Source organism: Xiphophorus maculatus, chromosome 3 (genome assembly GCF_002775205.1).
Source record: "Xiphophorus maculatus strain JP 163 A chromosome 3, X_maculatus-5.0-male, whole genome shotgun sequence".
In the NCBI taxonomy this organism is placed as follows: Eukaryota; Metazoa; Chordata; class Actinopteri; order Cyprinodontiformes; family Poeciliidae; genus Xiphophorus; species Xiphophorus maculatus.
Genome location: NC_036445.1, coordinates 1,448,434 through 1,570,329, shown reverse-complemented (window position 1 = coordinate 1,570,329; position 121,896 = coordinate 1,448,434). Strand labels below are relative to the sequence as shown.

General features: G+C 37.8%; 11 protein-coding genes across 17 annotated transcripts; 4 read left to right on the top strand and 7 right to left on the bottom strand.

Moving 5' to 3' along the window:
* The first annotated feature begins 207 nt into the window (after positions 1-207).
* Positions 208-7,870, top strand: c1r (complement C1r). Its single transcript, XM_023330610.1, has 13 exons — positions 208-319; positions 661-874; positions 3,471-3,654; positions 3,743-3,883; positions 4,552-4,757; positions 4,868-5,015; positions 5,105-5,223; positions 5,306-5,384; positions 5,486-5,620; positions 6,179-6,253; positions 6,345-6,553; positions 6,635-6,852; positions 6,942-7,870. Exons 1-13 carry the CDS (start codon positions 273-275, stop codon positions 7,306-7,308), a joined length of 2,142 nt encoding a protein of 713 aa, XP_023186378.1. The 5' UTR covers positions 208-272; the 3' UTR covers positions 7,309-7,870.
* Positions 7,871-8,821: 951 nt separating this feature from the next.
* On the top strand, positions 8,822-15,487 carry tapbpl (TAP binding protein like). 2 transcript variants are annotated; one of them, XM_023330928.1, is made up of 8 exons: positions 8,822-8,988; positions 10,559-10,771; positions 10,880-11,149; positions 11,259-11,459; positions 12,318-12,485; positions 12,590-12,693; positions 13,843-14,068; positions 14,421-15,487. In XM_023330928.1, exons 1-8 carry the CDS (start codon positions 8,823-8,825, stop codon positions 14,486-14,488), a joined length of 1,416 nt encoding a protein of 471 aa, XP_023186696.1. In that variant the 5' UTR covers position 8,822; the 3' UTR covers positions 14,489-15,487. The 2 variants fall into 2 exon arrangements, with proteins under 2 accessions (XP_023186696.1, XP_014324199.1); XM_014468713.2 differs by having other exon boundaries at positions 8,822-9,120.
* Positions 15,488-15,919: 432 nt separating this feature from the next.
* On the bottom strand, positions 15,920-23,145 carry LOC102237089 (vesicle-associated membrane protein 1). Its single transcript, XM_005798759.3, has 5 exons — positions 22,173-23,145; positions 20,192-20,345; positions 19,838-19,996; positions 19,463-19,514; positions 15,920-17,772 (listed from the first exon to the last, which is right to left on the bottom strand). Coding segments are annotated over exons 1-5 (384 nt in total). The 5' UTR covers positions 22,175-23,145; the 3' UTR covers positions 15,920-17,755.
* Positions 23,146-24,717: 1,572 nt separating this feature from the next.
* Positions 24,718-27,485, bottom strand: mrpl51 (mitochondrial ribosomal protein L51). 2 transcript variants are annotated; one of them, XM_023330929.1, is made up of 4 exons: positions 27,308-27,485; positions 27,033-27,133; positions 25,752-25,859; positions 24,718-25,110 (listed from the first exon to the last, which is right to left on the bottom strand). In XM_023330929.1, exons 2-4 carry the CDS (start codon positions 27,121-27,123, stop codon positions 24,914-24,916), a joined length of 396 nt encoding a protein of 131 aa, XP_023186697.1. In that variant the 5' UTR covers positions 27,124-27,133; positions 27,308-27,485; the 3' UTR covers positions 24,718-24,913. The 2 variants fall into 2 exon arrangements, with proteins under 2 accessions (XP_023186697.1, XP_005798818.1); XM_005798761.3 differs by having other exon boundaries at positions 27,033-27,130; positions 27,308-27,474.
* Positions 27,486-37,577: 10,092 nt separating this feature from the next.
* LOC102236996 (lymphocyte activation gene 3 protein-like) lies at positions 37,578-40,881 on the top strand. The gene is made up of 8 exons (XM_005798848.2): positions 37,578-37,714; positions 37,815-37,935; positions 38,771-38,991; positions 39,163-39,408; positions 39,491-39,775; positions 39,861-40,097; positions 40,189-40,310; positions 40,500-40,881. The coding sequence occupies exons 1-8, from the start codon at positions 37,663-37,665 to the stop codon at positions 40,593-40,595; spliced, it is 1,380 nt and encodes a 459-aa protein (XP_005798905.1). The 5' UTR covers positions 37,578-37,662; the 3' UTR covers positions 40,596-40,881.
* A 47-nt stretch (positions 40,882-40,928) lies between these two features.
* On the bottom strand, positions 40,929-61,226 carry plekhg6 (pleckstrin homology and RhoGEF domain containing G6). The gene is made up of 15 exons (XM_023331552.1): positions 61,135-61,226; positions 58,538-58,742; positions 56,333-56,455; positions 55,955-56,077; positions 55,626-55,721; positions 55,475-55,525; positions 55,103-55,252; positions 53,300-53,410; positions 51,535-51,684; positions 51,313-51,447; positions 50,552-50,662; positions 50,319-50,451; positions 50,111-50,226; positions 46,342-47,786; positions 40,929-41,389 (listed from the first exon to the last, which is right to left on the bottom strand). Exons 1-15 carry the CDS (start codon positions 61,152-61,154, stop codon positions 41,206-41,208), a joined length of 3,153 nt encoding a protein of 1,050 aa, XP_023187320.1. The 5' UTR covers positions 61,155-61,226; the 3' UTR covers positions 40,929-41,205.
* Positions 61,227-61,715: 489 nt separating this feature from the next.
* On the bottom strand, positions 61,716-69,682 carry tnfrsf1a (TNF receptor superfamily member 1A). Its single transcript, XM_005798849.2, has 10 exons — positions 69,435-69,682; positions 67,293-67,382; positions 67,106-67,196; positions 66,878-67,000; positions 66,625-66,780; positions 66,451-66,529; positions 65,812-65,861; positions 64,095-64,267; positions 63,899-64,010; positions 61,716-63,795 (listed from the first exon to the last, which is right to left on the bottom strand). The coding sequence occupies exons 2-10, from the start codon at positions 67,344-67,346 to the stop codon at positions 63,497-63,499; spliced, it is 1,137 nt and encodes a 378-aa protein (XP_005798906.1). The 5' UTR covers positions 67,347-67,382; positions 69,435-69,682; the 3' UTR covers positions 61,716-63,496.
* An 8,768-nt stretch (positions 69,683-78,450) lies between these two features.
* cd27 (CD27 molecule) lies at positions 78,451-86,362 on the top strand. Of its 2 annotated transcripts, XM_023331345.1 has the most exons (7): positions 78,451-78,756; positions 79,019-79,160; positions 79,248-79,373; positions 81,670-81,819; positions 84,223-84,279; positions 84,377-84,481; positions 85,751-86,362. In XM_023331345.1, the coding sequence occupies exons 1-7, from the start codon at positions 78,754-78,756 to the stop codon at positions 85,873-85,875; spliced, it is 708 nt and encodes a 235-aa protein (XP_023187113.1). In that variant the 5' UTR covers positions 78,451-78,753; the 3' UTR covers positions 85,876-86,362. The 2 variants fall into 2 exon arrangements, with proteins under 2 accessions (XP_023187113.1, XP_023187114.1); XM_023331346.1 differs by lacking the exon at positions 78,451-78,756 and having other exon boundaries at positions 78,899-79,160.
* Positions 86,363-86,821: 459 nt separating this feature from the next.
* Positions 86,822-94,086, bottom strand: LOC106699611. Its single transcript, XM_014468668.2, has 11 exons — positions 93,699-94,086; positions 93,468-93,534; positions 93,284-93,332; positions 92,885-92,995; positions 92,649-92,783; positions 90,932-90,995; positions 90,763-90,803; positions 88,928-89,044; positions 88,684-88,706; positions 87,557-87,656; positions 86,822-87,437 (listed from the first exon to the last, which is right to left on the bottom strand). Exons 2-11 carry the CDS (start codon positions 93,531-93,533, stop codon positions 87,166-87,168), a joined length of 978 nt encoding a protein of 325 aa, XP_014324154.2. The 5' UTR covers position 93,534; positions 93,699-94,086; the 3' UTR covers positions 86,822-87,165.
* A 1,531-nt stretch (positions 94,087-95,617) lies between these two features.
* iffo1 (intermediate filament family orphan 1) lies at positions 95,618-111,545 on the bottom strand. Of its 4 annotated transcripts, none has more exons than XM_023331276.1 (9): positions 110,150-111,545; positions 105,002-105,062; positions 104,083-104,178; positions 103,253-103,393; positions 102,986-103,170; positions 102,759-102,885; positions 101,796-101,888; positions 101,321-101,451; positions 95,618-99,573 (listed from the first exon to the last, which is right to left on the bottom strand). In XM_023331276.1, exons 1-9 carry the CDS (start codon positions 111,124-111,126, stop codon positions 99,480-99,482), a joined length of 1,905 nt encoding a protein of 634 aa, XP_023187044.1. In that variant the 5' UTR covers positions 111,127-111,545; the 3' UTR covers positions 95,618-99,479. The 4 variants fall into 4 exon arrangements, with proteins under 4 accessions (XP_023187044.1, XP_014324200.1, XP_023187045.1 ...); XM_014468714.2 differs by having other exon boundaries at positions 101,796-101,885; XM_023331277.1 differs by having other exon boundaries at positions 101,796-101,882.
* Positions 111,546-113,195: 1,650 nt separating this feature from the next.
* gapdh (glyceraldehyde-3-phosphate dehydrogenase) lies at positions 113,196-118,658 on the bottom strand. Its single transcript, XM_005798762.3, has 12 exons — positions 118,559-118,658; positions 118,107-118,152; positions 116,774-116,873; positions 116,099-116,205; positions 115,887-115,977; positions 114,929-115,044; positions 114,751-114,832; positions 114,518-114,669; positions 114,334-114,412; positions 114,022-114,105; positions 113,644-113,741; positions 113,196-113,565 (listed from the first exon to the last, which is right to left on the bottom strand). The coding sequence occupies exons 2-12, from the start codon at positions 118,127-118,129 to the stop codon at positions 113,496-113,498; spliced, it is 1,002 nt and encodes a 333-aa protein (XP_005798819.1). The 5' UTR covers positions 118,130-118,152; positions 118,559-118,658; the 3' UTR covers positions 113,196-113,495.
* Between the last annotated feature and the right edge of the window lie 3,238 nt (positions 118,659-121,896).

Here is a 121,896-nt window from a genome sequence, read left to right as displayed (position 1 = left end):
AGTGAAAGAATAGCAAAACATAATCTAAAATAGCACAATTTATAAAATATGACAATGCCCTATCCAATTCTAATCACAATTTTTTACAAAATGCTATCTTCACTCTTTTGCTGTTAAAAAACAAACATACTTGATTTTTGCCAAGACAAACATGGCGTATTCCTGGCATTAACGCAGTGGGTTGCTTAATACTTGAAACAGGAGCCATTATGACATTAATGTTTCACTTGTATCTCAGACTTGTACTGGTACACAGCTAGAAAAATTCAGGCATGGATATATTCAATCTCCGGATTAGTTGGACAGCTTTCATCATATGGTGAGTATAAAGGATTTTTATGAAAAATCAATTATGATTGACTTAAACCGTTTTTGTCGAATTTTTTTTTCTTGATTCTAAGCGTCTCTAAATATGAATGCAAATACCTGATCGTTTTACTCTACTTCAAAGTATTTATGACTCATGTTTGAAAGCCTTTTCATAACAGGTAGATGGCTGACTCATTTCCATAGATATTCTCAGCTATAAAATGTATCGTCTGATTTTGTTGATTCTGTTACTGTGTTTGCTCTTTTTTGTTTGGATCGACTTTGGACCAGTGGCTCAAACCATCAAAGTCTGATTAAACAGATGGACCTCTTGTTTGTGCACGTCTCCAGGTTTCTGCATGTGTTGGTGTGTGAGTGTGTCCCACTGCCAGACTCAGACCCTCAGATGTACGGGGAGATCCATTCCCCCCAGTATCCTCTGCCCTATCCCCCCAACCAGCAGAAGCAGTGGGAGATCAGCGTGCCGGAGGGCTTCCAGATCAGCCTGACCTTCACACATCTGGACATTGAGGCCTCTGCAGGCTGCTACTACGATTCCATCACAGTCAGAGCAATATAATACTTTCAGATGTACCCACTGCATAATTGCTCACATTTAGTAAAATATTTAATATTATAAGGAACACATAGGTTTGGGCCTCACAGTCTTTTTTCTTGCAAGAGATTAGTTTTATAAACTAATGTATGCCAAAGTCAGAGTTATCAAACTATTTTCTGAGTTGGGATTCCAATGTGACTGTAGAAATATAATTTCTGATTTGCAGACTCTGTTATTTATCTTTAATAATTTTTTAATGTTTTTTTTTCTCTCACTGGTGGCTGGTGAAAATAATTCTTGGTGGGCCTGATGTATCAATAAATTTCCCTTCTTAGACCAGTATAAGGACTACGAAGGACTACGTTCAATTGATTCAGTGAAAAGCTGAATACCCTACCCTAAGCCTAATGGTAGAAAAATGACTACAAGTCCAGGATAATATAACATTTTTCTTCTAGCAAAAATAACATGTTAAATTAGCTGCAAGTAAAAAGTCTGTTTTATAACTTGCAAAATATACAGTATTTAATCATTAAATAAGTGTCAACAGCTAACTGAATCAGACTCAAAACTGTGAAAAATGCCAGACTTATGTATGTATGATCACATAAGTCTGGCATTAAAACTGTGAAGAGTCAACTAATAACATCAAGCAGCAGATGCCTTCCTACCATGGGCGTAGGTTTGGGTATGGACGGTCGTGACATGTCACGACCAATATTCAAGGGATATAAAATAGTCCCGACCAATTTTTGCCATATTAATAAAAAAAAAACATATGTGTTTTTTAACAAAAACAAAATAAATAAACGAAAATCTACATTGATTAGTTTAATATTTCAATATACTACGCAGTGGTAGCATTCATTTTAAAATTCGCTGTTATGAACTATGACGACCCGCTACTGGCTCACAGAACGTGGATCTACGTTCTTTGATTAGCTGCAACAGGCGGCGGCCAGCTGGCCACACGCGGAACGGAAGCTTGGTCCACGGTGCTGACAGTGAACGCGTCTCCTTCTGAGTTTGACATTTATTATGAGTCTCCGAGACCATGTCGCCACCAAAAAAGAAAAGGACGACAGACATTAGAAGTTATTTCGCTACCTCGGCTGTAAGTACAGTGAGTGGACCCATGAGTTAGATATCTATCACGCAACGCATTTGTTGTAAAGTCCGGTGTTTAGTAAGGTCAGCACTGAATGTGAGGTAGAATAGGTCTGTTAATTATGTAATACTTTTTCACATAGGATGCTCAGACAGCAGAGCAAGCAATTTTATGAATCTTTTTTCCTCTTAAATGCATAATATCTCAACAATTGGATCTTTTTCCTGAAGTGCAAGAAGTCATTTTTTGTTCTTATCTGCAATTGTGTTTGTTGTATAATCAGTAGATCCAGAGGATATTTGTTTTGATCTTACTTGTAATGTTTGCTGAATTTTGAAAAGGAAAAAGTAAAGTGTTCATGAACTGATCTGCTGAGCATGACTGTATCTGGTTGTATACACAAGATGTATGATCTGGTTATGGTTGGGGGGAGGGGGCTATAAGCCAATGTGGTGCCCCCCCCCCCTCCGCCCCCCCACTGGTCAAAACTGGTCGGGGGGGGTGGTCAGTAAGTTGTAAGGTCCCACCAAAACTTAGACCAAACCTACGCCCTTGCTTCCTACCTAGAATAACTAAGTAGGTACGATCATAAATACCTGTTAGCAAACAGGCTTTTAGCTTCTCAATGTACAACAACACATCAGAATGGCCATCTAACCAAGCAAACATGATGATATCAAACAAACTTTAGCAATATGACGGAAGCAGAAAGTCAAAAAAGGCAGAGCATCATAGTAATGAAAAAGAAATCATAGCTCTCTAGAGCAGCATTAGCATTATGCTAGCCAGCATCCTCAACTGATTATCAGCGAAGAATAAATGATGGCAGTTGATGAACAAAACAACAAAAGACCAGAGCAATATAGCTAAACCTAATAAAACACACAGAGGAGTAGAAGTGGTAGCTTACCGGCCATCTGGAGAAATCCTCCATATTGTCAGTCACGGTGTAGAATTCGCGACAATGGTGACATTATCAACTTTATCACCATGGCGACAGAGAACTTTATGGAATCTACAATGATACGGCAAGACTCTGAGACCCACAAAGACATTAAATCAGCGATGTTGATTGGCCAAATATTTTTTTATTTTCTGCACAGATTGGCTATTTAGCTTCACTGTTAGGATTCCATCAGCAGCGCCCTGAAGAGAACTGGGGAAAATTTATTGTTTAATGAGAATCGGTTGGTGAAAATGTTGTATAAATAGTTAAGACTATATATATACAGTATATATATATACAGTATATATATATATATATATATATATATATATATATATATATTAAACCACCACTGGTGTGAGCCACTTATTTCCAATCAGAATTCAGGCTACAACCATTTGGGTTTTTTTTTACTTCTGGAAACAAATATGAAAACAACTAAACATACAATTGCTTTTATGCACTTTTATAAGTCCCCACTTGATTTCTTTGAAATAAAGTTTTATGGGTAGTATTTCTTAATCATATTTAAGATATTATCTTTGCAGGTCCTATATGATGAAAAGGTGCTTGGAAAGTTTTGTGGCAATGAGAACTCTGCTGATGGACGTCACCCCGGCCACCAGCCCATTTTGTCTCCAAGCAGCAGACTCACCTTGATATTCCAGTCCGATGACTACAACCCGGACCGAAACCAGAATGTGGGATTTTCTGCTCAGTACCAAGCAATAGGTGTGCTTTGGTAATTTTCTCACATGATAAATAATATATCTTTAATTTTGAATATATAACTATTCTATGGATGATTTCATTTCACCAGACATTGATGAATGCTCAGCACCAGAACCTGAGGATGGATCTGGTCCACTCTGCTCTCAGATCTGCCTCAACACACTTGGGTCGTATCTCTGTGCTTGTCACCATGGCTACGAGCTACGCTCAGACGAACGCACCTGCATATGTAAGTTTGGTGAATGCAGAGAATGGAGTATTTGCTCATGAAGGGTAAATCAAAAACCAGTTTTTCCAATACTCCTTTGCCTCTTGTATTGAAATAAAAAGTTTGCAAAAGACAAGTGCATAATCAATTAATGTTGTATCACTTTCTTAAAGTAGTGGAAAAAATTTAACTTTTCCCCTTTTGACTTCAAGCTATGAGCCAATGATACAGAGTAACATTAGAAAGGATCATTTAAAATACCTTTCCACACAAGTTTTACATATAAAAAAATTGTGTGGAAAGGGTTCCACACAAATTTGTAACCCTAACCCTATCCAGTATTGCCCAGGTTATTAGGGTCATCAGGGTGCATTCAGCCACCCTATAGAGTCAATTTCTTTTTTCCCAAGGATTGTATTTAGTTCCATATGTTACTCTAAACTAATTGCTGAAGAAAAGCATCCCACTTCATAATGCTGCTCCCTGCATGTTTCGTTGTGAGGATGGTGTGTTGAATGTGTTAATTTTCCATCACACTGCAGTTTTCTCATGCGCCACAAAGTTCACATGTTTCCATGTGTTGTGTAGGTGTCTTGTGCCGATCTACGAAATCAAATGAATCTCATGTAACACTTTCCTTCCACATTGTGGTTATGCTCAAACCTTTTATTGACTTTTCCTGTGTCTAGTATCCTGTGTCGGAGGTGTATTTGATGAGCTAGAAGGACACTTGATGAGTCCAGGTTATCCGAACCCCTCGCCAGATGCTTTGTCCTGTCAGTATATAATTTCTGTGGAGTCCGGCTTCACTGTCTCGCTTAACTTCTCTGACAAATTTCACATTGAGAGTGTGGACACAGAGGAAGGCCCAAACTGTCTCTATCACTGGTTGGAGGTAACATGAATCAGCTTTAACCAGCTGTAGTAAGATTAATAGAGGTAAACAAAACTCCAAAATGTAAATATTTTCTCAGTTAACAAACTTTGAGCATTTCTTTCTATAAGGTGATCATCCCAGACAGAAATCCCATGAAGCTGTGTGGGGGAACAAGCCCAGGATTAATAAACACAAACTCAAACATTGTGAAACTGGGCTACAATATTGATAATCAGGGACAAAGCAATGGATGGAGCCTGGAGTACAGCACACACAGTGAGGGGGTGAAAGGAAATTAGAAAATTAAAAGCGCCTGAAGGTCGAACATGCAGCTGATCACACATTTTTGTTCCTCGTGTGTTTAGGAGTGACTTGTCCAGTTCCCGGTGAAGTCGCAAAAGGAAGGGTCACCCCTTCCTTAACTGAGTACTTCTACAGAGATTATATTTTTGTGCGCTGTGATGAAGGATACAAACTAATGATGGTAAGTTTAAGCACTTTTTTAAGATTAAATTTTAAACACCACAATGTTTCAATGTAATGTGTGTCACATTTTTCTTGGTCAGAATGGTGCGGAGATAATGGGTTTCTCTACCATGTGCCAAAGCAACGGAGAGTGGCATCTCCCTCTGCCTGAATGCCACAGTGCGTTAGCTTCATGTATCATTTCCAACAATGAACGTGTGAATAATCACGACAAATGTTTTGCTGACAAATGTTGAATCTTTTTTTTTTCTCTGCCACAGTAATTGATTGTGGAGAACCTGATCCCCTGCTGAATGGAGGAGTTAACTTCCTGTCTGGCTTCCAGAACCAATATCTTTCTGTTGTTCAGTATCATTGCAATGAACCATTTTATTCACCATACGGTGGCAATAATGGTAAGAGTTTACTATACAGTTGTAACTTACTGATTTAGATGCTTCAAATAAGCTGTCATAGCTGGTAAAATGGTAAATAGCCTGTGCTTGTATAGCCCTATATGAACCACAAGGCACTTCACACCACATTCAGTAATTCACACACCTAATGGTGGTAAGAGAACCTCCAAGATAGATTGCTGACACAGCAGACAGAAGCGAGAGTGCCATGCATCGGCACCACCAAGCCCTCTGAAAGACATTTTGGATGCATTTAGGTCAAAGTCAACCTATATGTATAAATAGTTATGTAAATTAAAGCCAGAATCTTCCAGGATTTTGAAAGACCGGAGCTATATTTGCAGGTTGGAAAATGCCACATGCATTTTGCCACAAAAGAAAAAAAAAAAAAAAAAACTAAAATATTTGCCCCAAAGTAGCTGGATTTTTGTTTTTTTTCTGTAATGGGTGAGGGTTGTTATAGAGGGTATAACAGAGTGGACTCCGTAAAATTAGTAACTTTCAGATGCAAACAGTAACCAATAATTTTCAGTATTTATAACATTCTATTCTTTTTAGTTTCTCTCACCTGTGAAGCGGATAGACAGTGGCGATCCAACCATGATGTTATTTTAAGACCAGCATGCCTACCAGGTATCACTTTTGGTCTCTTAAAACATAAGAGCACATCTTGATATCTCTTATGTTTCCCCTATAACTACATACAAACTTATATCCTATACAGTTTGTGGTCGACCAACGAAACAAATTGAAAATGACTTTCAGAGGATTATTGGAGGAAATGATGCTGCAGAGCATACCATCCCATGGCAAGCTTTAATAAATGTAGGTAGCAACAGAGGAGGAGGTATGATCATAGCAGATCGCTGGATTTTGACTGCAGCTCATGTGGTTGTGCCTAATGGACAAGTACAAACTCCTGAGGCTTTATCTGTAAGTAATACTGGGTAATCTTCTGTGTTTGTCCAGTGACATGTTTTAAAAAAAAAAAAAATTCTGTTATGTCTTTTGTAGGTTTACCTTGCAGTTACAGATGCTGACCAAGTTATAGAAAATCCTTCCCTGAATGTAACTGCAGTCCATGTTCACTCTGAATATAATAATCCAAAAAATTTAAATTTTGACCACGACATTGCATTGATAAAACTTAAAGACCCGATCACATTCCAAGCAGCAATAATGCCACTGTGTCTGCCATCAGATAATGACACATATGACACCGGAATGATGGGGTAAAGAAACTACAAAATAATTTCATTAATATCAAATCTCTTTTACATAACTGATCTTTTGTTCTATAAACCTGTCATTTTTTTCTCAGGATGGTATCTGGCTTTGGCATTACAGACAAAGGCAATCAGCGGCGTTTTCTAACAAATAAGCTGAAGTATGTACATGTTCCAGTGGTGGAACAGGAAAAATGCAGTAATTCTTTGAAGGGAATGCCTAGTAGCCAGACACCAAGACTGACAAACAACATGTTCTGTGCTGGAACTCCTGAAGGTGGGAAGGACTCTTGCAAAGGTGACAGTGGGAGTGGCTTCACTCTGCAATCTGAAAATAGACGATTCTGGGCTGCTGGGATTGTCAGCTGGGGGTTCAGATGTGGACAGAAAGGAAAATACGGATTTTATACCAAAGTGGCAAACTATGTAGACTGGATTAACAAGATCATGCGAGAAAATTGAAAGCATTCAAGCATTGAAACTTCATTGAAGCACAATGACAACTCAAGCTATATACACAGAGAAAAATGAATCTGTGGTGAAATAAATTTAAGACAACTGAATCTGTGAACTCAACCATAAAAATTCAAGTTAGTATCTTTACACAAATATATGTAGTATTGAGGTCAAAAATGTTTGTTCACAATACAGTTTTCGGAAAATAAATTGCTTAAGTACTATGAGCCTATCTTTTTAAATTCACCACGCAACAAAAAACAATCTTGTAATCTTTACTGTGTTGAAAACAGCAAATGCTACCCATAAGCCATCAGAGTTCCCAAGCAACAACGGACCAGCAGTGATTTGAAGTACACTGATAAAAATATTCTGCACTGACAAAAATATTCTCATATAAATAAAGTTAAAATGTCATATAAATGAAGTTAAATTAAATGAATGTGCAGGATATCCCCAGATGTTACTTCATGTCTGCTGAAGCAAATCTGTAAACCAAAGAGAAAGTTTTGAACATTTGTACAACTGATTTCTGTGTTGAAAAATAAAATATGCATTGATGACACAATGTTTTTTTTTATGTATGTAGGTTAACAAAAGTAATGCTGTTGGTGAAGTAGGCAGAAAAAGTAAATTTGATGAGAATAACATTTCAGCTAAACAACATTGTTTACCATGGCAAAGTCTATACCAAATACCTTATTTGCATATAACTTATAATGTCAAGATGTATTTGCTATTTAGTCTAACTACAGCTAAACAAAATTTATCACATTATTGTAGGTTTGCAATACTTAAATTGCACAATATAACTTGTTTTGTTTTTATATGGCTTTGTGTTTGTATAGCTCTTTATCAAGCTACAGATAGCAAATAACTAGCTGTCAGAAGAAGAGCTGACAAGATGAAATATAAGCAATAGTGCTGCAGCTTCTGCACAACAAATGTTAAAAAACTATATTGAAAAACAATAAACTGAAGAAGCTCACAAGCAACCAATGTTTACAGCTTTAAAACTTTTATGCTGTGTAAAGTTGAAAAACTCACATCCCAGTGAATCATTTGGACCTTTTAGTTTTGATTAAATGTTGCTGATTGATTTAAGAAACTGAACTTGGAGATTGACAATCAGGCCATACAATGCTGGAGCCAGTGGTTTGTACAGATAAATGATTAGATATTATCAGACTCGCCAATAGTCTTTCAATTCAGGGGGAGTTGTGAAAAAAGAAATTAAATAACTGAGAAACACTGCTCTAAGTTAAAGAATGTATGTAAATAAACTACATGTAAAATATACACACACACTCATAGAGGTCCCTCCTCTGGCTACACCTTGGGGGCGCCACTGAGTTCATGTAAAAATCGTTTGGTCTTTAAAAGGTTTAGTTCTTTTTACTGACGAACGACCCGTAAACACTGTTACCATAGTAACCCGTGACTCGAATTGCTTTAGCTTCTGATTGGTCGAGCCTCTGAGTCTACTTTCACTTTTAGTGATCTGTTTTCGCACTCTGCGCATGCTCAGGTTAGATCACCCCAAACGCACATCCACTCGTACCGAAAGACTTTATTTCTATCTTTTTATTGCCGGTAATAATATCTCGTTAATGAATATCACAGATGGAGCGAAGAGGGAGTCAGAAAACTCTCTCGTACTCAAAGAAGGGACCATCGTTATGACGCGTATGTAGCTTTTTGAAATCAAAAGTGAAAGTGCATTATTCTTTTATTTCATTTTTAATAAAACACGGACCTTCTGCTCCTTGAAGATGATTGGAGTAATATTTATCGGATGGTTTTTGACGTTCGTTAATGGTAAGACATATTCGTATTCAAACAAATGATCGTAAATAGCAAAGAGAAAACGTTTTCTTGAATCTGCTCACAGGTTTTATTCTCGTCATTAGCATTTTATTGGGCATCCCCTAACTTTAAAAAACGGTGTTATTTTTGTTTAAATGTGTTATTAGAAACTAATTTGTTTATTTTTCCAAAATTAAACAATATTCATTACGGAGGTGAACTCGCAGCAAAGAGATCGATCATAACAAAAAAGTATGTTAAAAGAATTAGAATACAAATATGCATACTAAACAGAACAAGGTTGTTGACACAGTGATTCGGGAGTAAGACAGGTGAAGATCTTCTTGGCACCTGTTAGTGGGTGGAATATATTTGACATCAAATGAAGATTTTATCCTCAAGGTTGATGTATTGAAAGCAGAAAAAAAAATTTCAAACAGAAGGATTTTGAGGAGGATCAGGTTGTCTGTAAGTTAGAGTCGAGCAAACTGCAGCTCTTGTTGGGTTGTTTCCAGTCTGCAAATGTTAAAAGAGTGGATAAATATATAAATATGGAGCACAAAAGTGGAATTTGGAGGCTGGTTAACAATATGTTATCAGGTAAACACTTTAGGCAGGTGGTCTGGGTGCTTGTTTGTCACTTTCCTGGGGAACATTTTGCACCAGGACCCATTATGGGAAGAATGTGGGTGACTGAGGCAGTGGGATGTTTTGGAGAATCTGCTGCTGTTGGGTCCTGTTATCCACTTTGACATGTACAATCTGACTTGCAGCTTACATAACCTGTAGGCTCTAACACTCACAGCCCTCCTTAGAGAGTCCAGTGGAGGCCATACTGGGATGGTTTTGGTGTGGCTTTGCAAAACATTTATTTTGTAATTTTTGGTATGTAACTTTTACAAAAATATGTTTTTTTTCCATATTTGTTAAAACTGTCACCATCTTGTGACAGTATAATATGAGACATGTGACCTGGGAGATCCCTGTGCTACTATTGCCGTTTGAATAAATGCACCATTCTCAGTTAAAAACAGCCAATCAGAGCCAGTAGGGAGGTCTTTACACTGTCAATCAATCTCATGTATTTGCTGCTAAATGTACTAATGGCGAAGAAACAAATGAGACAATTTTTCCGCCATGCTACCTGCCATGCTAACTAGCCTTAGCATTTGTTGCAGGCTATGTTGAGGTAAATCAGCTGCAGAAGCAAGGGGTGTACATGAGAGTGATTGACAGCGCTAAAATCCTCCTCCTGGCTCTGATTGGTTGTTTCTGACTGAATGGTGTATTTCTGCAGTTAAAACTGGGAGAGAAACTTGATATTTTCACAAATTATCTGTCACGACAGTGATAATTTTAACAAATATGTGAGGTTACACTACATAATACGCTACATGAAAACTGAAAAACTTATGAGCTTCAAAGTTGTGTTTTTATGTTTGTCTTCCAGCTGATGGGGGTGCAGACGTCGTTCTTTCCTGCTCTCTGGTGGAGGAGGGAGTCGGAATGGGTGGAATGGGGGGCGGCTCTCTCTTCTCCCGAACTCCAGCCACTCTCGTCCTTCGAGACGTCCCAGTGGGACCTGATGAATCCCTTGACACACTGACTCCATTTGTCCCGCCCTCGGTCCCTGATCCAGACCTCATCCTGTTTGAGAACAAAGGTGTCTGTTTATTATCTACACACCTCAACCTCAGTCACTGTAAAATCAGCTCAGTTACTGTAAAATCAACTCAGTTTGTGCTCAACATTTCTTGTTCCTTCCTTCCAGTGTCATCGCCTGAGATCCCCAACGCAGGCATGTTGCTCCATGCAGACTGCAACGAGCAGGAGGTGATGTGTGAAATAAGTCGCTACACTCCTCGAGGACTTCAGGAAAGCTCTGATCCAGCATATTTCATGGTTTCCCTCAGCGTGGAAGGACTTGACTTCAGCACATCGCTCATTCTTCAAACATTACCAGTTGAAAAAGATCAGACAACCTTGACACAAAGCAAACTCAGTTTACCTCTCAGCCAGTCAGGAACTCTGCTGACTAAAGGTAAAATACAAAGTTCAAGGCTGCATCTAATTAAAAAAACCCCAATAATAATAATAAAAAATCTTCTTCATAACATTTTCCCTGCTTTCTTTGCCTTTTTGTGTCACAGTAATATTCCTGGTGTTTTCCGACATAAATTCTGTATCTGCTCCTCTGAGAGGAGATGTTCTCCTCAACTGCGGCTTCAAGCAGGAGGAGACGCCGTTAGCACCAGACGTGGGCCTGGAATGGCGTCTGCAGCACAGAGGGAGAGGCAGGAAAGTTCTTGAAATGAAGACAAAACTGGACGACACAGAAGAGGCCACTGTAGGCGAGTATTAACAAGAATAAACAGGCCCCATAAGGGATTTGTTTATAAAAACTTTATCATAAATTGTATAAATAATAATAAGATAAGTTAAGGATTCTACATTTATGAGTTTTTTTAAAATGTACTTTATAAAAAGAATAATATCTCTGTTTTATATATATTTTTATTTTTATGCAAATGCTTTTTAAAGGTTTTATTAGATATTATATATAGGAGCACAGATGGTATAGCTGTAACACGCTGACAACTCATTGTATCGTATTAACATGAAGTTCTACCAACAGATTTTACAGTGAGTGTTGTAGAAATGAATTTATATCAAGAAGGCGTAGTTAATTGCATGTTGCCTTGCTGGTCTGTGCATTGAAATCAGTCCACTGCTTCTAGAAACATATTAGCATTCATAAATCTTAAACGTTTTCTGATATGCATGCAGATTTTGTTGTGGTGAAGCAGCATATTGCATCTACCTGAATATTTATTACTATCACCTCACACAACTCTTCGCAAAGACAAAAAATGTTAAAAGACTTCTAGGAACTCCTGTAGACTCACAGGATAATATTGAACTAATCTTAAAGCTTTTACTTTCAATAGAAATGCAAAATAGCGGCAATAAATGAATATTGTATAAAGGTATAACAAATAAATTCTGAGTCTTACTGCAAACTAAAAAAAAAAACATTCATAATGACACAGCAAAGGAAGGATCTGGGAGTTTTGAAGACAAAAACGTTATTCAGTGTTAAAATAAAAAAATTATTTCCACCTAAATCTCCAGATACATGTTTGTCCCTTTAACGCTGAGAGGATAACTTTGTAGAGTTGTCATATCTGTGTCTGATTTTCTGTGCTCAGTTCATGGTGAGAGGAATGGCTCCAGTGTGGACGCTGCTCTGCTCCTCAGTGAGGGAAACGTCTCTATGAGTCTGACTCAGCTGAAGGTCATCGATGAAGGAACCTACATCTGCACCGTCAATCTGGGTCATTTCCACGCCCAGCAGGTCATTCAGCTCCATATCATTCGTAGGTTTTTCCTCTATTCTGATCTTACTGTTATTTTAAGCATCTATTAAAGTCAATTTTTTGATTATTTTGTAACTTTTCCCTCTTGTTGATTTTCTCCCCAGAACCGCCGCAGGTTTCTCTGTCGGAGGAGAAGCTGGTTCTGAATAAAAATTCTCCACAAACACTGAGCTGTCATTGTGCTAAATACTATCCATTAGATGCACAGGTCAGTAGCTCTGTTTTTAGATGTAATTATTAAATTTGCTATATTAGCACCCTTTGAAATAACCTGCAAAAAACCTAAAGTTTCCTTTTATCAGAGAGATAATAATTAAATGCAAATTAGAATGAAGTGATAAAAGCTCAATTTTAATTTCCTTTTTGCTGTTCAAAGATTTATTATTGTGTTGTCTTATCAAGTAACTCAGATAGATGTAAAACATTATACACCAACGCTGCTATTTTCCCCCCAGCTCGAAACAATAGAAAAATCTCACAAATAAATCCCTAATTATTGGACAAAACTCCTGCACAGAGATGAAACTACAACTTAATTTAACCTTTCACTGACTATGCCAGCGTCAGTGTGACCAAACAAAGAAAAACAAACAATGCTCAACATTGAAATCTGCGGACAAATTATTTTAAGTGTGCAGTATTTTTACTTCAGGGAAAATAGAAGTTCTGAATATATTATTTGCATTTTTAAAAAAGGAACAAATATGAGATTTCTTTAATCCAGAGAATAAATGTAAACATTTTATAGGTTAGGTTTTTTTTTTCCAGTGAGAGTTGGTGCAATTATAATATTTTCATTTTAAAGCTTGGTGCTAATTAGTTGATAATAATTAGTTGTGTTTTGACAGACTACCTCGATTAGATACTTGGATGGAAGTATGGCGCCCCCTTGTGTTCCTCATCATGAATTTACCATAAAACAGAACGTTTGTGGATAAAAAACAAATCCTCATACTTTCAATGAAACTAATCAGTTTTTTTTTCACTTCAAAATGAATAAAAATAAATAAAAATCGCTTCCTTAAAAAGTTTGTCATATAAACTGACTTGGCAGATTGATGACGATGATGATGATGATTGAAGATGATGCTATTGAAGAATAAAAACACTTCATTATCTTAAAAAAAGATCTTCTTTAAAATACCTTGATTTTTCTTGACCAGAAGCAGCTTTATGTTTTATAAATCAAGAAAAAAAATCTTTAGTTTCAAGTGCACAACTAATAAAAATGCACAATCCTCTTCATCCAGCAGTTTGTTGCATTTTGTTCTTCAACGAACACCAAGTGAGCCAATAAAAAAGATCTGTCGCCTGATTACAGGTCATAATTTTCTGCTCTTTATTCCTTGCCTTTCAGATGGAATGGTTTTTCCTTCCTCCAACGGAAACGGAGCCAAAACTCTTTCCGAACCAGGGCTCTCTGAGCAGTCATCGGCAGCACGGGGACGGGACGTTTACCCTGTCCTCCCATGTAACCATTCTCCCGAGTTTTTCTCCAGGAACCAAGATCACCTGCAGGGTGACCCACCCAGCTCTGGACGATCCGCTCCACATCAGTATAGTAGTCGAACCTGCCCAACCAGGTATGTTTCTTTGTCAAATAGGAAAAACGTTTGAACAAAATGCTGTGTGATTTCATTAACTTGTTAATCTAAGGATGAAATTTTTTTTTTTAACGTCAAACAGAAGCATAAAACAACTGTCAGTTCTCTGACAGGCTGTTCGGATTGTTTTAGTGCAAGAAAAAAACTCACAAACCTTCTCTCCAAGATTAAAACTTTACTTTTTTGTCACTTGATCATATTTCCAAAGAATCAAACTATATATCTCAGTAAATTTCCACCTAATTCAATAACATTGATTAAAGCCTTTATGTTTTTGCACATTTGTCTCCTGTCTTTAAAACAATTCTTACTGTGTGTATTCTCTCTACAGATTCCTATTGGTGGGTTCTCGGGTTCCTCGTTGTCACTGTTCTCTTCTTCTATCAGGTCATGAAATAAGTGACTCTCTGGTCACCGTAACTTGAAGCTGAGCCTTGAATGATTTTTTTTTCTGTAAGGGTAAACATGTTCAGGTCTTATAGCTGTTGTCTGCTGAATTTGAAATATTTTATTTGTGGGAAACATTCATTTATAATGATTTTCATACAGTTGCTGTACGTTTTTATTGTTTTCTTTCTTGTCATGATGCACCAAGCAACCTTGGATCTTGAATTTCTTTTTGCTGTGATATACTGATAATCTCAGCAGGAAAAACACATTTTCTCATAGGTGAACCACTGAAGTTTCATTATTTCTGTCTGACCAGAAGACCAATCTGAATCTCAAATATAGATTTCCAATCGGGACGAATAATCTGACATTTCACATCTCTCCTGGGGTTAAACTTCAACTTCATATCTGTATAAATCCAACAAAAACAGCAGCCTGCAGTAAGTCTCTTTGAAATTAGATGGCTTTTAATAGCGTTTATAGGCACATGAATGTCTAACCTTTAAAATCTTTTATGTCTTTGAGGTTTCTTTTGGTTTTGTTTTTAAGCTCCATTGTGGCTTTGCTCTATAAATTATTTATGCTTTTGACCAAAATAGATTTAAAGTAATTTTATTCAACCAAGAAGTAAATATTTTTTGCATGAGGCTGTGAATCGGTAGCTTTATTTAAAGTCAGTCAGTCAGTAAACATTAAATTATGAACCACAAAGTGCTAACAATATCGAGATTGACGCCACTTCATTTAAGTTTCAAAGGAGGTCACTGTGGGAACAAAATACAATAATTAATTACAAGTAGGAGGAAGATGCGGTACAAACTGAGGAAATATTGGAGTTTTTTATTTACAACTTTTCTTTGCACTTCAGGAGGAATTAATGGAGGAATTACGGTTCTTCCACTATGATGGTGTGGTTTTAAATGCTGCAGCTGTTCATTGTTTTTCTGTCTTTTTGTTTGTCCTACATTGACTTTTTTCACTTTATTTTGTCTTTGAAAATAAAACTTTTATGACTCAACATTATTAAGCCTGTTTGTCCTTATCAAGAGCTTTTTTAGTTTGTTTTACAACTTGAGTTAAAGTTGGGGTAGAGTATGAAAGTAGATTAAAATGATTTACTAAGAGACAAAAAAAACTTAACTTGCTAATTTACTCATTTCAGAAAAATATTTGTAGTTATCAATAAGTTGATTGATTGATAACTACTAATTGAAATTACTATTTCAAGTACTACTAGGAACTACTTTTGAGAACTGCAAACATTAATACTGAACATAATTATCATCGTGTCCAGGCTTTATGGATTTAAATGTGCAGGAGGCCGGAGCTCACTGATCAGTTTTCAGCTTTTTCTCACTGACTTCACATGTGAAGGCTGATCAGTGAGTTTTAGCCTTTTCTGTTTAGAAGAATCATGAGGAGAGTCAGAAAACAGATTGATGCAGTTCAGTTCATGATTTATTTATTGGCATCAGCAAAAATGGTAAACATGCATTTGACTTTTTTTGTTTTTGCTAAATTCATTTGCATCTCATCCTATGTTCAATTCACAAAACATAATCTCTTCTCTATTCGTATGATGATCACCTGTTAATATTGTTGCACAATATCAGCAGATCATTAGAGCTTAGTGCTACAGTTATGCATTACTCCATTGTTCTCATGAATTTCTTTGTATTTACTCTTTTCACAACTTTCAAAATCAGTTCAGAGAAAGGAAAATGAGTTCCACGAATAACGAACAGTCTCCTAAAACCTAAAGGAATTGATATAAACACATTTTCAGGAGCATAAACTTGGATGTATATACAGTGGTTCTCCTATATTAGCTCTATGTGATTCCTAAAATGATTTACTACAGTAGCGGTTGGTTGCAGTCCTTGAGGATTATGTTTTTTTTTCTGTTCAAAGCAAGTGACACATTTTTGCAAACTCGTGAGCATTGTTGCATTGCGCATTGCATAAGCAGTACGTATCGGATCAGAAAGACATTATACACAGGTCCTTGAAACCACTAAGGAAAGAAAATATACAATCGGCAGTAAGATTAAGAAATGGCAGATACACAGGTCACACGAATATGGATACTGTTTGCCATGCAGGTTAGAAACGAATGCCTCTTACTGGCTGTTATCGTACTGCAGGTGACAGATGAGTCTGGTTTTATGTGAGTGAAGGGGGGGAAGCCTGGCGGCTCTGGGAGATCCTCATTCTGTCCTCTCTCATTCTCCTGCTCTCTGAGAACAACAAACACTCCAACTCCTCTGCTCTTAACAGAAGGTTGCTCAAAATGCGACGCTACACATTCATCTGTCTATGGCTGCGACTGTCCATTCAGAGTGGGGAGGCCTTCCTCCGGTCCTTTAGGCGTGCAGATTGTCTGTCAGTAGCTGCTTCATGTGCCTTTCTGTGTACATGACTCTATTACCATCAGCTAAGATAGAAAAATCACAAAACTGACTCATCACTTTCTGCCTGGAGGTTATGACTCAGGTTGCATGTATTTATGCAGGGAAATATGCTGCTAAACTCCTACTTCTTTTTCCTGAATCACCTCTTTTTGGCTTAACGTTTCACAGAGACTTTTTTCCCTTTTTTGCATTTCTCCTTTCTTATCATCCCTGCAGAAGTTTGAGACTTATGTGAGAGAAAGTTGAACAGGAAATGGAATAAATTACTGGTGAAATCCTATTGGGTAAAAGCTGCAGAGTGGCGGATCACAATTGCACACGTGGAAAAACAACAGAAATGATTTGAGTCCTAATCTAACATGTTAGTAACAAGCTTTATGATGAAAGGAGGGTATTAGTTTGGCATGTCGGTATCAATGTACAAATGTAGGTCTCTTTAAAACAAAAATTTCATGATCAAGCGTTGGCGTATCTGGAGTAGAAAGACCGCAAACTGTTGTTCAATCTTCACTTATATTTCTCTGAGCTCTGTTTGCTTTCTCCCTTCTTCTTTCTTTTTCTCCTCCCTGTTTCCGTCCGCCCGCTGCAACCTTCAATAATGCATGAGGTGCAGAGGCTGGAGAGAGTGAGTGAGACCTCATGGAGGAAGACTGAGAGAAAGCAGCAAGGAAGAAGGTGGAGAAAGGGGCACGAAGAGAGCAGAAACACATACGTAGGAACACGACTGTTTGGGTGCAGGATGGTTCAATGGAAGACTGTGTGAAGAGGAGAAAGGCTGATAGAAGGGAGGAGTGGCGCTTCATTTTTTCCTCTCCCCTGTAATGTTTTCCTTAGGTTTGAGTTCATCTGTGATGATGGAAGGCGCTCAGTAGAAGAAGTACACTGCGAATGAAGGATAAAGAGGTAGCCATTAGTTTAATGGATAATTGATCAGGGAAGCAAAATAAGGTGAAGAAGCTTTACTTAAAATAATTTATCTTTAAAGTTCATTCACATCAACTTCAGTACGGTAACTTATATAATCTGTTGTCACACACTGCAATAATTGGGATTTCATGTGAGAGACCACTGCAGAGTGATGTGAAGTGATGTGAATGTCCATCCATCCACTGTCTAAGCTCTACGATCAGAGGGGGACGGTGTGTATGTCCAGTATAACCTGATGAGAGGCAGGTTACATCCTGGACACGAGAAAATCTGAGTACTCCATGCAGAAAGAGCCTTTGGAGAGGACAGCTGCATCACCTCATGAACATGACACATGGCTTTTCAATTTTCTTCACACATAAAAATGTAAAATGTGTTTTGCGAGTCTGAATTAATACTTGTAGAACCATCTTTTGCTGAAGCTATAAATATTTGAGGTATATCTGATTTTTTTTTTATCTCAGTTTGATTGATGGAGAGCTTCTCTGAGCTTCATTTTTAAATCTTGCAGCAGCTCAGTTGGATTTAGCTCTGGACTTTGACTGGGCCCTTCTAATGCATGAATATGCCTCGATCAAAACATTTCCATAGTAACTCCGGTTGAATGTTTAGGATTTTTATTCTGGAAGAAAGTGGACCTTTGCCCCAGTCTTAAGTCTTTTGTAGCTTTTAGCATGTTGTGATCCAGGATTTCCAAGTGTTTGTTTCCATCCACCTTCTCATCAACTCCGACCAGCTTCTCTGTCCTTCCAGCATGATGCTGCCACTGCTGTGGTCGGTTTAGTTAAATGAGCTGTCTGTTTTCCGCCTGACGTGTTTTGCATGTGGATTAAAAGGTTCATGTTTGCTGTGACCCCAACATGGCTTTGAAAAATTGCAAACAGGACTTCACATGGCTTTCTTCTTTTCCATAAAGAGAAGATTTGTGGAGCGTGTTACTCATAGTTGCTCTGTCAACAGTTTTTCTCTCTTGCCTCTTCACTGCTTCCTCCAAGACTCGAGTCGTTAAAGGTGTGAAGTTTTTGCCTTTTTTCCATTTTCATTTGCGTGTATCATTCAGTCACATTTACTTATAAAGTACATTACAAGTAAACGAGGCAGTTTGTCATTCCTAATGATGTTTTTACATAATATAAACACAAAAATAAAAAGTCATGAAAACATCATTTAGTCACCAACTGGGAAACCAGTAGCAAAAATGACATTTTGTCAAGTACCATCATCAAAATAATCAATATATATAAAATATGTTGGTCAATGTTCCACTGATTATTGGTCAAAAGCAACTCAAGTCAGGTGGGGTTTTAGGAACTCAGTGTTTCAGTTTTATATTCACTTAACTAGTTAAATACTTTGGTTTCATGAGTTGTTTTGTTTTGTTCTCTAATGAAAATGTGCTTCCTGTCAGTATCCATAGATCTGACTGATTATCCCTGTAAATTGCCGATGCTACTCAATCAAGCACTACTTTGTGTTGGTCTGTCACAAAAATCCCAATAAAAATTCATTGAAATGTGTGACTAACATGAAATTATAAAAACGTTTAGTACTTTAGTAAGATACAGTATGTTATTTAAAATAAAAAGGGAAAATTTAACTTATCCCATAAACTTAAATTACTAAAACAAAGCAACATTGTACTTACAGAATATTATTCCAACCACAATGACTCCAATGATGCCCATCATGATCATCATCTGTTAAAAAGGAAAATAAGACAAAATCCTTTAGTAATTTGACTGAAAACCGATCAAAACACCACCTGAGCAACTCAATAAAACAAAAACAATACACTATTTGTATTTTTTATGGTTTACTTATGTAATCTATCCAGTTTTCAGTAAAACTCTTCAGTAGCAAACGTCTTTCTTCCATTTTTCCCTGAATATTGCCGTCCTCAACAGCAGCTCATTAACAGATTATAATGTCTTCCTCTAAACAGAACGCTGAATGCCTGCAGGCATTTGCTTGACTCAGACATTAGTAGTTTCTCTGTGATGAGACACCTAAATGCGCCCACCTTGCAATTCTTCCACCAGTACTTGTTTTTTAGCTTGGCTGCGCAGCTTTCGAACTGGGAGGCTCCGGCCTGGAGAGCATCTGCTCTGTCATCCAACTCTGAAAGCTTCTGGTCCCTTTCCAAAACCTTGTCCACGTTCACCCTCATGATATCCACCACCTAGAGCCGGCAATGAGACAGCATTTGGCAGAAACAGAAAGGATTAAACGGTTGATGGAGGAAGGAAAATTGGTTCCTCTGAACCAATAATAACAAAGAGTAGACATAGAGTGCTTTTTAAATTTCTTTTAACATTTCAGTTGAATTAAAAAAGAAAGTAATGCTGCACAGGTTTGGGATCTTAGTTTATCTCACCTCCTCAACTTGGGCCTGTGTCTGCTGAAGCCTGCGGTTGCTGCTGGTGTTGGGTGGGCCGGGAGGCGCTCCACCCGGGGCTCCATCTGGACCAGGGGCGCCAGGAGCGCCTGGAGGTCCAGCAGCTGGAGGGGCAGCAGCATCTGGGGCAGACCTGAAAACAAAAGAAAGACTGCATTAAAAATAAACACTTAAATCATTCAATTCTGATGTGGGTGCCACATAATGAATCTGAAGAGCTTGAAAAATCTATATTTACTTTAATCGCTCAGATTTTCAATCACAGCTTTCATTCATCTTCACCAGTCCTTCCATGTTTCTGCTTAGTTCATGTATTATCAACGTGATTATTACCTCTTCAGTTAGATTAATGATGTGTGGTTTATGCAAGAGAAAGTTTTGAGAAAACAACTAAAGTACATAGAATAAATCTGAGTCATAAAATAGGCCAGAATGCCGTCAGCAGCTCAGTTCATGGAACAGTGAACAACAACAGACATTGAGCTCTATAACGCATTCAGCCACAATCATCACCATATCAGAACCACAAAGCAGTAGATGGAGAAATGTTACATTTTAGGTGTTAAAACTCTGGATGCCTGTAATATTATTGGTCAGTTTAAGCGGTTTTAACTCTCCGTAAAATGAATTGGCTAAGCTCCCATGGATCAGGGAGAAGAACTTGAGCTTTTGGATTTTCTGCAATAAATGCAATATTTTGCACGAAATGTCACGTTTTCCTAAATGTATAGTAGATGTAATGTTTTTCATGTTTAAAGCCCTGAAAAATGGCAACTGCATAACAAAATAACTCAAAAAGTGGACCAAAAAAAAAAGAGAGAGAGGGATTTTAAAAAAGGAGCAGTCTTATAAAATACGTTGTAAAATAAATTATAAATTTATATCTGAAAAAAAAGCTTGAGGATTTGTTTAGTTGAGGAACAAAAGAGAAAATGTGATTTCTAGTAGTAAACTTTGATACACCGTCTTAATGAAAAGAGAGAGAAGAAAAAAGGGAAGGCAGAAAAATAAGAAGGCAAGAAAAAAACAGGAGCAAGATTAAAAACTGATCAAACAAACTCCACAAAGAGAGGGAGCTGCTGGGAATAAAAGTCACAGCTCAGCAGGGGCGGCTCCAGAAAGTTTGTATAGGGCAGGTCAGATGGGGGCCACTAATATTGTTGTGGGAGACATCAAAACCAAAAAGTCACATTTTGACAGAACTTCAGGAATTTTATTTTGCTGTTGTCATTTATTATTTACAAGTACAGGGAAGTGGGTGGGAGAGCAGAACCGAAAAATAGTGATATATATTTAAAGGTGGCAGAAGGACACAGAAATAAATAAATAGATACTTAAATTCAATGAAATGTGTTTTCTCCAATTTTATTTTAATATTAATAAATAATACTATGTCTGTAGAGCCAGTGGGGATGGTCAGCAATTTAACAAGGTTGGTCGTTGCCTTCCCGGGAATCCGCCCCCTTCAGGAGCGCCTCTGCTTCTCAGGGAATAATAAATAAATAAATAAATAAATAAATTACAATCTTTGAAAATTTCCAAATGGTCCCAAGAAGAAGATAAATGTCATTATTATTATTATTGCACATTGTTTCCAATAACTCCGCTTCTGAGTCAAGCAAACAAAAAATAATGCTAATTTAAATAGTTTAATAAGATGATTTTTGGGATGCAACATCATAAAACCAACTCGGTTTAAATCCCTGAAGGATTAGCTGTGGCAGTAACCCAACTCCATACATAATTTAAGAGATGTGACGACAATTTTCACATGCGTCAGCAAAAAACACAGCAAAGTGAAATAAAACAGCACAGATTTTGATTCTATCTTGGTCAAAAACACATGCAAATGATTAAGAGCTGAATAAAGATTTATCTGGATTAGCTTTTATGTTGTTTTTTTTTTTTTTTGCATTGTTGTAAAAAAAGGACGCAAAAGAGAATCCGCATTAATACTCACATCTATGCAGCTGTTTGAACTGACTCAGCGGTGGAAGTGAGGGAGAAGAAGGAGGATACCAAAGTAATAATAATAATAAAAATCTCTGAAAAGAAGTGAAGGCACTTATCCAGAGAAAAAAAATCTGAGGTTTTAATTAGTAAAGAGGTTCAAGTAGCTTCAGAAAAGGGCGGGGAGTCTTCTTGGCGCAGTGGGGATCTTCTAGCGATGCATTTATACTGCAAGCCGTCAGCAAAAGTACCGCAATACCGAGCCACGTATTCAGGTCGGGCAATAACTCACAGCGTGGCTGGGGGAGAAAGATGGGGAGCAACGCGAGTTGAAGAAGAGAGGAGCGCTTCTAAATTATAATCCAGCCAAGAGATGAATCCATGGATGTTCGGGTCCCAGCGGGGCTGCTGCGTCCGGCTCTTCCAAGTGACGCTGAGCGTTTGGAGCTGCTCCTGGATGCTGATCGAGGACGCAGCGCTGATTGGCTGGCAGGTTGGGTAGTTTCCTCTTCTGAGAGCTACAAACAAATGTCAAGATCGGGAGAAAGAAAAGTGCAGTGATGAGAAACCAGCTGTTTCTCGTTGACTCCCGTCTCCTCCTCCTCCTCCTCTTTTTTTTTCTCTCTGCGCGTCTTGGGGGGAAGTGCGGCACTTTGGTTCGTGCAAAGTGTTTCAGCTGCAATAATGCGTCTCCTCACTTGGACTCCCAACGACAGTGCGGCACCCCTCCCCTCCCCTTCGCTCCTCTCCCGTTCCCTCCTCTCAGGCTTTGCAGTGCTGCAGCTCTCCGTGTTGGATGGGGCGGCGGGACCAGACTGCGGTATAGTGGACAACCGGAGTGTCGAGTCGACTGTTTTCCTCTCCCTGGCCGGGGATTCTCCCAATTACCCACCGACTACTGTATCACATTTCCCTTCGCAACTACCTCTGTTTGACTCAAGTCCAGCCTGTTTAAATCCGCACCGTGTGCACTTCCGACAGACCCACTTATTCAACAAAAGTAACAATTAAATGAGCCGTGGACAACTGAGGTCCTAAAGCAAATGCAGGATTGAAAGAATGAAGGGTCAATGCAGTTTAGAAACATGAACTTTACATGAAAGGATAATTCAAACTTTTGTTGATGTTCCTTTAATAAAACAGCTTCTGTTCGTTAATTTTATGTTAAGAAATGAATTATTTTAACATTGATTTTAATTCATTCATTCATTTACCCAAATTTGCTCCATTGAAGTCAGATTTCTTATGCAAGGGAGAACTATCTCACATCAACTGCAAAGATCATATAACAGATCAATCAAGCTTCTTGTGTGCATGCATGCATGTACGGTAAATATGCCTTTTTTATTTTGCGCCAAATTTATATATTTGTATTTTAATGTCTGAACATCAAGTGCAAACAATCAGGGATATAAACATGAATCAGATTTTGGCTGAAAACTGAAATGGTTTTTGGAAGCTTATTGTGATTTCTTTGTTCCCAGATAGAAGTGAAGACACTATGAATGAATTTTAACTAGAATTTATTTAAATATATGCAGACTAAGCAATGATGAGAGTGTAGGGATGTCCTGCTTATGTCAGAGCAGACAGAATCTCACTGATGTGCGATGTACACGTAAAACCAAATATTTAGACAAATACATTTTTTTCCTGACAGTCTGAATTTAAATCAGACCAAACTTTTCTTGCTTTGACTTAGTTAGAATTACCAAAACTATTTCTATTAGCTAAATGCCAGGAAATGTAGCGAGAACATCTTTTAGAAACAGGTCATGTTTCCAGGCTGATCAAAAAAGGTCAACATCATCAAACATGGATCGACAAATGATAAATTATTATTTTCTCTGTCCTTTTCTCTAGAGACAACATGTAACCAAAGATTACACTGTGAAGCATGGCTGCTGATGCATCACGCTATGGGGATGTTTCTCAGATTATTGAGTCAATCTACCAATATGACAGATTAAAGATCAGTGAGAACATCCAGACACTTGAAGAGAACAAGTTTCCTCATAACAAATAGTTTCAACAAGTGAATGGCTCCAAATCACCTGTAAAGTTACAGGATCTTGACTTCAGGCCAACAGGAATTATGCAGTGGCCCCATTAGTTCAAGTATTTAATATTCTATACAATTACTGTGTCTGTTTAAGAAAAATGCTGACACCGTCAGTCTTTGAGCAGCCTAATTTTATCACTTTCTATAGAGTCAGAAAAAATGCAGCCATTTTTTTTCATGCTTTGATTTGGAGCAGAATGGTCAGTATTATCACTGAAGTCACAAATAGAAACAGAAACAGTTAGAGGAATATAAACCCGGTGTTATTTTTAATGTAGGTACACACAGTTTTACCTTTAATTGCAATTCATTTTCTTTAAAACTGACCTAATTATTTAAAACCTTAATAAGCGATTTAAGAGGGAATATATAGTTTCAGAATGACAGGCACATGTGTCTTTTTGTCTGATGGTGTATGTCCATCTGGACCACTGAGCCTTTGGTCTAATCCCACCGGCCTAAGCAGGAAAAAATAAATCAGGTTTAAAATGAATGCAAGTGTAAAAACCCATTTTAATGATCATGTTATGATGTACTTTCGGTGTACTTCCAGGCTTTTGAACAATCTTCATTAGGTCCAAAAACTAAACGTACACAATGGCTGCAAGTTATTTTCTAATTAGATCAGCATAACACAGTGATATGATGAATTCACTGACAGTCCTTGTTGAGTGAGGCTTGTTGCAGCGTTAGCGATGCTTTCCGGTGCGGTTGAAGCGTCTGTAGAGGAATCTGATCCTCTTCTCCAAGTTGTGTTTGTCCAGAGTCGTCATCCTGTCTCCCACCATCTTCTTTTTCCTACTCAAGCGCTGCAGCTCATTACCTCTGAAACCTTTCAGCCAGCAGGGGGCCGTAATGAGGTCTTTAGGATGGGCTTTGAAGTCCCCTAGCCAAAAAAAGTAAAACGAGATTACTGCACTAATTATATATAAGACAGAGGAATTACATTGAAAAACAAATTCTATCATATATAGATATATATATATATATCAAGATATATATATATATCTATAGATATACTGCTTACACCACCAGAAAATTGCTTATTTTACATCTGTCTGTTTTCATTTTCTCTAACAGTGATGTTTGGCTGACACTTTGTTTAAAGGGGTGTGCACTAGACTGATATAACACTGTCATGAACATGGAGAAGACTTCATGAATGTTTATGACTGTCGTCATAAAGTGTCTTTCGGTAAAAACATTGTTTACTTTTATTGAAAACTTGAATTAAAAGTCCATTTAAAGTGTCAACTTTGCAATATTTGGTAAATAATGACACTTTAAATGTAAGATTACATTAAAACTTGCATAAAAAGTCAATTTAAAGTATCAACTTTGTATTAAAAGTGTCTTTATTTACCGAATAACACCTCATGACAACAGTCAGACATTCATGAAGACTCCTTCATGTTCATGTCAGATGTTAGGTCATGTTTATTACAGTGTCATGTCAGTCTTATGCACATCCCTTCAAATAAAGTTTTACATACACACATATATATAGATATTATTCTAATCCCTTACCTAAGATGCCGATGTTGTCATAAACTCCAAACATGCTCCTCTTCTCGTTCCACCTGTCCACTTGTTTAGGCTGAGGGATGGGATGCATCCTGATCTGGCAGCAAGTCCCTGAAGAACAGATTACTGCATTCAGCACCGAGTTTCCCACAAGGATTACGTTTACAGCAGCAAAAGCTGATAGAATAACAGCTTTATATTGCATTTATACCCCTAATGTCTTCGAGGTTAATTAGACAAGCATAAATAATGAAAGTTTATAAAGTTTGTTAAATAAACATGTTTAATGTTTTTGAGGATGCAATATTATTTTAAGAAACCAAATAGCGTCAAAATGATTGGAGAAAATGTGAAGGATTGTGAGATTGGTAAACAGAATGTGATAGTTGTAACACCAGAAATGCTAATAAGCAAAACTCCCAACAGCTAACTGAATATATATTAATATTAAATGTTAATAATATTAATATGAAATGCAAACACACAGATTTATTATTTCTTGGCATCACTTCAGGCTCAGTTTTGCTAAATTTATGGTAGATTTTATATTTTATACGGTTTTATATATGAGAAACAAAACAGTCAAGAATTTTGAATGTTTTTGTATAAACAAATATGTCAAATTTATAAAAAGAACCAAAAGTTACAGTTTCCTATTTATGGGTTCTAATACCTGATCTGGCCTGATATATAAACATGACATTGGTAAACAATGAGTTTTTCGGTCATGCATTATCATCTGACAGCATAGTTACCCCTTATGTGTTGTTGCTCTATCAAGCTATGAAATTAATTGATTATCAATCAGAAGGAGCATTTATCTGAGAAATAATACCTCTGCACCGATTTTCTACTGTCCTAATTTGTGGTTTATGCAGAACTTTTGTCTGCTTTAATATTTAACTTAGATAAAAGTCACTCCATTGTTCCACCCCTTCATCTTGTTGCCATTTTTACTAAGCTCTGCTCTGGTGGAGCGCTTCAAAAAATGGCGACTACTGTCCTGGTGCATAAAGGGAGACTCTTAGAAGATACCAATTTCAATTAAATCTCTTAAAACAATCAGTATGCAGGACAGGATGACACAATTTGATGCAAGAAAGGATTCTAAAACACAAGATAGTGCGACTGAAAAAACTAATGATTGGTGATGATTATATCTTCAAATTCTAATCTTAAGATTTAGTTTATGACTGAATGCATTTAATACATTTGTAGGCAGCGGTACGGGCTCTAAAATCAAACTGGTAATGGATACGGTGGGTTTACTGGAGCCGTCCTGACCTGTAGAAATGGTCCTGACTGGGAGCAGCAGAGATCCCGCAGACTGAAAGAAGGTCGATCCAACTCTCAACAAACCTCCGAGAGCAAACATCTTCAGTCTTCTGACAAAGATAAATCACACGGTTAGATTAAAACTCGTACAGAGTGCAAACCTAGTGACGGTCTGTCCTCAGACTGAGCTTTCTTAGCCTCTTTGTTTGTATCTACGTTGACCCTTAGCTTTAGCATTAGCTTCGGCTAACACGTTGCGTAAAGGTCGACGTTGAGACTTGTACCTGTTTCCGTGCTCAGTAGCAAACCTGCATCAGATGATTCTCACTTTGCAACAGCAGGAAATACTTATTGTCGAAGATATAATGACAAAAATATATGTTATCGTCGCTTCGACATGCTCTCTAAGCCCGCTGCCATCTTTATTTTATGTCCCACAATGCAGCGCAGCTCTACCGTACTATTGTTTAAGCGGCGCAAGAGAAAAAAAATCCTTGCGCATTTAAAAAAAAATTGGTTTGCTGCCAGTAGAGGGAGCTATTTGAAATGAGTGACAGACTTGATAACCAAAACAAGGTCAGTAAGCTGCCTGCCTGGTTCAAACAAGGTGAATAAAAATGCAAGTTTAATCCAGATATATTTTGTGGGTTTTTTTTATGGCAAAATGTTAGTTTTAATGATTTTCTCAACATTAACATAATTAATTAAGTAAAGCATCAAAGAAAGAAATCTGACAAATTAAAACAAACTCCAATTTAGTAAATGATTAAATTCTATTTGTATGTTGTGCATTAAGGACAAGTTGTGACATAAGTACTCATGATAATCAATTTATCATTAGGGGTCTGCAGAAGCTTTCACATGAGCAGGTTAAAAAGAAAAAAAAGGAGCCAAATGGAACAAGTGTTTCAAACACAATGCCTCACTAAGATATTCTACATGGTCTACTCATCTGAACCACCCACATTAAAACACAATGTAAACATATGGTCTGAAGATCAAACCACATCAGCCCACTCTTTGTCAGACAGCGAAAGAAAGGATACTGAAATTTCCACCTGTGGGTTTGTGTTCTACGTTATTCAGATAAATAAAGGGTCTTGTGTTTTCATTTGGTTGACGCTTAGTGTTCCCCTCTTTCACTGCAAACTTTTCTTCTCTCAAGTTCATCATATTTTCCTATTTTTTCTATTTACATGTGAGCAAGACAGATTGCAATATTATTTAAATACTGTAATTGTAGAAAGTAATTGACAATTAATTTGCTTTACCAAAATAGTGGCCAAACTCTAAATATCAAACCTAAAATTTGGTTAAGAATTATGATGACTGTGACTTGCCAAATTACCCATTTGATCTGTTTTACTATCTCAGCTGTGAATATTTCTTCCAGTTGACCAGGAATTAATTACTACTTGCTTCCATGTAGCAACTTCTTACAGATCTGTCATTTTACCAAAAAGTCCATTGTCCACTGGACTTTTGTCCACTGTAAAGTTTACTAATGCCAGCTTATTTCTTGTGCCTCTTGTGATGTCACTACTGATCTAAATTCACAACAGAACTAGCTGTTTCAATTTACTTTTGAAATTTTGCAATTTGTTTTACAATTTTCCATTACTCTGTTGGGTTTTTCTTGTTCACATTTGTTAGTTGAATAAATATCAGACTAAGAATCCTGCTAATTCATTTTTTACATTTTAATTACATAGTTTGGTAGCAAGTAGTTGCATTTGCTCATTTGCTAGAGTAACTTCTTGGAAAAAAAACAACTTTTAGAAGTAGTTTTATTAAGCCGTACTTATTATTTTTACTTGAGTAATTTTATTATGGAGTATCGCTACTCTTAGTTGAGTAAAATGTCTGAAGACTCTGTGAGAAATTTCACTGAATGAAGAACTAGTTTGTTTCAAACACAAATTCACCACACAGACCTGCAGTTTTTGTAAAAAATGTTCATAAATTTTATATTGAAAGAAATATATTTGTAAAAAAAAATTATTTCCCTGATTTGCTTTGCAATTTTTCAAAATAAATTATTTTCATTTTGTGTCAAAATTTCCACATAACCTTATATTTTGGTACATTTGATGATGTGATATTTAAATTTTAAATGATTAATGTTCAGATCAGTTACTCAGAACTTGCATCGCCTTCAAATACTCCTTACTCTTACTTAAGTAATTTTTTACTTGAATAACAATATACTGAAGTAGTGCTACTCTTAATTGAATAAAATTTCTGGCTACTCTACCCACCTTTGTCGCACTAAAACATATCCAACTAAGCACAGCAACATAGGATTTCCAAGATAAATCACCAAATTAAGAACAGAAACAATCAGTTTTCTTGAAGAGACTCGTTAGAGATCATAATCAAAATGTCGGCTGCTTGAGAACTTCAGCTGCAGCTGCAGGTCTTGGGGGGGGGGGGGGGGGGGGTGTCTCTAGCAGTTTTTCACATCTTAAAACTGAAACTTTTGCTCATTTCCTTCTTTGTAAAACAGCAAAGCACATACCACTCTCTGAATGCATGTTTCTGTTTTATCATATATTTTAGACATTCTCTTTTGTGGTAAAATTTGTGACTTTCTTATTATTAGTATTTCTTTAGGCTAAACATATCAAAAGCTGACATTTAAAATAGATTTGCATCATATTTAGGGCTTCCTGCTTGTGTTTGCATAAAATCATATAATAGCAAAAACATCTTGGCTCAAATTACAACCATGATGTTTATAATTCAACATCAAGGATGCTGTTTCTTTTATGTGTAAATGGTTTACAGTTCTTTTAAAATTTTGACTACATTAGGTGAAGGCCTCTTTCCATTTACATGGAATATTAATAAATTAACACCTATTATTTAGGAGGTATACCAGAAAAAAATTGACTAATGTGATGAACTAAACTGGCTGCTGAATGTATTTGATTAGAGGCAGGTTAAACCAAACAGATCTGTAGGATTTATGGCTCTTTTGTTTACATTTTAAATTGTAATGTTTATTTTTGTAATCCAATGAGACTATTTTCAATATACTTCATTCTGTACAGGGTTGCATGTGGCTTGGACTCTCGAGTTGTTCTTTTTTCTACTCGTACAGAGTCATACAGACGTACAGAGCTCGGCTAACTCAGGCTGATAAAGAAATGGAATAATTAAAATTTCAAGGTGAAGGAACCTGGTCAGTGTGCAAAAGGCCACATGGGAAACCCCAGCCCAGAAAACAGGAAGTCTCTTAGAGTGTTGGTCACAGTTCTAGGAAGCCTCTGAAATTACAGTCTAATACAGTGCTATGAGTTCCTTTTATGATAAATGGTCTAATTTCAAAAGGGTTGAAGTAATAAATTCACTGAAAATTCAAATTATTCATCTTTTCATCGTCACCTTTAAAAAGAAGAATGAAAGAAAATAAAAAGAAAGAAAACAAAACAGAAAACAAGAATAAAGATCTTAGTCACACCTCTGTCTCTTGAGGGTTTTTGTTTGTTAGTATTAAAATTTAAGGCTGAATTTATCATGGAGGTTTGTACATTTCTTGAGAATTTCCTCACAGATACAACGTCTTGGAAACACCCACCCAACAAATGTCAAATTACAATCTTCTAATTGGTTCGTTTTCTATAGTTCTATAGTTTCTAACCAATGTCTATTAAGGCACATTTTATGCCTTTTCTGAGTTAAAGACCTCAGAAAATAAAATAAAAATCACTTGGTCAGATATGAAAGAAAACTGGAAATTGATGTTGACCAGAAAGATTCTGAATTTGGATATATCTAAGTCTATGTACATATAGATTTATATCTAACTCTCTATATTGAGACATATAAATTTCTATTCTTAGATATAAATTTTTGGCAGAGAGCTGTAGGACAATGATTAGTCATGCACTCAGCAGTTCTAATACTTATGGAAAAGTAGCAAAAATGTTATTTATAATCAAAAGAAGGTGCTCTGGTCAGATGAGACCAAAATTAATCCTTTTGTCTCATGGACAAAACGCCACATAGTGGAGGAAAACTAGCACTGCACATCTCCCTGGACCAAGCATACCCTTGTAAAACACGGTTATGGCAGCATCATGCAGGGGGCACATTAGCTGTCCAATGTGATTAAGCTTGAGCTATTTTTCAAAAAAGAGAGGGCAAAGATTTCAAGACTTGCAAGGCTGGTAGAGACATACCCCAAAGATTTGCTGCAACTGTAACAAACAGTGGTTCAACAAGGCAGTGGGGGCGGTGGTGTACCGAATACAAGTGCAGTTTTACAAGTTTATCGCTATAGCATGACAAAATGGGGAAATAATCAAATCCTTTTGCAAGGTACTATAGTAGGCAGCACTCTGCATGTATAAATCATCCTCTATTTCTGCAGGTCTCTGTAGGATTAATACCTATTAATCCTGTTACAAGTGATGCAGGTGTGCAAGATGTGTGAGTGTGAGTGTGTATTAGCAAACCAAACGTCCCAGTCTGAAAGTAGTTTTTTGCTGTTGCTTGTTTGTTGATAAAATTATTTTAAAAACAAAAATGCTACACTTTAAGCACTTACTTTTTCATCTTGCCACGTCTCTTTTGGGGAATGAATGCAGTGCAACAATCTTTCTCTGGGTGCAACGAGGGTCCAGAGTCTGAATACTCTCCTAACTTCACTGGCAGAATGCAGAAGAGCTTTACACGCAAATTTCTGTTCGGTGTTTATCAGATCTTCACATCAAAAAGTTAAATTGCAAGTGGAAATGTTTTCAGCAGATGCAAAGGTAGTTTTTTTGGTCAAGAATTATTTTCTCTGCCCTATAAAGCTGGATTTGCAGGAGTTTTGACCAGTAATACATTTTTTCAGATTTTTTATTTTTATTCCAACGTGTGAGTGGATTCATTCATGTTTGCAGTGAGCACCATGGTACCACGCTTTGCTTCCTGTGGGTTTTTAACAGTCTGTGATCATTAACAGAGATATTTTTGCAGCTAATGTGAACTTTGCTTGTGTTTGAATGATGTGAATTTGATTTGAATCCATTTATTTAGTTTATAATTTCCAAAAAATCTTGCATTTTCCAAATGGTATGAAAGTCCATCACTGCTGCCACATGTACTTGTCAAAGTCTTAAGCTTTGACAGACATATTTTCTTCTACTCATAGGGCTTCTTTTGCTCTAAAGAGAAAATACTGGATATATCTTATAGAGGAAGTTTGGAGTCCCAAATGAGATGCATGTTTGTCTCACAGTGTCAGGGATACACCTTTTTTTGGTTAAAGTCAGGCTTTTTCAGTGTGAGAGTGCACTGGTTTGCATTTTCTGAAACTGTTAACTAGCAAATGGCTCTACAGTCTTTGCATTACGCTCTGTGTGCTTTTGAGCAGGAAAATAAAAGATGGCCGGCATCCATGAGCAAATGTACGGAGCTAAAAACTGGGCAATGCAGGAAGAAAACCTTGTTAGGAGCTGAAAGAAACCTAAAACATCTTAGTGGTTTAGATCAAAGCATATCTACTTGTTGGAGTGGGGCAGTCAAAGTCCAGACCTAAATCCAAATGATAGTTTGTGGCAAAACCTGTAACATACTGTCTGCGTACTTTGAGCTATTTTGCAAAAAAGACTGGGTAAAAATTCAGTGGGCTAAACATAAATGCAGCTCGCACTTTTCTAACTTTATTTGTAAAATAATGTGCATTCTCATCCTTTAACTTCAAAATATGCACAGTTCTGTGCTGGTGTATTACAAGAAAAGCTATTATTTTGGATTGTCTTACCTGACAAAATGTGAAAATTTAAAGGGGTAAAATATTTTTACAAGCTGCTGTAGATAATGTTGTTTTCTACAAACATCAGGCTTGTTGGACCTATAACAAAGTTTTAATGCTAAGCTCCTCAACATTTTTTAAATAATGCTTCTGTAGATAAAAAGGTTAAAGTAATTTCTAAAGTTGAATTACAATTAGTTTTTCTGGACTTTTAAAGTAAATCCATGGATTAAAACACTGTAGTTTAGAGCTTAATCTCTTGTGTTCTTCTTAATAATATTTTATCTACCTATCTATCACACTATCGCTGTGTTAAGGTTTATTTGGGTTTCCTGCCTTCATTCACACTGTTTCTCTTCAAGGCTCTGTGTACACACACACACACACAGACAAGCTGACAGATGTAGGCACTTTCAGTCTTACTACTGCAGAGAGACAAATGGAATATTTTGTCATTTTCAAAAAAACAAGCGCAGCAAAGTTGATCTTTGTCAGTATTTCATTTTTGCTAACACATCTGCCAGTGTATGGAAATAAGCTTGAACAAAACATTATCGAACATTATACATTTCCATTCACATCTTGCGCTCTGTAGCCTGTGCAGAGAAGGCTGGCCTTTTTACTGTAAGTGTGCAGGATGTGCGCACGTTTACCTCAGCGCTGACTTTTTATCTTTTATTCTTTTTAATAAGTGCAACCCCTGTTTGCATGTAAAGTACATAAGAAAAAGAAAAAAAAGAATAAAAGAAAATCCCCTTTTGTGAGATTGATAAAACATTATGCAGGATTATATCTCAGTAAATAGCAAGAAGATAATTTGCTTATGTTGCAATAATCTTCACCGCCAAGCAAAGGAAAGCAAAGCAAAGCAAAGTGCTGACAAAAAAAAAAGGTTCATTCTCTCAGCAGAGCAGAAATAATATCAGCCTCCTCTGCCAGTAAACTCAGTGGAACATCACTTAGCATCATCTACATATGCAAAATGCTGTCACTTATTCACATCAGTTATTAAAGCCACAGCCAGGACTGCATTTCTCCTGGTTTTAACCATCTACTCTCCATATGGTTAAAACGGAGCTCACTGTAGCAGATAAGGCTGGTTTGGGGCAAAAAGAGTCAGAATATATTGAGAACGTGACACAGGAACAAACTACTCATCCTCTGATCTTCTAAAGAACTTCATTTGACTATTTTCCACACTCACAACTATTAACATAATCATCACCCTCTAAAAACTCGTAGTAAAACTTTTTCCATCTGAGGGGCATTTTCCCTCAGAAAACACTCACCCTCGCATTCAGATGCAGTGGAAGTGATAAAACATCAGCTGTGCAGTAGGAAAGACCACTTCACAGCGAGTGACGCACACAGGCCCCCAACGCGGCAGAGATTCTCACAGACTCAGACCTCAAACACAAAAAAGATCTTTTAATTTGAAACCTAAGGGCAAAGTTCATGGTTTATTTGATGAAAAGACGTTAAAAGTTTCATTTTTAACGTCTTATATGTGTCACATGGTTTTTTACCAAGGAAACAGTTCCAACTAGAGGAAGTAAACAGCTTTGAGGTTTCACCCACACACACTCAGGTGTTCTGGTTCATATATGTGACTTTGACTTCTCTCTATCCTCCTCTGTGCAGCTACAGCATTTATCTATCTGTCAATCTACCTTTCTTTTTCTAAAATCTCTGGATAAGATCTTCTTTCATCTCTGACTTTCCTCGATAAGAATATATGAAGTACACTTTTTTCTGTCTTAGCTGTTGTTATTTGTCAACTTTTATGTCTAAAATTTAATTGGTTCCACCTCTGGATTGAACATAGAAGTAAAAGCACATAGAAAAAGTTTTAAAACTATAAAAGATTTGTCCACTGATGAGGACAAACCCTGGCTTGATTATTCACCTGCAGAGTTAATGTCAGTCTGAAAGGAAAACAAAAAATATAACAGATTTAAGGAAGTGATGCTCTGCAATTCACCACAAGACCAGGACAAAGGTTCCCCTCAAATTTAACAAGATTTAAAAACAAATAAATTAGGATACAAGTCAAACAAGGGTGTAATATATATATATATATTTTACCCCTCCAGGGGTCTTTTGTGGGCTCTAGAGTCTCTTATATGACAGTAGGCTGACAGGTAACGGGGAAGGAGAGGGGGGAAGACATGCGACAAATGTCGTCGGGTCCGGGAGTCGAACCCGCAACGGCCGCATCGAGGACTCAAGGCCTCCAAATACGGGTCGAGCTAACCGCTACGCCACCACGGTACGCCCACAAGGGTGTAATATTACTTAAATCACAGGAATAACTAACACATCGGTGTTTATTTTCTAATAAAAAAAACACATTAAAAACAAAGAGAGAAAGAAAAAACACCCATGCTAGTGATGAGAGTAAGACAGCAACCCACATTCATTAAGAAAAATGTATCGTCCGGTAATTTCACTTGAAAATAAAAAAATAGTTTTAAATCAGAAAATATTTCAAAGTTGAACAACACCCTGAGGCTTGAATTTCCAACAATAAGTCCACAATTAAAACATATTTGCATTAAATAAATAATGAAACAAAAAGACATTGCAACTTTTGTTGATATGAAATAATAGGAAAACATCACAGTGTTTGAACTGCAGTTGAAGCTTATTAAATGCATAGCAATGTATTTAATGTTGTGTACATGTGCCTGACCTTTGACCCTCCTGGCTTTATGCTCTTACTCTCCACAGCTGGGATAAAACTCTAAAAACAAACACAGGGTTCTTCAACCTTTGTTCTGTTGTCATTATTGGCCACTCTTGCATTAATTTGGTGTGGAGTGCTTTAGATGCTGTATACTGCATTTTATATATTCTGATTTTCTTTTAATAAATGCTCAATAATGTAAACATCTAATGCACAAAACTGCAGTTTTCTTTGTATGGATGGAAGGATGGACAAATTGTGACACTATCTCCACTGCTATTGCAGTTCAGCTAACATGAGGCATAAAAAATATACAGGTACTGTACATTCTTCATCTGACTGCATACATTAGACTGTGTTGTTGTGCAAAAAACATTTGCTGGTACGTTTAGTTGGTGATGTTTACGGAAAACACAACTCAGATGGATTTATTGTGTCAGGTTGAGTTCAAAAGTGATTTTTTTTCCCAGCTGGTACAATAAACAACCACAGAGACCACCACAACCCCCAGCACTACTCACCTCTAGAAAGATGTGATTTGCTCTGATTGACTGAGATGTGGAAGAAGTTTTCTAGGTGTAATTAGGAGATAGGTGTCAATTTCATTACTTGAAGCTATAATTTTTTAAGCAATATCAACAATGAATCCCTCTATTGCCTCAAAAACCTCCTCCAGGTTTGATCTGAAAAACAGATTATTGAACCTGTTCAGATACTTAAACTATAGTGATAGTAGAAAATCAAGATGCTGTATGAACTTAGAAAAGTACCAAGTACGACTGAATGCTGAAAATAAACTAAACGGTCTTCAAGAAAGTATTTGCTTAAGGTTGTTCACACCTATGCAACCTGGTTATTGCACCTATTTTATCTCTCATTTTATTTCTCTGATTTCTGAGTTAAAACTGAGAGTTTTCTTGTTGACTTAAGTTGCATTTTCAAGGCAGCAGGTGAACCACCTTCAAACGTTTTACAGTGCAGAATAATAAAAGTTTGGTCTATCCTAAGAGCCCATCTTCCTTCTATTTATAGTAGAATCTGTTCTATTTTAATCTAAAGCTAGAAAAGTTAATAAACAAATAAATAAATGTTTTCTTTGAGACCACAGGAAAATATTTTTCGCCACTTGAATGAAAAATGGTTCCAATAATGCTAGTTGTGACAAACGCTGACCTACGAGAAACATTAAACTGCGTCATCTTTTAAAAATCATATGTGATCATCAGGCGTTCCAGATGTTTACGTCTCCATTCTCAAAACTCAATGTGTTTACAGTTAATCAGATTCCTTCTGGCTGCGGCTGAATGAAAAATGGTAAAACTATGATGTGAAACAATCCTTTGCCTCACAGTGTGGGCCCGCATTCTTCTGCAATTGTCTAAGATCTGACGAAAAGGAAAGTAAAGAAATGAGAATGGTGGAGATGATTCACTTTCATGAATATCCATCAGGGCCAGATTGTGGTACTTTAAGCCCTGCTCTCATGCTCAGGCGGCTGGTGAAGATCTGATTTGGTAACGTCGATGGTTTGGTAACCATTGGGCGTGAACGTAAATGACTGGAAGTGACGCCGTGGTGACGGCTGCGTTTGGCGTCGCAGTTTCAAAAAAACAACCAGGGCTTCCATGAATGAAACCAACAATATTTGTAAACAAAAAGCATTCACTGTGCTTTATAGAGAAAACTAAAACAAATTATACCAAAAGCTTAGCCTTATAAAAGTTTATCAACTTACCTACGTATCTTTATTTATCAACTACATATCTCTAAAATGTATTTAGAGTACTTAGGTAGTTTTTTCTTACAGGATTTGGGTCAAAACTATTCTTGTGACCTCCTTACTTGTTGAGCTTCCAAACTGAATATTTTGACATATTGCTGGAGAGGATTTCTCACTTAGAAGAATCAGAAACTAGAAAAAGATAGAGAGAATCCGTGGGAGGAAGTGGGACTCCCTGTTTACTTCTCTGTCTTACAGTTTCCAGGCTGACAAAGCCAGACCGCATCAAAGTCTCCCTAAAGTCACGTGATCTGCAGAGGAACTACCCATCTCTGCCTCCGCTCGCACCCCCAGGCTTATATATAAACCCCAACAAGCCGAACGAGAAAAAAGCACGCGAGAGAGACGGCTGAGGCGGCATTGAGGAGAAAAGACTGATCAGATTTGAAGGATTTATTTTAACTGGGTGTGAATTTAAAACATCAAAATGATGCTGGTGGAGACTCTCGTCTTTGGGATGATTTTTCTTCTCACAAAAGGTAATTTTAGGTGATTTTTTTAAAACAGATTTTTAGATATTTAAAGTTTTTTTTCCGAGTTTTCAGTTTGTAAAGTATTTATCTTCTGTTGTATTTCTAGGAGTGAGAAGTGAGGTGACAGAGGTGGTTGGTGAGGCGGGTTCTCAGGTCGTGTTGCCCTGCATATGTGAAGCTGCGCAGTGTGATCCTGCTGCCATCACCTGGAGCAAAGACAACAAAGGGTAAGAAACAAACTTCTGCACTCACCACTTCTCCCTGCTGTTTATTATTATTATTTCTGCTTAAATCAAACTAATCCTTAATACAAATCAGGGCTAAAAGTGCCACAAAACATCTCATAAGAAGATTTATTTAAAAAATCATAAATGTGATCATGTAAATAAAACTGGAATAGATAAAAAATATCTCTTTCAATATTAGCTTTTAAGTAAAAACGCATTCATATTTAAATAAATGTGAAAATAGTTGATTAAATTCATGTTGGATGTTTATTTTATTTAGTAATTGTATAGCTGTAGCAAGAACCTAAAGTGCTACAATAAAAAGCTCAAATATTTTGTAAAATTAATATTTATATGTCCGGCATTTTAAACAAAATTAAATACATAAACAAATAAAAAATATGTAAACAATTAATTAAATTAAATAGTTAATTCTAGAATCAAAAACTGAAATCTTTATATTTTGTATTATAATTACATAAAAAAACATTAAAATATATAAAAGTCAAAAATAATAGCTTCAGTGTTTATTTGTGTATTTCATATTTGCTGTGTTGCAGTGTGTCATGAAACAATAAAAAATGTAAGCCTTATTTATTAAATAAACTCTAAAATCTGAATAGTTAATCTGCACTCAGCTGCAGACCAATCAGAAGAAGTGTTTGACTCCTACTTCCATTTAGTAACGGACCATCCATTACTAAATGTATCTGTTGCATGAATTTCCAGAGTTATTTGAATAATCACAGACATATTTACATATACAACAACTTATGGATGTATAGACAGTTCATGTGGTTGACCTCTGACCTCGGATGTTTCTTTTGAAATGCAGCACAGTGTGGAGAAAGCAGAGCAGCGGTCTGCAGTACTGGGGCTCTAACTGGTTTAACAGGGAGAACTCCCGGGTGCAATGCCCGCACTTGAAGTTTGCCAAAGGCGACTACAGCCTGGAGATTAACGGTCTGAAGGAAGACGACGCAGGACTTTATACATGCAAGGTGGAAATCAAAGGCCACTCAACTGACAAACGGATCATGCTTCGAATCATCGAAGGTAAGTTGTTTTTCTGACACTTGTTACAGTTAGTGGCAAGAAAATCCAGTCTTAGGAGGATGCAGGTTATACTTGAGGTTGACTTCTAAAGTGCAGAAATTCTGCTAATATTGAGAACTGATTATTCACATGACCATCATTAAGCATTTTTATTTCCTTCTTCCTTCACAGCGTCCGTCTTTCCATCGACTCCCATGTGGGGGGACGATGTGTCCGTCCGATGTTCAGTGACTCCTTGGCCTGAAAATGCTGTAGTTTACTGGACGTTGAACAATCAGCCATATGCGCCAAAGACCCGAACCTTATCTGGAAGAGCTGTAGACGTACAGGCTTCGGATAAGCTGGCAGGAACCTGGACTTGTTCTGTCCACAGGTCCAGCAATGTATGGAGCGCCTCAGTGGAGCTGTCTGTGACAGGTGAGACTCTGACACCTGAAGTAGTTTAGGAGGAAATAGGGATTTAAATCACTTCTATAACATCTTCTTTTTTCTTCTACAGGAATAATCCAGCCTCCCAAACAAGACACCAAGTTGTATGCGGCGTTGGGGTCTTCGTTCACGATGCCCTGCGTCTTCTCCCCTAGCCTTTCCCCCAAAGCGGTACTGGTGGAGAAACTGGACAGCGGATTTCAGATTTTCAACAACCGTTCAGCTTCTTCATCCTCCTGGGATAAATCCATCGTAATCCAGGAGGTCGTGCCTGAAAATGAGGGCAGGTATAGGTGTGGAGGGACCATACAAGAACGACGACTGAGTCAGACGATGCAGCTTGTCGTTGCTAAAAGTGAGTTTCTTCAACAAATCCATCAGCTTTTCATTTTCTCACCATTATCTATTTATTTTTAACTTTTTTATTCTTCTTTCCTCAGTTGTCAAGTCAAAGAAGAAAGGCACAACGATGTTGAGCTGCCAACTGTCCGACCCAAGTGAAGTCACCGACTATCAGTGGGTCCATGTGAGCTACGACATCAACGGCACCGAGTCGGTTGGACCGGTCCAGTACGGACAGACGGTTCCTGTGAAGGAGGACCTTGGTGAATGGACATGTCGCTACCTGGGGACAAACGGCCTTTTGGGGAATGTGACCACCCAAGTTCACGTTATGGGTAAGACCCACAATAAAAATGAACTTCACGTGGAGGCTGCATTTATCTCTACTGGGAAATCTTACAGTTTGTTTTCTTTCTTCTTCTTTAGCTGGTCTGAGTGGAGAAATATCATCAGGAGTCTCCAGTAACACTGGCACCGTGGTCGGGCTCAGCTTTCTCCTCATCATTCTGCTGTTGGTTCTTGCTCAGATGTACAAGAATCACCGAAGGGTAAATAAATCTTTAGTTTATTTTTGAAATATTTTGAAAAGCTGGGCCTTTTTCTTCAGAAATCCTAAACTTTTATGCTAAATCTAAAATCTTGACCCAAATCTTATTTTTTTTGTATAATTTTAAAGAAATAAAATGCATTTATAAATGCTGCTCAGATCTCATTTATTTCCCCTCTCTTCTCCACAGAGGAGAAGGATCTTGCAGTATCCTGCACTGGAGACCATCGTTCACACCATCTCCAACGAGCGCGAAGAAAGAGAAAAGGATCGAGTGAAAAAGTGAAAAAACCCATCCGACTAGAGATTTTTGCAGGAAGACGTTCCCAGTACTACTTAACAGTGAAATGTCTTTTTCTTGCAAAAAAAAACTAACAAAAAAACTGAAAGGCTTTCTTTTGCACAGATTTTGTAAATAAGCTCATAGCAGACTTTGTAGCAGGAACTATGAAGGAATTCAAACTGTAATTATACTTTATTTCAGATGTAAATATTGTTGGTTTTGTGTGGATTTGTTGGCCCATTGTGAAAGTGTCTGAAGTGTTTGAAAAATAAAGTGCACTTAACAGAAATAAAGTTGTTTTTAATTGTTATGTACATAATTCTCTTTCTAAACGAGAAGACATTAACACATCTGATAAATAACACATACACTTAAAATCAAAATTTTAAAAATGGTAACATATACAGTATATTTTGATTCTGACTATGTTACAATATTTTACACATCAACTCTCACTCATCTATTTAGATACTGAGAAAACATAATTTGCGTCTGCTTGTGCGACAACACGAATCTTCATTCCTGCTTTTTTACTTTTGCTTTCCCTAAAAATGTTGTGCTCGGAGTCAGTTCTTGATCTGACTAAATGAACAGGACTGGTCAGATTACGGATCTACACCTGACTGTATTCTCCGTCGTCTTGACCCGGAAACATCTCTGGCCGGCCCATGCCAGCCAGAGACCGGCTGATTCCCTCCATCAGTCCTTCCCCTCTGGGGCTCAGGTGATCCATGATCTCTTCGTCATCTATGCGCCAGCCACTCCAGTCCACGTTTTCGCCATCCGTAATGATGTTGCTGAAACAAAGCAGACATGGCAACAGATTGTTATAATGCCATTTATAGAGCAGCTGGTTTCCGTTCACTCGTATTTTTAATGCGTACATTTGGACAAAAATGCCAGCTGTAGGAAGATTACAGTTTAATCGCATCCCTTAAACGTTTCACACAACAGCAAATGTCATTATTTTGAGATTATGTAAAAAAAACAAACACAACTGTAAAATGAAAGAATATAAATAAATCACTTTTAAATAAAATCCAGTGCAACCTTTGGCCTTCAGTAAGCAACTAATTCATAAAGAGAGTCCAGAAAACATAAAACCGGGAGCATCACAATGAACCTGCAGTCACTGTAGGTGGTTCTGGAAAATACTGACGCTGGAGAGTTTAACAGTAAAGCATGCCACACTTTTCAGATTTTTATTTTTAATACAAGTTTGATCATCATTTTCTTTCAACTCAACTTTGTGTTGAGTGAAATATATTCAAGTCTGTGGTTTGATAATTTAAGGGGTATGAATATTTCTGCATTTTCTTGATAACTGAATGTACAACAATGTTAAAACACAAGTCAAGTCCTGAATTTACTAATGAATAAAATACATTTAAGTATGATTTAGGTTCTCTAAGTGAGCTTTTAGGAAGACAAATTAGGCCTTTAGATAAGTCTTATTATAGCACCGTTTGGTGTTTTGTTGGGTAGATTTGATTTAACTCATCTGTCTACAGCTTATTATTACATTTTTAATCCAACTAAATGTTGTACTGCAGTAAAATAAGGTAAAAACACCAAATGCATTATTCTTGATTATACTTCTAAATACCCTGAATCTCTAAAAAGAAACTTTCTGAGTTCAACTCAAGTGAATATATGAATAAATATATTTTAAAACATTATTTTTGAAAATGCAAAAATAATAAAAAGTTAAATGTGATAACACTGTTTGGGCATATGTGTTAATAATAATAGATATATGACAGTGAATGACTAATGCACAGGTGTGAAAGTCTTTGAGTTTCCTGAAACGTTTAGACGCGTTTCAGTTCCAGCAAATCTGAATCAAATAATTGGGTCATCACCAGAACCCTGATACTGTAAAAAGAAAGTAGTGATCCAACTTTTAAAAAATGAGTTATCATGTTACAAACAATCAAATTAAGTTTATCCAAGTAAATATATTAAGTTTATTAAGTTGTCTTGTTAAACAAACGTCAATAAAGTAAGTCTGACAAACTTAATCTGATTACATTTAGCAATAAACTTTTTTTTCTAAGTTGGAGCTCCATTCTTGTTTTTCAGCAAAAAAACTGACTTTAAAAGAAAAAAAAATCAAAATTAAGACATTAAAAGTGACCTTTGCACTGGGATGAATTGCCACTAATACATCAGTCCAGTTGTTCAACGACTAAAAACTTTTGATTTTCTAGAAACTATTCATAATCAACAACTAACGATTACAATCAGGCAACACGTTTTATCAGGCAAACAAGAAAAATGCATAAAGTACAGAAAACATTGCCCAATTTATGAATAAAATACATTTATTACCTAAAGGTCTCTGGAAAAACCTAAACCTAGTCAGCCTGCTAATGAGGACTTCAGGATGCGAACCGAGTGGTGTGGTTAGAAACATGAGCAAGGCAGCAATTTTTAATTTTCCATTCTCACATGTCAGTCTGCAGATTACCGGCCCACTCCTCCTCAAAAACTCATCTCAGTACGAGACGGAGAGACAGATTGAGAAATAAATTTTACAAAATGTTCCAGTAGTGTTTTATATTAAAACTCAGCAGTCAAATAGATACAAGTTGACAGTGCATAAATAAAATGTTGGTAACAACAAGTCATTTCCAAAGTAACAGCAGGACTGAGAACACCAGACTAATGAGGTTAGAGTGAACTTTAAGCTGCAAATTATTAAGAGGTCAAATAGTCATTAAAGTATCTGCTAACAGCAACATTTTAGGGACTGTTGTGTCTTTGTGAGGAAACTACAACACAACATAAACATGCAAAATAGAACCCCAAATCATCCAAAAATACAAAATCACATTTTCCACGGTGCAACAAAATTGTAGTTGGGTGAAACGTTTTGATCCACGGGTTGCTAACTAGCACATTGTGAAATAAGTGGATAAGAAAGTTGTGAAAAAGAAGCTAACGTGGATTATGTTCTCAGATCATCACAGTTTCAATCACTCCAATTGTTAAAACAAATGAAGAGTCAGAATTTCTTCAAAATATAGCGACAACAATGTTAATGCAATCATGCAAAGTTTTAACATCTTATCACCTTGACTACACAGATCTACTGTAACTGTTTTCATATGTTGATTACATAAAACCAAGCGTCGTGGGAAGGAGAAGAAGCTTGTGGTAGTTTTTGTTTCACAGTCCCAGACCCTGAATGTTTAAGACATCTTCCTGTTTTAACACTTCTGGCTAAAAATGCCTTAATGTCGTAATCAGTTCTACAGAAATCTGATGCATTCACTGAAATTGAGTGATTTAAAGGAGGAAAACACCTGAAGCATGCAAAATAGTGGGCCATAATCTCTGGAGTTTACACCATTGTTCTCAAAACAATGTGAAATCACTGTCATGTGTTTAACATGTTTGTTCAAACAAGCAATGCATTGCTGTTTGAAAAGATACTTGTGGTGATTTGGTCAGATATGCTGCTGCCCAGGGCAGCATCAGAACGTGGGGATAAATGAGCACCGTTTAAAAAAAAAAAAAAAAAAAAAAAAAAAAAAAAAAAATATATATATATATATATATATATATATATATATATAGTGTACAGGGTCTGTACACTATATACTGGCAGGGAAAGCGTACATGGAACGACATAACCAAGTTGCAGGCATAGTGTACAGAAACATCTGTGCAGAATATGGACTGGAAACCCCGGGATCAAAGTGGGAAACACCCCCAAAGGTGGCGGAGAACGCCAGAGCTAAGATCCTGTGGGACTTCCAGATCCAGACAGACAAAATGGTAATGGCGAACCAACCAGACATTGTCGTAGTGGATAAACAACAGAGGAAAGCCGTTGTGATAGATGTAGCAATACCAAGCGACTGCAACATCAGGAAAAAGGAGCACGAGAAACTAGAGAAATACCAGGGCCTCAGGGAGGAACTGGAGAGGGCCTGGAAGGTGAAGACCACAGTGGTGCCTGTGGTCATCGGGGCCCTCGGGGCAGTCACCCCCAAACTGGACCAATGGCTACAACAGATCCCAGGAACAACATCAGACATCTCAGTCCAGAAATGTGCAGTCCTTGGCACAGCCAAGATACTGCGCAGAACCCTCAAGCTCCCAGGCCTCTGGTAGAGGACCCGAGCTCAGAGGATAAGAACCACCCGCGGTGGGTGAGAAGGGAATTTTTTTTTTTTTTATATATATATATATATATATATATATGTATAGTCTATTCTGGAATCCTAGGCACTTTTTTCTGGCTTTGTGTGGTCGTTGGGCAGTTGACACCCCAATGCGTTGAGTAGGCGTCCCCTGCTTGCTGTTGAACAGAAAGATGATCAGGCTGTTTTAACTCCAGCCATTTTAAATTTGTACTGCTGATTACACAGATGCATGCAGTAATTTACACCACAGGGTTTAAACTCACATCGAATGAGAGAAAGCTAACTGTGGCAGAGCTGTGCACGCATTAGTGCAGTGTGCATCAGATAATCAGCAGCTATGCAAATGTTTCAGGCCATGAAGCTCAAACATCACCACAGTGTCTGTAAACACTGAGGCCAATGGAAACGTTGATGCTCTAGATTGTATTTATTCTGTGGCTTTCAGTGTTGAACTGTCAGTACGTACTGACAGACAATGCAGATAAAGAATAAAGATTAATGAAGTATTGCCATGAAACTGATTATATTGCAACTTATAATCAATGCTGTGATTCTTGAAGCTCTTTTATGCATTCAGATAGCAGATAAAATTGAAAAATATCAGTATTTTTCTTACTTTTGATGCATAGAGTTTAACCATATTAAGCAGGAATTTCATATTCTGTCTATTTGGAAGTAAACTTTATCTTTTACCACTAAAATTGGCATTACTTTTTACTGAATAAAAGTCTTACTGACTTTATGAAAACACCCTAAAACAATCAATCAAATTTAAACATGTCTTATTTTTTCCATTCTTTTATAGCAGCTTGAAAAGCCCTATGATGTACAAAGCTTGGGGTTTTTATCTGATCATGTTTAAACTTCTCTACAGCTTCATCATAATCTGTCTGCCGATTTTGAGCTGCTTTAAGGTCTCTTGTCACTTTGAAACCAAATAAACTGCTTCTGGCCACGCCCCCCAACTCAACTCACACGTGAAAATGGCTGCAAACAGATGTACAATTATACAACCATAGATCTTTGAAAAGCAGAAGTAGAGCCTCCTGGACAACCAAAAAGAATGAATATAGGGATTTCTTGAGGGTAAGTTAACAACAAAACACTTCTAGCAGCCATTGCACAGCACATAGGGCGGTAAAACCAGCTGACCAAAAAGGCTGGAGCTCTGCATGCGTTGCCTGGTAATGGCGCATTGTCCGTTGTGACTTAATAATCTGGAGTTTTTTGAAATGGCTCATTTCCAGACACCAAAAAACAAGGTGACCTATTATATTTCCTTGAAAAAGCTAGGATAGGTGGGTGGGCTATGAAAACATGTTTATTACATTTAAAACACAAAATTATTCACCTGATCTGTTCTAACTGTTTTGAGCTCCTTTACCAGAAAACGGCTTGTAGTTTTTCCTTTAGTGTTTTCTGTAGAAGCACTTGAAGCCAAAATGGAAGTATGAAAACATGCAAAATGTGAGGTTCCCTTTAAAGTTTGTTAAAATTTCACAAATGTTTGGTTGAAGTACTTTTGGACCCCCTCTCTACATAATAACAATATGATTTTAAATATACGTCAAACAGGGGACGAGTATCCTACTAACCCGCTGCTCTTGTCGTCCTCGTCGCCGTCCACCAGCTGCTCCTTCCATCCTGTGCTCACCGTCAGGGTTCTGGGTCTGATCAGCGCCACCTCCTCCAGGTCCGTCTCATTACCTCCCTCACTGGGCGTTGGCGACGGGGTGTTGTTAAACGGGGAGGAAGGACGCAGGTACCTTAGGGTTGTTTGTTGCTGTTTGTCTCTACTTATTCCAGCTTTGTCTTTTCCCCTTTCTTTGGCTCTTTCCAAGACTCCCTCCACTCGTGAGGTGCGTTCTTTCAGGGTGTATCCTGATTTGGGAGTGTTCTCTTCTTTGTGTGACGGGTACGAACTGTCCGAGGGTCTGCGAGGCCTCTGCCCTCCTCTGTTGAGCACATTGGGACTGGAAGAACTCCTCGAGTCTTTAAATTTCAACTTTTTATTGTGGAATTTGGATCCTGACAGCTCAGATTCAGAAAAGGCTTCAGCATCGGAGTAGTACTTTGGGAACGGGTTTGGAGCTTGTTTGCTTTTGGGTGACTTCTGGCTGACCCCCAGCTGGACGTCTAAATCAAACTTAGTAGGAAGGGAGCTTCTCTTTACCTGCATACTGCACTCGGAGTTTGGACTGTCTGGAGCCGTCAGAGTTAGTGTCGGCTCATTGAGGAAGTTGGATGTCGGAGTCGGTGGGCCCTGACTGGTGCTGCCTGGCCTCCTTTTCCGTAACCCAGGGGACTTTAAGTTTTGGGGGAAGCCTGTACCATCAGTAGAAGTTCCTGGATCCCCAAACTGACTGGAGGAAGAGGGCCTGCTGGCGTCCTGCGACACAAACTGAATCTCTGAGTTGCTTCTTATTAATCGTTTCTCTACAGGTGGTTTTCCAAACTGCGGCCTGGACATAATTTTTGGTTCGTGAGGAACTTGAAAAGTGACCTCCTCATCTGTTGGGTAGTCGACAGCTGGGAGTTCATCTATTAGACGGATGATTTGTCTCTTTGGGTTGTATATTCCTAGACCTGCTTCATTTTGACTGAAATGATTGAGTTTAGAAACGTTCAGCTCACCGCGCGTCCTCAAAGTACTTTGTGTGTTCATCATCGGAGTCTCAACAATTTTCTCATTTTCCTCCAAATGTTTTCTCCTTATTCCCATCTCTATCCACTCTTGCTCTTTACGTGCCGGCTGTCGAATCGGGATGTTCCTGCGCATTACTTTGTAGGGGATTTTAGGAGGTAATCCAGAAGTTTTAGGGGACATCTGATCTGGATCTGCTTCCTCAGATCCATTGACAGTTTGATTTTTATTTATTGTATCAGTAAGCTCATCCATTAGCTTAGACTGCACGGGAGGTTGTTCTTCTACCTCCATGTCATCATTCTTGATGTCTTCAGCAGCTTTGGTCTCCTGCTGATGTGACCTGACGTTGTCCAGTCTGTTGTCCTCCTGCTTTCTCATCGCCAACAATGTTTCCTGATAAAGTAGCAGTGAACAAAGAAGCATTTAACAATGAGTTAGTGTAGTTTCAACTACTTTTAAACAAGTTTAGGACACTATTTGGACAGAAACGTGACTGAAATGATCAAAATTCAAATATTCATCCTTTTTTTCTGTTACTGGTTTAAACTTGGGAACACTTTCAGGTCTTTGTTATAACTAAAATATTCCACCATCTCCTGCAATTTAGGGTTCGTAGACAAAAGGAAAAATTATTAAAATATCAGGTTACAATCATTTTATCTATTGAACAGCTTGGTGTCTTAATGTAGCATTAAGAAACACAAAACTAACCTTGAATTTACTTTTGTTTTGATAAACACAAAAGCTTCACTTTTCTAAAGTAGACTGTTGAAAATGCTCATTAGAATGAACAAAAATAATCTTTTGATTGCATAGGATATGCTTTTGAGAAACTCCAAAATGCAGTAATAATAAGATTTTATGATAAACATTTTGTAAAATTTTTACAATCCTGACAGTTTTGATGTTTTTATCTGAAGGTGAAACATGTTTCTTTAGTTGAGATTATCTCAGTGAAGGTGAGATCTTGTTGGAAAGCATTCGCCACAGATGTTAGCAGCATAAGCAATGCTCTCTCAAGCACTTTTTCATACTAGCATAGCCCTTCAGTGCAGAGCTGTAGTGTAGCAAACAGAGTCACGTCAAACGTCAGACCAATCACACAATCTTAAATATTTTGAACAGAATTTGTGTCTGCCTGAATGCTCAAACCAGGAATGCATGGACATAAAGATGCCATTTTGCTACCGCAGCTCTGGGAGAGCAAACAAATTCTTCTTGTTTTTGTGAAGTATGTATTGAATGAATGAATGCTAAACCCCGAAGGGCTCCATACCTAAAGTCAGAGGTATTTTCCACAAACTAGTGACCCAGAAGAACAATAAAAGTACATGTAACAACTACTGTATGTAAATGAGGTAAAAAGAGATTTGGGGATTCTGTTCTGCAAAATGAACTTTTCAGAGTTTTCAGCATTAAGTCTGGAGGAGGGAGAATAGAGCATAGCCTAAAAACCACTGCAGGCCTACAGTGAAGCACGGTGGTGGCTCAATGATGCTCTGAGGCTTTGCTTCCTTTAAAACTGGAAAAATAAATTAACTTAAATCAATCAGGAGATTCAGAGAGAAAATGTTGTGCAGTCAGGAAAGAAACTGAAGCTTCAAACAGGACAACAATCCTGATCATTTCCTGAAGTCAACCAAGAATAAATCCTGAACCACTTCATAAAAAGGTCTTGCTTGGGTGTGTTTTATATTCCCCCTGATCTATGAAGGTGTTTTAACATTTTCAAAGAATGCTTGGATTTTCTGTCTTTGATGCTCTAGTTTCTTTACTCAAACACTGAGCTCATTTAAATCAACTTTAACCCCACCTATTCAAAGTTGCTTTGTACTGAGCCCCCTAGGGGACATGGGATTTTTTTTCCTTTTGCGTTACCTTGCAATAAGCAAATATCTTTTATTGTAATCGTCGAAATGGAGCTGCACATGAAAACGGCCCTTTATTAACAATTCAGACTACCAACTCAAAAAGACACAATCAAAACGGTCAGATATAACTTTAGACTTTAGTACCACATGTAATTAATTCAGAAATAGTCCAAATAGTTTGGATGTATTTTTTCTTTCTTTCCTTCTTATGGAAAGTTTGTTCACGTCTTATGTCCATGTTTAACCTGTTTTGCTTTTGCATTTTGCACATAGGTTTATGTTGCATTTCTATCCTGAAGAAAAAGATATAAAACTTCAGATATCTCACAAACAAACTAGACATACATGGAAAGACCTTACAAAACCTTATATTATAGCAAATAGCACAATAGCCACCGTAAGAAAGACTTACAGTATTAAATTATCCTGCATGAACTGATTAGTACATCATTGCGAGAGAAAGCAAAACCTATTGAGAGGAAACACAAAAGTTTTGCAAGGTAACGCAAAAAAAGACAATTTTTTCCTCATGTCCCTCCGTACTTTTGAACCGTAATAAATAGATGAATGATTTTAACAGTGTCACTTGACTAAATGTAATGTCTGTTACTGGTTTTTCTGTTACAATGTTTTACATTGTGAAAATAAACTGCAGAGTTGCTGAAATCTGCTAAATAAATTTGATTAATTGATTGATTACAATTAAGAATGTTTCTCCTGCACAAGCCAGACAATTTTCTTAGTGCTAATGTTTTGTTGTTCTTTAATATTTAAAAATCTAATAATTTCTGAAGCAGCAATGTTAAAGCCAGATGAGACCATAGCAGATGTGAAGGATTTGATTACCTTTGCTGACTTGATGGCGTTGACCCAAGCGGAGCATCTCTCTGGGTTGCTGGTCACAAGGATGGTGACATTCATCATGCACTGAAGCTCACCGATCTGCACCAGAACTAATGAGTCTGAGGGAAACGGGACACAAAAGACTCATGGTTCCGGGACGGACTTGAGCAGAACTTTCGGATATAATGGTCCTGTTGAGAGTGTTACCCACTGCCATCTTTTAGTGGAACGCAGTTCATTCTGTCGAGAGCCAGAGGAGGTCGAACCACTTTCAGTCGCTCTGCTTTTTTCTGCACTTTAGTCAGAAGGAGAACGTCTGAAAACAGAAGAGCCACCACTTCCGTCTGCAGCACATTATGGGTAAAAAGATAAACATTTCTGTCAAAAATTTACTGGAATTAATGATTTAAAACGACAGAACCTTCCAGGATAAACTGCACTCACCTTGTAGCCTCGTATCTTCAGGTTGTCCTCCAGCAGCAGCTTACGTACGACCTTGGAGCCCACTCCTCTGATGGGGCACGTCAGGTCAAAGTGGCAGACGTCTCGGACAATCTGTCAATCGCAACAGCATTTAGTTTTCATTTTATTTGTTTATTATGTCGTATTTTTACCATAAACCCTAAGAGTTGAAAAGGATTTGAACATCTCTGTTTTTTAAATCAAATTAAATTCAGTTCTCTATGTTTTTTTTAAGGTTGCCTGTGCAGTACAGGTTACACCAAGTTGTTTCCAGACGCACAAAACTAACAGAAAAATCTCACAGCATGTTTCTCCGTTCTTGTTAGAGCTGCAGTGTTGATGTTATTGTGCACCTACATTACAACATCAAGTGAGAATTCATGAGCTGTTATGTTTTTAAAGCTAATAAGTAATAAACATCTTAAAAATAAAATGCTGTTTGCTGAGGTTTGTTGCTATATCCTCCAGCAACCACAAGGGAGCCTAATTAAAATTGATAAAGACAGAAAGGGACAAAGCAGCTATAAAGTGGAAAAATAAAAAATGAACTACAACTTTGGATTTTGTTTTGAATAAAATTTTGTTTAGAATAAACAAAATTCTTATAAATGATCACAAAATACCATCAAACGAACAACAAAAGAACGACACAAAACGACAATGAGACTCAAAAGCAGAAATGCACTGACACAAAAATATTTATCAAATTATTTGCAGAAATCCTCAAAGTGAAGCCGTTTTACCTTGTCGATTTCTTCATTTATTCCCTCCACCTCATATCCTTCAATCCTCTGCGCAGAGATGTAAAGAGCGAGCTGCTCGTCTTTATACTGCATGAAGTCATTAATACTTTCTAAAAAGCTGTTCACAGAAGTTAGCTGGGGAAAAGCAGGAACAAAGACATGATGTGTGAGGTAAATCTGCAGCTGTAGGGAGAGACGTACGGGTGCTGGACCAAGCCTCACCATGGCTCTGAGGGCCCGCTGCACGTGAGGCTCCTGGGTTTCTTTGAGCACAGCTTTGAGCAGCAGGGGGTACTTTGTGATCCTCTGATGTGGTTTGGCCTGCATGTCTCCCAGCCGCATCCGCTCACCCTGAGGATGCTTCTCCACCCACTGGACAAGTCGAAAAACACAGAAATATCCTCTCAGTTAAATAGATAGTTTTAACTGTAGATAGTTTCTGTATTGTCTCTCAAATAACCAAAAACAATGAGATTCATTGTTGGATATTTGAAAAAGCTTACTCTCAGCATATGCAGACACATTTGAGTTGAAATTATTTGTCGTTAAGTGTCTAAAGACAACATTTGTGGTGAGTTTTCACTGTATAAATAAAGTGAAAATGAATTTAGTCAGTGCCTCAGGAGCCACAACACACAGGCGTTTCCAGGATATGAGCCACAACCGTCACATTCCTTGAATGAAGCCAAAGACAACATCAGAAGACTTTTAAAGTTTAAAAGAGGAAAAATAACTGGACGGTTTCTTAATCCTTTTTTCAGATGAAAATAACATTTACAATTAATTTGGAAATAAATGTCTGAGTCCGGATGAAGAAGATAGAGGCACAGAATCGCTTCAAGTTCAGTGTGAAGTTTATACAAAGAGTTATGATTTCTTGAGTCTCGTCATCTGCTGGTGTTGGTTCATTAAGCTTCAACAGGTCCAAAATCTTCACAGACGTTTTTCTAGGAAATGGCAAAGCAGTGTTTTTCTCCCTCTGAAGACAAGCTTCATGGAAACTATAACTTAACTTTCCAGCAGGACTTGGCACCTGCCCACACAACCAAAACTAGCAACACCTGCTTTAATGACTGTGCTTGATTGGCCAGCAAACTGGTTTGACCTGAAATCCTCACTACGGAGGATTGTCAAGAGGAAAATGAAAGACAGCAAATTCAAAAATGCAGAGGAGCTGAACGACGCTATCAAAACAAAATTGAATTTTTAGCATCTCAGCAGACTGGTTTCCTCCATGACACACTGCAGTAATGCAGTAATTCATGCAAGACACCATGCATACCACGTACTGACGACAGTACATAGAAAAATATGTATTTCATTTGTCTTTTGTAGCATCAAAAGGTAACACTTTATTTATAAGTGTCATTCATCAAATAATGAGACTTATAATGCAAAAGTGAAACTTTTAATGGACTTTTAACGCAAGTTTTGATGCAACTTTGCATTAAAAGTGTCATTATTTACTGAATGACACTTTATGACAACAGTCGTAAACATTCATGAAGACTCATTCATGTTCATGAAAGGTGTTAAGTCATGTTTATGACAAACTTAAAGTGTTAGCGTTAGCGGTTCCTGTTCTGCGTCACTTGGACCACCTATTAACACTTCTCAGTGACTATTTCCTGCTGAAGTGAAGGTTTGCCTGGGAACAAAAGGTGTGAAAAATGAAGCTGAGAAGAGTGACAGCATGTCGTTTTCTGGTCCTGAAGTCCCTTTTCCAGCTGAACGTTCAGGACTCATTGCTGGAGATCTAGAAATCTGAATCATTCGGAGAAGTTGTTGGCGTGAAAAGTGGTTTGGTTGACATAAAGCTCTCACGCCTGGCCTCCTACTAGGTTACAAAAACGTCAGTAACCACAGTGCCACAATTACCTGATTTGAAAATGGATCTCACCAAAGTAAAAGTTGCTAAGTGTGGGAGTTTTTCTCTCAGTGTTGATGTGACTGTTTGTCTTCTCTATAGATACTGCTGCTGCTTTACCTGCACAAAAGCAAGGAAGTGAGGGTTGCTCTCCATCTGCTTTCGTGTGAACTCCAGGTTGTTTTCCTCCTCCCAGCAGTAATGATGGTAGGCCAAGAAGCGCTCGTGGAACTGGTGCAAAAGCAGAAGACAACTCATATCTGGATTTAAATGCTGGCATTGCCTCTCTACTTCATTATAATTCTCATTACACAGCAAAACTGGGCCTAACAGGCACCAGGTTCCAGTAATGTCTTGCTCATGAAACATGAGAGTGTTTGTTTCATCCATTATTTTATAAGGAAGAGATTATAATTTTAACTTCAAATATGGGCTTATTGCCTGCATGTTTGCATTTCATACAAATCTAATTTGATATGCAGCTTGCACAAATGCATCATAAACCCTATTATTGCACCATCTATTCAGGTTGCTGATGAATTGGTGAAAACATGCCTACATGGTTGAATATTTGTGGATTTTTCTGTGTAACGTAACTTCAAATTATTGGTGGGAAACTTTCCTATTGGAAGATTATAGAGCATATCATCTTCCTAGAATAATGGCCTAAGCAATTTTTTGACAAAAGTGTTTTTTTGGTTTTTTTTTGGTTTTTTTTGCTTAAACTAAATCATCTTTTGGCAAAAAGCAACTTTAAAATTCACTTTAAAGTCATTTATGACAAAAAATTACTCATGCCATTATTTTAGGAAGGTAAGAATATCTAAAATGCCCCTATGAAATGCAGCTTGGGAAGCTAAAAATCTAGTTGCACTTCTTGCTTACAAGTTATACAAGTGAGCCTTTTATTTTCCCTGATGTTGACTGGCTGCACCCTCAACAGTGGAAATAAGGAAGACTGTGACTATTTTTCCACTAGTATCGAGATGGTTTACACTGTGTATATTAATGCATATTAATGTATATTTGGTGTTTGATCTAATAAGATGTGCAGATAAAAAAACATGTTTAGAGGGGATCTGAAGTCTGAGTGCTTCTCTACTGCAGGTAAGATACTGACCGCCATAAAGAACCTCATAAAAACAAACCTAACACAATTTAAACCACATGTGTCAAACTGAAGGCCCAGGGGCCAAATCTGGCTTGCTGTAGCTTTTATGTGGCCCTATAGACTCTAAATTACATCAATAAGTCCCTCCAATTTTTCACAAATCCTCTAAATTCACACAAAATCAACATATCTTCACATTTCTTCTGATTTCACTGCAATTTTTCTTTTTTCAAAATCGGTAAAAAAACATTGAGTTTAATTGATTCAGTCTTACTTGATGTCAAGTTATAGTCCGTGATCAATATGGTGAGAAAAAAAAAGTCACATTTAACATCATGCATTAGCAAAAGTATAAAAATTCCTTACAAATATTTCTAAATTAGCATCACAAAATATGTAATTTTTATTACCAAAAGCCACAAAAACAATCACAAAATCCTGGAGGGACTGATGTTTATTAATATTTTAGCAGTTAAATGAGTTTTATCAGTATATTCAGGCAGAACCGGCCCTTTAAGAACATTCACATATTTTATATGGCTCAAAATGAAACTTGAGTTTGACAGCATTGATTTAAACCAATCTTTTGAATAGATTACTTCTGCACTGCACATCACTGAATAAGTCAACTTTATCAGATGACTTCAAACTTATTTGGAATAGTCAAACCCATCTCTGCACCATGAGCAAATAGCCTACTCATGAACCACCAGAGGAAGAATGAAGGTGTGGGGACGAGTCATTTATTAACTGCTGGGCAGGAACATCATTTACTGTGTGTCACTGTAGACTTGCAGACAATGAGTCCATACCTGCAGGCAACCGGCCTCCAGCCTCATGGGGTCAAAAGGTTTTCCCGTTCTTCTAACTTCCTGTAACATGGGATAAACCACCTCCTGCCAGAACAGCTGGTGAGCTTGCAGGATGGAGGGCAGGTTGGAGAAAAGCTGGTTGGGTTTCACCTGGAGGAAGTAGAATCAAATTTTAACTCTCTGGCCTTTGCGACAGTTTCTGTCTTCTCAGTGGAAACATTGTGGGGACCAATGTTCCGGTTGTTGATGTTTTTGTGTTTTCTTTCAGATCAAGCTGTGTATTTTGCTGCTATTGCAGAACAGAACAGTGGAAACTAGGCGTGCATATTTTATACATGTGTGATATTCCAGTTGCATGCATTGCAGACTAACCTCCTGGAGAACGTCATACTGGTGCAGGTGGACCAGAGCGGCAATAACCAACTGTGAAAGCCAGACACACACTTGTTAAACATCCTGTAGAAAATCCCTCCTCAGCTCTGACACACATTGTGATAAAACCAGGAGGAGAGCGACATCCTACGTCTTTGATGATCTTCAGCTTGTTGATGTAGATCAGCTCAGTCTGTACAAACTCCCACAGCGCCGCCTGCTGGTGTCGCTGCTTCTTTGCCATTGTCTGAATCAGATAAAATAAGTGGCAGCTATTTATATTTGTGGAATGTGTGCCGCGTGCAGACGGAGCAGAGAAGGCAATGAGTATATACGGGAAACAAAATACTCCTCCTCCCTCTAAAAACAAACTTCAGCAGGACTAAATTTAGCAAACATTTTCTCCAGATAATATTCTGCAGAACTCCTGAGTTGTGTACGTGTTAAAAGAAAAAACAGTCATATAAATATGTTTCTTACTGTGTGAGACTTCACCAACTCTGTCCAGCTGCTCTCCAGTGCTGTTCCCTGAATCTCCTCCTTCCAGAACCAGCTCAGGTTAGCAGGAACAGCAAACGCCTCCAGATATTTGGTTAATAAATCCTACCATGTTGTTTATGAGGGGGAAAAAAATAACAGGAGAGCACAAAGGAGCAGAAAACATTAATGCTAAAATGCACCAGCAGTTCCCGTGAAAGTAAAGGATGTTATGAATTTTTGTGGTCACATAAAAAGAAAACTGGAGAAGCAGAACAAGTAGCGCTGCACTGTTTTAAGTGTTCATGTGGGTGGACACGTCTGTATCTGTCTCATGGTGTGTCAGAAATGCAGCTTGATGAATAAGAGACAAGACAATACCTCAGACGTTGACACTCCCTGGCTGCCAAACACCTGCTTCAGTGGCGTTCTGGATTTATTTCCTGATGTATTTACTTTACTCAGGGTTGCAAAGTCAGTCACGGCTTTCATCTTGGTTTTCCTCTAGAAAAAGAAAAATAATAGTTAATGAGTTATAAGCCGTGGAATTAAAAAAAACAAAGCAATCGTAGAAATATCTTGTGAGATTGAATGAACAAAAATAGAAAATGAGACACAGGCTGCCTTCAATTCGTCACGTTGCGACTACAAACTTCATTGTTCATTGTTACCAGAGAAATTAGCGGTAGGCAACATGACGTTTAGTGATATTATTGTGATAACAATGAAGATTTTTTTTAAAACTATTGTTTACATCTTTTTTTGGTAACTCCAGGACTGTGACTGCATAACACAGGATTCATAGCCCCATAAACGCAAATCTACTGCTTGAAAAGGATTCCCATGTAAAACAGGAATGCCACTTACTTAAAGAAGTGCGATTTATACCACTAAGCTGATCACAGTAACAGCATTTAGTCATATTTTTAAATTTACCAATATTTATTGATGCTCTCATGCAACAAACAGTAGAAAAAAATCACAAAAACAACATTTCTGATTATACTACCAGTTTTGTCTTATCTACCATCAACAACTGAAGTTTATCATGGAAACAAGACATTTTTCAAAATAAATGATAAACGATACGATAAATGTCTATCCCTACAGAGTGTAACTTATGTATTTGCAAAACACAAGTTGTACAAATAAAATTCAGAAACCTGTGGGATGTATTTCAATACGAGGCAGAACCACATTTGACTGCAGTTGCAGGTGTTTTGGGAAACGTTTGTCTCTACCAGCATTAAACCTCCAGACACTGGAATATCTGCCCATTCCTGTTTTCTAAATAGCTCAAACTCACCGTAGATTCACAATTGAATTTGAGTCCAGACTTTGACTAGACCATGCTAACACAAGATTGCACTTTTCGTCAAGCCTTTGACTGTGTTTTTGGAGTCATTGTTAAGCTGGAAGGTGACCAGTATGACGCTGCCACCACCATGTTTTACTACTGTTCAGGGTGATCTGATGTGTTACTTTTCTACCATACATTGTATTTAGTATGTACGATATTCTGCTCTTCCACTCTTTCATAATAGCCAGATTTGTTCTCCTACATGAACTGTGGATCTCTGCAGCTCCTCCAGAGCAACCATGGGCCTTTTGGCGGCTTCTTTGATTTATAGTCATGGCTTGTTTTGTCTGTTCAAGTGGATATTCATGTCTTGGAAGGACTGCAGATGTAACATTCTCTTTCTATTTACAGGAATCCATCAGATGTTCAAACTTGAGATGTTAAACTTTTTTAACTTCTCCTCAACTTTCTCTCTAATTCTGCTGTTTTTGCGCTAATGCTCTCTGAAAAACCTCTGAGGCCTTCAAGGAACAGCTGCATTTCTATGCAGGATAATTTAGACATAAATTGATCCTTCATTAATTCCTAATGTACTAAATTCTTTTATTCTTTTACTTTTAAGAGTGTTAGATTTTATTCAGAGATGTCAAAGTAAAAGGTGCTATATAAAAAATGCAACAATGTTTTCCTTTTACATACAAATATCCAGAATTTTATACTTTCAGTGTGACAAAATGTTTTTGAATTCTTGTGTAAGGCAATGTTTGTGCATCACAATTGGTCTAAAAGTATTAAATGCTTCTTATAGTTCTTAAAGACCTGCACTTTCAACTCTGCTATGGAAGTTTTCTTCAAGGAATTCATATTTTACACTTCAATGTTGCAGCAATATCTATAATGTAAAAATGTAATCCCATCAAAGTATTAAATGAAAATGTACCATACATCACAAACAAAATATAGTTTGAAAATTAAAGAGCTGCAAGATGCATCAAAGTTTAAATAACGTGATTTAAAGAATGAAAGAGCATTTCAAGATTTGAATTTCACTATTTTTTTTTTAGATTATTTTAAAAACAGACTAATGAAACTAAATAAATAAACACAGAAGTACTTTAAAAATAAAATAATTATACAAGTTGTTTTCATATAAATCATACTATATATTAAATACTGAGAAGAGGATCGAAAGTAGCAGACATGGAAGGGAAAATTGATCTCCATCAAAAGTTACAGAAAAATCACAGTTATGCAATAAAAAGCTGGTATTAATATTTTCTACTTGCCTTGTGGCCAAATGTGCTGAACTTGTTTTTATCTGCAGACCCCCTGCGCTGCGTTGTGTCCGTTGGCAGCCCATCCACAACATCCATCTCTCTGGTTTCTGCGTCTTTCTGCTTCTCTCCATTCAGGCTGTCTTGTCTCTGCACCATCTCCTTCATTACCGACTCAAACTCCCCGTTGTTTACATACGGCATTTTTGTGGACAGGCTGAAGAAAGGCGCGCAGCGTTACTTATTGACAGACTCTGGCGTTGAAAGGCTGCAGATATTTCATAAACTTGTTGAAAGAATGATAGTGGGTCGACGCGTGGTTTGTTACAGTTCTGGTATGTCTACTTCTACATTCTTAGCAAGTCTGAAGGCTTTAAATTTCAAAGCAAATGAAAACAGATGGTAGCATTAAAACTTCTAATAAAGGATAAATGATTTATTTTAATATTTTAAAGTGATCTTGATCTACTTTTCTTCAGACTTTCAAAGCTTTACCAGGTAATTTGCTTTATTTTGTGGACAAAGTGAACAAAATGGAGGACAAAAGAAGAAGTATATGTACTAAAAGTATCTACACACTTTTGATGGTGCTGGGGATTACTTGTTGATCAGTTCACAAACATGCCTGAAACTATAAGGTTTTAATCTACGCATCGCTTGACTAGATAGGTTTACTATTTCAATATTTAAAACAAAAATTATAGATTACGGTACTTTAAAAAAAAAATCTATTTACAGCAAATAAAATAAATGAGAAAAGAATTACTTTTAGCTGAGAAATGCATCTTTTTAGATTGATCATCTGTTTGATTCCAAATTTTACTACTTGGGAATCATCTTATTGGCAAAAGATATCATTTTAAACTGAGTTATCTTTATACTTTTAATAGATTCAACCAAAGAAGAAGCCACTGAAATCAAAAGATCCTGCTTAAAATGGGTCCTGTGCCAAGTCGTCTGTCACGTGTGAAAACACTTTTAGTTCCTCCTTTGGGTTTAGAAGCTTTTTATGCCTAATTAAAAACAAATAGTCAAAAATACATTTTACATAATGCTGAACATACTAATGCCTGTATCTTTGCTCTGATGTTTTGGCTTTACTATGTGACTGTTGTGTTTCCTCTTGAGGAACATAGTCAGATATTTGAGTCTGATTTTGTTGCTACTTTGTGCACCATCCACACAGAGACATTATATCACTAAACTGACCCAATCTAATTTGTGTACCCAGAGATAACTGTTTATAACTTTCTGTACCCTAATAAAGCCATATGTGATTGTCACGTCACTGGACGACATATTAAAAAACACCACTGTTCTGTTTCATTAACAATGGCACCGTCTAATGCCTAGGCTATCTGCAGTTCCCACGCCGGGACAAATTAACGCAGGTTCGTATCAGACTCGACTTGACAAGGCGTGAAATTATTCAGCTAGTTTAGTCTAAATGCATTCAGATGAAACTTCAAGGCTTGGCTTGGGCAAATTGGTAACGTGACTCAGCCAGACAACCTACAAGAAGTCTGGAACATATGCAGGAGTTTTTAATAAACCAATAAAATAGCTGTTTTGGCAAATGGTGATTCATTTCTCATGAATGCAGACAGATCCTACAGGATGTCTGTTTAAAACTTTATGTTTAATCAGCTACACTTTCCAAGGAAACCCCTGTGGGTGCAGCTGTGACTGTAAGTAGATGTCTGGTGAACATTAGCTTGTGAGCTTGAGTTCAAATAATGTACCACTCAATGAGAAACATTTTAAAGGATACATATTGTATCCTGTAAGTTTCTAGAAACCAGCAAAAATAAGAGGATTCACATTTTAAAAGTACCATTTTACTGTCCGATGGGAGAATTACATGTAAAATGAAGCAGAAAACGCTGGAACATGAAAACAGAAGTAGCGCACAGAGATAACAATCTGTCCTAGAAAGAGAGGAAATAACTCACACACTGTTTTGCATCTCCAACCAAGTAAGACTTTTTTTAAATCAGCAATTAACATCATATTCACATCAGGAGCTCCAGATCCAGTTCCATAGTGAGGCATTTTCTTTAGCTCGCTGTATTTTAGTAAACTATTTCTGCAAAATAAGTGCTTTTATAACAAGGAAACTCAATACAGCAAATCACAAATAAGACAATTAATACTTTTCAAACAAGGTGCTCATGTGGTATTTATGCTGATTTTTGTACAGCATGAGAAGTAAAGAGACTCTTACCAGAAGACATAATGGAGACACGTACACCGCACTAATCAGCTGCTGCTATGCTGTCAAACTTCGAGGGATTGACTCAAATGCCTTCATCATAATATGAACAGGTGAACAGGTGCAGCAACCTGGTGACTGTCAAACTCTCTGAAAACATCTGGACTATATCGCTACTGTAGATTTGAAACTTTAAGTCATTAATAAAGCTCCATTAATGCAGGTTTGTTGAGCTTTTTAAAGTTTCTGTAAACAATTCACCAAATCCAGAAGACAAGTTGATGTTTCTAGACTAAAACACCAACAGGACTGTGGGTTGATATGAAGAAAATAACCTCATAAGGACCCTTTTTAAAATCGTTTTCTCCTAATAAACAAAGAAATCTCAGCTTTTTACCTGGGCTTGGTTGGATCCATTTTGCTTCACGCAGTCATCTTCGGTTTCTGTTGGTTTTCTCCTCCTCTCATGCCTCTCTGGCCCGATCAGTCCCTCCCTTTCTTCCTTTCACCTGCGCATCGGCCGTCAGCAACTGGCCCGACGGGAACAACTGGATTTCTGCAGCCAACAAATCAGTGCTTGGGCCTGGTTAATGTGTCGCAGGCGCAGAGTGCTTAGGTGGGGGCTAATTTGTTTGACGATGATCAATTGTTGTTCCATGTCAATGAAAATTTCTTTTCACTCAAATCATTAAAAAAAACTGTAGAGGATGTTTACCATGTTTTAAAAAAGGGGAATTTAACTGCAAGAATGTAGAAACAGGAAGAGGAAAAATAAAAAATCACAGTCTGTCATGAGGGACAAAAATCTTTTTGTTATATCTATTATGGTTAAATATGTGACCGAGTGTTAAAGTTATCATGCTGGAATGCAAATTGGCAGAAAGCCTGCAGTTAAATACACATCCTCAAATATTTTCTTCCCCTTTTTCTCCCCCCGACACCACACGCACCCTCAGATGAGTCTCAAACACAACTCAGTCATGCAAAAAATTCACAACACCTTTATTCAAAACCCAAACGAATAATACAGTGTCAAGCAACATAAAAGTGCTTTTAGAGTTACACTTCTTCTGTTCCAAGCTCGTCTCCAAGGATGGCATGAGTATAAAAACTGAAACAGACTTGAGATAAGGCGTGTCACGGATAATGCTTGCATGATTGGGGCTTAGAAGAATGCTACTGAGGCGGTGAAAAGCCTGCAATACACAGCAGAGTTGTTCTACGCTTAGGAGGAACAAAACACTTCCCCGGCTTCATTGTTTCCAACAAAGCAGATCTGACTTTTTTTTTCTACTCCAGCACAACAGGGAACTGCTATGAAAATATGACAAGCTTTAATCTAACCAGACCACATTTTATCTGCATGTTTAAGTTCAGTTACAACAGTGAAAATGTGTAATAGTTATAAAAAAATGTAGCTTAGCAGACCTCAGTGAAATGACACAGCAATTACAATCTATTAAACTCTTAATAATAAAAATAATAAAGCTCTGTAAAAAATGCTTTATATATTTCAGAGATATAAAACTTCTCTACTGTGAAACTCCTGCATGAAACGACCAACAATATAATCACAATAAAACAAGTGCAGACTTAGTTGAGTCCATTTTTTGTAAAATTAGTTTAAAAATAAAATCTGTTTAACTTCTGAACAAGCACCAATCAAAAGGTTTGATTTTTAAACAAAAGCCTTTGTTAAACCAAATATTTTGTGGCAATTTCCTGTTTCTACTTCAGGCTAGTTGGCTGAATCGTCTAACTGCACAACATGTACAGAAACGATATTCTTTCAAAAAGTAGCTGGAAAGGTGCAAAACTAACATAAACTCAGAATTGGACCAATTTAAATCCTCAATTCATCAGAAACTGGTCACTTTAAATGAAATCTCAAACATCATTCTACTACCAAAGTGTTGATTACCAGTTTTCTCTGTCTACTCTCTCCTGCATTAACGCAATAAAACCTGGTAAACGTTTAGATTTTTAAGGTAACTCAAAAATTATTATGGAAATGTTTTCAGTTTAAAACTAAACTTAATGGCATTGTTTTGCTTCCGTTAAAAAACACAAGGAGTCTCTAAAGCTTAAAATGTTAAATGAAATTAATATTTCTTGATTTTGTTCTAAAGTGGCAACAGTAAGTCAGTAGATGAGAAGATAACCACAGTTTTCAAGCCCCAAAATATCTTAGCCAGGAAAACCACAAATCAGTTTTTTCTTCTGATTTAAAGTCAGATGTTTTACTTTTTTGTTTATTTGAACCTCCGTTGGTTCAACTTTTCTTCAAGTCGAATGCATAACATGCTCAGAAATAAATTATCTGGAACTTTCAGTCAGATTTCGAACTTTCAGGACATAAAATCTGAATTTTAACCACAGATATAAATGGAGGATCATGTTAGTTTTAACTGAGCAGAGTCAGATGTTTCTCAAGTACTTTAAATCTTCACAGATGACAAAGGGAATCTGTGTTGCACTTCTCATCTACATCTAAGTAAATATAAAAACATTCATATTAAAAACAGTTCTTGATAAAGCTGCATTTGTTTGGTCCATTTGCTTGAGTCCCGTTTGATTCTTTGCTGGCATAGTGAATGGTGTGGAGGATCCCAGGGAAAGCTCTCAGTCTTGCTGGTGAAATAAAACTTTGGTTTTAGCACCGTGTCCACTTTAATCCACATTCTGCAGGGTTTCTAAGTGAACAATACTTGGTTCTGTAAGCTTTTCTTTTTTTTTAATCCAGGTTGGCAGGGATTACATCACTGAATGGCATACTTTGTCTCCAGTTCCTCGGCTGCTCGGCTCAGGTGAAGCTGCCTCAGTTTGCTTAAGAGCTCCTCCAAAACCTGCCGGTGTACAGTTTCACTCTTTCCCCCTCCGACTGTCCGCGGCGCCCTCTGGGCCCAGACCCGCAGCATCTGGTAGTGAGCCTCCCGGCAGTACCTGTTATCCATCTCTGCTTGCTCGATCTCTGTGTCCGTTACACCGAGAGAGCGAACCAGCTGCTTCATCTGCTGCAAGGGAACCAGATCCAGTACTGAGTAGATGAAGTCGGTGACTGCAGAACGGGGGGGAAAAGATAAAGAGTCAGCACAGTTGGTTTTTTTTTTTCCTTTCTGTTTTTTTATGAGTTGAATCAACAGATGCAGTAATAGACTTACTCATCGGGACACAGTCAGGCAGCTTGGATAACTCCTGCTCACCAAAAGAGGTTTCGGTAGCGTCCTCCAGACTGGTTTCCACTGAAGGCTCATTAATACTCACCAGGAAATCCTAGCAGACAAGAAAACAAGTATTACTAATCATATACGCACATAAAACTGAACAAAGTAGCCACACACAGGGCAGTCAGGATACCTGGCTTTGCTCCGTTTGCTGGACAGATGATTTGGAGGACAGACTCAGCATCTTTTTATTGAATGACCGCTTTGTGGCTATGAAGGTGATTAAAATCCCCAAAACCAGCAAAACAACCAGAACTGCAAATCCGATGATCATATTCATAAACTGTGGATGATGATGGGCAGGACCTTGAGAAAGAGCCAGAGATTATTCGTCAAAAAACATGAAATATTTTACTTTGTTGTATCTGATTGCTGAATTCTTTCTTTAAATTGCATTTTTGGTGAATACAATTAGATCTTTTGTGGATTTTTAACATCATTACTACTCTTGTGAATGTACCAATAACCACAGAACTGTTCATATTTAAGTGATAGACCAATGCACTTGTGAAGAGAAAGGAAAATGACATTGCTTTACAAATATAAATCTTAAAGATGCAATGTATATTTATTTATTTTGTTTTAATTTCAGCAGCTTGGCACATCCAGAGACTGAAATATTTGTTCATTCTTCTTAGCAAAACATCTCAACCCCAGAGAGATTGGATGGACAGCCTCTGTAATCAAGTCGTGCTACAGATCTCTTACTTTGACTAGGTCATACTGACACACAAATACGCTCTGATTGTTTTCCTGTTTTTAGGGGAAGCTCCACTTTTGCAGGTTTTCTTTCAAGATAGCAGTATATTTAGCTTATGCATGTTTCTACCAACTCTGACCAACTTCGTGACTCCTATTAGTGAAAAACATCTTCACAGCATAATACTGCCACCACCATGCCACAGCCATTAGACTCTCTCAACAGTGGCTTTCATCTTGCCTCTCTTCTTGATTTGTTGAGCTCATGGTGAATAGATGTCCTGTCAACAGATTCTCTCACCTGAACTGTGAATCTCTGCAGCTCCTCCAGAGCTTTGGGCTACTTCTCTAATTTTTAGCCTTATTGCCTGGTCTGTCAGTTCAGGTGGACATCTGTGTCTTGCAGTATTGTTATTCTGTTTCCATTTTCAGATGGCGGATTGAAAAGTAATCCATCAGACATTGTTTTATAACCTAATTCTGCTTAAAACCTCTCCACAACTTTAACCCCAACACCTCTGCTGTGTTTATTGGTTTTTATGTTTGCTCTCTAACAAACCTCAGAGGCCTCCAGAGACCAGATGTTGTTACAGAGAGATTAAACTGCACACAGTTGGTTGCAGTTAGCTTTATTTAGGGATATCAGAGTAGAAGGGGCTGAATACACATAAATGTATGCCAGTTTTTCGAGCTCAATTTAAAAAAAGGAAAACATTCAGTGCCATTTTGTGTTTTGTGTTCTCACAGTAAAATCCCAAAGCAACGCAGTGAGGTTTGTGGCTATCATGAGACACAGCACGAAAAGGTCAAGGGATGTGAATGCTTTGTATTGTATAAGGTTACCAGCAGTGACTGTCTGTGTCACAGGTTTGCTGATGTTGACAGAAACTACAGAAAAGGAGAACTGCCCCACCACCAAACACTACTGTCACAACTACTGCCTCATCTGAGAATGCAGTTTTCTTTACAAAGGAGTGAAAACTAGGATCTAACATTTTCAAGAGTAGTTTTCTGGAAATTTTTCAAACTTTAAAAGTCATTGTCCCAGAAGCTAAAAAGGAGAAGAAAACGTTTCTCAGTGTGAAGTTTGGAAACCCTGCTGCTCTTAGAGGGACTGTGTGGTTGTTGTTGGTGGCTGTGTTAGCGCTTACCTTTTGTCTGAACAGGAGTTGTACAGTGTTGTACGCACTTCAGAGAACAACTGTGAAGAACAAAGAGGATGTTTGAGAACACGGAGGGGAAGTAGCACGTCTTCATAGGAAGTGATTAACATAAAGGCTGACTTGCTTTTACAGCGTCCGCTCTGTAACTCTGCATGTACTCTTTGAAAGATACCATCAGGCATAAATGAACGCCAAATAAAGCTCTACCAGTTTGGTAGGAAATGGACAGAAAACATCTGTAGAGCTCATGAGGTTAAATTCCCTGAATGTGATTTGAGTTCTGCTTAGACATATTATTCGATAATTAACATAAAAGCTCCAAAGAAACAGTGAATGTAAACACTTCATATTTTTGTTTTTTCAAATATCTGTTTTGTTTTTTTGTTAAATTTCCATTTAAATACCGAGCTCTTTTTAAGGGCTTGAAAAATGCCAGTGAGCAACTTTCAGTGTGTCATAACTTCTCCTGTATTGCCAACAAATGGAAATGTTGAACAAAGTCGGACGTGAGATGCAAGTTTCAATTCTACAAAACAACTTCCCCAAATGAATGTGTTAACAAAAAAATCCCATCAGAAGCAGAGAGATGGGAACGAAGAGCGCCAACGTAAAACATGGCTGACGTACCGGCTGCAGGGCTCACACTTGCCCTTCTCTCTGAAATAGTTCTCCTTGCAATCACACACAGTGTCTGTTTCACGTGTACCTGTGGAGCACAAGTATTTATTTAAAAAGGGTTAAGATAAAAGCCTCGACTGAGTGAAAGATTAATTTATAATTCAATAAGATGTTAAGACTCACATGGGTGTGTTAAGGTCTCATTAGGTCCACATTTTTTACATTCGACGCAGTCGTATGTTTCTGAATCAATGTTATGTTTATAGTAGCCTTTTTTGCATTGACACTTAGTGTTGCTATCTCTTTGACATGGTGATACCTGTTCTTCATTCTTTGATTCTGTAAAAAAGCAAACGTGATTAAAATGAGAGTCAATTTAACTACTGCTGAACACAATTCACACGCATCGTGTTAGAAAAAGCTAATGTTGCTTTACCTTTGCACCTTTTGCATCTTCTGCAGGTAGAACTGAAGTTTATCTGGTCTGAGAATTCACCATCACCACAAGGTGTGCAGCGACTTATTTGATTGCTAGTACATTTTTCTACCAGTTTAAAACCTGAAAAAACAAACAAAAAAACAAAACAAATCCAGTTAAAAACCCTAAAATGACACCATAAGATTTTTTTCTTCATTTGCCTGAATCATCGTAGGGTTATTGTACCAGCATGGCATTTATTGCAACATATTCCATCCGTTTCATAGTACCAGGATTCACATTGCTTCTCTGCCGTCAACACACCACTGCTCATTAGCTAAAACAAAGAACAAATAACAAGCATAAATTTGCAAACAGTAAATTCCACAAAAGAGTAACTTTCTATGTTTTATGAACCTGGAGCCGTTCTCACCATTAGGAGCAGGAAGGTGAAGATACGTCTTCCATGGTTTCCTATTCCCTCCATATTTCTATGGATTAAATTCAATCCATTGGAGACCACCTGAAAGAAAACAGTCTGTGAGTGACACTTTCGATCCAAACTGTGCTTTATGCTTTAAAAGAATTACAGAAAAGCCATTTGCTCTGTGAAATTTCACTGGAATATTTTACATTGCCAGGAATCAGTGCAAAAACATCTGTTTTGTTGCATAAACCACATCAAAAGTCTCTTTTTGTGCCTCGGATTGAACTCATGATCTGCTTCTTATTCATGTTGCTTTTTCATCTGTGCTTGAATGCTGAGTGAGTAAACGTCTGGTAACCATCAACCCCCCAGAATCGCCTTCTTCCTACAAACATTCACCCTCCCACTCACTGTTACAGGCTGTCTGGCCTCAGGCCAATTCATTCTTAAGAAAGCTTTTATCAGTGCAAACATATTACTGTACACTGAGAAATTCGCCTCATTTAAAACAGAAAAGCATTAAATGTTGACTTTATGGTGTTTTATATTTGGTTACATTTCTAAGACCTTGTTTTGAATGTTAAAATTACAACAAACTTTCAGGTGAGTCTGGCTAAAAATGATCCCGGTAGTTAAGGGGTAGTCTAAAAAGTTTTAAGATTTATTTTTTATTTTTAAAAATAAATATAACTCTATTGTCATCTTCACTTAGCACAAACCCAGCATAGTTGGTTCTCAGTAACAAAAACTAAGAGTCCATGATGGTCATGTGTACTGGGAGCAGAACCTTTAAAACATTTCCAGAGTTTCTACCTGATAAAGACAAAGTAAAAAAAAAAAAATCAACTAAAACTGTTGTAATATTTTTGTTTTTAGCACTACATTGTTTCTATATCAGAAATGCCTTAAATAAAAAATAATCAGTGTGTGCAACAGATTATTGCTGCTGCACTCCAGCATCCATTTTTCTTGTAAATAATCTTTGGGTTCTTTGTAAATAATTATCCAATGCAAAGGGGAAAAGCTTCATTAAAAAGCGTCTTCATAAACCTGTGTGACCTTTTGACTTTTTTCAGATTGTAGAAGCCCACAATAGTTTGGTCCAGGTGTTCCCATCCACTAGCATGAACTAATCTGGATTTATACACAATGAGGATGCTGCAGTATTACCTACGACAGGAAAGATAATCATTCTTTATGATCTTTTAACGCATCCTCGGTTCAAAAATAATGATTTCCTAACAATCCTTTCAGCACCTGAAGCATCTGATAAGACAAAATCCAGAATGTGAGGAAAGTAAATGTTATGCCTTAAAATGAGGAGCTGTGCCTATCAGAGCTCACATTATATCAACCCACTTTTTGGTCCCTGTAGATTTTGTTTTAATCGACAATTTGGTTATTTGTTGCACCATTTGATCTCAAGTGGATGTAGATATTAAGAACTGTAAAAAGTCCAAAAAGAGTCATTTCAGGGTTTTCAACTGTTGTGGATTAAACCCCTTATTTACTCATTATTATACCTTACGTGTCATTTTTATGTGGGATTAGTCAAAGAATCAGCTCAGTCTACTTTAAGTACTGATTATTATTTTCTCTAGAAACACAGGAAACACGCAAACCAAATCAAAGCTGATGACAAAACACTGGATCTGATAAGTCTGAGGTGTTTTTTTTTTTTTTTTTTTTAAATTGAGAATCAGGCGCAACAAAACTCAAAAGTTATAAAACAAATTCAATTTAAAGTTAACTCAATTGTTATTTTTAACCACGTAAGTGCTTATACTGTAAATTCTTCGTAGATTTTTACTTAAAATGTTTGTTTTAGGGCTACAGAGATAAAACGTTTTACAGTAGATGTCACTTCTGCGCCACGGTTTGGCAGCCGTCACTTCCCTGTCGCGCCGCGCAAACTTCAGACTGTGGTACAAACTTTATCATAAAAACAACAACAACTCCCAAACCTTTTAGACTGCCACATTAAAAGTACTCGCACAAACCCGAAGTCCGCTGGGAATATCTAAATATGCAAGAATTATAACTGTTTTCCCTATAGTTTCGGTTCAGGCACCACATTACGCCCACTGCACCTTCATGATATGAATCGCTGTTCCCACAAACGTGCAGAAATATTTTACTGTGACTTACCTGAGGAATTTTAGTCAGAGCGATGGATCCCTCGGTGCTTTTCCTCCACACATCAGGGATCAGGGTTTGTTTTTCACTAAAAGTGCAGTTTTCTGCTCTTTCACCCGGAGCGCCCGGCACCGTCGGAGCTGCTGCTTGGCTCGCTGCTGAGGATGGAGGCGTGTTTAACCGGGAAATGGCTGCGCGACGAACGCATTTCAAGGAATAGTGAGACAGTTTGGCAAGAAGGCCAAGAAAACAACCCCAAGTCTATCAGCAGAGTGGCTACATACTGGTTGCGCAACATGCACTGGGTGGCTGTCAGATAATCACATGACTGGAGTAGGAATATAAATGAGATAAAAATCATAAAATCTTCCAGGGTATTTATTCTCTCTAAATGTTGTACCCTCTTGTATTTTGACGGGGTCACAAATGTCAGTCAAAAATCCCAGGACAAAATAAACATACAGATATTTGTATGTGGCCAAAAAACTTTAAAAAGTGATATGTTTTACTAATATACATCAAATATTATACCGTTCAGTATTGATAATGTCTTACAATAAATTAAATCATCAAATTCAGTTCAGAAAATTTTAATTTATTGCTTGAGAATTGATTTTAAGTCTTTTTTGTATTTGTGAAAATCACTTTTAACTTCTTTGTTGCTGAAATGTGCTACACAAATAAACTTGACTTGATATGAAATCAATGCCAACTAAAAGGTATTTAACAGTTTAAAACTATTATTATGTTACGGGCTTGTTGTGACCTGTACATGACGTCAACATCAAGAGGCTGATACCAATCATGATGTTGTACAAGCAAGTCGGGGTATCTGCAGTTCTCAGAGGATTGTGAAACACAGCTAATTCAAAAGTTTAAAAGGTGATTCACAAATGTTACCTGTGGGTGGAGTCAGTGCTGAAGAACCACCACACAGACCGGTTCAAGACAATGCAGAGTCAGAGACGCTGCCAGATTCATCTTACACTCTGGACTAAGGAGAAAAAGGACATGACTGCTTAATAGTTGACCAAAAACCTCCTCTAAAATGATAGTGAATTTGACATTTTCTTTGGAAATCAAGGTCTGAGAGTCAGGAGAAAGATGAGAGGAACTGAATTTAGCAACTACGCCCTCTACTGGTGTTGGTTTAATGTGTTTTACCAAGTTCACAGTCAGACCTCAAATAATGCAAAGAAAACAAGTTCATATTCATTAAGAAATGGGCACAATACTAATGTTTTAATTCAGGAAGAGTTTTTATTCTGGTGGAATAACCAGGAGGTTTTCAGTGCAGTGGGCTCTTCGTTTTTTCCAGAGCTGTATTAAGCACAACACACAATATCATTTAGGCAAATCTGATGCTATATGTGAGGCTGCAGTTGGTAGCACTGTTGCCTTGAAGCAAGAAGGTCCTGGGTTCGATTCCCGGCCCGGGTATCGAACCAGAACCATGGAGTTTGCATGTTCTCCCTGTGCATGTGGTACTCCGGCTTCCTCCCACAGTCCAAAAACATGACTGTCAGGTTAATTGGTCTCTCTAAATTCTCCCTGTGTGGGTGCATGGTTGTGTGTCCTGACTGGCGACCTGTCCAGGGTGACCCCGCCTCTCGCCCAGACCCCACTAGGGACAAGGGTGTTAGAAAATGGATGGATGGATGATGATATATGCTACACCAAACAAGTTGAATGTCACTATTAAAAAACCTGGACTTCCTTACCACCTTGGAAGAGGGACGTTTCCATGCCATGCTGCATTGATGCAGTAACTAATGCAAAAGGAGCCACAACCAAGCAGTGACTGTAAAGTACATGCAATCATGTACTTCAATTTTGGGTTTCCATTCACTTTAAACTGCAATTATTAAATTAACAGAATTTAACACTTAAAATATATGATTCAGCATATAATTAATATGTATGATAAGTTTCACTTTATTGTGATATGATGATACAATGAGGTTCTAATTTTTTCTAAGTTTAACCTCTGCGACTCAGAATTTTAATTATGCTTTAAATGTACTGGACAAAATCTATTGCTCTCAACTTCTTGGTGAAATAAAAGAACCTCAAACTATCATGTAATGTACATTTAAATGTATGTACTAATTGATTTGTTTGATATTTATTTCTTTTATCTTTGCTTATATATTTTCTTTACTTTGCGCAGCGCGTAGTGCACTTCAACCTCACCTTTACCTCTTTATAAATGACAAAAGCAGAACTAAACTAAAATTGCATTTTGACTTTGGATTTTTGTGTGCCACTCCAGAATCAGTGGTCATCATGTGAAAACCTTTTGGCGGTGTCTCCGGCTACATTTAGCAAATAAATCTTTTATCAATGACTGGATGCAGATGAATCACAACATTTCCCACTTTAGAGACCATTGCCAGTAAACTTTGCGCTTCTGAGTTTCTCCACATCCATCAATCTCTGTAATGAGAGGTTTATAAGCAACACCCTGCAATATAACTCAGCTCTGTGTAATTGTCCATGCACTTTTCTTTCTGACAGTAAGATTAAACCATGCATTACCTTTTTCATTCCTCACAATTTTAGAACTTTTATTTTTGCTTACACAAACATGAGCTTCAGACAAGAACTTCCAGTTCTATATTTTGTGTCTTTCCATGCGTGTGGATATTAGTTAAGCTATTTCTCCTGCATAAAAAAACAGTTGAGGAGTTTATGTAACTTTTATAAAATCCACTTTCACAATTAGTTACTGCTAAGATGATACAAAGTCTAAATCCATCCCACATGCTGAGTATTTTTATTCCTTCCTCTCATGCATTTAAGTTCTCTAAAATTAAAAAGAAATACATTATGTGGGATTTACTGACCTCCTGTGGCCAATTTGGGTACAACTTGTTACTCAATAGACCTTATCTCACACGATTAACTTATGATGGCGGGATTTATTCAGTGGAAAACGTAAAAAAGAGGAAAAATAGTTTTAAAAAGTGTTAAAATAGCGGTTTATTTCTACATGTTGCTCGGAAGAAATCTCAAAAACAGTAACTCCAAGAGAACCAAAATAAAATTATTATTTTTTATTTTAAAATTAGTCCATGTGATTAAATAAATATCAAAATGTAGACTTTGACCACATCTTTTATTTGGTCAAAGATGTGGTCAAACCAGCCAATACAGAATCAATTGGTGAAGGTTCAAAGTGCAGTGATGTGTAGCTGAGCCGTACAAATTGTTTTTAGAAGATAATTTTTAATCAGAGTAGACTTTCCTGACAGGACACCTTGTATAAGGGAGGGAAAAATGAAAGATCATTCAACAAAGAAAAATAGAATGCTTCATCAGAAAAACCACATCCTTCCTTAGCAAACAAAGAAAGGCCTCTTCATCTCAGCTCTTCCTCTAACTGGTTTCAGGTTAAGCCTTTGTTAGCGTACAGGCGCTTTGCATGCATTCAGCGTAAAAATACAGTGCTTAGTTTCCCACACAGTCACACTTTAAGAAAGTTGTGGGGACTGGCGTAAAACTGTGGCTTATGATTGACTGTTTACTTTATTACAGAAATGTCAACATGTTCCTGGTACAGCTTAATGTTAAATTCTGTTCAAACGTACTAATCCTTACGGTCAAGCAGTTGGTAATACTGAAACCTCTAGATTAGTATGAGCTGGTTAGCTCTCAGTCACTTCAGAGCAGTTTGATGCTCAGTCATCGCTGATCCACTCATCTGCGTACTCTGATTGAATGTTACTGTTGGTTTAGAGCCGCAGATCCCCCGAGGCAGCCCCTTTAAAACTTTTTGGGCTGCAGTTATGGTTGAAAGAAGGTCACGTTTGGTGGCCTGGCTTCTGAGAAAAATGAGCTCATCCATGCCTTCCTCTTATCAGTTTGATGATGTTGAAAGTTGGCACCACTTGTGTCCAAAAAAGACTCTTGCAGAGTCAACTAAGACGTAGTTACAAGGTCTGGTTTTCGGAAAGGGTGTGTACAGAGTAGAGAATCTGGTGGCTACTACTGCTCACCTCTAGAAGTTCTCACACCTACTACAAGTTGCCCCGTCATTGAAGGAAGTTTGGTGGTAACCATGTGATCTTGCCACTCTGGATATGATTTTTCTTTAGGGCGGTAACTTACACTCATTTTCCGTTAGAGTTGGAGTCAGTGGATGGACTCGTTAAGAGAGAAGCTTGATTGAATCAAAAAAAGACCACCAGGACTAAAGAGGGGAGACTTAAAATACAATAACGACGATATAGGAGTCAAGAGAGTGAAATCAGAAAAGATTTGGACTTTTTAATTAGAAACTTCAAAATGGAGAAGCTTCATGAATGACAAATTGCATCTTAAACAAACTTCAATTAATGGAGCATAATTCAGACCAGACTATAGTCTGCTAATCATAAAACTTTGCGAATTACGTATCCGTTACAAATTTCCAACACACTGTTAACTACATCACATCCTGCCATATGGCAACCATAAACTTTAATATATTCAATTCATATTTTATGTGGCTGACAAACACAAAGTACATCACAGTTGTGGAGTGGAAGGAAAATAATATTGCTTTTCAAAGAGTCTTGCAAATAATAATCTGAAAAATATGTCTAAGTTTAAGACATACACATCTATTCTCCAGTATCGGTGTGAATAAGATGCATCTGAGCCCAAAATCACAGCTGTATTGATTATCAAAGGTCACAGAGTAATGAATACTGATAAACTAATAACCTTTACAGTTATTAGTAAAGATTATTAGTTGTTAGTTTACAACTAAAGGTTATAAACTAATACTGTACCATTATTCATTTACTCATTTAGTTTTTAATACAGTAGAAAAGGGAATCAGCTTAAGAAAACACCGTTTGCTCAATTTGAAGATGGACTTTCCAATTAAAAGTTAGAACAAAATAAAATTTCCACCCGAGTCAGAGACCCTGAACTATCCTCAGTTCAGTATCAGATATGACTGCTGCACATATAAAACATAGCTAAATTTACTGCAGTAAAATGAGTTTTTTTATCTGCATTTCTGGTTGTTTGAGCCAGTGTTAGACAGAAACAAAAACTAGGGTTGCTAATAGCAGCTGGACTAGTCACACAAGTAACAAAACTTGTGACAGAAACACATTTAACTCCAACATCATTCCCACGTCTGACTTTTGAAACAAATTGAACACAGCATCATTCTGTCCTGCAGTTTCTAAATATTCAGGTATGCTTTATATGCAAATTTCTATCAGCATGTGGAAAATTAGCTGTTTATTGTTGAAATGAGATAAAGGGGGTTCCAGTAACCAAACAAACACTCATGTAAATCTTATAGGTGGCATTTGAAAACCTCTGGAGGGTGCTAATACCTTTGTAGTGTACAGTAGTTGTGTTGAACAGCAGTCCTACAACATTTAAATTCTTCATTTTTCACTCTTATTACACATAGTATCCATCACAAACATTGAGAATCAGAAAGTGTGACCATAATTTATGAGACATTTACAGATTTATGGCAAATCCCCCCTAAGCAACAAGGAAAGAAAAGTTTAACTGTTCATTAATTTAATCAACCTTTTAAACCTTTTGCTTCTTTAATAGCACATTTTCAATAAATTCAGTCGTTTTAGAGCCTTCCCCTCTCTGTTCCGATAAAAACAGTCTAGGAATGACGTGTCAGTGATTTATCAGTGTAGAGTGACTAAATACTGCAGCAGCTTGAAGGGCAGCAGCATAAGAGCTGCATCTTCTGGCAGGACTGAGAACTGGGCTCTCTGCTGGAGCCGGAAGGATTCATCTCAGTGGTGTTTTCTTAACCTGATTCCCTTTTCTACTATTTTAAAAACTAAATGAAATACACCAGATATTCATTAAAAAATGTCAGTGTGTAATTGTGTGATCTTGACACACAGTCACACACGCACATAAAATAATACGCAGTCAACAAGCTGCAACAAGAATAGCGATTACACCGAGTTATAAACGGGTTGTACGTGACCTGTTTCTATTTTATCTTTACACCTCAAGAGCAGCTAATGTTTAAGCTTAGTTTTCTGACCCACATACAGAATCACAGACTGAGAGTTTAATTACAAGAAAAGCATTTGAAGGAGGTTTTTCTGGGTTCAGGGTTCTGCAGCGTCTGGAAGAGGAAGCAAAGCTCCACATTAAGACGTTACCAGGTGACTCTCAACTAGTGATCAGCCCCAAAATCTAGGTGTGGTGATTGACTCAAACATGAACCTTCAGAGTCATATAAAGACACTTACAACACCGGTCTTCTATCACCTGAAGAATATTTCCTTCTTCATGGGGATGATTTTCCCAGCAAGATCTGGAGAAAATCATCCATGACTTTATCTTTAGTCACATTTATTATTGCAACAGTGTCTTCACAGGTCTGTCTAAAAACTCAGACAGCTGATCCAGAACGCTGTTGCTCCCAATTTTAAAGTCCTTACACTTCACATTGTAGCTCTTTGAGCTTCAGTTTCCCTGTAGCTCAAAGAATAGATTATAAAATTCTATAGTTAGATAATAAAGTTGTCAAAGGTTTAGCACCACAATACTTTCATACTTTCAGAAAATTAAATATTTTCTGTCTGTACTGCATCCCAGAACTAGAACCAAACATGGAGAAGCAGCATTGAGCTTCTATGCACCACAAATCTGGAACAAACTTCCAGAAAACTGGAAAACAGCTGAAACACTGAGTACCCTTAAGTCTAGAATAAAAGCCCACCTGTTTACAGTTGCTTTTTAAACATAATCACTGGAACACTGACCAACATATTCGACAAGCATTGATGATCTTGATGATGGCTTTTGACAAAATCTAACTTTTGCTTCTGGTTTCTGGACAATGCTTTTATGTTTTTATGATGTAAAGCACTTTGAACGGCCTTGTTGCTGAAATGAGCTACATAAATAAAGTCTGATTTGATTGGATTTTACAGTTTGAAGGAAGGAGAGGAGGGTGGAAACAGGGTAAGCTGAGACTCGATAAAGTCCTGGTCAGCAGATGTTTCTGGTGTCTAGTTGGGGGACATGTAAAGGTCCAGAAGAGGATACGATAGGTGGAGAGTGAAAGCTAGTGAGAGAACGGAGTCCAGAAGTTTAGTGTCTTCATCGACCTGGGAGCATTCAAGGAACAAGGTAAGTATGAAATCAAGCTGCTGTAAATTACTCAGAAAACTGTAGAGCTAACCATCGCTGGCACAAGGGGCTGGATGGTAACAGTAAAAGTCAATCACCATGCACTGATGGTCAAACTGTAGCTCCTTATGAGAAGAAACTGCTAACAGAAAAGGAAGTTGACTCACATTCACTAGAAAAACTGAATCACACCTCAGGATTATAACAGAATGCAACGTTAAAACACATCTAACCTTGTATTTGTCTGCATGCATTTGACAAGTTGCTGGCTGACATGTCTGCTGTCTGCAGTATTCTCAATACCATCACATTATTTGGTAACTTAGTCTGACAAGATTCTGTTTCTGCATAAATTAGCAACTCTCAAAGGCAGTGCAAGTAAGTAAATAAATACACCAGACTAAAAAAACCCCATGACTAATAAGACTTGTTGTTGTTATCTAACTTAGTGGTAAAAACTACAATGTTTTATTCATGGATACCAAAGAAATCATAGCTAAAGTTCAGTATTTGAGCTGAGGAAAGTAACTTGAACACATTAACAGTTTTCTAATTGAGCTAAATCACATCAGATGTTTGTATGAATCTCACTAATCCACACATACAAAGATAAAGAAATTAATAACTCCACTAAGCTACGTGTCATTAAACTGATTAGTAAGTAATGAACATGTGAAGAAAAAAAGCTGCATAAAGCATTAAAAGCAAACAAATCAATTGCAATTTGTCAGTATTTCTAAAACAGTTAACATCTGGTAACAATTATCAGCTGGTTTGGTGGTAAAAACTTTGGTGGTAAAAAAGATCAAAAGTTTTCTTATTATCACAAAGCATCTCAATATAAGATCTCTAAAACTTTCTCAGCCTTATTGTTGCACAGCGCAGTATTGACACTAGTTGCAGAGATATTTCTAAACACAATTGTTCTTGTGGGCAAAGTTGGGGCTATGATAAAGGGAAAAGGGGAAGTGCATGATTATATTAATAGAGCTTACAGGTTTACTAACAGAGAACTTTCTTCACTTCAGAAGTGGAGTCTTGCGTCGTGAGTATGTATGAAGCCATTGCTGTTAAGTGCATTATTTAGTATTTTCATGAAAGAACTGTACTTGTTATGCTAAGTCTTTCTGTGTTTCCTGTTGAAAAACAGCACTTCAGATTGTAGACTGAAATCTTCCGAGGAGTTACGAGATTACAAATTGAGATGATTTTGCGCTCAGTGACACATTCAGAAGCTCAAAATGTGTCTAACTAGTAAGATAAGGTAATTTTATTTATATAGCACATTTTCAGGAACAAGACAGCTCAAAGTGTCTGGTCGCTGAAAGTAGCATCAGTGTGTTTTGCAACAGTGACGTTGTGACGGTTTTGAGAGATCGTCCAGCTCTTTTTACCATTATGCAATACTTCTTCTGCAAAACGTCAATGATGAGAAACATTTCTGGTTGGTCAATATTTAGGACTAAACCAGTTTATGCTAAGAATATTGAGAACAGGGCACAAGATTGTTTTCTATGTAATTAGAAATGTCAATGGTAATCTTGGCCTTTTATGCTTTTTTTTTGGTGTATTCTTTACTTGCTTGGTATTATTTCTTTGGGTTTACCATAAACTTTTATGATGCACTTTTTAATCATTAAGTAAACACTGACATGTTCAATATTAATGTTACTCACTCTATGAATTAAAAGTGACTAAGATACCTTAACTTAGTATCAACTGAAGTGTTCATGAAGTTGCAGAACTAATCATCAGTCACTTCTTTGAATGTTTATCTTTCTCAGTTCTTTGTAAGTATAATCAAATGGGTTGGGGTTAGATGAGTAGTACATAATCATTTACACTCATCATCAAGCAACATGACAACAAGGAAGCAGAGAAAAGAAAAAAAGGAAAGTAATGAAAAAGGGGAAAGTGTCAGACTGTTTTCAGCCAAAAGTTCGTATTTGGACGAAACGAGACAGAAGATGGAAAAACATGGAGGCTGTTCTCGGTTGGGGGTGCATGTTGTTGTGCACAGATGTCGAGGGTCCAGGGAGGAGCGGCAGCTAGAGGATGAGAGCAAAAGAAAACAGACTAAATAGACAGGTTTCGTGATGAGTCACTTGTGACATTTTAAGAGAAGAGTCCCCTGACACACTTCAGCTACTTTCTCAGTCTTACAGTCAGAGGGTCCCAGGTAGCATCTTCTTCTGTCAGCTTCTCCTTCATGGTGAGTACAGGCAACATATCTTCATCTTCTTCATGATGTATTAACTTTTTAATTGGATTGATAAACAAAAGGAAACATTCAGAGGTTTTACAAAATCAGTTTTAAATAGTAATTGTTTCTATGTGAAGGAAACCAACCAATAAAAGTCATCTTCTTTTTCTCACAACCTTTCTGCAGTAGCATCTGCTCTTACCTGACACAATCAACAATCTGCCTTCTCCACCTCTTCTTCTTCTTCTTCCCTGTATTTGCTGCTTCCCAGATGCTGCATCTCTGTTATCTCATGTTCTCCTTGCTGTGGAGTCTCTCCTTCTTCTCCTCTGGGGTCGCCATCGAGTGCAACGACAGGGAATATAAATGGCCGATTCGCAATCCCACGTTATGTTGTCCAATGTGTCGGCCAGGTAGTGTGACATTGCTTTTATATTTATGGATTTTAAAGTGCCTAGTGTCAATGTCATTAACCATAAACTGCTCTGTGTTTGCTCCAGGTTATCGTTACATTAGACGCTCAGAAACTAGTTGTGACATTGAATGTGAGCCCTGCGCTGAAAATCGGTACGCAAATATCTACAACCTGGAAGGGAACTGCAATGTCTGTGATGTTTGCAAGAAAGGTAGGAAGCATTACAGTAAACGTGGATGGGAAGACTTGCAGTATTTTAATCTGAGCTATTGATGTCCATGTCTCATGAAATTACTTTTTTTTGATAAATGATGTGTCACCAGTAAAAACGTAAAACTGGTTAGTAAGCTCTGACATCAGCAGGATCCGCTTTGACTACAACACTATCGCCAAACAATCAGAGTAGATATAGACTGGTTTTGTTTTGAACATATGCATGATCAAGCATTACTGTAAAGATACTCACAGCTTCACACACTCCACTGTCTCTTCTTCTTTATACAACCTTGTGGTCCAGGTTTCTCTGTGTGAACTCTGACTCTGCGATCAGAGCGTGATGTGTGAGAGTGAGTAATCTGCTGCTCTTACCGCAAAATTTTACCAGTTTCATTGCAAAAGACCTGTAGAAGTCAGACAGTTGAATGTTACTCAGTTCTGGCGGTGGATCATGATTTCAGAGAAGCTTACCAGCAGAAATAAACTGTTATATCTGAGGGGATTTCCCTGTTTATGCACCAAGGGGGGCAGACAGTCAGAAAGAGATGAAACGGAGGAGAGACATGGGGGGTCTGTGAAACCATCTGTAATGAAGGCTAGGGGAGAGAGTCATGTTTGCAGCCCTCCTAGAAGCAGACCGTTTTTATGTAAGTGAAAAGTAAAAAAACATAAATTACACCAAAATAGCAAATGGAAAAATATACTGATGCAAATGTCTCTCCGCTGCTACAGGTGAGCAAAAATAACCTATCTGCCTTATTTCTAAATGTCACAGTGGAAAACATAAAAGAGAATCAGCACCAAAGTGAAAACATTCTCTGTTCTCAGTCTGAAATAGCAATGTTTACATTTGGAGGCTTTCATTTTTTAATATTGCAAGTTTTTTTTCCCCTTTAGGAGAATCTGTGTGAAATGTGTTTTTCATGAAAACTTCTTAAAAGTTCATTTATCTGTTTTAGAATCTAGCAAGAGGAAGGTGGGTGTTGAAAATGTCAAAAAACTACACACACAGGGGCTCCATGTCAATTAAAGTGAATGGAAACGAATTTAGGTGGAAATGATTCAACCCACAGAAAGATTTAACTTGCTGACCTTGCAGCACGACTGTTTCTGTTGTGCTTTGGATCTTTAACGCAAACTGCAAACTGTTAACAGTTTGCAGTTTGCAAAGCAAAAGAAGAAGAAAAAAAAAGTCCAAAGATCAGCTTCTTGACGGTTTTATAAAACCTTTTAACCTTTCAATGACAGAAAAACCTCAATTCATTCATCGGAAACTTTCACATTTTACACAAAGTTAACACTTTGTCTAAAAGTAATAAGATAAATAATGTGGAAAGCATTTTAAAACACAACTGTTCATGTTTTCAATGTGGACTTAACTTTTACAATGCTTCTACTATCATACACATAAGACTTAAAGCCACATTACGCTAACACCATGATCACTCTAGTAAACCTTCATACACCTGCTAAGATGAAGTTGGATTCAAAACTACAACTTCTGGATTGCAAAACAACTATACTCTTCCTCCTGATCCACATTTACCCCTTTTATTAGGTTGTTATAGTGGTCTGACGTGAAAAGTTAAATGTATCAATTATGGAACCAATACTTCAGAAAACCAAACAATATATTGAAAGGTTTTGTTTTTTGACAAGCACCTAATAAGTTTTAAATCACAAATATTTAATAAACCAGGCTTTGAAACGTTAAAAGCTGCTCTGTACATGTCTGTCACATTGAAGGGAGGAACTTTCCTACCAACGTTTCCTTTTAATATTTTAAAGTGAAATCAGAAAATCTTCCAGGTGGAAGTTTTGCTCTTTAATATGAAACATTTGTGCAGTAAAGGAATTGATTTATGAATGAGGGTATCATCAGATCACCTTACTCCTACTTGTTCTCTTTGTTTTTTGATAAATTATAACTGAAAATGTCTCATAAACATTCATATTTTGTTATGACTCTAGCTCTGTGGAAGTAATTTAGACAGCTTTCTGTTTGCTAATTTTGAACACACAAGCTGTGGCTTCTTTGAAAGAAAGAAAATGTTTCATCAAATCGAAACGATGCTTTCACTAAGAAATACCAGCCATGAATTCTTCTAAAGAAGATGTGATAATAAATCTGTCTGATAACTTGAAACAAAAATCTGAGTCATTTTGGACCATCTTATACATAGAATACAAAGTCACTCTCTTGCAGTACATTCCCGTTAAGTCACTAAGTCTGAATAGTCTCTTTTAAGTGATGTATATTCAAACATGACTGTTTCTTTTGTCTTTGGCAGCTAACTTTGAGATTGTGTCAAACTGCACACGAACCCAAAACACTGTTTGCAAGTGCAGAGCTGGCTACAGATGCAAAGACGCGTCCTGCACATTTTGTGAGCCTGCCCCAACGACCACCAAGCCCACGCCGCCGCCGCCGTCCACTACAGGTGAAATAAAGCTTCTCTGCACATCCAACCAAGTTAGACACTAAAACTTTACTCTACAGACTTTAGGCTCCTTCTGTACTTTTGCACACAAAGCTGCAAATTTATCAAACAACTTCTTCTTATCACATAGGAAACTATTCTAGCCCCAATATAGAGATAGGTTTCCTCTGTGTTACTACAAACAGTTTCTGTTTCCACATCTGTGGCACCAAAATAAGCCTGGCATGGCAGGAAATGTAGTGTTTGTGCAATCGCACCTAATCTCTCTAACGCTTGCAGCACCAAAGCTTAAATGTTTAATGTTCATTGACTGAAAAAGGATTTATTTATTATTGTCTGGTTGCAGTTTTCTTCTAATATCTACAGCTCTGGAAAAAAGTAAGAGACCACTGCAAAAATGATTTTACTTTTTATAGGTTTATGTTTGAGTAAAATGAACATTGTTCTTTTTTTCTATGAACTTCTGACAACATGTCTCCAAAATTCCCAGCAAAGATTTTGTATTTATTAGCAGAAAATGAGAAATGGTCAAAATAACAAAAAAGATGCAGTGCTTTCAGATCTCAAATAATGCAAAGAAAACAAGTTGGTATTGATTTAGAAACAACAATATTAATGTTTGAACTCAGGAAGAGTTCAGAAATCAATATTTGTTGGAGTATCCAGGAGGTTTTTAGTGGGGTTCAGTGCAATAGGCTCTGATTTTTTCCAAATCTGTATCTGAAAATCAACATTTCGGGGCAGAACCCATCAAGTTGCATTTTTTAGCATAGATAAATGTAATTAACCATCAAAAAAAATCATAATTAATGATGAATTGATTCATGCCAGATGAACAATCTTCATGAAGAATTTACATAAGTAGAGATCTTTGGCTAATTGCTTGTTAACACTAAAATGATTACACTTTAGTTAAGATGAAGAGTCTTAAATTAAAACAAAATCAAACTAAAATCATTTGAGCAGCATAAAGAAACACCCAAACAAATACTAACACTATATTTTATATATAACACTATCTTAAACAATTACTATATGATCTATAATGAAAGTTTTGTAACTGGGGAACTGAACAACCAAAATACAAATTAAACTGATTAAAATCTAAGACTTATCAAAAAGTCAAAGGAAAAGGGATTGCAGCGAGACATTGGCTCAGTTTTTACAGTAATCTGAGAGAAATATTAAAAAGATAAACGATCCTAGATAGCAAACGATGCTGATTCAATGTTGAATTATGGTCAAAAAAGTTAATTTTTTGTCAAGGTCGACGAACAAATAATCACTCAATTAACCAAACTAACTAATGTTGAAAACATGTCAGTGAATCAATGTTGTTTTGTGGATGAATACTAGTGATTGAAATGGCAATGTCTAATCAATGGCTAATCAATGTCTAATCAATGTTGAATCAATGTATGCTGTTTGTGGCACCAGTTCCTCTCATGTCTGGGCAGGGGTGCCTACAGGGGGGAAAGTTATGACCCTGACCGACAGCGGGTCATAACTCCACAATTTATTTATTTTTTGTTTATCGAAATAAAAAAAATAAAATAAAAAATTGGGGCCTTGTCAATTATAGGAAGTTGAGCAAGAACTTTTCATCCAGTTTGATGAGAATAGAAAAACAACCAGTCCCAACCCAGTCTGCTCTAGTCTTCTTCTGGCTCAGACTTGTTGGGTCACAATCCGAAAGGAAACTGAAGTTACTGGCAGCAATGAGGTTCTGGGAAGAGGAGCAATCACAATGAACCGATCGGCCAATCAGAGGGAAAATGCATTATGTGATTGATGGTGACTGGGCCTGTTTGCACCATGAACATTTCAAACGTGATCATTTTTGAATAAAAATGATTGGTTCAACCACAGTATTTGAATCTACGAGAAATCATGGATTCTTTTGAAACTGTTGAAAATTAGCAAAGTTATATAATTTATATGAGAAACTTTGGCATATATGAGCAGCATTTCAGACAACAATTTGAGCATAAATCTCTTGGAGATTCAGGGACAACACTTAACCTTTATTGGAGTTTGTGCTGAAGATCTAAAAGATCTCATGTTTGTTGGCCAACAATTGTTTGTTTTACTTAGATACAAATGTAGATTTTGACAAATGTTGATTTAGTTTAGTTTTCTCTTAACACTGGTTTATCCAATGGAGACGCACAATAGTGTTAAAACTGTGTAAAACTTTGGCTTGTTGAATAAAATAATTCAAACACAAGAAGTTTTTATGCACCTTTACTGCATGCTTGTGCTTCAATCCAATTGTTTGCTTACTATTGAGGAAAGTCTCACACAAACTCTTTGTCCGATCTGAAATACGAAACTCTAGTATTTCCTCTAACCATCTGCACTGAACTGATAAGTTGTTTTTCCTTTTCTTTCTTCCTCCTCTAGTAGCTGGATCCACCTCCACAACCAAGACAACTGTACCACCAAATAACAAAATCAGAGGTACGATGAGCTGACAGTAAAATGAAATAGAAATTCTTAAGATTATTCTTATACATGTAAATTCTTTGAATATACATCTATTTTTATTTTTTTGCAGATACTCAGTGGTTCCTGGTGATAATCGCCCTTCTGTGTGCTGGAATTGCTCTGGTTGTTATGACAAAAATCAAGCCAATTCTGCACTGGATCAGATCCAATCACGGTGAGATGAGAATAACTATTAAAAACCAACCTAAGGGCACGATACAATTTATACTCAAAATCATTTCCAGTTTATGTTTTATCTGATCACTCTGGCATTCAAAGTCCTTTGAAATTTCTTTCCGAGAGGAAATTTATCAGTGTGGAAAATCTATGAAAATCAAATTAGGCTGATGCCACAATCAAAGTAAAGTGTCGCATCCTGAAAGCTGAGAATAGCAGACCTTTGATCAAAATACAATATATTATTCAAAAAGGGATGGCAACAAGGTGACACACATACTTCAATGATGTGATGAGCCTTTTTGTTCCATGAAAAATCCCCTTTGTTTCCTCACGTTTAAACATGATAGTATCAGCCTAACAGTAAAATATTTACTTTGTTTTGGTGACTTGCTAATAATTTGGGTTCTTATGTCATATTTTATTGTGATTCAATTTCATATTTTGAAAACTAAATTTACTGAAAAGGTTACTTTACTGAATTTACTGAAAATGCTGTTTTCTTTTTCAGAAAATGTATTTTTAAGATTTCATTAGTGTTTAAGCTCCGTGTGCTTCACCTGTAGCTTGGTTTATAGATGAGGGCAGCTGGGTCACCTGACCCAGACACACATCCATCCTCTGCAGCCTGTCTACTTGTCTCGCTCTGAACACACCAGGCTAAAGGACCAATAACAGTTTATATTAGAATTGATAAAACATTGTGCACAAACAATAGACAGGTTTTGGAAAGCCAGAAACACAACAACTGTAGGGCTGCACCGATTGCAGTTTTCTGATCGATCTTTAAAAAGCTTGACTTGCCAATTCTGATTTCGGCCATGTTTTTGTCTGAAATGTCACTAAAGATAGCAATAAAGTCTCTGAGTTGGTAACAGTGGGGTGACTATTGTTAAATGCAAACATGACCTGATGGGTCAGTCTGTCAGTCAAACCTCTCTTACTGCAGAACAGAACAGAACAGTGGTCGATTTTTAGACCTTTGCTGAAGTAGGTAAGATCGGCTTTACATGCAAGTATCGACTGTTCACCGATCTCCCAAAATGAAGGAAACCGGTCGGCCAATAAATCGGTGCATCCCTAGAAAATTGACTGATTGTTTAAAACTGACCATACAAATTAAAGCTGCACATAAATGTTGCTCACAAAAGGATCAAAATAGACCAATACACTGATTGTTTGGATGCAAAAATGTAAATAAGTTGTTTTTTTATGTTCTCCATATATTGTTGATCTATTTAAAAATATTTTCTATTTTGCTTCTCAGGTTATTTTTTGCCTGAAAAAACTGTGACAGCCCCTCTGCGCGCAGTGGATGACGATGTGTCCAAGCCGGTCCAGGAGGTGTGTGGAAAATGTGACCACTGCATCGATTTATGCATAAAGGATTAAATCCTGCACTTGGAAAACGAAATTACTTGTCAAAATCTTCACTTCCACAAGAAAGAAACAACATCTCCTGGATTTTGGAGACGGATGGAGACAAACATCGCTCCAGTCGTTATAATGAAGAGGACTACAGCGGACGGTTCAGCTACTAATGCTGTTCAAAAACTACAGGATATCTCAATACACAAAAAACTAACCCTACAAAAACTGGAAGATTTTTTCCACCTAAACACACAGAGTGGGACACTATAATAGTCCTGCATGGGCTGTTTGGTATTTTGCTAAATAGGTATGTACTATGGTACACTATACTACATGTACTACATAATAAGACAAGGATATTTAAGTACCAGTGATGAGATTCTCACTCAGAAATTTCTCTAACAGAATTTCTGATTCTCACTCAGAAATTTCTCTAACAGAATTTCTGATTCTCACTCAGAAATTTCTCTAGCCTATATATAGACCTTAGCCTATATATAGGCCTTAGCCTACGTATATATAGGCCTTAGCCTACGTATATATAGGCCTTAGCCTATATATAGGCCTTAGCCTATATATAGGCCTTAGCCTACGTATATATAGGCCTTAGCCTACGTATATATAGGCCTAAGCCTACGTATATATAGGCCTTAGCCTACGTATATATAGGCCTTAGACTACGTATATATAGGCCTTAGCCTACGTATATATAGGCCTTAGCCTACGTATATATAGGCCTTAGACTAAGTATATACAGGCCTTAGCCTACGTATATATAGGCCTTAGCCTATATACAGGCTAAGGCCTATATATACTTAAATATATATTTAAGTATATATAGTCTAAGGCCTATATATACTTAAATATATATTTAAGTATAAATATATATACTGTATAAATGTATATAAATAGACTTAGAGCTGCTGTTTAATATCAAATCATGTATATTAAGTACAAAATTTCTTTTTGAAAACCTCTGTATTTCTTTATTTTTCTTTATGCAAAATAAAACAAATATTTCCCTCAAAGTGTCTCAAGTCAAATCTAGTATTATATGTATAATATTTACAAAAGTTTTTAAATTATAAATTACAAAAATATCACAATTCCCGCTTTCATCAAAGTTAGGCGTGATGTTGGTTTCCTTAACCACCAGGGGAAAAAATACAACTGTGATCCTTTCACAGTTTGCCAGAGGAAGATGGATCTTTTTCTCCTCCTGCCTGTGTTTGTGTTTTCAAGGTTTACATTTCCTCTCTTTAAACGAGTCCAGCATGTCCTCCAGAACAAATCTCGGATCATTTTGACACATCACAGCGCCTCCTCCTTCGACACGTGGAAGTCCTTCCCCTGCTCCTGTGAGGGGAAGAAAACATCCTCCGTCTCACCGCCGCCCTCTTCTTTAGAGAGGTGGATACTCGGAGAAGGCGTGGGATGAAACACGGGACAGTCTCTCTCATCTTCTTCCTCGTGGCTCGCCCTCTCCGCTCTCTTTCCGTTCAGATCCGTCGGCCCCACCGGACCGGTGAAGTGGCTGAGCAAGCTGAAGATGACCGTGCCTGGATTGTGGACCTGGACTGGACCTAAAAAGAAAAAAAAAACACATAGGAGATCATTTGGTTCTCAAACATTTCATAATTTCTTTATGAATTCATGCGAGTCAAGAACTTAATCTGAAAAGACTTATTTCACTCAGCTGTACCAAGACTGGCGTCTGAAAGAGGGGACGTCTGCTGCTTCGCAGTGTCTCTGGGGAACTGATGAGTCGACTCCTTTGCCTTGCGACTGCCATTTTGCCCTTCCTAAAAAAGAACAGTGTCATCAATTTATATAGAACAGCAAGAAATATCATGCAAAAATCTGTTCAGTTTTGGTAAAAAAAAAAATCCCCTCCTTCACCGTTCTGGGGTTTTATGCATCAATACATGATGAAAATTAGATTGATCCATGTCCTAACATTATTTAAAATTAAGTATATAACACAATATTATATTAAAAAACATGATTATGCCACAGTAGGAAGTAAACAAAAGAAAAATTTAAAGCACTCTGGCCCTGGAGAATCAGCTTTGGCTGTCCATTAATTTTGGAGTGTGTACACGGCCATTTCCAAATAATTTGAAATTAATCATTCTACAATGAGAAAGTGTATTTTCAAAGCCGAAAACGCACAAAAGAGACATCCACATCGACTGAAGACAGTGAGAGAATAGGCTAAGGCAAGCAACATGTTGGCTTCCTTTTTTATTTTGTAAAAACACATTAGTGTGCAAAGTTCAATGATCCTGAAAAACCTCAAACTCAGACTCTACCAGCCTTATTTAGCACGTCAAATGTTCAACTTCATATGAACAATTGATGTAATAATAATAATAAAACAGGACAAGTGACTTGTTTGGAAGAATTGTTAGCAGTAAGTCAAAACATTTGGAGACTAAAAATGCCATGTTGGGTGAAAACAGTCAGCATTTCAGCTGAAATGGCCCCTCCACCTTAAACACACAGCAGCTGGGCGACTTGCAGTCATAAGATTTGACCACAAAGGATTTGATAGTAAACTGTGGGGCCACCTGCTTGACACAGTGCTGAGTCAAACTGCTGCTGCTAAAGACTGCTCTACACGGTACTAAGCCATAGGGTGTACTTATTATTTAGTTGTTTCATGTTAATTTTTATTTAAAAGTCATGTCAGTGTTGGATCTTGTCTGGTGTCTTGTGCAGCTCAGGTTATACTTTTAGGATCAGATGATGCTTTAAAACAGAAGACCTGAAGGATGGGGTTTTTACCATGACTGTATGTAAAGGTAGCAGAAACCTTGGCTTACATACCTCATTACACAGCTTTGCAATAACTGAAAAACAGAATGATGAGTAACATAAAATTAGTTTCAGAACTTCAGTGATGACTCTACATGTTCATCATTCATGTAGCAGAAACCTCACGACAGATCTTCAGTCACACTCATAGCCGCACTGTTCAGTTTAAACGTGTTTATTATTCTTCTGAGTTGATTCAATTACAAAGTTCAGCAGAGGCCGCAGAAACTGTCCTGAATGTAAATGAACAGCTTACTTTGTCGGAAACACGTTTCATCCCGGGGCTGATAGATGCAGAACATGATCACAAGTGCCATGCATCCTATGAAGACCACCGGGCCCAAAATGGCCGCCAGCTCAGCGCTTGTGTGTCCTGTGACAGAGAATTAAAAATAGTGAAAACTAAAATCAACGCAAAAATCCCAAAAAGCTATAAAACATAAAACTTTCAGAAAAAAACATGTATATAAAAGTAGATAAGTGAAACACAGAACAAGTAATACTAATTATATTACTGAATAAGAAGCTTTCTGTTTTTTATTTTTAGTTCTTAACTTCACCGTTTTCTCACAAAACAAGAAATAAAACCCTGGATAGTAGCCAGACATTTAAATCTGATTTAAAATTGCTGCAGTTTTCATATCTTATGTCTAATTTTCTGCATTATCTGTGATTTATTTGACCTCTTTCCCATTATCAGGATTTGTTGCGTTGACTATGTTTTGTGTAGGTAAGAAAGTCAGTTTAATTCATAAAGCACTTTTCAAAGGTCAGAGAACCACAAACAACAGAAACAAACATTAAAAACAGATTATAGAAACATAAAACAATAAAAACAGAATACAATGAAGATCATACAGCATGAAACCAGTGAGGATCCAGTCTGAATGAATGAGTCTTCTTAAAAGAATCAACAGAATCAAGACGGTTCAAAGATGGAGGCAAGACGTTTCTCATTCTGGGAGCCTAAAAGATTTATTCCCTCCTCTCTTAAAATGTGTTTAGGATCTATTAAAAGCCTTTCACTGTAAAATCTCTGACTACTAGAATGTAAATGATATCATTTTTCCTAAAAAGTAGACATAAAAACTTTTCATGCATTTTTTCAAAGCCTTGCAGCAGCATTATGAGGACAGTCTAATTAAAACTAATGAAAATATTCAGTCAGCTTTGTGTTCTTCTGATCAGCCAACAAGCAAGAAGCTGACCTGATGACAAACTTTAAAAGACAGCCTCTGATCTGCTTAGTGAAACCCAACCAAAAATATCCAGTCTGGGGTAACACACAGAGACCAGAGTGGAGCAGTGCAAACGCAAGCTGATAGTATTTGTCAAGCACTTTAGCGCCATCTGTAGAGATAAGGTTGGTGTGGCATAACATAACCACCAAGGAAAAACCTTTGTTCCCTTCAGATGGATACGTTGGTATTTGATATGTTTTTTTATCCAAGGGGTTTATTGAGTTACAACCAAAATGATCAACAATAAACAAAATATATTAAAATATATGAAAAGCATTACTGTCACTTTGGGTGTAAATTTAAGGTTTTCCTCTTGACAATTATTATTTTTTAGATAATTAAGCAGATGTACCCAGTTTTCAGGCATGCTTGTTCTTAAAAAAAGCTTTCTGGCTGTGTGAAAGAGTGGTGGCAGCATTATGCTGTGGGCCCGCATTCCTTCAACAAGACGGAGAAGCTGTTCAGAGTTGACGGGAAGACAGATGGAGCTAAACACAGAGCAAACATGGGAGAAAATCTGACAGAAGCTGCAAAACTCACAAGACTGAAGCAAAGGCTGAACTTCCAGGAGAACAAAAATAAAAAATACAGCGATAGCTACACTGAAATGTTAAATGTTCAGCAGAGAATCAACTGTAAATCTATTTAAAAAAATCACAAATGTTCTCCAATAAGACTGAGCTTCAGCTATTTTGCCAAGCAGAATAGAGTCAAATGTAGCAAAATATTGAAAAAGACTTATAATTGAATACCTATTAATATGAAAAGCGCTGTATTTTTGGTCCAAACCACAAAACTTGAACATAATGAACAGCTGTTAAAGTTTTTCCTCAGACTCAAACACACTCACCTGGTTTGGGATTAGTGGGGGCCGGAGCAGGAGGACCGCACCTGAGAGGGATGAAACGGAAAATATGTGAACAAAAGCAGACGTCACCGTCCAGCTGGATTTCCAAACCCATTCCAGATTCTCTATTATTCAGTACTTTAACAGTAATCCAGTGAAAACCACGACTCACCTGGAGGAGCTGCAGGGTTTATCCTGAGGTGAGGTAGTCTGTCTGTCTTTGCCCACAGTCACTGCTGGAGATGAGACAGAGAAACATTACACCTTTGTTTCAGTTTTCACCAGAATAAAATAATTCAAAGTATCACTTTTTGTTTTCACTCTTTCTTGAAATAAAATAAAATACCACTTTTAGTGATCGACTCCACTGTCCCTGCTGTTTTCTCACATACAACCATATTATTCTCTTATTTTCTGTCATTGTGTATGTTAATAACAACATGTAAAAAAGTCCCTCACAGACTCAAACCCACACAGTCTTAGTCTTTTTAAAAAATCTTTAATAACAATATTTCAGCCACTTGGGGGCAGTGAACACAGACAGATGCATCAGCAGCACCTCACTCGCTGCCCACACACGCTCTTATCTTCTGAGGTGGGTAAACCAAACCAGTCTTCACTAATCAGCATAAAGATTTTTGTGTAAAGTTCAAATCAATCTTAAAACTTCCCCATGAAGGTCAAATTAAGTAAGAGGCAATTCTGGCAGTTTCACGTTCGCATATTTTTCTCAGATGTCATTTGACGTGATACAAAAATAGTATAATGACACAACATCTGACTTAATGTTAAGTATTTAAAGTAGTTTAAGCCTTACAACATCATCAAACCAGGAAGACTTTATTATTTTTTTTATTATCTCCATGTTTTATGCATCTATAATTATTTGATATTGATCTAAAGGGGATACATTTTTTCATCCAGCAGTTGTTGTTTTTTACCTTCACTTTGTATCATCTAGTTTATAGAAGCAGAGATTAGTTCTCACTAGTTAAGCTCAAGCAGATTTTAACTATCTTTTAAAGATAATTTCAATTAGATTTTAAATAAAAACAAAGAGCACACTAGGAAATGATACATGTAATTAAAACCTATGGATGACAGAGAAGCAGAGCAGATAAAGTAGAAATGTCTGAATATCACAACTAAAGCTGAAAACTATGCTAGTCAATAAAGATAAACCTAGACGGTAATTTAGTCTGTCACCATAATAAATCAATCTGTTTATAATATGATCCATAAATAAATAATACAGCTGTGGGTTTGAATCTTTATAAAGATCTCACATCCTGTGAAACATAAAGTTTTTCACTTAACAGGAAATGTTTTTGTGACTTAAAAACAAGAATACATTAAAGTTTTAACATTTCACGGTGCAATCCAACAGCTTCTTTTATTTTCCTCAAACAATGTGTCTCCTTAGATTCTACACTTGAAATAATCCAACTGTTAATTTAAAATGTGTTTTGGAAGAAGCCATTTTCCCTCATTATTTATTACTTTGAATGAGCTTCCTTCAGTTTCCGTCACAGAGCTGGTTGCTACAGGTAGGATACTGACTGTTCATAAAATCCCCGTATCTGAATCATGCCTGTATGGCTGAAGTGGTTTAAATGTGGTAGAAGGGTTAGATCAGACTAACCATTAGCTTGACTGTCTGGTCGGGATTTCTTTCCGTTTCTCTAAACTGAGGTTGTGCAAAAACTCCTGATAACTATCAGAACCCGACTGAGTAAAGACATCGCGTTTCATTTTACGACTCTGGGCGGGATTACTCCTAAGATTGTGTTGCTTTGTTATGTATTTGATCAGCCTGTGTAATTTTTAATTAAACTATATAACTTCTAACTGTCTAATCATAATTAAAACAGGATTTTATCAGGATTTACCTGGTGGGGGTTTATTTTTTTCACACTGCTTGCAGTTCCCTTTGGGATCCACGTCTATGCATCTGAAACCAGACTCACACTCGCATTTCAAGGGGGTTGTTCTGGTGCAGCTCTGAACTTCTTTCAGATGATACTCTAAAGGAGCCAAAAGCCAGACATGAGAGCCGAGTCTCAGCTGATGACCTCACATGCATGCATCAAGTTATTCAGGGTAGAATCGATGCATATTTGTTTACTTGGTAGGCAGTCTCTGAAGCATGGATGGCACGAAGGCTCCTGGTTGCTCCTTTCGGTGTAATATCCATCAGGACATGGTTTGCACTCGTAACAAGACTTCTGAAATTCACCTGGCAGAAGAAAGAGGAAGAAACAAGTAAGAACAACAGGATGGGAACGAGTGCCATGAGTGTCTGCAGACCCATAGTGCATATAAATCAAGGATGTGGTCGTAGAGTGGAGATGACAGGGCGTAGTATGTGTCATTTTTTTTCATGAAGAGAGTAGAAACTCATTAGGGCACTAACAGAATGACAGATATTTAACAAACATTATTAATGCATAATCACAAAGTAAATTTAAAACTTTGTAAAGAAGACATTAAAAAAATATCACTACACATGAAAATGCAATTTTACCTGCAGGGCATTCGATACACTTCTTGTTATCCGCCATCCTCTTCAACCTCTGATAATTAAGTACAAATAAGAAGAATATCTTCATGCATTTCAATACACTTGACCTATTTTTCAAGTATGAAACATGGTTCTTTCAGTCACAGGAGTAAAGGTGAACAGGATGAGGAAATGTTGTTTTTTTTACCGTGGGAGAGTTGAGCACCAACTGTGCAGATAACAGCACAGCCATGAAGTATTGCACAGTCCCCATTCTCTAGGCGAGAAATTAGACGATTTGCAGGTGACTATATTGTACTGAAGAAAATGTTTTGCTCTATATGTGTCGCTCATTCTTGTTACTTTTAAAAACACACAATAACATTTATATACTTTTTAAATTTCCTGATAATAAACAATAAAAATGATTAGACCTTACCTTCGGTGAAGTTCTCCCTGTATTCTGCTTCTATTGTTTTGTCGAACTTCCTGTAGGTGAGTGCCTCGGCTTCTCTTCTCTTCTCAGACTCTAACCATAATCTGTGTCATTATTTCCTTACCTGGTTTTGTCTTCCTGCCTCCTCCGCCCCTCACTGCTGCTGCTGTGGTGTTTATACTTTCAGCGCTCTCACACTAGCCAACTGTCTAAGTTTTTATGCCTCAAAAGTGTCATCACTTTCCGTTTAAACTGTAAGATCTGACTAAAAGCTCGTCTGCACAACAACATGAAGAAGGAGTTGATCTTCACAACACCAAGATGGGTTTCACGTCTGATTTGGTTGCTGTTTTCTAAGAAGACATCTTCTTCTTGTTGAGTTCAGTCCTTTATTAAATCAAAAAAAAGGAACCAAAATGTCCAACTCCCAGAATTTCATTGAAAAAAACTTGATGATGATGGGCGTGAAAAGAGGTAGAAGTGTTCAGATAGTTCCCTGAATTCGCCAAGACGTGACACTGAACAAATTAGTCATTATAGTGACAACAATGCATCTTTTTTCTAATCATTCATCTCTCTTACTGAAAGTACGGTCAGAGATTTTCCTCTTGGTGAAGATAAAAGCTTCTTCAGTCATGTAAAAAAAAAAAATGAATAAAGCTGGTCTGCTCACACCCTGATGTCATTACAGGTCTAACAATGTGCTTATCATTTTCAGACTCTTTGTGTACAGTTCCAGTGAGAAGTACATAAACTCATCTGAAATGTTATAATTTAATCTGAAACTGGTGACATCAGATGTCAGGAAAATGATTGAACTGTTCAAAAACAGCCCAAAACCCACAGTGACTCAAACCTAACATGAACTGGAGGCTGCTGGAAAACCTGCGTCTGTGCCCACATTAAAGCCATAGTAGTGCGCTTACCAGGAAATTAAGTCCCAGCTCCACACCCATCTTCAGGCTCGAAATAAACTAGCAACACGCCCTCTAAAGAAAGGTTTAATAAGATTGAGGTGGGGCAAAAATATCACTGTACAAACTGCAAAGCATGGTGGCGGTTGTACCATGCTGCGGGGCAGTGTAACTTACATAAAACAGCGTCTATTTCTCCACAAGAACATTTCATACTTTAAAGCATGTTGGTGGTAGCATTGTACTGTGGGATTGTTTTCTGCCAGATGGATTTTCAAACACACATCTAAACTGTTTGGGGAATAATCCGGCTCTTCCCAAAACCGGTTTAAATGAACTCTACCAGTTTAAACATAGAGCTAAAACTGTGGCAACTAGGAGCATGTGGTTGAGATACATCTGACCAAGAGACATTTAAACAAATAATAGGGGAACCTGTGCATATTTGAGCATGTATGCACAACTCTGATACTGGAAACTCAAAACTTTGTACCCAGAAAGAAAAATTATTCAAGAGAAAAAAAAACATGTCCTCCATGAAGGTTTACGTAAATTTCTGAATGAAACTGAACTGATCTCTTCCTTTTTGTGTATGTAAAAAACAGAAATGTCATAGATCCTCTCAGCAAACCTTCCAGATATTTTGTGACAGACGCACTATCCTGATTACTCGGTTCAAATCTACTAAAATTTGACCTCACACAGGTAGGTCATTAATGGTTCACACAGCTCGCACAAACCGATTTAAAACTCATTCATTCATTTTCTCAGAGAAAATGAGACGCATATTTCAAAAGATAATCTAAGAGACGCATCATTTTTGAGAGAAAAAAAATCTCTAAAACACTTAATATTTCCACCTGTGAGGGAAAAAAAAAACATGTTGTTGAAAGTATAAGAAAACTTTCAACCTAAACCTGCCAAGGTTATGAATAATTATTATCTGAACTGTAGAAGTTTCAGTACAAACATCAGAATGAAATGTTTTGCAAGAGGAAAGACAAAATGTTGATCATCAGTTGGATCTTTTATTCATTCAGTCTCTCTTTACATACATTACATACTTTAGCTCTGCAGTAAAGCTTCTAAGCCAAAAAAGTATTTCATTTTGACGCAAAGTCACACACTTCAATTTCCCAAAATGTCCACAGGATTAGTTTCCAAATGTTATGAGACACAAATTGGTATTCAACTCTTGAGGGGTTTTTTTTTTGTTTGTAAAAACACTTTTATGTTTTTATCTGCCAAATATTTAATTGAAACATATTTTCATTCAAATTTCAAGTCAATTTTCATTTCAGGCGTGTGACTGCGGACGCGCTTCTTCGAGCTCATCTATATATTCAAAGCTATTTTTTCATTATTATTATTTCAAAGCCATTGTACAGTCATTTTGCAAAAGCATTGGTTTTTCACTGGCTCATTTTCCTGAACTTGAGTTGTTTTTAAATTGACTTTACTTGGCCAACACATAGACTCATAAAGGAAGTTTAGTAATGGAAAATAGCTCTCATTTGATTTTGAATTTCATGGGTGACCTCAGACAAAGGACAGTCTAATCTAAAATGTCACCCTTTAGTAATTCTATTTCATTTTCTACAACACTGTGCATCTGCGCCAGTAAAAGTCGTTTTAAAAACACCCACTGAAAAGACTCAAGAACAGACACACGGCACATGCATACAGTAGACTCACTCGGTGTCTGAAAGTAAAAGGAAATGGCTTTCTGGGCCTCACACGGCACATAATTTCACATCTTTCTTCTGGATTCAAATGGCAGAAAAAACACTCGAAGCAGCTGACCCAAGCAGCCTCACATGCAGGCGCTGAAAGCTGCCGTCTTTCGTCATCGAAACAAAAGTACCGAAGTGAGAATCACGACATTTCACCTGGTTTAATGCGACTGAAAGAAACTAGAAGGAGTTTATGATGGTACTGTACAGCAGTGATGTGAGGTTTACTCCCCTTGACAGTGATGATAGCCAGCGATGCTTTCCTGTATCATTTGGTGTTCAAATGTATAATTAAACATGAGGTACGTGTTATAAGTTCACCTGAAATATGTAAAGGAAGTGGAAACAAGTCTATTTCCAGTGTCGTCTGTTTTACAAGTAGTAGCGCTGATTGCTTCATAAGATTCATATAGTTTTGCTTCCTTTCTATGTGCAAACGCTTCTAGGCTCAAAAATAGGTTTCGTTATATACATCAAGCACCTTTGTGACATAGCTTCCACAGCTATAACCAGTTATTTTTTCTCAGCTATTTCCTAATGAGTCATAATCTTGACTTTTATTTTGGCACTCGGTGAGTAACTTACATGAGTTTTTGACCATTTTGGTTCCTCTGCTGTCTTTACAGATGTTCTGCTCCACCATGGAGCTTTGCTTAAACAACCTGCTCACTCTAAGCGATACTAAGCTGCAATAAGACTCATTATCAAACAGCTCTGTGATCTTTAGCGTACAGTTTTGAACTCCAACTCCAGGCAAGCGTTAGGAGTAATATTGCTGTAACGTATGCAGACTTCATGGCTAAACTGAAAGTTTTTCATTTTCTTTCTCTCAGTGATTAAAGTGGCACAATATTTGTGTTTAGTACTTCTGTTCACCCCATAAAAGTTGGATAAAGGCTTGTCAGGGGATGCTTGCTGTTGATTTCCACTTGCTTTGCTGCTGAAGCTGCTTATTATGTCGGACTTTTTCTTCCAGGGATTAATTTAAAGCACTGCCATGGATTATTTGGATGGGGTTCTGAATAGATATTATTTGCTGTCAGAAGATTAGCTGCTGTTTTCTAAACAACCAAAGTTTGGAGAAACAGAGATTAGTTTTCCCTGGCGAGTCAAGCAAAATGTCTGACTTTAAGTCAGGTTTTGTAGAGAGCATTTGAGTGTTTAATATGTTACCTGTAGTGGTTAATTGAACTACCTGAGTTAAATTAAACAGTGATTAGCTTTCATCATTGAGTTCAGCTAACAAGTAGTTAGAAAAAGATCAGAACAACTTCAACGCTAAGCTGATAGTTTGAATTATTTAAAGTGAAATTCTGTGGCGATGCAATTAGCCGTCAGTATCTTACATGCAGCTTTCTGGACCATCAGATTCTGTAAATAATACAAAAGGATGGTGGATATTTGTCCACCTTTGTGAAAAGCTAGCAGTGAATCATTGCCTTGTTAAGGATCAAATAAGATTTTTGTTGCCTTAAAACAACTCCAAGTTTAAAAATGGAGGTGGATTATTTAGAGTGGGGCTCTGAGGAGACACTGTAAGTAGTCAGTAGCCTGCAGGTGAGTCAAGCTAACAGCGAATCAGAGCAGAACCAAGTCCAAGGAGGAGTTGTTTCATGTTTATTTACTCTCCAGCTCACCAAACCTTTTAAGTGTGCGTCCTTAAGAGGACTTCATTATGTAACATTTATTGCATTCATGTTTTTTTCTTCTTAATCTCCTATATGTAAAGAATAAGTTTACATTACTCGAGTTTGGAGAAATAAAAATTGTCACAGCCAGGTACAAAGCAGATTTCTGCCACATCAAAACAACTCTGAATGTAAAGGGACTGCTGGAATTGTTTGGGACAGGGTTTTGAGCAATAAATATCTGGTTTATAATTAATAAGCTTCAATTATCTCAGTTTGAAGAAGAAAAAATTGTTTCCTACCAAACTGTCAAGCTAATGGATGGTTTCAAAGTAGATTCCTGCCAGATCCTGTAGACACACAGTGTTTTCATGAAACAAGGCAATCCTTTGTTTTGCTTACTTTGACATACTTTGTAGTTCATAAACTGGATCTTAAAGGCAATCCTCTGGAGAATTTAATCATCCAGTGGTTAGTGCATCCACGATTCTTTTAAAACAATGTGGGATGTGTTCGGTGATCATGTCGCTGCTCTGCTGCTGTAACCATTCAGTAATAACGCTTGCTTAAAGTTCTCTGAAAGCACAGTGTGATTTGCTCTCCTAAAGCCTGACTCCAAAATTATTAACATGCAACTAAGAGCGATGTTGCGAGTTAATTCTTTGCAGCTGTCTTGCTGAAAGGAGCCATTTTTAGCCCGAGCGGTGGGTCGGAAGATGACATGATTCACAGCCTATAAATAATGAGTGGACAAATATGTCCAAATATATATATGACTTTTTTCAGAGTGACTGCACACTAAACTGTCCAGATGAACAAGACATGTACTGAATATGTACTTTATGTAGTTTTGTATGATGTTCAGCACAAACTCAAACTCTGTTTTGATACTTTTATATGTTTATCTATGTCTTTGATTTGACAAAATTACCTTGTGAGATTTAATTCATCAGGATGTCTGGAAGGCAAATAAGTTGTGCATCAGGGGATCTAATTAGATTTCAAACACAAACATTGATTAGAAACTACCTGATGGTGAAAAACAACTTGTAATCTTTCCCTTATCCCCAGCTGGACATTTATGGGCAAAAAGACTGTAAATACACAAAAAGTGAAAATTACAGACTTTACTGAGGATAAGAGTTTTAAATATTGCTCATATATCATCACTGATGAAGTGTATGATGATTTGAAGATTAAATAAGTTAGTTTATAGTTTTTGTTACCTCCCTGCATCACAATAATTAACAGCAGCTTGTTTTTCTAACAATCACGTCGGGATCTTAACTTTCTTAAAGTCTGAAATCAATCAGTCTGAATTTCAGTTTTCCCTCAGACTGATCTGTACGGGCAACACATCATCAATTAATTATAGAATATCTTCAATGAATTTCCTCAGATGTAAACACGGTGTTGCCGTAGTTTCACGTGTATACGGTGTGGTACTGTCGTAGTTTGTAGCAGAGGTCACATGAACGCAGCATCTTTCAACGGCCGAGTGACGAAGTGTCAAGATCTCCCGTTGCTCGACGAAGAGGGCGGGGAGCATGAAGACCTGTCGGTGTCTCTCTGGTCGCTCTCCTCTGACGGTACGACAGGATTACTGCATGCAGAAAACACAGAAAGAGAAACAAGTTACAGAAAATAAGAGAGAGTCATTCCTGAGCTTATAGGTTTCATGAAATGAAAAAAAAAAAAAATCAGCTTGATAAAAGACACTGACACAGAAATTGTAAAGTTAGTTTAGGAGAATAAATTATAATATAACAAAAAGTTAATTTATTTCAGTCATTCTATTCAAAATATGAAACATATTCGATGTGTTACATTATTATTTCAGTTTTTATTCATGACTGTGATTAACCTCTAATGATAATAATGGCAATAATGATAATCAGTTTATCAGATAATTAAGAATATTACTTTAGACCAAAGTGATCCTTTCGGCTGCAGTTCGTTAACTGGAGGCCTGACAATCATGATTCCCAACTTGAAAAATGCAGTTGATCTGATACATGACAATGAGGCGTAAGATATTTTAAAGGTATTTTAGAGTCCAAACCTGCACCTATCTGATCTTTGAAAACAAGAATTTCTTCAAAAAATATTTCTAAACAGACAATTAACAGACTCAGACTCTCAGAGTTTTGTCTTCTTTTGTCTACCTGCACCCCAGTTTTACTTTAAAACCTTTATAGACTTAGACTTAGACTTAGACTTGTACTTTATTGATCCTTTGGGAAGACTCCCTCTGGAAATTGAAGTTACCAGCAGCTCCCAGGCAAAAAACAAAGATAACACACAGTAAGTAAAGTGCAAAAGAATACAAAATACAAATAAAATACTAAGGTACACACCAAATGTGAGTAACCAAAACCTTAAATTATGCAAGAAAAACCTTAAATTATGTAAGAAACAAGGAATAAGAATATAGAATATAAGAATATAAGTAAATATAAATACAACACAAAAATATATATATATAAGAATTTGGCGGATAGATTGACCAGTGATATCGTATTGCATAGCCAACATAAACATCCTAACATTATGAAAATGTGTATAAAAATTTGTGTTGTGAATCAATTAAAAAAATTAAGCAGATTAATCATGCTCTAGTGATGTGATTAATCATGATTTTCAAAACCATGCATGTGACATGCTTATAAATATGGACATATGCATATATAAATGTCTGTTTTCCAGTTTTTTCTATTCACGAAGGTTTCAAACTATAAATTGGTTTATATATTTATAAAGTCAGGATTAACAAACATTATAGCAGCTTAAAACTTTATTTTAATAAAGGTAAAAGGTAAAGATAATTATATTTACATAGCACATTTTCAGCAACAAGGCAATACGAAGTGCTTTACAGGAATTAAAAGGAAACACAAACAAAATAACAAACCAAAAGAAAGAGCAAAGAAGAAAAAGCTAATAATGTTGATCCAAAATAAAAAAACTAGATACTAATATTCAGGGTTGGTAGATAAGTATAAGTAAGTATCCTCTGGTCTATTTCTTTTCTGGGATGGGAGAATAGGAGTCTAAAAAGTAGTTGCTCAGATAGTTTTTCTGGGTTCCAAGTTCTAATCCCTGTTCTGGAATCCTAAATCAGTGTAAGTATTCTCTGGACTTTCTAAGTGTGCTCTAAATTTGTAAAAGTAACGAGTACTCCACAGTTTCTAAGTAATAATAAAACCTAAATGTTTCTGTTCTGGAAGAATGTTTTCTGGATTCTAAGTTTGTTCTAATATAACAAACGTCATAAATAGGAAACCTGAAAAGTTCTAAAAAAATAGAAGAAATGCTGGTTATGCTAGTGTGATGTGGGTGTGTGTTTGTACCTGTCTCCACTCTGAGTGATGAGCCTCCTGCAGGTCTCCATCTGAACATCCAGGCCTCTCTTCATCGAGCACATCTCCATGTACTCATGCAGGTGTCGGTTCATGTCGCTCTTGGCTGTGGCCAATTCCAGCTGGAAACACATCCCAAAGATTCAAATCCACAAAATCACAGACAGGAATGTTCAGTCCGACTTTACAAAGTGGTTCACGTGTAAAAGATGAGAAAACACAGGATTCAAAACCCAGCTTTACTAGTTAAATTAAAAATCTGAAAAACGTTTCATTGGACTCCGTTTTAAGATTTTACACCGCAAGTTCCAAATGTGCATAAAACACATCCATAAACATATGGACAGCTGTGTTAGATCACTGTTCAGATGAGGTGAGAATGTAAGTAAATAAAAAGAAAAGAAATGAATGAAGAAAGGTAACACACATGGGCAGGAATCTTATTTAAGTTTTAAAAATGTCTGACCTCAATCTGGTCAATTGTCTCTTGGTATTCCTTCTCGCGGGACTTGAACAGACACTCTGTGTCATTAATCACCTTTTCCAGACAGTCCTCCTCCCACAGACAAACACAGAGTAGTGACAGTTTGAGAACAGGAAAATAAATATGTAGAGATGATAAAATGTAGTAAGCATAAAATGAGCCTGTTGTTGAATAATCCGACACAGGAGAGAAAACAATCCAACCATAGCTTCCATGGTTGTTTTACGCTCAGATTTCACTGACTAACGCAGCTGTTTGTTTCAAACAGACTATTCAACAATGAAGCAGCTGCTGAATGAAATCAAACACCTACATGCATTTTTTTTTTTGGGGGGGAACAAACGCACAAGAAAGGTTGTAAACGTCTCGGTACTGAAACTGTCCTGGTGTTAGAAGAGTCATCAAACGACATCAGGAGCTTAAAAATCAGGAAAAACTTCAACATGCGAAGCTTTTTTCAGTCCTGATGTCACAGAGAAAATCTGGCATTAGCAGAACGCAGAAAAGCACCGATGATTTTCATAATACTAATCAAAAACAAATTTATCTTCTCAGTGTCAGTTGAGATTGAAACCATTTATTTAATGAAACTGCATAAAAAAGTAATACTATTTGAATATTATAATATGGAGAAATGTATACCAAAATGTGAAGATAGATTTTAAGCATGATAATCTGTCCCCTGCATCATTTGTTTTTTAATAAACAGACTTTCTTGTAATATTTGAAAACAGTCTTCATTGGTACAGATATGAAAGATTTCTGAAGGCCTATCAAAGTATTTATTTGCACTTTTTCAGTTTTTCTCAGCCGTACCTCCATCACTAAAGAGTGTTGTTGTTTTGATTGTGCTTCGAAACTGGGCATTTTTCGTCAATGCATCATATATTCGGGCTGACACCGCAGGATCGTTTTCTAAAAATAACTCGCATTGGTACAGCTTACCTCTCCTGGGGGATGGGTCGGATCTGGAGGCAGAGTGCATCCTGGGAAATCCTCCCAAAGAAGCAGAGTCTCCTCAGTCTCCTCCCAGGCCAGACTATCGCAGTCATCCTCAAATTCACATTCACGTCTGTGACGACAACATAAACACACGTGTATTTAGTGATTATTAAAACCAGACTGGTCTCTTATCAGATAATTGTCTTTGTGGTTAAAAGCAGACCACTAACAGCTGAGTCAGCATCCTCTGCATCTCCTCGTTGATCTGATTGGCTGAAGATCCAAAGTGCTCCTCTTCTTTAGCCACGCCCACTTCGCCTTCAGAGGTGCTGACGGATTCGTCACATTCACTCCCGTTAAAGGACAGGGGCGTCGGCTTGCGCCGGATACTCAGAGATGATTGGTTGTTTGGAACCTGCAGTGATATTAACAAGATTAAGTTCAGGAGATCAAACTCAAGTCGACGTTTGTTAAGTGAAAGCAAGCACCCCGACTACCTGGTACATTTGGATCACGTCTTCACAGTTCCTCTGCTGCGCGACGTCACACAGTCGAGCTGTGATGTCGATTCGTCTGCAGATGTCCATGTCCACTTTCATGGCTTTCTCCTGGATTTTGGTGTCCAACTCAGACAAATTCTGCAGAATCAGGTTCCATAATCATGGGAAAAAAGACACAGCAGGAGAGAAACTAAAAAATCTTCCACTGGATTATTGCTGAAGTATTAGCACAGCACCTTGAAAATGCATTAAAACACCATTGATTATTTTTTTTCCCCACATTTTGTCACATTATAACTAAAAACTTCAATGTATATTTTGGACTCTTCAGTGATAAAACAACAAGTGAATAACTGTGAAGTGGAAGTTAAATCATACATGGTTTCCAACAATTTCTAGAAAGATGACCTGAAAAGTGTGGCGTGCATTTATATTTAACTTCACTTTCTCCAATTATGGCTGGATAATACGGTTGAAAAACGTGTCACAGCATAAGGGTTTCATATCAGTTGATATTTGTATAAGTTTTTAAAACAATTTTTTCATGTATTCCACCTTTTTGTTGATCTACCACATAAAATGCATTCACGTTTGTGCTTGCAAATGCGCAAACATCAAACGATCAAAGAGGTACAAATACATTTACAAGGCTAAGCACTTGGAACGCACAGAATTTATTTCAATGTTAAGAATCTTACCAGAAACTACTAAAGATAATGAATAACAAATTTGCACATTTTCTTTAGGAAAAGCTGCAAATGAGAAAGCCTTTATTGGTGCAACAATGAAAGTGATGGTCATGTTGTGGCTGCGCTCACTCTGCTCACATTGCTCATGAGGCCTTTGAAGAGAACCAGCTCCGCCTTCAGCTGCTGCACCCTGAGAGCCAGCTCGTCCTGACAACCTTCACTCTCCTGCAGGTCCTGCTCACAAAACAGTAACCAGAAAACAAGATTTATGAAAACACCTGCAGAGATGTCCAGCCATGAAACGCGACACTTAAAAACAGCTTCTTTTCTTCTGCGGAGCGCTCAGTGACACTCCAGATGCAGACTGAGTTTTGGGGAAGTCTAAACGACTTTTTCCTCTAACTTGTGTAGGTACGCAGCGACAATGGTCAGGCTCTTATCTTTCTGGAGTTGTGCTTTTTGCCATTTGCGGTCGATCTGGCTATGTAAAGCTGCCATCTAAACGGGGTCAAGGTAAAGATTCCTGGCAATGCTGCATGTAAGTATAAAAAAGCACGCACACACAGGAAACCAAAGACATAATGTGCGTAGATTGAAGCACAACTGCAGGAAGTACAAATAAGGCAATCTAACACAGAGAGAGGTAAGTATCTAATTTAGTAGTGGGACTTCCTATGTGAAAATGCCTTCTTTTGAAAAAGATGTTAACTGATTTAAAAATGAATAATTAGCAGAGATCAATGGCTGCAGCATGCATCAATTACTACTAAGGAAATTATGAGTGGCTGAGAAAGGGTGAAGGTTCTTGCTCATCACGTTCATCCTGCAGCTGCGTACAATCATTCCAATCAATAAATCAGTTCAATAAATCAATTCAAATTAATTATATTACAGCTCACAAAACTGGCATTTCAAAGTGAAGATTGGTGCCAACACGACTTTTACCAGGACTTACCTTACATTTCCTGTAACCACAACAACCAAGTCCCTTCAGTTCAAGTTTTCATGCTAAAAAAAAAAAAATGTCCATGCAGGAACTTTTGCCAGACAGTGTTACCTCTTGAAGATCTGCAATCTTCTGCTGCAGGTCCATCCTCATTGTGTATTCTTCCTCCCATCTAAAAACACACACATGTCAGGGTAAGTATAGTTTCAGCCAGTCTGTACTTCTGCATCTTAATCCAGACAAATATAAAGTGCATATCATCGCGCCATCTTTGACGTAAACTATTAATCCTCAAATATTTAACAAGGTTGCTAAGTATCTATTCAAAATTTTGTCTATGAGAAACATTACAGCACATGCCATCGCAGATATAATGCAACAGAGGGAACATTTCCTAAAGCTGCACACCTGGAGGCCTCTGAACCAGATGATGGAAAACTGACAGAAAACCCCTGAAAAACCTAAAGCAATCAACATTGTACATCTAAAAAAAGATCTCTATCTCTATTCACAAATAAATATCAAAAGTAGGAAGAATCTGTTTTTAAAGAGATGGTTTTTCAAGTCAAACGTACATTTTTAAATGAATGATGTGATGATAATTAGATTTAAAATGACTTTTAACTTCACTGCACATAGTCTGAGGTCATAACAAGCTTACAATAATAAACCTCACTCTTTTGCACGATGAGCAGAGAAATATCAAATATTTAAATAAATGTTTAAAAACTGAGCTTCCAGAAGATTTGCTTATGACTCCATATATAATTACTGATGGAGGAATCTGTGCATGACAGAAGATTGTATGCAAGTTTGAGATGGAGACTCGTGATCTCCAAGTGGTCAGATGGCACCACATCAGGAACCGTCATTCAGCAGCGGCTCATATTGTGCTGTATTGTGGAGAGAAATAACGGGAACCAAACGCAGAACAGATGGATGTACATTACAAAATTAAAAATAAACCAAAACACACTGTAGACACACTAGGAGATCCTCTCTGCCCCATCTGACTAAGTCTGAGCTAATTCAAAATGGGTAAAAACATCCGTCAGCAAATGTGATCAAAAGACTTACAGCTGTAACTGCAGCAAAAGGTGGTTCTACAAACGTTTGACTCAGGAGAACTGAATACAAATCAAAATGTTTAAGATTTGCATTTGTGAAGGAACGAAAACAAAGGTTTCAGTGCAGAGCTGTTGCCTTGCAACAAGAAGGTCCTGGGTTTGAATCGGACGATAGACGGATGGAAAAAAGTGGTAACCATTAACCTTTTTTCTGCATTTTAAAAGTGGAAATATTTTTTATTGAAGTTGGTAGCTGTAATATGAAAAAAAGTTGTAAAAGTTGACGAGCTATTTTTGATTTTGAAAGGCCCTTATTAGACTTGCATACTATAATTGACTCAAAGTGACTCCTTTGTCCCTCAGGTGTAAAGGAAAGGCAAAAATTACTGAGAAGGAAAAACTTCTCCTGTCAGAAGGTTTTTCCTACATGTGTTCTAGGGTCTGAAAGACATCACTTGGTTTGTGGGTAACAAAGGAAAGAAAACTTTGAAGAAATAAAGCCAGAAATATAAATGTATGATTTTTTTTCATTTCAGTTTTATCTGCTTTGATATTTATCACTTTTTGACGTGTGGTTTTAAAACAGCATCCTAAGACCTCTTCATAAGGACCAATTTATTTTGGCATTGAAATAATGTAATTTCAGAATAAAATACAACATTTTCTAAAAGGAAAGGAACAACTCTAATACTTGAAAATCGTTGATTTGCTTTCATGCTGCATGAAAAGCAAACAGCTGAAACGTTTGCGGGGAAACGTGTGAGAACTAAACTAAGCACTTTGCTGACTTCCTGATAGATGATTCGCATGCAGCTGCTCACATGATTGACTCATAAATCTTAACTTTAATACACTTAAAAGTCGCGAGACGAAAATGTGGCCTTATACCATCCACTCATGAGGGGAAAATCCACGCTCTGCATTCTGCTAAAAACTCTTGCAGAACGCTGCAAAACGCCAAACCCGTCAGGGAATACTAAATCTGAAAGGATCTGAGTCATGAAGCAGGGGGCTCCAGTCGTTGTAGGGGGGACGCTTGCTTGATAGGCGAGGTGCACAAAGTCAAGGAGTGCTGAGGCCCCCTCCTTTTAGCTGCTACAGCTTTGCAGAGCATGCTGCATTGCAGATACAGTGTGCGTGTGGGGGGGAAGGGGGGTGCTGCGCAATGGAAGAAAGTGTGAGCAAAGGAGAGGAAGTGGGATGTCTGCTTCTGGTTTGCTCATGTAAAGGTAAGCTGAGATAGAGAGTGTGGTTACCAGAGAGGAGGGAGGTGAGGGGCACCAACTGAGAAGAAGTAAAAGAGGAAGATGAGTTACAGGAAAAACAACAAGACATGGATGACAGAGGCTTTGATCAGTGCAACCTTGCTTCTATTTAGAAACGACAAATAACATTACAATTGGAGAAATTTAAGGATCTCATCAGATGCACACACTGATTCATTTATTGTCTCAGCTAGACAAGTGTTAATTCAGTCTCTTTAGTCTCAATTTGCAAAGAAAGCAGGAGTCGGAGCAGCGTCGCATTCCTGAGCGGCTGCAGTCGTCCCTCCGCCTCGTCCACAAAGAGCCACTATAATGTGGTTAGGATGGTCTCTGAAGAATGCAGTGCTGATCGCTCGGACACAATGCGAGGGCATGCGGTGATGAATGCGCAGGAACATGAGGCCTGCTGAAGGTCACTCAGAGAAGACAATAACTAAGTGTGTCCCATACTGAAAACGAGGATTTAAAGGTGTATTACCTCCAGAAAAAGGAGGTTCATGCTGTGTCTTTTTCATTCATGCTGGAAAATGAAGCATATCGGCTTCAAGGGATACTTCAGTGAGGTCCTGTTAGAAAGTTAGAAGCAGAAAGTAGATGACTCTCTTCTCATCTTCATTCAGCAGAGATCCAGATTAGCTATGCTTTTAGGCTAAAGCTACAGGCTGCTCAGACCTTTAGCCTCTTAAAGTTAAGCTATTTGATTGTCCATTAAATTGATTTAAAATTAACATTTCTCTTCAGAATCTAAAAAATCCAAAACAAGCCAAATGCAAAACCCTAGGAAGGTGCAATAGCAAACCAATCCTCTGACTTGGAGGGAGAAGACGATACTTTATGGTCTCAGACTGGCTACTTAACACCTAATGGTGAACCGGTGCACAATGAAGGTCAACAACTTAAATAAGCAAATTCGAGAGCCTGACATTACCATCTCCTCCACGGCTGCACCTGGAGATCCGTAATTACCATAAACACGACAAACATGTGAACACAATAATAATTAAAGTGGCTTAAAAAGCTCATTTGTGATACTTATTTTTATTACATTTTATTGCTTCCTTTACTATCAGTTACTCCAACCAGAAATGTTTTGCATACTCAATCATCAGTAGGTGTCTGACGCAGAATGCTAATTGGTGACGTACTGCCTCCTACGTCCATTTCCTGTGTAAATAGTCATTGGTCTCTGTCCAACATTAAGTGCAACAGTTTATGGGTCAGAAAAATAGAACTTGCAGAAATATTGTTATTAAAAGTTGTTTTAAGACATTAGAAGTCTGATTTGGCCTTGGCTCCTCCCGCATTAGCTGTTAGCTTCACCTGAGGGGAGGCGTTTTCATATTGTTTATCGTTTATCGTGATACAATTCTTGTAATGATAAGAATTTTGATTCGTAGTTGACATGACAAATTCTAAGTAATGATGCTTATACCCCACCAAAACTGTAGTGATTGATGTTGTTCGTTTTAGAAGAAGAAGAAGAAGAAGAATTACTTTATTCATCCCAGCAGGGAAATTATTTCGCAGTTACAGCAAGAATTTTTTATACACAGATTAACACACACGACGGGAGCTGCGTCTGCAGGCAGCCAGCTGAGCCGGCGCCATTTTTGAAGGAGGACATGCGGCAAAGGTCGTCGGGACCGGGAGTCGAACCAGCGACGTCCGCGGGTCTAAGGCCTCCAAATGTGGGGAGTGCTAACCCCCTGCGTTTGCTACTTTCCCCCCTTTTGTTCAATGAGAATATCAATTATCTTAAGAATATGGTTAAATGCGGTTACTGCGAGCAGCTTAGTGATGTAAGTCAAGCGCCTTTTTCTGACTGGTGTTCTAAACAAGCATATTACAGCAGTGTCTCTGTTTGTGGGGATCTGATTGCTGCATCATGCAGTCAGAACCACACAGTTACCTAAAAGGAAGTAATAAAAAGTTCTTATTGTCACTTTTATTGTTGCAAAACACTGTGATAAAACTTTAAGTCTATATCGTCGATGGCTACTTCACCTTCAGTCTCTGACACCAACAGATCTACATATCGTAGCTGCAAACTAAACACCACTCTAAAACGCCACAGTTTAAAACTCCTTTCAGCATCTCTGCAAAAGGTAGGCAGTTCAACTTCTCAAAAAAATGTCTGAATTATTAAAGTGAGTCCACAGAACAGCATCTGATAACAAGATACTTCTCACTAATCAGAATTTATACTAAACCGAAATGCTTTACAGCGGGTTAGATATTAACAACTTATGCCCTTCCAGCAGAACCCCATATGACTAAATCCTGAGTTATCCTTTTAAAGGGAAAGTCACACTGAACGCATTGCAGCAGTAAGCTGTTGTTCTGAGAGGAACATTGCAGAGTGATGTCATCTCACAGCTGTGGCCTAAATCTGGCCCGCATGATGATGATGATGATGATGATGATGATGATGATGATGATGATGATGATGATGACATTTAGCTGATTAAATCATTAAAGCAACAGAGATGAAGAATTCTAACCAGCAATAAGCTAAAAGAACCAAACGTGGCCTCTGTTGCATCTCTGGCTCAATAACAATAAACTTCGGCTGCATTTTAGGAAATGAGTGCCACCACCTGGCCTTTCTGCAGTCCTAACAGTCAATCAGATTTATATTTAGCTCCTCGCATGTGAATTTTTTCCTGGGCATTTGTGGCAGCAGCACCTGCCTCTGTGGTGAAAGCATGAGGTGAATGCAGACCAAGATGAAGGTGCAGGATGGGCAGGTTTTGTGCTGACTCTGCAGATCAGCTGTCTCCAGCTGAAGAAAGCTGATCTGCAGCTGCTTAGCAGTTCTGCTCACTCATCCAATGAAGACCATGAGAAAAAAAAACACTCAAGAAATAATTCTGCAATGAGAGGGTTTGTAGTATAACAGTTAAATAAAAGTGTTTTAGCCTGTTTACCTTCGTTTGTACTCGTCTCTCTCGCGCTTCACCTTGGCCAGGACGTTGTAGAGCGCTCGAATCTCAGGGGTGATGGTGTCAATCTGGACCCCGACTCCATCCGGGTGCATCCAGGACACCCCGGGGCTTGGCAGGCGCTCTGCCCCGGGACCAAACTTACGAGTGTGGTTGTAAGACCAGATGGTCCCCGGGAGGAACCGTGGAGGAGGGTTGGTGGAGCAGCTTTGGGTTGTTTTATTTGACCCTGGAGAGTCCACACACGGTGAGGCCTGGCTGATGGTGATGGCTGGGTTACAGGTGCCACTGGTTTGGGTTGAGCTGGAGTTTTCAGAGCCTGCTGGTGGGTAGGTTGTTGCAAAAGAAGGTGGGAACAGGCTTGTGGGCCTCCTTGCTGAGTTGTTGGTGTTGTGGAAGGGAAGAGAGCCCGGCCTGAGCGGGATGGTCCCTACAAACCCAGTCTGCACCCCGGCCTCCTGGGTGTGCAGCTTGTTCTCACAGCATCCACTCTGACAGCCCTTGTTGACATCCAGCGCCTGCTGCAGCTGCTTCTCCAGTATCTTATTCCTCCGCTCCAGTTCGTGCACTTTGGCCAGAAAGCATCGGAACCGCAGGTTGAGGGTCTTGAGTACGCTGATGTTGGAGCCCAGGTCGTTCCTAAGGGCCATGGCTGCAGGGGGGTGCTGCTGCTGCTGCGACGGCGGGGCTGCGCGGTGCTGGTAGGGGCCGCTGTGGGTGTGGTGGAGGTAAGGGGAGGTCTGCGGATGTCCCGGCTGATCGGGCCCCGGGGCGGCCTGATCACCCAGGAGAAGAGAGGCCGGGTCCGGTGCGCCGAACGCGGCTTCGGGGAGAAGGGCGGAGGGGGAGTCCGGGTGTCCGGGGGCCTGGCTCTGCTGGGGGTGCTGCTGGAGATGCGTGTTGGCCCCCAACAAAGGATTCATGCTATGGTATTTAAAACTAAAGCGCTGCAGATCTGGCATGAACTCGGGCGGAGAAATGTCTTGCTACAGCAGAATAATATTTCAAGATAAACTTCACTTAACAGCAGCGCGCAGCCTGCAGAAGCAGCGTAAAACACCAGTGTTTTACCTGATTATGTAAGCGTTTATAAATAAAAAACCTGATCCTTAAAGCCCCGAGGTCTTAACGTCGGCTGTTGCCGCTGTTGTCGCCGCTGCTGCTGCTGCTGGATCCCTGATCTCTGACGGTCCACAACAACAACAGCAAATGTGGAGCCGAAACCCAGCAGAGGTAGACTCCACCAAACACCAAAGAGAAGAGCTGCAAAATAAACCGAGTGAAGTGAAGCGGAAAAAACGCAGAGGATGAATGAACAACAAACAAATCCAACTTCTCCGCGTTAATGGTGCTCAGTCAGGGAGACGTAACCGCAGACAGGAGCAAGTGCTGCGGGATTGGATGATCCTCCTACCGTAAATACACTAATAGAAGTCCACAAAGCTCAGCGGCGCGCAGTGCTTTTGCCCCTCACCCATGATGGCCCGTTACAAGCACAAACTTCAACGTGATTTGTTTTATTTTGTTGATGCATCATTTTAGAAACGTTCTTCTTTGCAAAACAAAAGATTACACTTTTGTATCTAGACCCCTTTAATCCTCTACGATCAGTTTCTTTCACATCACACCATAAATAATATTTTAAACATATTCAAAGCTTTGAACGTCTCACAAAACTATTTTATCGATGGGAAATAGTTTGGCACAACTGGAAGAGTGGCAGCAAAAGTCATTACTGGAGACAAATTGGCAGTTCTAATCAGAAGAGTCCAAAGTTGAATGTTTTTGACAAACCTGCAAAGCACAATATGTTTATGTTTCTCAAAATAAACACACAGCCCTCACAGTGACACACAGTGGCAATATCATGCTGTGGAGATGCTTGAGCAGAGACAGAGAAGCAAATGAGTTTATTAGAAGATAGGTGACGCTAAAACAGGGCAGTGCTAGAAAAAAATCGGTTCTCAAATTATTTTTATTTTGGTTACAGATGATTCTAGCAATTGAAACCATTTTCAACACAGCTGTCAGCTCCATTTCTTTATGGATCTTATTTTGCATTTTTTGGACAGTTGTCACACCACCAATTGAGTCAATTTATTTTATGGATCTTGTAAAATGAATATTTGTTTCATATGCATGAAAAAATGTGAATAGGTTAACCAAGTATGCTTTGGACTTATGATAGGCCAGGGACAAGCAGTCCCTTTGTGCAACACATAACTTGTCAATTTCAGCTTGTGAGTTTTTACTTAATTGTCTAATTAAATGAATCATTTTGAAAATTTGGATACATTTCTCATAGTGGCAATAAGTCTGAACAACCATTTCATTTTTTCAGATTGGGAAAATGTGGCTCCATTTCATAAGATCTAAAAAGAGGAAAAATGATTTAATTTTGAGCTGTAGTGAAATAGGAAAGTTTGTGAAATGACACATTCAGATTGATGTTCTGTAGATCTGGTTCAGTTTCTGTTTGAGATTCATCATTACAAAAGCACTCCAAGCCTTCAGATAGGACATTGAAAAATAGATTACCGAATTAAATCTTTTAAGCAAACTTGTATGCAAAGCCAGAATAGTAAAAAATGTCCGATGGATACCAAAACAAGGTACCTAAAATTTGTGTTTTTTAAAATCAGTGCAAGACTCACTGTTCGCATATTTTTACCCATCGTAAAGAAATGAAAACCCTGCTGCACATAATCTGCATATCTATATTCCTCCCACACTATTGCATGCAAGTAGTACAGGAAGAATACTCCTCCATCACCACCTGCCTTTGCATTTGACACTAAACGCATAATTGCAAATCCTGCTAATGCAGAGATTTTTAGATGCATCACATTCAAGATTATGATTGTTTCTTCACCACACCAAGGAGCTGGTGAATGGCTTTGTGGAAATAACCATCTCGTCTTGAATTTGAAAAAAAAAAAATACATAGATTGTGGGAGAAACAGGGTTACATTGGAGGTGGAGGATCATTTTAAACTGTGTAGCAACAACAAAGGACACAGAAAGCCTTAAATCTCACAAACAAAGGACTTTATTTCACCACTGACTGCAGCTCTAGACCACTGCAGACAGAACTTCCACACCTCTACTCCATCCAACACAACAGAACAGGGAGTTTACCAAATAAAAAAAAGAAATTGGTCAACAGATTAACTCGTTTGTCATGTGGGATGTTTTCTCAGGCATGTGATGATGATAGGGGTCGAACCATTTGATGGAACTAGGCAGAGTCACAGATCATACATCTTGTACATTTATAACTCTGTATAGAAAGGAGAATGAAAGCAACATGACGGCCAGTCAGCTGGTTGGTTTACTCCTTAGAGGCCATGTGGGCCATGAGGTCGCAGACGCGGTTGCTGTAGGCGTATTCGTTGTCGTACCTTAAAGCAGAAGGAAAGGAGTCATAAGCATTGTTGGTAGTAGAGATGCAGGTTAGTCAGGTATTGCTAAAGGCGCACCATGAAACGAGCTTGACAAAGTTGTCATTGAGGGCGATGCCAGCGCCAGCATCAAAGATAGAGGAGTGAGAATCGCCGTTGAAGTCTGTGGAGACGACCTGCAGGAGAGCAAAGAGAACAAAGTGAGCCAATTAACTCCCATCAGCAAGATTAAGAAACATTTTAATTACATTTAGAAGATATTCCTTTGGGTGCAGCAGGAACATTTAGCTCATATTTTGCTCTTTTGGGATTTATGGCCCATTGGCCTCGTCAGTTAAAACTGCAACAAGAGAGATCAGCCATGTTTCCTAATTTAATCCAACATTATAAGGTAATCAGATTCACCACACTTTGTCAAAAGTCAAGATTCCAACAAAAAGAGAAAAGTGTGCCGACCTGGTGATCAGTGTATCCCAGAATACCCTTCATTGGACCCTCTGCTGCAGCTTTCACAACCTTCTTGATGTCATCGTACTTGGCCTGTAAAAGACGAGTAACTTAAAGCTTTTTGGCGACTAAATGAAAACCTAACATGGATGAGCAAAGTGCAATCATATATTAATTTTAATGTAAATCAAATGATTTCTTTAAACTGTCAAAATATTTAGCAGTAAAATGACTCAATAGGCCATTTTTGTTCATCACTATTCCTTTTATGTTGAGGAATAAAAAAAATTAAAAAGGGAATTTCCATTTGCTGCAACTTACTGGTTTCTCCAGACGGACGGTCAGATCAACCACCGACACGTTGGGAGTGGGGACACGGAAAGCCATGCCGGTCAGCTTACTGGAAAATGACAAAGTCAGACCACAATAGATGCACTTAAGCATATCAACATATCTGCTACAGGTACACACTATATTAAATGGCAAGATATTTTTGGAGACCGACCCGTTGAGCTCAGGGATGACCTTGCCAACAGCCTTGGCTGCGCCAGTGGAGGCGGGGATGATGTTCTGGCTGGCACCGCGACCATCCCGCCACAGCTTGCCGGAGGGGCCGTCCACAGTCTTCTGTGTGGCAGTGATTGCGTGGACTGTGCTCTGGACGAGGATATTAAAAGAAGAGGCGGCTTAAAGCAGCTCTGTCAGCCAAAATGTTCTGGGATAAAGCCAAATTCTCACCATCAGGCCCTCAATGATGCCGAAGTTGTCATTGATAACTTTGGCTAGTGGTGCCAAGCAGTTGGTTGTGCAAGAGGCGTTGCTATCAAAATGAGACATTTTAAGAACAATTAGCCTGGTTGAGGCGTAGTGGCGATTGGTAAAAAGTTATTTTACTGTTCACATGGATAATCCTCACCTGACCACCTGGAGGGATTTTTCATACTTCTCGTGGTTGACGCCCATGACAAACATGGGGGCATCAGCGCTGGGGGCAGAGATGATTACCCTCTTGGCACCACCCTTCAAGTGAGCCTAAAGTAAAGTGTTGGGGAGTGTGGAAAGAAGAAAAAAAAAAAAAAAAAAAGAGAAAAGGTATTTCACACCGAGTTAGCCAAAGCAACTATCTAGAACTGATGGCCCCGCAAAAATGTTTCACATCTCAAACAATTATGTAGTCATGTTTATTAGGAATTCATCTCTTTTTAAATGCATTTCAAAAGGTGTATAGATAACTTTAAAGGCAAAGACCTATTTTGGATTTAAATGGACACATGCAGCAACTAAAACATCAGTTTGTGAGATTAATGATGACTATTAAATTTTATCAAAATATGAACAAATTTAGCTGCAGACAAACATCTGAGCATACAAGACAGTGGGCTTCCTACTCCAACTGAGAATGCACTGCTTGCACTCATTCAGAGAAATAATGTCTTTGAAACGACTCATTTACTGGCAGCTATTAAATAATGTGTAAGAAATCAAGACTAACAAGCGACGCTGCCACGAGGCATTCAGTCAGAGGCTACTGGTTGGTCAGAGAGAAAATAGTTAATATGCTTTCTTTTTTTCAAACCAACAAAAGTTCTCAAAAATGAATGTCACCAACTGGAGACTGTAAAATAGCACGTTAATGAAGAAAATGCAATTGGGGTAGATTTTAACAATGACTACCTCAGTAGTCCAAAGCTTTTAGGTTCCTCAAATTGTCAATGAATAGATAGTTTATATTTTCTAATTTTTAAAGAAAGTTTTGTGCCTATAGAGCTTAATTTGTTGATTTGTGTAAATCACTCTGATTCACAAATCCTGTTTTTTTGTTTGTTTTTTAAACCTACCAATACAAAGGTTGCTCAAGAGGGGTTAGCACTTACGGAGGCCTTTTCAATGGTGGTGAACACACCAGTGGACTCCACAACGTACTCAGCACCAGCCTCACCCCATTTGATGTTGGTTGGGTCCCTCCTATAGCAAGAAAAACAAAACAAAAGTTCAGCCGCTGACATCTTCAAGCTAATTTTAGAACATTTTTGTGGTGTGTACCCAATTGTACTAAGCAAACAATGAAATTGTAAGGTGAACTCACTCGTGGAAGACTGTGATTTTGTGTCCATCAATGACCAGCTTGTCTCCCTCGGCCTTGACCTCACCTTTGAAGCGGCCGTGAGTGGAATCATACTGGAACATGTAGACCTGAAAAGACCAGAAGGGACAGAATTTAACTTTAAGCTCATTTATCAGATTAGAAGTACTTTTGAAAATGGATCATGTTAAAGCAGGCATCAAATATACTCTTCATCAAGACATTTCTGTAATTTTTTTATTGGTCTGATGCAATATTATAATTTTAAATATTATGGGCTGCAAGTGTAAAATAACATTTTCAAACATCCATCTACAAAATGTGTTTATTGTGATAAAGTTCCTGAAATATATGGAGTTTTTAATAATATTATAATTTCTTTAATGGGTGAGTTTATGTGTTAAAAAATAATCCACTAAAGTGTCTGTTTTGCCTGTCCATTCTCTACATTTTCCAGTAATCACTACTACATTTATACTGTCATTGCTTCCCTTATACTAAGAGTTCTCTGCATCAGGTTAGGTTGTTTTTCCTCCCCCAAGGCCATGGCGCCCTGAGCAGGGAGTCATAGTCAGCCACATCAAAAATAACCACTGCTCATTAAAAATATTACCTCTACTTTGTAAATCTTCAGCATGTGTTCATGATGACGTGACCTGGATCATATTTTTGACCTACCATGTACTCCAGGTCGATGAATGGGTCATTGATGGCCACAATCTCAACCTTCTTGGTGGTGAAACCAGCACGGGTCACCAGACGACCGATGCGGCCAAATCTGTAAAAAGGTGAACAAAAATACATTTCTCAGTCTGGCCTCTAGATGGCAACATAATGCCACCTCAATCTGCCCAGTTTTGCTTTGGTTTCATTGAAATTAAAGGTGAAAACCTTCATATAAATACAGAAATGAGTCCGTGAGATTCAGTTTGACATTCAGTAAAACCCTGGAGGGATCTGGTTCACTCTACTAGTGTGGCTCTTTCTTCCATGTGGGAATAAAGACAACACCCCAGGAGACATGAAACTGCAGTCAAAGAAAGGCCAGAGTTCAGGAGGAGGGACAGGAGGAGGAGGTGTGTTGCAGGGGGTCTGACAGCGTTCTGTCGATGAAAGTCAGAATGTTTCTGAAATGTGGTAATCCTTGTGACGCCAGTGCAACGTTTGATCAATGGCCGGGTTAATTTTTAACCCTCCGGGTCCAAAAATCCGGTCCGATATGCCGTGCTTAAACACTGCAGCTGCAGGGAACAGGAAGTCAAGCACGTAGAAGAAAAAGAGCAAATTCGTGATCCAATGTCAGACTGTGTGCTCTGCGACTTTTGAGTTTGCTTCCATCAGCAGGAAAAAAACAGCCTCCTGTTGAACAACCGTCTGATGATGAAAGTACAACAATGTAATCTGCTGAAGGCCAAAGTTCAAAGATCAGGAAAAGCATGCTGAGCAGTTACTCAATGGTCGGTTTTATGGCAGGAGCACCTGTGCATGTCCTCCACTGGAAAACACTTGTGGCTTTAGCTGCTGCAAATCATCGTTTTTAATCTGCCACATGGGCTCTGGCCTCTCTCACCATGATGTTAAAACAAAACCAAACTGTCAGGATTTATGAATCAGATGTAATCAGTAGAACAGGGAACCACATTTAGAACAATTTTCCATGCAGACTTAAGCAATTTAAAAGTAGATCTTGTTAAAAAATAAATAAATAAAAAACATGCAAGATTCTTTTAGTAACTCCTCTGCTCTTTCCTACATTTCATTCGATCAAACAGACACTTTCCTCTCCAGTGTATGAATGCAAATCAATTATTTTGCAACACACTAGAACACTTATCTTTCAGTTTCTTCCTTAGTTTGCACAAACCTTTGCATCAATACAAACATCTCTGTACACGAATAACTCCTGACATATACATATGTATGTATGTGAACAGAAGTCCTGATTTAAAGCAGTTTTAATTAAGTGCCACAAGGTGTGATCTCTTACAGACAAGTTTAAAAATGCTCTTACCCATTGATACCGACTTTCACCATTTTGCCTGAGTTGGTCTAGTCCTCTGAAAGAAGAAACAGAAATAGTCATTTAATCCACAAATATCTAATTTACACTGTAATTTTCTAAAGAGAAGCATTTTTAAAAAAATGTTTGCATAAGAAAAAACTGATCAAACAGGCAATAGAAAAATCAATCAATCTAGCTGAATACTGGGGGAAAGTTTTAATTTAAGTGACCCAAAAACAAAGAGTCTCTGCAAGAACACATTGGGATGAACAAAATTATAGTTTAAATATTTAGTAGCTCCAAAAGATCAAATTTCAAACAATGTCATGCCCACATGTTTTTAGACGCATTTAATCAGCCAAGCACGCTGTCAACAGGTGATTTGAATCAAACATGCAGCCTGCTAAATTCCTGCAGTTTCCTGACTAAAACATTTTAATGACTTGCTTGGAGGTATTTACCGTTTGTGAGATTAGTCAGTCTGTCTTGCGACTCCGGGTGTGAGTGGGGAAGAGCAAAGTTTAACTCTGAGTTTTTATGACTGACCAGGCCCTGAAGCCACGCCCCCTTCATAACGATCCTTCCAGCCTCCTCCTGAATGTCAAGGTCGTTAACTGCACAGTTTGAAACTTCACTTTTATCTAAGTTACCACCATCGCGTCCCTATCCTCCTGCTCATTACAAACCGAAATATTGCTGTTATTTAATTTGCGTAAAGTGTTGTGAAGTCTCAGAAGTCCTGATTTAGACGGCCACACCTTAAAGGCCTCACATCGTGGTCTGAAAAAAGACAGGGGTCCCCTGCTGACCTTCTCAGTGAATGCAGCCACATGGAGCAAATAGGTGGGGGGGGATCAAATCTCTGTCTTACTGACTGTGACATTTAATGTCCAAAGACCATGACCCTTCACTTGACTGACTCTGTTGCTGCTATTCTTTTCCTGCAGCTCCAATCCGCCCTGCAGAAGTCAAAAGTTGAAACCTGATTGCTCAATTTCACTCACAGATGCGCACAGGAGCGTGCTTGAGTCCATTTACTCAGTTGAACTGTGGCTTTTTTGTGGCTATTTAGAAATACCTGAAAGGATGCAATGGAAGAAAGTTGTGTTTTTTTCTTTTAAAGTCAGAAGGCAGAGGCACTGTGGAGGTGTGTGCAAGGGGATCTTGCCTTCTGCTCCCAGATTAACTGCTTCACTTCTCTTCCCCTGCACACAAAGACATGACAAGGCTCAGCCATGTCAGCTGCTGCTTCCACATCTATTTTTGACTCTCTTTCCTGGCAACATTGTTGACATCAGAAAAGAAAGCTCTGCAGAGGAGATTAGAAAATGTCAAACCTGAATCATAACCATGTGAGTTTAAGCCAGGTCTGTGAGTTGAAACCTTCAAAAGCATCGGCATCTTGCAACTACTGCACACTTTGATCCAAGTGGAAAAAAATACATTTGACAACTTGCATTCTTCATCTTTGTGCAGAGATCTGCAGACGTGTCCCAACTACTACTCTCCTTTAAAACTGGACACCTTTTGTGGGTTTTGTGGCAGCTGTCCAGTGTCCTGGCATTGCTGAACTACCACAACCCTGAGTGCCTGCATGCCAGTCTTGGCCGCTGCTTTAACAGCTTAAGGTCAAAGAGGGGAATTAAAGGTCAGGCTAAGATTAGACTCTGGCTCGCCAGCCAGCTCTTGAGCCAAGTTATATTGAGTACTGTAAGTGCAGCCTCAATCAGATCACATGTTCCTTCTGTTTTACAACAGCGATATGTTTTCATTAAGAAAAAGTATTTTTAAGGTTTTAGCATTGAAACCTAATATGATTCAGGATTTTTATGCTGTGGCAGCATTGCCATTTTACCTAACTGCTCTTAATTGTGTTGCAAAGAGTACAAAATTAAATGTGCATCCATCCAAATCGAGCCGAAGCATTATTTCTACACCTCATACACATATTAGGGACAATGTCCAGATTGCAACATTGTGAGGAAAACAAATAGTTGTGTGCAGACTGTCCTCTAGTGCCATCTTGTGTTGTGGTAGAAAACCCCACAAAGTTTTCTTTATTGCAACTTTGAGGTTTAAAGGCTGCATGTAGAGAATAAATGATCCAATCTTTCAAACCTTTAAGATCAAGTATTGATACTGCTTAAACCTTTTGGCATTTTGTCATGTTACAACCACAAAACACAAAATGTGTTTTATTGGGATTAAATGAGACAGATTAACATAAAGAAGGCCCAAACTGCTAAGTGTAAGGAGAAATAAACATAATGTTAGAAATTACCGATGAAACATAAAAAGGGTATCATGCATTTCTAATCCTGGTCCCCTCTCCTATGAGACCCCAAAACAGAATCCACAATTAATAAATAAAGTCAACTGAAGAGTTCAGATGTTTAATCTCTGCATTAATCTAGCTAATCTGTGAAGGCCTCAGGGGTTTTAGTGAACAAACAACATGGAAACAGAGGAACACAGCAGACAGATCAGAGAGAAAAATGCTGACATGTTTAGAGTTAGATCATAAAGCAAATTCCCAAGCACTGTTCAATCCATCATGGGAAAATGGAAAGAGCATGGACCTAAACTGACAGGTTGAAGAAATCAGGTTTTCTGATGCCATAATCTACTCACAGCAAACACGTGGAAGAAGCTGCTCGGTACAAATCAGACCAAAATTAAACTTTTCAGCCAACATGCAAAGAGCTGTTTGTAATGGAAAACATATTACTTGCATTACACACCTATCATCTGTGCTGTGGAAGATGGTGGTGGCAGTATCATGCTTAGGTGCTGCTTTTCTTCAACAGGGACTGAGATGCCTCTCCAGCTCGACATTAAGATCGATCATTCGGGAAAGAAAATCGTTTAGTGGCTGCAAAATATCTGGGACTGGAGAGGAGTTTCACCGTCAGGCAGGAGAAGAAACCTGGACATATAACCAGAACTGCAATGGAAATGTTTAACTTAAAGCATATTTATGTGCAAGAACTTCCCAGTGGCAAAAAATACAACAGAGAATCTGTGGCCAAACTTGATAAATACCCTCAGCTGTAATTGTAGCGAAAGGTGGTGCTACAATCTTCCCACTGGTGGGCCTAATTCAAATGCGCACCACATTTTTTAATATTTGTTTTAGTAAAAAAATTCTTATGTGTTGGTCTAAGATCTCTGTAAAACTCATACAGTTTGCGGCTTTAATGCACAAAATGTGAAAAGGTTTCTTCTTTTTTCAGCCGCTCCAGTTAAGGATGGTCACAGCGGATGACTTGCAACTGATCTGGTATCAGAGTCATTTTGGTGATCAATATGTATATTTTGCCTCAAGTTTTATGCCAGATTCCCTTCCTGATATAACACTCACTGACATAACTTATTCATCTTGGGGCCACTGGTGAGAGGACATAAAACGCACAATTCAGTGACTGGTTTAAAAAAATGAAGGTTTAAGGGGAATAAATACTTTTGGAAGTCACTTTGCTGGCAATAATTATCCAGAAAGAATGAAAAGGGAGATTATTTATGCAAAGAATTAGTTATTATATATATAAAAGGTTAATTTTATGGAGTGGGGATTCGACGCTGTGAATCAGAAGTGAGGTGTAGCATGAGCAAAGTCAATGTGACAAAGACAGAATCATCCAAACGATCAATAGCAGAAATGCCTCCCTGCAGTTTCTAGGTGTTTTGATTCGGTGGAATGAAAGACAAGTACCCAAAATTATCTGATGTCTACAAGACATGAAGTTAGTTTTTTCTTTTACTTTGTTTTGTAACCTTTAGGTAATTAAAAACCACATCT

Coding starts and splice junctions, on each gene's coding strand:
- c1r (XM_023330610.1), top strand. CDS start 273: ATGGATATATTCAATCTCCGGATTAGTTGGACAGCTTTCATCATATG. Junction 3,884..4,551: donor AGACGAACGCACCTGCATAT/GTAAGTTTGGTG, acceptor TCCTGTGTCTAG/TATCCTGTGTCGGAGGTGTA. Junction 5,016..5,104: donor CCTGGAGTACAGCACACACA/GTGAGGGGGTGA, acceptor TCGTGTGTTTAG/GAGTGACTTGTCCAGTTCCC.
- tapbpl (XM_023330928.1), top strand. CDS start 8,823: ATGCTCAGGTTAGATCACCCCAAACGCACATCCACTCGTACCGAAAGA. Junction 8,989..10,558: donor AGGGACCATCGTTATGACGC/GTATGTAGCTTT, acceptor TTTGTCTTCCAG/CTGATGGGGGTGCAGACGTC. Junction 11,150..11,258: donor AGGAACTCTGCTGACTAAAG/GTAAAATACAAA, acceptor TTTGTGTCACAG/TAATATTCCTGGTGTTTTCC.
- LOC102237089 (XM_005798759.3), bottom strand. Junction 19,997..20,191: donor CACAGGCCCAAGTTGAGGAG/GTGAGATAAACT, acceptor TGCCGGCTCTAG/GTGGTGGATATCATGAGGGT. Junction 19,515..19,837: donor ACTGGTGGAAGAATTGCAAG/GTGGGCGCATTT, acceptor CCTTTTTAACAG/ATGATGATCATGATGGGCAT.
- mrpl51 (XM_023330929.1), bottom strand. CDS start 27,123: ATGTTTGCTCTCGGAGGTTTGTTGAGAGTTGGATCGACCTTCTTTCAG. Junction 25,860..27,032: donor AGTCAGGACCATTTCTACAG/GTCAGGACGGCT, acceptor TCTGTTCTTCAG/GGACTTGCTGCCAGATCAGG. Junction 25,111..25,751: donor TGACAACATCGGCATCTTAG/GTAAGGGATTAG, acceptor TTTTTTGGCTAG/GGGACTTCAAAGCCCATCCT.
- LOC102236996 (XM_005798848.2), top strand. CDS start 37,663: ATGATGCTGGTGGAGACTCTCGTCTTTGGGATGATTTTTCTTCTCACA. Junction 40,098..40,188: donor CACCCAAGTTCACGTTATGG/GTAAGACCCACA, acceptor CTTCTTCTTTAG/CTGGTCTGAGTGGAGAAATA. Junction 40,311..40,499: donor TGTACAAGAATCACCGAAGG/GTAAATAAATCT, acceptor TCTTCTCCACAG/AGGAGAAGGATCTTGCAGTA.
- plekhg6 (XM_023331552.1), bottom strand. CDS start 61,154: ATGGATCCAACCAAGCCCAG. Junction 55,526..55,625: donor AGCTGAAGATCATCAAAGAC/GTAGGATGTCGC, acceptor TGGCTTTCACAG/TTGGTTATTGCCGCTCTGGT. Junction 50,452..50,551: donor TGAAGATACGAGGCTACAAG/GTGAGTGCAGTT, acceptor AATGTGCTGCAG/ACGGAAGTGGTGGCTCTTCT.
- tnfrsf1a (XM_005798849.2), bottom strand. CDS start 67,346: ATGGAGGGAATAGGAAACCATGGAAGACGTATCTTCACCTTCCTGCTC. Junction 67,197..67,292: donor TCACCTTCCTGCTCCTAATG/GTGAGAACGGCT, acceptor TCTTTGTTTTAG/CTAATGAGCAGTGGTGTGTT. Junction 64,268..65,811: donor AACTCCTGTTCAGACAAAAG/GTAAGCGCTAAC, acceptor CTCTTTCTCAAG/GTCCTGCCCATCATCATCCA.
- cd27 (XM_023331345.1), top strand. Junction 79,161..79,247: donor TTGTCCAATGTGTCGGCCAG/GTAGTGTGACAT, acceptor TGTTTGCTCCAG/GTTATCGTTACATTAGACGC. Junction 84,280..84,376: donor ACCAAATAACAAAATCAGAG/GTACGATGAGCT, acceptor ATTTTTTTGCAG/ATACTCAGTGGTTCCTGGTG.
- LOC106699611 (XM_014468668.2), bottom strand. CDS start 93,533: ATGGGGACTGTGCAATACTTCATGGCTGTGCTGTTATCTGCACAGTTG. Junction 93,333..93,467: donor TGGTGCTCAACTCTCCCACG/GTAAAAAAAACA, acceptor CTTAATTATCAG/AGGTTGAAGAGGATGGCGGA. Junction 89,045..90,762: donor CCCCACTAATCCCAAACCAG/GTGAGTGTGTTT, acceptor TCTCTGTCACAG/GACACACAAGCGCTGAGCTG.
- iffo1 (XM_023331276.1), bottom strand. CDS start 111,126: ATGCCAGATCTGCAGCGCTTTAGTTTTAAATACCATAGCATGAATCCT. Junction 102,886..102,985: donor CAGAGGATGCTGACTCAGCT/GTTAGTGGTCTG, acceptor TTGTCGTCACAG/ACGTGAATGTGAATTTGAGG. Junction 101,889..102,758: donor CGACCCATCCCCCAGGAGAG/GTAAGCTGTACC, acceptor GTTTGTCTGTGG/GAGGAGGACTGTCTGGAAAA.
- gapdh (XM_005798762.3), bottom strand. CDS start 118,129: ATGGTGAAAGTCGGTATCAATGG. Junction 116,206..116,773: donor TCATCGACCTGGAGTACATG/GTAGGTCAAAAA, acceptor TGGTCTTTTCAG/GTCTACATGTTCCAGTATGA. Junction 114,833..114,928: donor AAATCCCTCCAGGTGGTCAG/GTGAGGATTATC, acceptor TCATTTTGATAG/CAACGCCTCTTGCACAACCA.